This window comes from Ranitomeya variabilis, chromosome 4 (assembly GCF_051348905.1).
Source record: "Ranitomeya variabilis isolate aRanVar5 chromosome 4, aRanVar5.hap1, whole genome shotgun sequence".
Taxonomy (NCBI): Eukaryota; Metazoa; Chordata; class Amphibia; order Anura; family Dendrobatidae; genus Ranitomeya; species Ranitomeya variabilis.
Genome location: NC_135235.1, coordinates 735,897,410 through 736,038,592, shown reverse-complemented (window position 1 = coordinate 736,038,592; position 141,183 = coordinate 735,897,410). Strand labels below are relative to the sequence as shown.

Sequence of the window (141,183 nt, the reverse complement as noted above, 5' to 3'; positions counted from 1 at the left end):
AACCCTTGCTTTGCTGACCAGAGATGTCACACCTGTTCCAAGACCAGTGCGGATGACAAGGCCAATGTAAGTCCAGGTCTTTAAAGGTGACACTGCACAGATATTAAAGCTTCATTTCATTTATGGATTTTGTTTTCTTATCAACATTTGAACTTATGGACTTTGATTGACACATGATACATGGTCTCTACAATATTTACATGCCATTTCAAAATAATTATAGTACAGATAGTTTTAAAAGAACTAAGAAAACAGAAGATATCAAGATGAAGACCTGATGACATCAGATGATGATAATCGACTTGAGATGCTTCAATTTAGATATAGGGAAGTATAATATATTATATGAATATTGGTCACGGCTTACCATAACATGAATTTACATATCATTGTTATTGAGTACGTATAACAACAATAATTATTATTATTATGGACATTAAATTATTTTGCCAAAGAAGAAGAAAAGAAAGATTTTATCAATATATCTACTTTGAGGGTTCCAATTAATGTCTGTCACCCTCAAAAGGGAAATTGTTAAATATTAATTATTGACTTATTATTACACTCAATTCTGTACTGAGCCTCATGGAAGGCTTCGCTGACATTACATGTGCTATTCCTGTATATTTAGCTAAGAGTAAACGTTAACACCATATAGAGAGAACACAAGCTCTATGGGACATATGCAGCACCCCAGAGTCCTGGTTGTTGCAGTACTGTGGCTCCGCCACTATGGGGAGCTATGGTACGTCTGATTGCACTAAGGAGTTTCTCTGACCAGGTACATTCTCACCACACTTCACACTCCGGCCACCAGGGGGGGTGGTCCTATCTAGTAGGCCACTCCTCACAACTCTGGTAAAACTGGGGGTTGGACAGGAAGACAGAGAGAAGTAGCTGGGAAGAGCTAGTGAGAGGACCTGTCAGGGATGGGGATCCTGGCAGACTCCTCAGAGCAGAACTAACCAGCAAACAACGGGAATACAGAAAAGGAGAATACCAGCAGGGGTTTTGTTGAAAGAGGCAGCACCTTGCTGAGGCGCAAACAATCGGTGGCCGGAACGCCGAGCAAGTAAGAGACTTTAAGTACACTGCAAACCACGGCAGGACAGCTAATTACAGGTTGGCTGTCTCACTTAACACCTAAGCAGACAACGGAGGCAGCTGTGGGAGAGGGGCGACTCTAGAGTCCCGGAAGAACTCCAGGCCTACCCCGTCATACGGGTGCGTCCTACCATATCACCTGGAGGACGGAGAACGAACAGTAGAGACAGAAAGAAACAGTTGTGAGGACTATCCCGGGAGCTCAGCAGGGAAGAACTACAACACACAGCGCTAGAAGGTAGATACTGATTCCCACCTGTGAGGAGAACTCCTGATGTGTCGTTGGACCGGCCGGTCTCTGAAAACCCAGTTAACAGCGCTCTGGACTGAGGTCTCCAACATCTTCAGTAAAGAGGTAAAGAGACTGCAAACTGGTGTCCTCGTTATTTACCGCGACCTGCACCGTTACCACACCACTTATTGCACCGGACGTCCCCCATTGACAGACAGGGCCACGGACCGGGTCTAGCCACCGTGACAACCCCAGGACTGAGACCTAGAGGCCCGGCTCCGGGTACCCCTCGGCCCTGCGGCGGTGTGGGGGCGCTCCACATATATATATCCACAACTCACAGGAGGGGGGCTGTCACTTGGGGGCTTCTTCTTCACTCTTTGCGGACTTCAGACTCCACACAGACTTCAGACGGAATGAACAGCTGGTATGTGAGTTAGCCACGTGCTTCTCGATGGCTTCTACCATGCTCCATGTCAGAGACAGACGCCATTTACCATTCAGAATCTCAGGAAAGATGGGGAACTAACTTTGAAATGGACAAATGGACAAACTCTTTGTAACTATTTCACCTATTTTATGTTTTTTTGCAATGATGCTTTTTGGTGGACAATCCAATAAACCACTACATTTTTATAAGAAATATCATGACATTTTCATTAGTATTGCATCTGTTAAAGAGTTCTGAATAAATATACAAAATAAGCATTTTTAACATGTTCCTTCACTGTTTGTATGATGTTTTTGGGGGTGATATGCGATGTATGTTGGCCTCCAAACATGGTGTGTATTATGGCATCCAAATAATTACATTTTGGACTCATCTGACCAAACTATATTCGCCCAGTATTTCACATTATTGTCTAAATGTTGTTGAACAAACTTTAAACGTGCTTGAACATGCTTTTTGTTCAACAATGCAGTCTTGCGTGATGAGCAAGACTGCAGGTCATGTAGGTTGAGAGCATTACATATAGTTTTCTTTGAAACAATTGTTCCTTCTGAGTCTAGGTCTTTCTGTAGCTCTTCTCAGTTAATCCTTGGCTCTTGGACAACTTTTTAGATAATTCTTTTCCCGCCTCTGCCTGAAATTGCCTGAAACGTGATAGTGACCGGTTTATGGTGAAATTGAAATGTTCTTTCAACTATCAAATTATTGCGGCAACAGTTATCACTGAAATCTTCACGAGTTTAGAAATACTTCTGTAACCAACGCCATCAGCATGCTTTGCAACAAAAAGTTTGCAAAGGTCTTAAGACAGCTCACTGGTTTTACCCATCATGAGAGGTTTCTTGTGTGGAATTCTGGTAAGAACTTCATGTCAATAGCAATAGAAATAGGTTTATTTAGTACATTGGTGAAGTGTTCAATACTTCAATACAGTAAAATTGCCACCGGAGAAGGAAAATGCGTTGATTGAGATTCATTTTCCTGATGCCCACTACTGGGAAATCAATGGGTAGAACGAGGACTCCTGCCTCACTGCTTTCATTTTCTGGAAACCCAGGGCCCACAGCCTTGCACCATTGATACACACCCTCCTCCCATCCTGGGGTCCGCAGCATTGCCCTACTCCTGCTGTCACCGGCTTCCTGCAGTAGCGACCCTGTATTCTGTGACCCCCACCCCACCTATCCAGTAAGCTATGGTTGGAATATAACATGCACCCCCATTTGCCTCCCAAATTTTGGGGAAAAAAGTCTGAAAAATACCGTAAATCTTTTGTTAATGTTTTTCTGCACCATGTGTTTTATTCATATACTGTATAGCTTCACAGCACTAATTTTATTGAACACACTACATCGCACATATATACACACAACACTGCTTCATGGACAGTAGATGCACACTAAGCTCTGCTACATATGCACATTTAGATACACACGCAAAGCTCTACTACATATGCACATTTACATACACACTACTAACTATGCACATACACTGTACATACATTACCCCATTTTGAAGCTCCTTCCAAGTCATGTGATTGATTACACGATGTGAAAGGTTCTTGAGCTGCTCACTCAGGATGTGCAGGCTCTGTCTAGGTCCCAGTACCTTCCTATCCTGCTCTGCACCAATCTGCAAGATAAGTGTGGGGCTGGAGGAGAGAGCAGTTCTCTTAGTGATCAGGAAGGACACTGTCTCAGCGTTCTTCTGTCACAGAAAGTTGTCTAGACCTTTTCTTGCTAAAAGTGTCGTGCACTGCAAAAAAATACAGCAAGTTCTAAAGTAATTTCCCTTTCTCATTTAATTATAAGGCTGTCTGTTATAAGTTTTTGTACAATTTGTCAATAACATATATAGTTCCTCCTCATCCGAGTTAGTTTTGATGGTCAACAAAATAAGATTTTCCAGTAATTCATTTTGACTTCTCTGTGTGTGGTATTTTTGATGTTTAATAAGGTTGTCCAAGTAGTTCTCATGTTAAGGTACCTTCACACTAAGCGACGCTGCAGCGATACAGACAACGATGCCGATCGCTGCAGCGTCGCTGTTTGGTCGCTGGAGAGCTGTCACACAGACCGCACTCCAGCGACCAACGATGCCGAGATCCCCGCGTAACCAGGGTAAACATTGGGTTACTAAGCGCAGGGCCACGCTTAGTAACCCGATGTTTACCCTCGTTACCAGTGTAAAATGTAAAAAAACAAACAGTACATACTCACCTTCGCGTCCCCCGGCGTCCGCTTCCTGCACTGACTGAGTGCCGGCCCTAACAGCAGAGCCGTGACGTCACCGCTGTGCTCTGCTTTCACTTTACGGCCGGCGCTCAGTCAGTGCAGGAAGCGGACGCTGGGGGACGCGAAGGAGAGTATGTACTGTTTGTTTTTTTACATTTTACACTGGTAACCAGGGTAAACATCGGGTTACTAAGCGCGGCCCTGCGCTTAGTAACCAGATATTTACCCTGGTTACCATTATAAAACATCGCTGGCATCGTTGCTTTTGCTGTCAAACACAACGATACACGCCGGTCTGACAACCAAATAAAGTTCTGGACTTTAACCAACGACCAGCAATATCACAGCAGGATCCTGATCGCTGCTGTCACACTCAACGATATCGCTAGCCAGGACGCTGCAACGTCACGGATCGCTAGCGATATCGTTTAGTGTGAAGGTACCTTTAGGTCCTGTTAAAATAAAAACATTTAGGGGGGCGTGTCTGGATGTTGTGCTGAACGGACATGTGCTGGGAGGAGCTCCTGCCGCTCCTGGATTGAAAGAGGCCTTAAGCACTTGTACCAGCTCACTTACTCGCTGCTCAGATGGGACCTAGGAAGGTGAAGATGCCGGCACTGTCGTCAGTGACTCCGGCGGCCCCCACGATGGCTCTTGATGCATTTCTCCTGCAGGAGCAGGCAAGCACAGAAGTCCATCTTACAGGTAGGAAGAAGTTGCTAAGCACGTGGGGGAGGCTGTTCCAAGATGTATAAGAGGAAAGGATTCTCAGAACTCTCTTGGCGTGTGCATGCCTGACGGGGGTGAGAAGGCACAGCTTGGAGGTACATCACAGCAAAGGCAGGCTCAGTGAGTGCTCCCTGGGTCACCATCCTTTCCAAGATGACGGATCACCGCTGTGAGATGTGAGTGGATACCTCTCCCCCTTACTCCACTATCATACACCTGAGTCTCTAAAGCCCCCCAGAGGTAAGACACCCCTGTGTGAGGCTGGAATGGTCAGGGAAGGAGGAGTGGGGGCTTGCCCCAATTTACCTCTTACTGCTAATAATGAAGGGTCTTGATTCTTGAAGTGATTACAATGGGGAGTCCTCTGAGGAGGAGGGTCAAATGGGAGCTCCCCCTTATTATAATCCTGGAAGAGACTTCTTTCACAATTTCCTTCCAAGGAAGACTAAAGGTACCTTCACACGAAGCGATGCTGCAGCGATAGCGACAACGATGCCGATCGTTGCAGCGTCGCTGTGTGGTCGCTGGGGACCTGTCACACAGACCGCTCTCCAGCGACCAACGATGCCGAGGTCCCCGGGTAACCAGGGTAAACATCGGGTTGCTAAGCGCAGGGCCGCGCTTAGTAACCCGATGTTTACCCTGGTTACCAGCGTAAAAGTAAAAAAAACAAACACTACATACTCACCTGCGCGTCCCCCAGCGTCTGCTTCCTGACACTGACTGAGCTCCGGCCCTAACAGCAGAGCGGTGACGTCACCGCTGTGCTTTCACTTTCACTTTAGGGCCGGCGCTCAGTAAGTGTCAGGAAGCAGACGCTGGGGGACGCGCAGGTGAGTATGTAGTGTTTGTTTTTTTTACTTTAACGCTGGTAACCAGGGTAAACATCGGGTTACTAAGCGCGGCCCTGCGCTTAGTAACCCGATGTTTACCCTGGTTACCAGTGTAAAACATCGCTGGTATCGTTCCTTTTGCTTTCAAACACAACGATACACGGCGATCGGACGACCAAATAAAGTTCTGAACTTTATTCAGCGACCAGCGACATCACAGCAGGATCCTGATCGCTGCTGCGTGTCAAACGAAACGATATCGCTAGCGAGGACGCTGCAACGTCACGGATCGCTAGCGATATCGTTTCAAAGTCGTTTCGTGTGAAGGTACCTTAAGTCACTAATTGCAGAAGTCAAAGAGATCTGTAGGTCTGAAGCTGCTTGTGTGGGACAGGACTTGCAGCATCTATCTGGCAGCATAGACTCTTTAGAAGGGGACCATGATACCACCAGTTCTCATGTTGCTGAATTGTATCAGTTAACCATTTCACAACAAAGGCCTGTTAGAGATTTACAAGTTCAACTAGAAGACCTGTATAATAGGGGAAGGATGTGTAATATTAGGGTTAGGGCGTCCCAGAATCTAAGGATCAAGAAAATCTCAAAGCACTTCTTCAGGTAATCTTTAAATCAGTACTCGGAGATCCTCCCTCAATGCGTACCAAATTTGACAGAGCAGATTGGGCCCTACAGTCTAAAGCAGTGATTTTCAACCTTTTTTGAGCCGCGGCACACTTTTTATACTTAAAAAATCCTGGGGCACACCACCAACCAAAATGGCACAAAATGACACTAAAACAGTACATATTCTACATATAGTTAATAATATAGATTCTAAATGTATTTATACTCACTCAGTGTGAAACCTGGGCCTGTTTCGATAAACACAAAAGGGATATCCTAGCAGGAATGGTGGAAAGACACACACGAAGCTCTTCCTCAACAGTTCTCAGTCTCTCCCTGTTTTTAGTTTTTATCGCAGTCAAGCTTGAGAAGCCCAGCTCACATAGATATGTGGTCGAAAATGGGAGCAATGTCAAAATAGCTTTGTTGGCCAGAATGGGGAACTCCTTGGCAACAGATAACCAAAAACTGTCCAAAGGAAGATCAGCAAACTTTAGCTTTAAACCGCGATCTTGCTTCAGTTCAATGAGTTCCTCTTGCTCCTTTAAAGTCATGTCCTTTCCAGCAACGAATAATGAGCTGTATGGGTCCCTAACCCAGTCAAGGCATTCTGTGAAGGTTGAAGAGAAATAAAACAATAACTTCTCCTCAAGAGTTTTCAAATGTCTGCCAATCACCTCGCACATTGCAGCAGTGTTGTCATCATGCAGTTTCTCGGTGAGCGGGAACATCTGAAGGTTGCCACCCTGCACATGTTGCTGCCAGAGCTGCACCTTTAAACGGAATCCGTTCATTTTATCAGTGCTTGTAAGCAGGTTTTCATTTCGGCCTTGCATCCGTGTGTTTAGTTCATTCAGATATTGAAATATATCAGCGAGATCTAAATCTGAGCAGCGGCCATTTTCCCGGAGGTCACCGCATAGCAGCAATGGAGCGGTCTCCGGGAAAATGGCCGCTGCTCAGATTTAGATCTCGTCTCCCGAGATCTAGGGACGAGATCTGAATCTGAGCAGCGGCCATGTTCCCGGAGGCCACTGCATTGCACCGATGGAGTTGCCGGCAGGGCCTCCGGGCTTTAAGGAGATACCGGAGGAGCCCCGACTGCCTGAAGATAAGCCGCCCACGCCGCCCAGCAGCACAGAGGCCCCACACTGAAGAAGAGGAGCCGCCGCCCCACACCACAGCCGCCGCCGCTCCCAGCAGAGACCCCACGCTGCAGCGATACAATGAGGTAATGGGGGATACTCACTTTCCTGTGAGACGCCCCCTCGTCGTCATCAGGCCCACTCCCCCACCCAAAAGGCACAAAAGTCACGGCCCTATAAGACGACACGGTTTATAAGAAGACCCCCGACTTTTAAGAAGATTTTACATTTTAACTGGAAAAGTTGGGGGGTCGTCTTATACGCCCAGTCGTCTTATACGCCGGAAAATACGGTGTATATATATATATATATATATATATATATATATATATATATATATATATATATATATATATATATATATATATATATATGTATATATATATACAGTCCCATGTAAACTCATACATACAGTCCCACGTATATGAGCACATAATTATCAGCACCATATACTGTGGTGATATGCACTGTACAGCGCCACAATATATGGTGCTGATAATTATGTGGCTCATATACTGCAATATAAAGGGGTACAATGAGAAATACTATGGCCATGAGGCCAGAGTACAAGTGCCAGCTCATATACTCAGCATATGAGCTGGTACTTGTAGTACTCCAGCCTCATGACCATAGTATTTCTCATTGTACATTTCTCATTGTTATATGCATGTCCAGATTTGTGCCCCCATACTGTCCAGATCTGTGCCCCAATAGGGGGCACAAATCTGGATAGTATGGGGGCACAAATCTGGATAGTATGGGGGCACAAATCTGGACAGAATGGGGCCACAGATCTGGACATATGGGGGCACAAATCTGGACAGGATGGGGGCACAAGTCTGGACAGTATGGGGCCACAAATCTGGACAGTATGGGGGCACAAATCTGGACATATAAGGGCACAAATCTGGACATTATGTTATGGGGGCACAGATCGGTGCCCCCATAATGTCCAGATTTGTGCCCCCATATGTCCAGATTTGTGCCCCCATACTATATATATATATGTCAGTTTTGCTGTTGGCTGTTGCCCCTGCCCTGGCCGCTGCTCCCTCCCCCTCCCCTATCATGTATGGCTGTATGCAAACTCTCCACCCGGTCCCCGTGGACCCTTTAAGACTGAATTACTACCGACGTCTGACGTGTCCAACCACACACGCCACCCGAACTGAGTCACCGGCACTACGAGCGGCGGCGGCAGCATGTCACACGCTCAGAGCCAGACTGTGACGTCAGCCGCTGCTGGCGCTTCCCTGATGCGGAAGTGCCAGCGGCGGTCAGACCGCTGAAGGAAGGGACTCAGGCAAGGGGGCACCATAATTTGGGGAACGTTCCCCGTGGCACACCCGACCATGTGTCGCGGCACACTAGTGTGCCGCGGCACACTGGTTGAAAAACACTGGTCTAAAGGGTCATGTCAACTCCATACCCCCATGATATTATGTTGTCTACATGAGACTAAAGGCCCCGTCACACTTAGCGACGCTAAAGCGATCCCGACAACGATATGACCTGTCAGGGATCGTTGCTGCGTCACTATGTGGTCGCTGGTGAGATGTCAAACAGTGAGATCTTCCCAACGACGCAGCAGCGATGCGGCGACCTGTACAACGATGTCACATGGGAGCTATTATGACGATTCAGTGTCTGAGTCGTCAACGAGGTCGTTGGTAAAGGTGTCAAACACAGCGATGTGTGCTACCCAGCGGGACCTCAACGATCAAAAAAAGGTCCAGGCCTGTTGTGAATTCCGTTCTGGAGCTCCCTCCTGTGGTTGTTAATGGTACTTTTGTGAATTCTGCCCTTGGGCTCCCTCTGGTGGTTTCGAGTGGAACTGCTGCTCCTTGAGGTTAGCTGTAGCAGCTGCCTTCACTAATCGTCTTGCCTGGATTTGTTATTTAAACTGGCTCTGGGCTTTAGTTCATGCCAGCTGTCAATGTTCTTGGTTGGATTTGGTTCTCTCCTTGGATTTCTCATATGGCCTGTCCTTTTCAGCAAAAGATAAGTTTTTGCTAGTTCTTTGTTTGTCCATTTGCTTTGGACTCTATTGCTCAGCTATTTATTTCTCTTTTTGTCCAGCTTGTCATTATGTTATATTCAGGCTAGCTGGAATCTCTGGGGAAGCAGATTTGCCCCTCCACACCGTGAGTCGGTGTGGAGTTCATTTTTGTAAACTCTGCGTGGATTTTTAGTTTTTATACTGACCGCACAGTATCCTTTTCTATTCTGTCTATCTAGTTTAGTTTTGGCCTCCTTTGCTAAAATCTGATTTCATTCCTGTGTACGTCATTTCCCTCTCCACTCACAGTCAATATTTGTGGGGGGCTGTCTTTCCTTTTGGGGTTTTCTCTGAGGCAAGATAGCTTTCTATTTCCTTCTTTAGGGGTAGTTAGTTCTTAGGCTGTGACGAGGTGTCTAGGGAGAGTCAGGAACATCCCACGGCTATTACTAGTGTTGTTGTTAGGATTAGGAACTGCGGTCAGTAAAGATACCACCTCCTCAGAGCTCGTCCCATGTTGCCTTTTAGCCACCAGGTCATATCAGTGTGGCTCCTTAACCACCAGGTCATAACAGTACAGCTGGCCCGCAATGTGTTAAATGCATCTCAAAAGAGGGAAAAGAAAGTTCTGAGTCATTTTTTTTTCCTTTGCAGCTTGTTTTGTCTTTTTTTTTCCCCTTAATCTCTGGGTGGTTCAGGATTCTGGTGCTGATATGGAGGTTCAGGGTCTGTCCTTGCGTGTGGATCAACTCGCTGCAAGGGTACAGAGTATCCAAGATTATGTTGTTCAGACTCCGGTTCTAGAGCCTAGAATTCCTATTCCTGATTTGTTTTCTGGGGATAGATCTAAATTTTTGAACTTTAAAAATAATTGCAGATTTTTTTTTGCTCTGAGACCCCGTTCCTCTGGTGACCCCATTCAGCAGGTGAAGATTGTTATTTCTTTGCTGCGTGGTGACCCGCAGGACTGGGCATTCTCCCTTGAGCCAGGAAATCCTGCATTGCTCAATATAGACGCATTTTTTCAAGCGCTCGGATTGCTGTATGACGAGCCTAATTCTGTGGATCAGGCAGAAAAAACCTTGCTGGCTCTGTGTCAGGGTCAGGAAGCAGCAGAAGTATACTGCCAGAAATTTAGAAAGTGGTCTGTGCTCACAAAATGGAATGAGTATGCCCTGGCAGCGATTTTCAGAAAGGGTCTTTCTGGAGCCCTGAAAGATGTTATGGTGGGGTTCCCCACGCCTGCTGGTTTGAACGAATCAATGTCTTTGGCCATTCAGATTGATCGGCGCCTGCACGAGCGCAAGGTGGTGCACCATATGGCAGTGTCCTCTGAGCAGAGTCCTGAGCCTATGCAATGTGATAGGATTTTGACTAGAGCAGAACGGCAGAAATTCAGACGTCAGAATGGGCTGTGCTTTTACTGTGGTGACTCTACTCATGCTATTTCTGATTGTCCGAAGCATACTAAGAGGGTCGCTAGGTCTGTTACCATTAGTACTGTACAGCCTAAATTTCTCTTGTCTGTTACCCTGATTTGCTCATTGTCGTCCTTTTCTGTTATGGCATTTGTGGATTCTGGCGCTGCCCTGAACTTAATGGACTTAGAATTTGCCAAGCGTTGTGGTTTTTCCTTGGAGCCTTTGCAGAGCCCTATTCCCTTAAGGGGGATTGATGCTACGCCATTGGCCAAGAATAAACCTCAGTACTGGACACAGTTAACCATGTACATGGCTCCAGCACATCAGGAAAATATTCGCTTTTTGGTGTTGCATAATTTGCATGATGTTGTTGTGTTGGGTTTCCCATGGTTACAGGTACATAATCCAGTACTGGATTGGAAATCTATGTCTGTGACTAGTTGGGGTTGTCAAGGGATACATAGTGATATTCCTTTGATGTCAATTTCCTCGTCCCCTTCTTCTGAAGTTCCTGAGTTTTTGTCGGATTTCCAGGATATATTTGATGAGCCCAAGTCCAGTTCCCTGCCTCCTCATAGGGACTGTGATTGCGCTATTAATTTGATTCCTGGTTGTAAGTTCCCTAAGGGCCGACTTTTCAATCTGTCTGTGCCAGAGCATGCCGCTATGTGGAGTTATGTAAAGGAGTCCTTGGAGAAGGGGCATATTCGCCCGTCTTCGTCACCGTTGGGAGCGGGGTTCTTTTTTGTTGCCAAGAAGGATGGCTCCTTGCGGCCTTGTATAGATTATCGCCTTCTCAATAAGATCACGGTCAAATTCCAGTACCCTTTACCTTTACTTTCTGATTTGTTTGCTCGGATTAAGGGTGCTAGTTGGTTTACTAAGATCGACCTTTGAGGGGCGTATAATCTTGTTCGTATTAAACAGGGTGATGAATGGAAAACAGCATTTAATACGCCCGAAGGCCATTTTGAATACGTTGTGATGCCATTCGGACTCTCTAATGCTCCATCTGTGTTTCAGTCCTTCATGCATGATATATTTCGGAATTATCTTGATAAATTCATGATTGTATATTTGGATGATATTTTGATTTTTTCAGATGATTGGGAGTCTCATGTGAAACAAGTCAGGATGGTATTTCAGATCCTTCGTGATAATGCCTTGTTTGTGAAGGGGTCTAAGTGCCACTTTGGAGTACAGAAGATTTCTTTTTTGGGCTTCATTTTTTCTCCCTCATCTATAGAAATGGATCCGGTTAAGGTTCAGGCCATTCATGATTGGCTCCAGCCCACATCCGTGAAGAGCCTTCAGAAATTTTTGGGCTTTGCTAATTTTTATCACCGTTTCATTGCCAACTTCTCCAGTGTGGTTAAACCCCTGACCGATTTGACGAAGAAAGGCGCTGATGTGACGAATTGGTCCTCTGCGGCTCTTTCTGCCTTTCAGGAGCTTAAACGCCGATTTACTTCTGCCCCTGTGTTGCGTCAGCCGGATGTTTCTCTTCCTTTTCAGGTTGAGGTTGATGCTTTTGAGATTGGGGCAGGGGCCGTTTTGTCTCAGAGGAATTCTGATGGTTCCTTGATGAAACCGTGTGCCTTCTTTTCTCGAAAGTTTTCGCCTGCGGAACGCAATTATGATGTCGGCAATCGTGAGTTGTTGGCTATGAAGTGGGCATTTGAGGAGTGGCGACATTGGCTTGAGGGGGCCAAGCACCGTATTGTGGTCTTGACCGATCATAAGAATCTGATTTATCTCGAGTCTGCCAAACGGCTGAATCCTAGACAGGCCTGATGGTCCCTGTTTTTCTCCCGTTTTGATTTTGTGGTCTCGTATCTTCCGGGTTCTAAGAATGTTAAGGCTGATGCCCTCTCTAGGATATTTTTGCCTGATTCTCCTGGGGTCCTTGAGCCGGTCGGTATTCTGAAGGAAGGGGTGATTCTTTCTGCCATCTCCCCTGATTTACGACAGGTTCTTCAGGAATTTCAGGCTGATAAACCTGACCGCTGTCCAGTGGGGAAATTGTTTGTTCCTGACAGATGGACTAGTAAAGTGATTTCGGAGGTTCATTGTTCTGTGTTAGCTGGTCATCCGGGCATTTTTGGTACCAGAGATTTGGTTGGTAGGTCCTTTTGGTGGACTTCTTTGTCATGGGATGTGCGTTCTTTTGTGCAGTCCTGTGGGACTTGTGCGCGGGCCCAGCCTTGCTGTTCCCGCGCTAGTGGGTTGCTTTTGCCTTTGCCGGTCCCTGAGAGGCATTGGACGCATATTTCTATGGATTTTATTTCGGATCTTCCGGTTTCCCAGAGGATGTCAGTTATCTGGGTGGTTTGTGACCGGTTTTCTAAGATGGTTCATTTGGTACCTTTGCCTAAGTTGCCTTCCTCTTCTGATTTGGTTCCGTTGTTTTTTCAGCATGTGGTTCGTTTGCATGGCATTCCGGAGAATATTGTGTCCGATAGAGGTTCCCAGTTTGTTTCTAGGCTTTGGCAGGCCTTTTGTGCTAGGCTGGGCATTGATTTGTCTTTTTCTTCCGCATTTCATCCTCAGACAAATGGCCAAACCGAGCGAACTAATCAGACTTTGGAAACTTATTTGAGATGCTTTGTGTCTGCTGATCAGGATGATTGGGTGGCTTTCTTGCCATTGGCCGAGTTTGCCCTTAATAATCGGGCTAGTTCTGCTACCTTGGTTTCACCCTTCTTTTGTAACTCTGGTTTTCATCCTCATTTTTCTTCGGGGCAGGTTGAGCCTTCTGATTGTCCTGGGGTGGACTCTGTGGTTGACAGGTTGCAGCAAATTTGGGCTCATGTTGTTGACAATTTGGTGTTGTCTCAGGAGGGGGCTCAGCGTTTTGCTAACCGTCGTCGGTGTGTTGGTTCCCAGCTTCGGGTTGGGGATTTGGTCTGGTTGTCTTCCCGTCATGTCCCTATGAAGGTTTCTTCCCCTAAGTTTAAGCCTCGGTTTATTGGCCCTTATAGGATTTCTGAGATTATCAATCCAGTGTCTTTTCGTTTGGCCCTTCCAACCTCTTTTTCCATCCATAATGTTTTTCATAGATCTTTGTTGCGGAAATATGTGGTGCCCGTTGTTCCCTCTGTTGATCCTCCTGCCCCGGTGTTGATTGATGGGGAGTTGGAGTATGTGGTTGAGAAGATTTTGGATTCTCGTTTTTTGAGGCGGAAGCTTCAGTATCTTGTCAAATGGAAGGGTTATGGCCAGGAGGATAATTCTTGGGTTGTTGCCTCCGATGTTCATGCTGATGATTTGGTTCATGCCTTTCATTTGGCTCGTCCGGATCGGCCTGGGGGCTCTGGTGAGGGTTCGGTGACCCCTCCTCAAGGGGGGGGTACTGTTGTGAATTCTGCTTTGGGCTCCCTCCAGTGGTTGTAAGTGGTAGCGCTGCTGTCTCTGAATCGCAGCATTTATCAGGTGTGTTCACTTTCTGCAAATCGGACTGGGCTATTTAGTCTTGCTTCACCCTTTAGTCAGTGCCAGTTGTCCATTGTTCCTGGAGGATTCACATCTCTGCCTGGTCTCTCCTGCTTTGCAGTTCTTTTCAACAAAGATAAGTTCTGGCCTTGATTTTTTGCTGTCCACATGCTGTGGCCTTATTGTTCAGTTCTTTTCCATGTTTTTTTTGTCTTGTCCAGCTTGGTCAGTATAAGGATTTGTTTAGCCAAGCTGGTATCTCTGGAGATGCAGATATACCCTCCATATCTTTAGTTAGCTGTGGAGTTTTTGTATTTTCTGTGGTGGATATTTTCTAGTGTTTTAATACTGACCGCATAGTACTCTGTCCTATCCTTTCTATTTAGCTAGAAGTGGCCTCCTTTGCTAAATTTTGATTTCAGTCTCTGTATGTTTTTTCCCTCTCCTCTCACAGTCAATATTTGTGGGGGGCTGTCTGTCCTTTGGGAATTTTCTCTGAGGCAAGATAGTTTTCCCTTTTCTATCTCTAGGGGTAATTAGTCCTCCGGCTGTGTCGAGATGTCCAGGGAGTGCTAGGTACATTCCACGGCTACTTCTAGTTGCGGTGTTAAGTTCAGGGTCTGCGGTCAGTACAGGTACCACCTTCTCCAGAGTACGTCTCATGCTGCTCTTAGGCCACCAGATCATAACACGCATGGGTTAAAAGATGGCACCACGCTGGGTTGGACTCTACTTAGTTGTGGAATCCTTAACCAAGGGACGAGTAAAACTTAAGAACAATAAGACTGGCAAGATACTAAGCAACACCTACCATGCCAGCAACCTTAAGATTTACCAGGATGAAGAGACTTCTCTACCACCCCAGTCCCCTGATGACTGTCCCAGTGACTCTGCCACACAGAAACACCAGCAAACCAAGACTTTCAACCCACTACCATGTTCAGGAAGGAAGTATCTTACCACCACTCTTGACCTTACATTTAATAGGGTTGTGTACTTTGGAAGCACAAGAGATCTTGGACAACCACGGCTTACATATAAAACCAAAGGTGATGGGAACTGCTATTTTCGGGCCATCAGCTATTTCCTGACAGGAACAGAGGACAACTACTCCCTTCTCAGAGCTAAAGTCGTCCACCACATGAAAACTGACTTGTCCAAAAAACTACAGGGCTACTGTAATCAAGATGTGAATGAATATGTGAGCACCTCTGGCATCTCTCGTGATGGAGTCTGGGCAACTGATGCTGAAATCATGGCCACAGCAAATCTGTTGAGTTGTGACATCGTCATCCACACCAAAGTTGGCACCATGGATTTGTTGACCTATCCCACAAGCTTCAATCTGCAGTCAACAACAGAACATGCACTTTATCTTGAAAACAGTCAGGGTATGTGCACACATCCGGATTTCTTGCAGAAATTTCCTGAAGAAAAACGGAAATTTTCTGCAAGAAATCCGCATTTTTTTTGCGTTTTTTTAGCATTTTGCAAGCGTAATTAGCTTGCAGAATGCTAAAGTTTTCCAAGCGATCTGTAGCATCGCTTGGAAAACTGACTGACAGGTTGGTCACACTTGTCAAACATACTGTTTGACAAGTGTGACCAACTTTTTACTATAGATGCTGCTTATGCAGCATCTATAGTAAAAGATAGAATGTTTAAAAATAATAAAAAAAATAAAAAAATGGTTATACTCACCCTCTGCAGACAGCCAATCTCCTCAGCGGCGTCCGTTCCTATAGATGCCGGTGTGGTTCAGGACCTTCAATGACGTCGCGGCTTGTGATTGGTCGCGTGAGTCACATGAACGGTCACGCGACCAATCACAAGACAGTCACGTCATCACAGGTCCTGAACCACACCATCTATAGCAGTGTTCCCCAACTCCGGTCCTCAAGAGCCACCAACAGGTCATGTTTTCAGGATTTCCTTAGTATTGCCCAGGTGATGGAATTATTGCCTCTCCAGGTGATGCAAACATGACCTATTGGTGGCTCTTGAGGACCGGAGTTGGGAAACACTGATCTATAGGAACGGAAGAGAGAGCATGCACCGGAGAGGCGGGAACACTTCGGGGGCCATCAGAGGGTGAGTATAGGACTATTTTTTATTTTAATTCTTTTTTTTTTTACCAATTATATGGTGCCCGGTCCGTGGAGGAGAGTCTCCTCTCCTCCACCCTGGGTACCGACCGCACATAATCTGCTTACTTCCCGCATGGTGTGCACAGCCCCGTGCGGGAAGTAAGCAGATCAATGGGCTCCTAGGTGTGCGGAATCCCCGCAATTCCGCATTTTTAATGAACATGTTGCTTTTTTCCCCACAAAAAATGCACAAAAAATGCGGAATATCCTGTAAATAATAGGAGGCATATATAAGCGTTTTTTTTTTTGCGTTTTTATCACGCTTTTATATCGAAAAAACGCGAAAAATCCTGAACGTGTGCACATGGGCTCATGATCATTTTAATGTTATCAGTGTTTACTAATCATTTTAATGTTGTTATCAGTGATTACCTTTGAACATTTATATGGTAGTGTCCTGTCACCAGCCATGTGTACAATTATCAGCCGAAAGCCTCTCTGGAACCAATAATCGCCCCATGTAAAAGGACCTTTATAAGTTGAAGTTTCAGAATGTTACAACTTTTATTATATCCTGAACAGTTTTTTTATGAACAGTCAAGGTTTTCAGGTTGAAGTAAAAAAAAAGTCTGTGTGTTTAGAGTTTTAACCTCTTAATCCCATATGACGTACTATCCCGTCAAGGTGACCTGGGACTTAATTCCCAGTGACGGGATAGTACGTCATATGTGATCGGCCGCGCTCACGGGGGGAGCACGGCCGATCGCAGCCGGGTGTCAGCTGACTATCGCAGCTGACATCCGGCACTATGTGCCAGGAGCGGTCACGGACCGCCCCCGGCACAATAACCCCTGGCACACCGCGATCAAACATGATCGCAGTGTACCGGCGGTATAGGGAAGCATCGCGCAGGGAGGGGGCTCCCTGCGGGCTTCCCTGAGACGATCGGTACAAGGTGATGTACTCACCTTGTACCGAGCGTCTTCTCCCTGCAGGCCCCGGCTCCAAAATGGCCACGGGGCTGCATCCGGGTCCTGCAGGGAGAACTTCCGGGTCAGGAGCAGGCTGCAGCTGCAGCTCTGTAAGCCTGCGGCGATGTGAATGAGATAGCCGATCTGATAGAGTGCTATGCACACTATCAGATCGGCGATCTGTGATGTCCCCCCCTGGGACAAAGTAAAAAAGTAAAAAAAAAAATTTCCAGGTGTGTAAAAAAAATAAAAAAAAAATTCCTAAATAAAGAAGAAAAAAAAAAAATATTATTCACATAAATACATTTCTTTATCTAAAAAAACCAAAAAAACAATAAAAGTACACATATTTAGTATCGCCGCGTCTGTAACGATCCAACCTATAAAACTGTCCCACTAGTTAACCCCTTCAGTGAACACCGTAAGAAAAAAAAAAAAAACGAGCCAAAAAACAACGCTTTATTATTATTATACCACCGAACAAAAAGTGAAATAACACGCGACCAAAAAGACGGATATAAATAACTGTGGTACCGCTGAAAACGTCATCTTGTCCCGCAAAAAACGAGCCGCTAGATAGCATCATAACCAAAAAAATAAAAAAGTTATAGTCCTCAGAATAAAGCGATGCCAAAATAATTATTTTTTTCTATAAAATGGCTTTTATCGTATAAAAGCGCCAAAACATAAAAAAATGATATAAATGAGATATCGCTGTAATCGTACTGACCCGACGAATAAAACTGCTTTATCAATTTTACCAAACGTGGAACGGTATAAACGCCTCCCCCAAAAGAAATTCATGAATAGCTGGTTTTTGGTCATTCTGCCTCACAAAAATCGGAATAAAAAGTGATCAAAAACTGTCACATGTCCGAAAATGTTACCAATAAAAACGTCAACTCGTCCCGCAAAAAACAAGACCTCACATGACTCTGTGGACCAAAATACGGAAAAATTATAGGTCTCAAAATGTGGAGACGCAAAAACTTTTTTGCTATAAAAAGCGTCTTTTAGTGTGTGACAGCTGCCAATCATAAAAATCCGATATAAAAAACGCTATAAAAGTAAATCAAACCCCCCTTCATCACCCCCTTAGTTAGGGAAAAATAATAAAATTAAAAAAAATGTATTTATTTCCATTTTTCCCATTAGGGCTAGGGCTAGGGTTAGGGCTAGGGTTAGGGTTAGGGCTAGGGTTAGGGCTAGGGTTAGGGCTAGGGCTAGGGTTGGGGCTAGGTTTGGAGCTAAAGTTAGGGTTGGGGCTAAAGTTAGGGATAGGGTTGGGGATAAAGTTAGGGTTGGGGATAAAGTTAGGGTTAGGGTTGGGGCTAAAGTTAGGGTTGGGGATAAAGTTAGGGTTAGGGTTGGGGCTAAAGTTAGGGTTGGGGATAAAGTTAGGGTTAGGGTTGGGGCTAAAGTTAGGGTTAGGGTTTGGATTACATTTACGGTTGGGATTTGGGTTGGGATTAGAATTAGGGGTGTGTCAGGGTTAGGGGTGTGGTTAGGGTTACAGTTGGGATTAGGGTTAGGGGTGTGTTTGGATTAGGGTTTCAGTTATAATTGGGGGGTTTCCACTGTTCAGGCACATCAGGGGCTCTCCAAACGCGACATGGCGTCCGATCTCAATTCCAGACAATTCTGCGTTGAAAAAGTAAAACAGTGGTCCTTCCCTTCCGAGCTCTCCCGTGCGCCCAAACAGGGGTTTATCCCAACATATGGGGCATCAGCATACTCGGGACAAATTGTACAACAACTTTTGGGGTCCAAGTTCTCTTGTTATCTCTGGGAAAATAAAAATTTTGGGGGCTAAAAATCATTTTTGTGGGAAAAAAAGGATTTTTTATTTTCACGGCACTGCGTTGTAAACTGTAGTGAAACACTTGGGGGTTCAAACTTCTCACAACACATCTAGATAAGTTCCTTGGGAGGTCTAGTTTCCAATATGGGGTCACTTATGGGGGGTTTATACTGTTTGGGTACATCAGGGGCTCTGCAAATGCAACATGACGCCTGCAGACCAATCCATCTAAGTCTGCATTCCAAATGGCACTCCTTCCCTTCCGAGCTCTGCCATGCACCCAAACAGTGGTTCCCCCCCACATATGTGGTATCAGCGTACTCAGGACAAATTGGACAACAACTTTTGCAGTCCAATTTATCCTGTTACCCTTGTGAAAATACAAAACTGGGGGCTAAAAAATCATTTTTCTGAAAAAAAAAAATAACTTTTATTTTCACGGCTCTGCATTATAAACTGTAGTGAAACACTTGGGGTCAAAGCTCTCAAAACACATCTAGATAAGTTCCTTGGGAGGTCTAGTTTCCAATATGGGGTCACTTGTGGGGGGGTTGTACTGTTTGGGTACATCAGGGGCTCTGCAAATGCAACGTAACGCCTGCAGACCAATCCATCTAAGTCTGCATTCCAAATGGCGCTCCTTCCCTTCCGAGCTCTGCCATGCGCCCAAACAGTGGTTCCCCCCACATATGGGGTATAAGCGTACTCAGGACAAATTGGACAACAACTTTTGGAGTCCAATTTATCCTGTTACCCTTGTGAAAATACAAAACTGGGGGATAAAATATCATTTTTCTGAAAAAAAAAAAGAATTGTTATTTTCACGGCTCTGCGTTATAAACTGTAGTGAAACACTTGGGGGTCAAAGCTCTCAAAACACATCTAGATAAGTTCCTTGGGAGGTCTAGTTTCTAATATGGGGTCACTTGTGGGGGGGTTGTACTGTTTGGGTACATCAGGGGCTCTGAAAATGCAACGTAACTCCTGCAGACCAATCCATCTAAGTCTGCATTCCAAATGGCGCTCCTTCCCTTCCAAGCTCTGCCATGCGCCCAAACAGTGGTTCCCCCCCACATATGGGGTATCAGCGTACTCAGGAAAAATTGGACAACAACTTTTGGAGTCCAATTTATCCTGTTACCCTTGAGAAAATACAAAACTGGGGGCTAAAAAATCATTTTTCTGAAAAAAAAATTAATTTTTATTTTCACGGCTCTGCGTTATAAACTGTAGTGAAACACTTGGGGGTCAAAGCTCTCAAAACACATCTAGATAAGTTCTTTGGGAGGTCTAGTTTCCAATATGGGGTCACTTGTGGGGGGGTTGTACTGTTTGGGTACATCAGGGGCTCTGCAAATGCAACGTGACGCCTGCAGACCAATCCATCTAAGTCTGCATTCCAAATGGCGCACCTTCCCTTCCGAGCTCTGCCATGCGCCCAAACAGTGGTTCCCACCCACATATGGGGTATCAGCGTACTCAGGACAAATTGGACAACAACTTTTGGAGTCCAATTTATCCTGTTACCCTTGTGAAAATACAAAACTGGGGGCTAAACATCATTTTTCTGAAAAAAAAAAAATTTTTTATTTTCACGGCTCTGCGTTATAAACTGTAGTGAAACACTTGGGGGTTCAAAGCTCTCACAACACATCAAGATAAGTTCCTTTGGGGGTTTACTTTCCAAAATGGTGTCACTTGTGGGGGGTTTTAATGTTTAGGCACATCAGGGGCTCTCCAAACGCGACATGGTGTCCCATCTCAATTCCAGTAAATTTTGCATTGAAAAGTCAAATGGCGCTCCTTCCCTTCCGAGCTCTGCTATGCGCCCAATCAGTGGTTTACCCCCACATATGGGGTATCGTTGTACTCAGGACAAATTGCACAACAACTTTTGGGGTCTAATTTCTTCTCCCACCCTTGGGAAAATAAAAAATTTGGGGCGAAAAGATCATTTTTGTGAAAAAATATGATTTTTTATTTTTACGGCTCTGCATTATAAACTTCTGTGAAGCACTTGGTGGGTCAAAGTGCTCACCACACATCAAGATAAGTTCCTTAAGGGGTCTACTTTCCAAAATGGTGTCACTTGTGGGGAGTTTCAATGCTTAGGCACATCAGGGGCTCTCCAAACGCAACATGGCGTCCAATCTCAATTCCAGTCAATTTCGCATTGAAAAGTCAAATGGCGCTCCTTCGCTTCCGAGCTCTGTCATGTGCCCAAAAAGTGGTTCACCCCCACATATGGGGTATCAGCGTACTCAGGACAAATTGTACAACATCTTTTGGGGTCCAATTTCTCCTGTTACCCTTGGTAAAATAAAACAAATTGGAGCTGAAGTAAATTTTGTGTGAAAAAAAGTTAAATGTTCATTTTTATTTAAACATTCCAAAAATTCCTGTGAAACACCTGAAGGGTTAATAAAGTTCTTGAATGTGGTTTTAAGCACCTTGAGGGGTGCAGTTTTTAGAGTGGTGTCACACTTGGGTATTTTCTATCATATAGACCCCTCAAAATGACTTCAAATGAGATGTGGTCCCTAAAAAAAAATGGTGTTGTAAAAATGAGAAATTGCTGGTCAACTTTTAACCCTTATAACTCCCTAACAAAAAAAAATGTTGGTTCTAAAATTGTGCTGATGTAAATTAGACATGTGGGAAATGTTACTTATTAAGTATTTTGTGTGACATATCTCTGTGATTTTAGGGCATAAAAATTCAAAGTTGGAAAATTGTGAAATTTTCAAAATTTTTGCCAAATTTCTGTTTTTTTCACAAATAAACACAAGTTATATCGAATAAGTTTTACCACTATCATGAAGTACAATATCTCATGAGAAAACATTGTCAGAATCGCCAAGATCCGTTGAAGCGTTCCAGTTATAGCCTCATAAAGGGACAGTGGTCAGAATTGTAAAAATTGGCCCGGTCATTAACGTGCAAACCACCCTCGGGGCTTAAGGGGTTAAACACTAAAATGTTGAAAAATTATGTTATTCTTGAGTATATCACTCAATGGTGCTCATAAACGTGAAAAATCTGATCTTTAATATGCTTTAATCTTTAATATACTCAAGAACGGGGCCACAGACATCACACAGGGGGTCCCAAACTGCGCACAGGGGGCAGAGACAGCGCACAGGGGCCCTGCGCGCTGTCTCTTCTCCCCTTGCATACTCATTTCCCCCTCCCTTGTGCACTGTCTCTGCCCCCCTGTGCGCTGCCTGGGGCCCTGTGCGCTGCCTGGGGCCCCTGTGTGCTGCCTGGGACCTCGTGTGCTTCCTGGGGCCCCTCTTTGCTTCCTGGGGCTTCTGGGTGCTGCCTGGGGCCCCTGGGTGCTGCCTGGGGCCCCGTTATTAAGAATGTCACCCAATGGTTCTCAAAAGCCTGAAAAATCTGATCTACAGTAGCTGCGGTATATTATGACCTGGACGGGTATAATCTGGCCCAGGCCACTTTAACCCCAGGTATATTCTGGGCGGGGGGTTAATCTGGCCTGTTACACCGGCGCCTGCGTACTGCAGTACTTTGCTCTGCCCTCAACAGGGAAGACAAAGTACGGCCGAGCCGGAGCGTGAAGACAAGAAGAGGACATCATCGTAAGAAGATGGGAGACACCGGACCGGACCACGGCGTCCATCGGACCCAGACCACAGAAGGACCGCCCCTGGGTGAGTAATAGTCTGCACTCCGCATATCATACACTGAGGCCCCTGATCATGTGACCCCTGACTCCTCCCCTCCTGTGACCTCATCACAGGTCCTGTGCGCACAGAACAGCCATACATGTGGAGTGCGGCTCTGAGGGTGGAGGTAAGTGCTGGAGGCTCCATTATTCTCTATGAGGAGTGCGGCTCTGCGGGTGGAGGTCGGTGCTGGAGGCCCCATTATTCTCTATGAGGAGTGCGGCTCTGCGGGTGGAGGTCGGTGCTGGAGGCCCCATTATTCTCTATGTGGAGTGCGGCTCTGCGGGTGGAGGTCGGTGCTGGAGGCTCCATTATTCTCTATGTGGAGTGCGGCTCTGCGGATGGAGGTTGGTGCTGGAGGCTCCATTATTCTCTATGTGGAGTGCGGCTCTGCGGGTGGAGGTCGGTGCTGGAGGCTCCATTATTCTCTATGAGGAGTGCGGCTCTGCGGGTGGAGGTCGGTGCTGGAGGCCCCATTATTCTCTATGTGGAGTGCGGCTCTGCGGGTGGAGGTCGGTGCTGGAGGCTCCATTATTCTCTATGTGGAGTGCAGCTCTGCGGGTGGAGGTTGGTGCTGGAGGCTCCATTATTCTCTATGTGGAGTGCGGCTCTGCGGGTGGAGGTCGGTGCTGGAGGCTCCATTATTCTCTATGTGGAGTGAGGCTCTGCTGGTGGAGGTCGGTGCTGGAGGCTCCATTATTCTCTATGTGGAGTGAGGCTCTGCTGGTGGAGGTCGGTGCTGGAGGCTCCATTATTCTCTATGTGGAGTGCGGCTCTGCGGGTGGAGGTCGGTGCTGGAGGCTCCATTATCCTCTATGTGGAGTGCGGCTCTGCGGGTGGAGGTCGGTGCTGGAGGCCCCATTATTCTCTATGTGGAGTGCGGCTCTGCGGGTGGAGGTCGGTGCTGGACGCCCCATTATTCTCTATGTGGAGTGCGGCTCTGCGGGTGGAGGTCGGTGCTGGAGGCTCCATTATTCTCTATGTGGAGTGCGGCTCTGCGGGTGGAGGTCGGTGCTGGAGGCTCCATTATTCTCTATGTGGAGTGCGGCTCTGCGGGTGGAGGTTGGTGCTGGAGGCCCCATTATTCTCTATGTGGAGTGCGGGTGGAGGTCGGTGCTGGAGGCTCCATTATTCTCTATGTGGAGTGCGGCTCTGCGGGTGGAGGTCGGTGCTGGAGGCTCCATTATTCTTTATGTGGAGTGCGACTCTGCGGGTGGGGGTCGGTGCTGGAGGCTCCATTATTCTCTATGTGGAGTGCGGCTCTGCGGGTGGAGGTAGGTGCTGGAGGTTCCATTATTCTCTATGTGGAGTGCGGCTCTGCGGGTGGAGGTTGGTGCTGGAGGCCCCATTATTCTCTATGTGGAGTACGGCTCTGCGGGTGGAGGTCGGTGCTGGAGGCTCCATTATTCTCTATGTGGAGTGCGGCTCTGCGGGTGGAGGTTGGTGCTGGAGGCTCCATTATTCTCTATGTGGAGTGTGGCTCTGCGGGTGGAGGTCGGTGCTGGAGGCTCCATTATTCTCTATGTGGAGTGCGGCTCTGCGGGTGGAGGTCGATGCTGGAGGCTCCATTATTCTCTATGTGGAGTGCGGCTCTGCGGGTGGAGGTCGGTGCTGGAGGCTCCATTATTCTCTATGTGGAGTGCGGCTCTGCGGGTGGAGGTCGGTGCTGGAGGCTCCATTATCCTCTATGTGGAGTGCGGCTCTGCGGGTGGAGGTCGGTGCTGGAGGCTCCATTATTCTTTATGTGGAGTGCGGCTCTGCGGGTGGAGGTCGGTGCTGGAGGCTCCATTATTCTCTATGTGGAGTGCGGCTCTGCGGGTGGAGGTCGGTGCTGGAGGCTCCATTATTCTCTATGTGGAGTGTGGCTCTGGGGGTGGAGGTCGGTGCTGGAGGCTCCATTATTCTCTATGTGGAGTGCGGCTCTGCGGGTGGAGGTCGGTGCTGGAGGCTCCATTATTCTCTATGTGGAGTGCGGCTCTGCGGGTGGAGGTCGGTGCTGGAGGCTCCATTATTCTCTATGTGGAGTGTGGCTCTGCGGGTGGAGGTCGGTGCTGGAGGCTCCATTATTCTCTATGTGGAGTGTGGCTCTGCGGGTGGAGGTCGGTGCTGGAGCCTCCATTATTCTCTATGTGGAGTGCGGCTCTGCGGGTGGAGGTCGGTGCTGGAGGCTCCATTATTCTCTATGTGGAGTGCGGCTCTGCGGGTGGAGGTCGGTGCTGGAGGCTCCATTATTCTCTATGTGGAGTGCGGCTCTGCGGGTGGAGGTCGGTGCTGGAGGCTCCATTATTCTCTATGTGGAGGGCGGCTCTGCGGGTGGAGGTCGGTGCTGGAGGCCCCATTATTCTCTATGTGGAGTGCGGCTCTGCGGGTGGAGGTCAGTGCTGGAGGCTCCATTATTCTCTATGTGGAGTGCGGCTCTGCAGGTGGAGGTCGGTGCTGGAGGCTCCATTATTCTCTATGTGGAGTGCGGCTCTGTGGGTGGAGGTCGGTGCTGGAGGCTCCATTATTCTCTATGTGGAGTGTTGCTCTGCGGGTGGAGGTCGGTGCTGGAGGCTCCATTATTCTCTATGTGGAGTGCGGCTCTGCGGGTGGAGGTCGGTGCTGGAGGCTCCATTATTCTCTATGTGGAGTGCGGCTCTGCGGATGGAGGTCGGTGCTGGAGGCCCCATTATTCTCTATGTGGAGTGCGGCTCTGCGGGTGGAGGTCGGTGCTGGAGGTTCCATTATTCTCTATGTGGAGTGCGGCTCTGCGGATGGAGGTCGGTGCTGGAGGCTCCATTATTCTCTATGTGGAGTGTGGCTCTGCGGGTGGAGGTCGGTGCTGGAGGCCCCATTATTCTCTATGTGGAGTGCGGCTCTGCGGGTGGAGGTCGGTGCTGGAGGCTCCATTATTCTCTATGTGGAGTGTGGCTCTGCGGGTGGAGGTCGGTGCTGGAGATTCTCCATTACTGAGCGCTGGGGACATTAACCCCTTCAGCACTGAGAATCTTTTGAGGATTTTGTTGCCACTTTATAAGAATCATTACGGTTTTGTTCTATTTCCGGTAATTAATACATACGACCCAACTATGGAGGACAGGAAGTGAGGTAGCGGATTGTTCTCACAGTACAGGGCCCCTTTCTTGGCCCCACACAGTGTAATGCCCCCAATATGCCCCTTATGCAGTATATATGATGCCCCCACACAGTGTAATGCCCCCAATATGCCCCTTATGCAGTATATATGATGCCCCCACACAGTATAATGCCCCCATTATGCTCCTGTAATCAGGTGACCGGATACAACACACCGACAAACACAAGGCGGAAGTAACCAATATAATTATTTATTTCCTGATAATGGGAATTGTGATCACTACAGCAACAGTGAATAATGCAGAACAGGGTGATTACGAGGTGAAATATCCAATATCAGATACACAATGAATTCTCCGCCTCACTCTCACTAATAGCAGCCTCTAACCACATGTTACTTTAGCTACTGACAAGGGGGATTTTCCTGACACATATGGTCGACAACACTCTACTCTGCGAACACCGGCCATAGCGGGGTCTCCGGCTCTTCCCGTTAGGCCATAAGTCCTCCTAATAAAGCCTATCAGGGCTCGCTGGGCCGCCTTCATTTCTACCAGCTTTCACCTTGTCTCTTGTATTACCCTCCGGGGCGGATTATCAGAGGGTCAATCTGGGTGGTAGCCCAGGGCCCAGTGGTGTGGGGGGGCCCTGGGCTACTACCGCACAGATTGGCCACCGCCATCAGGCCCCCTGACTGACTACTGTACTGGCGTATGTATATCATATCATTATGTGCCCAGACCCGGCCGGTGGGCAGAGAGAGGGGCCGCTCGTCAATAGTTAACAACAGCCGCCAGCCAATTGGAGGCTGGCAGCTGAAGTCGGGCGCAGGCGCAGTGCACACCTCGCCGGCGTCTGTCAGACGCCGGCGAGTGTGCGCTGCTGAAGGGAGTTCGCTGCCTGGAGCGCTGGTCAGGTGAGGAGACTCAGTTTTTTTTTTTTGTGTGTATTAAGTAACGGCATTACGGCAATAATGCTGTAGACACTGGTGGCAATGCTGTAGACACTGGGGGCAATGCTGTAGACACTGGGGGCAATGCTGTAGACACTGGGGCAGATTGCTGAAGACACTGGGGGCAATGCTGGAGGACACACTGTGGCAGTGCTGGAGACACTGGGGCAATGCTGGAGACACTGGGGCAGATTGCTGGAGACACTGGGGCAGATTGCTGGAGACACTGGGGCAGATTGCTGGAGACACTGGGGCAGATTGCTGGAGACACTGGGGCAGATTGCTGGAGACACTGGGGCAGATTGCTGGAGACACTGGGGCAGATTGCTGGAGACACGGGGGCAATGCTGGAGACACTGGGGCAGATTGCTGGAGACACTGGGGGCAATGCTGGAGACACTGGGGCAGATTGCTGGACACTGGGGGCAATGCTGGAGACACTGGGGCAGATTGCTGGAGGACACACTGGGGCAGATGATTGCTGGAGACACTGGGGCAATGCTGGAGACACTGGGGCAGATTGCTCGACAATGGGGGCAATGCTGGAGACACTGGGGCAGATTGCTCGACAATGGGGGCAATGCTGGAGACACTGGGGCAGATTGCTCGACAATGGGGGCAATGCTGGAGACACTGGGGCAGATTGCTCGACAATGGGGGCAATGCTGGAGACACTGGGGCAGATTGCTCGACAATGGGGGCAATGCTGGAGACACTGGGGCAGATTGCTGCACACACTGGGGGCAATGTTGGAGACACTGGGGGCAGATTGCTGGAGACACTGGGGCAGATTGCTGGAGACACTGGGGGCAATGCTGGAGGACACACTGGGGCAGATGATTGCTGGAGACACTGGGGGCAATGCTGGAGACACTGGGGGCAATGCTGGAGACACTGGTGGCAATGCCGGAGACACTGGGGCAGATTGCTGGAGTACACACTGGGGCAGATGATTGCTGGAGACACTGGGGAATGCTGGAGACCCTGGGGCAGATTGCTCGACAATGGGAGCAATGCTGGAGACCCTGGGGCAGATTGCTCGACAATGGGAGCAATGCTGGAGACACTGGGGCAGATTGCTGGACACACTGGGGGCAATGTTGGAGACACTGGGGGCAGATTGCTGGAGACACTGGGGGCAATGCTGGAGGACACACTGGGGCAGATGATTGGAGACACTGGGGCAATGCTGGAGACACTGGGGCAGATTGCTGGACACTCTGGGGCAATATGCTGGACATACTGGGGCAGATTGCTGAACATACTGTCTGGGGGCAATGCTGGACATAGGGGCTAATTAAGGGATATTATTACTGCAGTGATGTATTAATTTTATTTTTTGAGGACATTGTTTTAAATGGGGGGGCGGTCCTGTTACTGTGTAGAGTGACACTATATCGCCTTTTTTTTCTTCATGTGGTGTAATGTAGAAGTTGTGAAAAATTAAGTAATGTGTTCTGCAAGCGGAGCTCGAGATAACTGTGTTATTTCCTGCAGAAACGAGTCCTGGCTGGAAGAAATGATGGCGGTCTGTGCTGGATGAAGGATGAAGGACTTCACCTAGAGACGTCACTGGTGAGTCAGTGTTACCTATACACTGACACTATACACTGTATACTCTATACTGAGGTCCTGTATATAATGTCACCAGTGATCACTGTATTACCTATACATTATATACAGAGCTCCTGTGTATAATACCACCAGTGATCTCTGTATTACCTCTACACAGACACTGCATACTAAGTATAGATCTCCTGTGAATACTGGCACTTATGGTGATAGTATTGTGGTTTTTTTTTTTTTTTTTTTACTGATCAGTATTGCAGTATTCAGTCACTATGTGGTGGTTATATGTGGTCTGGAAATGGTGTTGTGGTATTTGTCCCTTGTATGTGCTATTTGGTCACCAAGTGGTGGTAATATGTGGTCTTGACATGGTGCGGTGGTATTTGTTCCTTGTATGTGATATTATTCGATCACTGTGGTTGTAATTTGTGGTCTGGTCATGGCGCGGTGGTATTTGTTCCTTATATGTGATATTGGTCAAAATATACCTAAATTGTATTGCACATTTTAACAAATATTTAATAGGTTACAGTAGAGTAGGGCCCGACCATTTTTCTGGAATAATCTGGTTCATGTGTCACATGACCCCCGTCACATGACCCAGGGGGGGGGGACAGTGTCTGAACAGCACGGGGCCCTGGCTACCCTTAATCCACCCCTGATTACCCTGGACCAACACCAGCACTGATTTCGGTGCTGAAAGCAATGCCCAGCTCACTCGCGCCTCCTGCTCTTTAATGCAGGCGTATACTACTGAGCAGACTCTCCTCACAGATCATTGCCACATTCGTCTCTTGTACCAGAAGTAACAAGAGCTGGGACTCTATTGCCTGGCATAGTCTGGACTCTGGGTCTTCACCAGCACAGGTGTGGTTCTCGGGCCTTTGCTGGCATTCCCTGGACTCTGGGACTCATCTGGTGCCGCCTTGGTACTGCCACCACAATCAGCTGCCTTGGGCACTTTACCATGACCTGGTACCTCAGATTCTTCCCCGCACCCCGTTTTTTTGCTTGGCGCCAAACATGTTCTGGCTTTAGGGCTATGGCCTTTATAATAACAGGAAACTGTGTCATCAAGGTCACCTGACCTGGTGTACCATCTACACCGTTTCTTCCTGAAACTTTCTCTTCCCATTGATTCCATAGGGTCCTGTCTGAATGGCAGATGGCAGTCTTTTTGTACAAATGCTGCACAGCCCTGAGGATTTGTTGTTATGACACATGTTTATACACCCCTTATGCAGTATATATGATTCCCCTCACACAGTACAAAGTTTCCACAGTACTGGCATGTCTCACACAAAAGATATTTCCACAGTTTCACCATACCCCCAAACATAGTATAACCTCACAGTCCCGCCATTCTCTCCCCACAGTATGTTTCCATAGTACCATCATCCCACCGCACACAGTGTAATGTTCCCACAGTACCACCATCCTCCTACATAGTATAATGTTCCCACATTACAGCCATCCCCCTACATAGTATAATGTTCCCACATTACAGCCATCCCCCTACATAGTATAATGTTCCCACATTACAGCCATCCCCCTACATAGTATAATGTTCCCACATTACAGCCATCCCCCTACATAGTATAATGTTCCCACATTACCGCCATCCCCCTACATAGTATAATGTTCCCACATTACCGCCATCCCCCTACATAGTATAATGTTCCCACATTACCACCATCCTCCTACATAGTATAATGTTCCCACAGTACCACCATCCTCCTACATAGTATAATGTTCCCACAGTACCACCATCCTCCTACATAGTGTAATGTTCCCACAGTACCACCATCCTCCTACATAGTGTAATGTTTTCACAAAAGCAGGTTCCTACACACACAGTATAATGTTCCCACAGTACCACCATCCTCCTACATAGTATAATGTTCCCACATTACAGCCATCCCCCTACATAGTATAATGTTCCCACATTACAGCCATCCCCCTACATAGTATAATGTTCCCACATTACAGCCATCCCCCTACATAGTATAATGTTCCCACATTACCGCCATCCCCCTACATAGTATAATGTTCCCACATTACCGCCATCCCCCTACATAGTATAATGTTCCCACAGTTCCACCATCCTCCTACATAGTATAATGTTCCCACAGTACCACCATCCTCCTACATAGTATAATGTTCCCACATTACCGCCATCCCCCTACATAGTATAATGTTCCCACATTACCACCATCCTCCTACATAGTATAATGTTCCCACAGTACCACCATCCTCCTACATAGTATAATGTTCCCACAGTACCACGTCCTCCTACATAGTATAATGTTTTTACAAAAGCAGGTTCCTACACACACAGTATAATGTTCCCACATTACCGCCATCCCCTTACATAATATAATTTTTCAACAATAGCAGCTTGCCATTCACACAGGATAATGTTTCCACAGGACTGGCATCCCCCTCGCACACAGTAGAATATTCCCACAACACTGCCTTCCTCCGTTTTCTAATGTTCCCACAGTACTGCCCTCTACATGCATAATATGGTACCATCCACCCCACCGACAACCTCACAGCTACAGTGTTCCAAATTATTATGAAAATTGGATTTAAGTGTCATAAAGATTTAATTGTTTTGTTTTTCAAATAAACTCGTGGATGGTATTGTGTCTCAGGGCTCAATGGATCACTGAAATCAATCTTAAACACGTTATAATTAGTTTTCCAGGTGATTCTAATTAAATCCCAGCTCCCCGAGGAAGCCATTGCGAAACGCGCGTCGGGGGGTGTGGCTACAGATGGACATCTATATGGGTGAGACTACTTAAAATATGTATGGCCCCTTAGTGTTTTAGGTGGTGAGTTTTCTATGACAGGTCACTGATCGAAGAACACTGAGAAATCTCTATGTTACTATTGTATACTTACCTCTATGACACTTAGGATTTGGCCATCCCTATATCTCTGGAGTATATGCACTGGCACTTTGGTTTGGATTGATATTTTGATTTGGGATATTGCTGATGATTATGTATTACTTTTGCCCATAAGTATGTCTTGTCTGTAGCATTTGTACATCTTGACATCTGTGGCCATATTCGAATAGCTCTGTTTTTACATATTTATAACTTAATGACTTCTGTTTTTTCTCAATTTTTGCAATAAAAGAATACAATTTTATTCTAATCAAGAAAACTTTTTCTTTGATTTTTTTTTTGGTGGTGTTTTTGCTCCATATTTTGGTGGTTGAATGTTGTTTGGGTTCTCCGCAGGCTTGTACCCATATGTATACGGGTTGCTTTAATCCCGAATTATTATTATTATTATTATTATTATTATTATTATTATTATGGTATCTGTATGTGAGATTCTGTTGTTTGACCATTATTCGGCATGTAAGTATCGTAGTATCTAGGCCACCCAATACTGTCGAGTACTCGGAGGCGGAGGGGCATTCAGCCGAACTGTCACACCATCTGAGATGCCATGTTTGCTTTTGACAAGAGCAAGTGGTTATACTGCCAGGGTTTTTGTTGCAGCCTCACCTGTTCTGTCCCTGCGGTGTACATCTATGTTCTGGGGCCCAAAAGAGTTAATTTAAAAAAAAATGTTTAACATGTTAAAAAATAATAGAATGTGTCTTCTGCTTTTTTATGTTTTTTTTCTTCTTCCAAGAATTGTTGGTGTCTATTTTCTTTTTTAAACATTTTAATATTTGCTTTTTTTCTGGTGTCTTTCTTGTAATGTAGGAAAGCCTAAGGCCAGAAATAAACCCCATAAAACACTGTATATGGAGACTTTGGTGTCAAGTACCATTTTTTGGACAATAAGACGCACTTTTTTCCTCCAAAACTTTAGAGAAAGGGGTGCGTCTTATAGTCCAGATGTACCTTATAGGTGGCTATGGGCTGGGGGGGAAGTGGCAGAGATGGAGGAGCAGGTTACAGGAGGTAGGAGCCAGCAGCTGCAGCTAACACATCTGCCTGCTGTTAAAGATCATGAATATTCACTGCTCCCCGCGCCCATAGTCCCTCTCACTGGGCCTGTGGAGCAGTGAATATTCATTCTCTTTAATAGCGGGCACACATGATTGCCCAACCACTATTAAAGAAAATTAATATTCACTGCTTACCACGCTCAGGAATATGGGCGTGGGGGGCATTGAATATTCTGGCAGCTGACCTCAGCGTGTGGAGGCTACTTACACGTTGTGCGCTGCTTTCACTCTGAAATCAGCTGATGGCATCAAACATGGCGCTGAGCAGAGGGAAGGTGAGTAAAATCATTTTTTTTTTTTTATGTGAGCAGCGTGATGGGGCCATGTTTACCAGGATTGGGTGGCATCTATACCATGATAATGATGGAGCCATGTTTACCAAAATGAGGATATTGGCCATGTATATGAGGTTGGGGATGGTGGCCATGTATATCAGGTTGGGGTTAGGGGCCATATATACTATGATGGAGATGGGGGGCCATGTATACTAGGAAGGGGGGCCATGTATACCGGGTTGGGGGCCAGCCATATATACCAGGATGGTTAACTATGTAAACCAGGATGAGGGTGGGGGCCATATATATCAGGATAAGGGGCCATGTATACTCAAAGGAGGGGACGTATACCTGGGTTGGTGGCCATATATAACTGAATGAGGACATACATACCATGATAGATATTATATATACCTGAATGGAGCCACTTATATCAGGATTGGAACATATACAGCTCTGACAAAAATTAAGAGACCACTGCACAGTTTTCTAAAAATCACCATCTCTACGTGTCTGATAGCCATTCCATTCCAGGGTCAGTTCAATTCCAACTAAAGTACACCTCATTCTACTTTAATGTGCTTCTGATTAGATGATCACCTGAACCAAATCTTATTTAACAAGAGAAAGTGTAAAAAACATTGTTGTGTGCAATAGGACAAGCTGGATGACCAAACAAGTGCTTGGAATAGCCCTAAATTAATTTGAATGAAAAAATAATTTCTAACCATGTCAAAGGAGTTGAAAAGAATAATCTCGAGTGAGGAAAAGATGGGCTCCATTCTGGCTTTACTAGTAGAAGGACTGTAGTCCATTACAACAAGGTCAAGCAGCAGACATTGGGGACAACAAAGCTACAGACCGCCAGAGGGCAAAAGCGACTCTCCACTGACCGGGATGACCATCATCTTATTCAAATGTCAGTCAGCAACCCCAGGATGACATCAAGTGCCCTACAAAAGGAATGGTAAATGGCAGCTGGGGTGAAGTGCACGGCAAGAACAGTTCATAACAGACTCCTAGAGGCAGGCCTCAAGTCATGTAAAGCTAGAAAAAAGCCTTTCATCAGTGAGAAACAAAGGAGAGCCAGGCTGAAGTTTGCCAAAAACCCTAAGGATTGGACCATAGAGGACTGGAGTAAGGTAATCTTCTCTGATGTGTCTCATTTTCAGCTTTGCCCAACACCTGGTCATCTAATGGTTAGACGGAGACCTGGAGAGGCGTACAAGCCACAGCGTCTTGTACCCACTGTGACATTTGGTAGAGAATCAGTGATGATCTGGGGTTGCTTCAGCAAGGCTGGAATTGGGCAAGTTAATGTTTGCGAAGGAAGTATAAATCAAGCCGCATACAAGGTTATCCTTGAAAACCACTTGCTTCCTTCTGCTCAGGCAATGCTCCCTTACTCTGTGGGCTGGTTTTTCCAGCAGGACAATGCCCCATGCCACACAGCTAGGTCAATCAATGTGTGAATGAAGGAGCACCACATCAAGACCCTGTCATGGCCAGCCCAATCTCCAGACCTGAGCCCCATTGAAAACCTCTGGAATGTAATCAAGAGGAAGATGGATAGTCACAGGCCATCAAACAAAGAAGAACTGCTTACATTTTTGTTCCAGGAGTGGTATAAGGTCACCCAAAAGCAGTGGGAAAGACTGGTGGAAAGCATGCAAAGGTGCATGAAAACTGTGACTAAAAATCATGGTTATTCCACAAAATATTAATTTCCGAACTCTTCCTGAGTTAAAACATGAGTATTGTTGTTTCTACATGATTAAGAACTTGTTTTCTCTAGTAACCCCCCATGACAGCACACCTGGAGGATGTTACTCCTTTCCTAATAGGGTCAGGAAATGACAAATAGGTTAAATAACCCCTCCCTCATCCTCCCCTCAGTGTTTTTTCCTGTCCCTACTAGGGATGAAGAGGTGTACTGTGCCGGCAGCGGTCACCGGGGGGAAAAGACATCTTAACGCCGGGCAGCTGGGGAGCAGACTTCTCTTCCTCGTGCGCTGCTCCCGTCTTCTCTGGACTCGGAACATCCGCCACCAGTCCGCACCTGCAGGGCAGGGTCTGGGCGGCATTCTTCGGCTGGAGACCTCTCCAGCCCCTCTCCTCCTCCAGCGGTATGCGCGCGATGAGGACTTCCGGTCTGAAGCCGATGGCAGGATGTGACGTCAGATGCCGTCCGGCTTCAGTGTTCAGGAAGGTCCTTTTGCGTTCCACGCTGGAACGCATGATAGAACGTCGTGGATGATGTTGGCGACCTCCCCCCACATACATCCGGACATTGGAGGAGGAGGTCCTCTCAACAGGAGGACAGGTGCTGTGGTCGTCGCCTATTTAAGAGCCCCGGACAAGAAGACATCTCAGGTAGGACCACTGTGTGGTGAAAAGCATGGAGATGTCCGCTGCCTCGCGCTCTGCTCTTGCAGATCCCAGCACCATCCCGGCCCCAGTAAGTAGTCTGGCCCAGGGTGTCCACTCCCTGATGCGGGTTGCAAACTTATGATTCCTTCTCTCCTTTATTTCAGGGGGACAAGGAACCCGCATCAGGAGGCAAATCCAAAGCTATGCGCAGTTTGTGTAAAGAAATTGTCCTCTTCATACAAGAAGACATTGTGCAAAGAATGCACAGAGAAAATTATTAGGGAAGAGCAGCCATCTCTCATGGAAGAGATTAAAGGCTTAATCCAGCACGAGATCAAAAGCTCTCTGGCCACCTTTTCCCAACCCACACCCTCCCCTAGTGCTCCTCCGGAGGGTAAGAAAAGAAGGCTTAATCCAGAGGATGAAAGACCTGAGGATTCTCAGGGGGAGATCTCGGATGAACCTCCAGAAGAGGGTGAAATATCATTAGATTCAGAGGCTTCCCAACAGGAGAGATATTACTTCTCCTCGAGTGACATAGTCTTCCTCACTGCTGTGAGGAGTTCTTCTATGGAGATTGAAGAAGAAGAAAAAATGGCTCAGTCAGTACAGGAAGAGATGTTCGGGGGTCTCCGTTCTAAGAAAAAACAAGTATTTCCCATTCACAAAAATATCCATGACTTAGTCCTAGAAGAATGGGAATCCCCAGAAAAGAAGCTGACCAACCCAGCAGAAATTAAGGATCGGTTTCCGGTAGATGACGACACTGCTTCATGCTGGTCGGAGATTCCAAAGGTGGACGTCCAGATCGCTAGGGTAGCTAAAAAAAACACGCTACCATTTGAAGATGCCTCCCAGTTGAAAGATCCTCTGGAATGTAAAATGGACGGGCTACTAAGGAAATCATGGGAAACTTCAGCGTCCTTACTGAGCATCAATTCTGTATCTACCTGTGTGGCTAGGTCCATGCACCGCTGGCTGGGACAACTAGAAGAGCACCTGTCCTCAGGCACTCCCAGAGAGGATATTCTAGCCTCCCTACCTATCTTCCAGAAAGCGACAGGATTTCTATCAGATGCCTCGGCAGAATCGGTGAGGGTGGCAGCAAGATCATCAGGGTTGTCAAATTCTGTAAGACGAGCACTCTGGCTAAGATCTTGGTCTGGGGACATGACTTCGAAGATGAGGCTGTGTTCTATTCCTTTTAAAGGAAAATATATGTTCGGGCCTGCCCTGGATGATCTACTGGAGAAGGCCTCAGACAAAAAGAAGACCTTTCCAGAGCCTAGAAACCCTAGAAAGAGACCCTTTTGCTCTCAGCAAGAACATACTCCTCAATACAGAGGTAAGGGTAAGTCGGGGCGTTGGAGTTATCCAAAAGGGGGAAAAGACAGGAATCTTTTTCTTCCCCAACTCCAAAATCAAAGAAAACAATTATGCCATCACGGTGGGGGGTCATATCTCAAACTTCCTCCCATACTGGCAAACAATCTGCTCAGACCAATGGACCTTAAGATCAGGGATAAAAATAGAGTTTGTATCCTCAAAAGATGTTAAAGACAACATCTTTATCCACACCAAAGCTACAATCCACATTGATAGTGGGAGTACAAGATCTGCTAGTTAACAATGTGATCTCCACAGTCCCGGAGAATGAGCGGAACAGAGGACATTATTCAAACTTATTCCTAATAAAGAAACCGAATGGGTCCCATCGAGTGATAATCAACCTAAAACCCCTAAATCGATATGTCGCCCACAGAAGGTTCAAGATGGAATCAGTAAGATCTACAGTACCCCTCATAGGACAGGATTTCGTTATGGCAACTATAGATTTACAGGATGCATATTACCACATCCTAATCCATCCAACTTATCTAAGATTCCTAAGATTTGCAGTCACCAGGAGAGAAAACATAGACCATTTTCAGTTCAATGTCCTCCCATTCAGGCTATCCTCAGCCCCAAGAATATTCACGAAGATCATGTCCGAAGTAATGGCCTACATCAGAGGTCAACAAATATGCATAATTCCATACCTCGATGACCTTTTGATAGTGGCTCCCACAGTTCCCATTCTACAAGAGCATCTTTAGAGGACAGTCCAAATCTTGTTGTCCCTAGGCTGGATAGTAAACCACAAAAAATCAGATATGGTTCCATCAACATCAAAGATCTTTTTAGGAATTCTACTAGACTTTCACTGCCAAACATCTTTCTTATCAGAACAAAAACGGACCTTACTTACAGCAAAAATAAGAATGTTGCGGGACAAGAAGGTAGTATCTTTAAGATGGGCCATGTCGGTTCTCGGGACCATGACATCATGTATCCAGATGGTGGCATGGGCACAAGCCCACACCAGAATACTCCAGACCCATATCCTGACAAACTGGGACGGATCCCCAGATTCTCTAGACAAAAAGATTTACATACCACCACACATAATATCCTCATTGACATGGTGGCTACAAAAGGAGAACTTAATCAGAGGAGTTCCCTGGTCGCAGGATCCAGCGATCACTATAACAGTAGATGCCAGCGAAAGAGGTTGGGGAGCTACGGTGGCCCAACATATATTTCAAGGAGACTGGCCAAACGAGATAAGACAACGATCCTCGAACTACAGAGAACTAAAAGCGGTAGAGGAAGTTCTCAAAGCAGCAGTAACTCTTGTTCAAAATTCCCATATCAAGATATATTCGGACAACATGACAACATTTGCCCACCTTCGCCATCAGGGAAGTACAAGACACGAGGATCTAAAAGCAATATCAGCCAGAATATTTTCCTGGGCCGAAGAACACGTTCTCTCACTTTCTGCCCTACATATAAAAGGGAAATAAATATACAGGCCGACTTCCTGAGCAGAAAAAGGATCCATCCAGGAGAATGGAGTTTAGACCCGGAAGTTTTTCAGATACTGGCCAGAAGGTGGGGACAGCCAGAAGTGGACCTGTTCACAAACGGTCAGAACACCAAGGTGGACCAATTTTTCTTGCTAGATCCAACCAATCCGGGGCTAGGTGTGGATGCTTTGGCCCAATCATGGACATTTTCACTGGCTTATGCTTTTCTGCCGTTACCGATTCTACCAAAAGTCCTACAAAAGATAAGGAGAGAAAGGGTCAGGGTAATCCTAGTGGCTCCATTTTGGCCCAAAAGAAGCTGGTTTGGGACCCTCATCAGCCTAAAAGTAGATGGACCGATGGCACTACCAGCGGTCAAGAACCTTCTCTATCAAGGGCCAATACTTCATCCAGATCCCGAGAGATTCTCAATTCTGAGGACCAGAGGGCTATCAAAGAACGTCATTAGAACGCTACAGAAAAGCCGAAAAACGATAACCAATTCCATCTATCAAAAAATATGGAAGACCTTTATCACATGGAGTGCTCCTGAACGACCTAACCCAGACCGGCCGAACCTAGGCAGAATCTTGGATTTTTTGCAGGATGTGCTGTGGGTCTCTGACCCAGCACCCTCAAGGTACAGGTTGCGGCCCTGAGCTCGAATTTTGAACAGCCTTTAGCCGACCACAGATAGATAAGATTTATGATGGCAGCATCCCGCATATCTCCTAGATCCATAAATCTAGTCCCATCCTGGGACCTCAATATAGTCCTGAAGGGACTTACACTTCCACCTTTTGAACCCATGTCATGAATAGGAATGGATAGACTCTCCTGGAAAACCACCTTCCTGATAGCAATAACTACAGCCAGGAGAGTAGGTGAACTACAGGCCCTGTCAATCAATGAGCCCTACATAAAGATTCTACAAGACAGACTTATCCTGCGATTGGATCCATCCTTTCTCCCAAAGGTCGTCTGACTTCCACAAGTCGCAGGTGATAATTCTCCCCTCCTTTATCAGGAACCAAAGAATGAGGAAGAAGAACAGTTCCATACTTTGTCTGAAACTTGAAGATAATAAAGTACCATTCTCCAAACATCCAAAGTTAGAAAGGATCAGAATTTGTTTATTCATCTTCACGGCCAGAATAAAGGGAAGAAGACTTCCAAATCTACAATTGCCAACTGGATCAAGAGAGCAATCTTGGAGGCTTACCAGATCCAAGGCCTTCCACCGCCAGAAAAATTCACAGCTCATTCTACCAGAGCAACAGCTGTCTCCTGGGCCAAGAAAGCCAGTGCTTCCATCGAGCAAATATGCAGAGCTGCTACATGGTCCTCGGTCCATACATTTTCCAAACATTACAGGCTAGACCTGATGTCAAAGGAAGACTTAGCCTTCGGAGAAAAAGTCCTTAGAGCTATAGTCCCTCCCTAAATATTACTCTTGGGTACTGCTCCAGGTGTGCTGTCGTGGGGGGGTTACTAGAGAAAATAGAATTATTCTTACTGTTAATTCGGTTTCTAGTAACCCACCACGACAGCAGGAGTAATCCCTCCCTTTGCTTAATATACGTTCTGAAAAGAATAAATATAATTTGAAGCATTACTTCTCCTGTGGTCCTTTTATAATAACACTGAGGGGAGGATGAGGGAGGGGTTATTTAACCTCTTTGTCATTTCCTGTCCCTATTAGGAAAGGAGTAACATATTCCAGGTGTGCTGTCGTGGTGGGTTACTAGAAACCGAATTAACGGTAAGAATAATTCTATTTTCTTTGCATTATTTGAGGTCTGAAAGCACTGTTCCTTTTTTCTTATTTTGACAATTAATCATTTGAAAATAAATACAACATTTTTAGCTTTAAATTTTGGAGACATGTTGTCAGTACTTTATAAAATAAAACAACAATGTACATTTTACTCAAAAAATATACCTATAAAAAGAAAAATCAGAGAAACTGAAAATTTTGCAGTGGTCTCTTAATTTTTGCAAGAGCTGTATATATAAAATTTAAAACCTAGGTGCGTCTTATGGTCCAGTGTGTCTTATAGTCCAAAAAATATGGTAATTTCTGACCGTGGTGTTTTTGAGCACAAAAAAGCCGGATTACTCACCGGTAATGCTCTTTTAATGAGTCCACGACAGCACCCCACATGAGAGGGATCTGCCCCATAGGAACAGGAAACCTACAGAATAAAAGGAGGCGGTCCCCTCTCCTCCTCAGTTTAGTTTACAGAGTACAAAAAGGGAACCGCAAAAGCTTTAGTATTAATTCTTATTCAGCAACATAAATATCTTAAACTCTATACAACCATTATTTGTGAATTTAAAAGGAAGAGCTGTGCATAACTTGGGGATGGTAGGAAATGGGTGCTGTCGTGGACTCATTAAAAGAGCATTACCGGTGAGTAATCCGGCTTTTTACCCTTCGCCACGACAGCACCCCACATGAGAGATTTTCAGAGAGTCATTATTTGGGTGGGATTACTGTATTAAGAACAGCTCTACCAAAGGTCAGATCAGAAGATGTAGATAGATCAAGTCTATAATGGTTGTAAAAGGTAGAAGGTGTAGACCAAGTTGCGGCCTTACATATTAAATGGATCGGTACATCTGCTTGTTCCGCCCAGGAGGAAGCCATGGCTCGTGTTGAGTGCGCTTTAATACCTGCTGGAGGAATCTCTCCTTTTGACGTATAGGCCAAGCAGATAGCATCTCTGATCCATCGAGATATGGTAGCTCTAGTGACCTCATGTCATTTCTTGTGGCCCTGAAAGGAGATAAACAGAGCCCTACTCTCCCTCCATGTCTGACACCTTTCTATATAAGTCAGGATGGCTCTTCTGACATCTAAGGTGTGGAACTTATGCTGTTCTGGAGTTACAGGTGAATCAAAAAAGGAAGGGAGAAATATCTCTTGTGACCTGTGGTAGGTGGACGCTACCTTAGGGAGGTATGAGGGGTCTGGTTTTAGGACTATCCGATCATGGAATATCAGTAAGAAGGGTGGGTCTACTGATAGGGCCTGGATGTCGCTAACCCGTCTAGCTGAGGTTAGGGCTACCAAGAGGGCTACTTTATATGTCAGGACTTTTAAGGGTATTGAATCTAGTGGCTCAAATGGGGAGCTGGTTAAAGCCTCTAGCACTAGATTTAAATCCCACGGAGATAGACGGGGAATATGGACCGGTTTACTACGTTCACAAGATTTTATGAATCTGGAGATCCACCTATTAGCTGCTATATTGCATCCATATAGGGCTCCTAATGCCGAGACCTGAACTCTCAAGGTATTTACAGATAATCCTAACTCTCGGCCTTTCTGCAAGAACTCTAAAATAGGTGTGATTGGAACTTGCTTAGTGAACGGTACCGTGTAAAAGTCTAAAAATTTATTCCATACCCTACTATATATTAGGGTGGTAGATCTTTTCCTGCTCAATAAGAGGGTGTTTACTAGTTCTGCTGAGAACCCTCTTGAACTTAATAGTTGCCTCTCAAATTCCACGCCGTGAAGTGAAGACCTTTCACTTGCGGGTGGAAAAAGGGGCCTTGGGACAGCAGCTCCTTGTCTGATGGGAGAATCCATGGATCGCATAGGCACATGGTCTGGAGACAAGAGAACCATGGTCTTTTCGGCCAGAATGGTGCAATGAGGATCACTCTTGCTTGTTCCCTCCTGATTTTTCTGATCACTAGAGGAATCAGAGACATTGGAGGAAAGGCGTATGCCAGCTGGAACCTCCAAGGATGGTGGAGAGAATCCAACATTTTCTCTTCGCCACGACAGCACCCACTGAGAGAGGGGATCCGCCCCTAGGAACAGGAAACCCTACGGAGAGATAAAAGGGGCGGTCCCCCTCGCTCCCACAGTTTGGTTTCCTGTTCCTATGGGAATCCACGGAGAAGGGGATGCCTAGCCTGGATGCCGCTTGCGCAGTTTACCTGTGAGGACGGCAAGGGCTCCAGGGCTGGATGCAGCGTCGGGGGTCCTCTTCTCAGCTTCCCCCCTCTGCTGGCAGACACCATGAGGCCACAACTGCTGGGGTTCCTGGCTCATGGGGATCCATCCGGGCAGTCTGCGGGACCTAGCGCCGAGGAGAGGTAAGCGCTGCGCTTTGGCGAGCGCTCAGGCGGCGTGGAGCTCCACGATTTCCCCGGGAGTCCAGAATTGAAACTCCGGGTGAAGGAGGAGGTGGACGGCACCCGCGCTGATGCCGGTGACAGCGCGAGTGCATACAGTATGGCCGCGACCCAGAAGTGGTTAGCACTTCCGGGTTCAACCGGAAGAAGATGGCGGCCCCCATGTAAAAGGACGCCGGCACAAGCGCCCGGTGTCCACAATGGATTCGTCACAGACCCCTGCGATGCTCTCCATAGAAGACACCGCGGCTACCCCACGTACACGGGGCAGCAGCAGTCGCTCCAAACAGAGCGGATCCTCCAGGAAGAAATCCAATTCTCCACCTAAATCTCCTCGTCAATCGGTACCGTAAAAGCTTCACTGGGGTAAGTGTGCATCTACCCTCATAAGCTGACTGGTGTTCCCTTTCCCTTTATACACCTAGGGAAAGAAAACAGAGAAAACGAAGCACAAACAGTGTGCATTATGTCTCCAGCCCCTCCCGGATAGTTATAAAAAGAGACTGTGCAAATCATGTATTGCTTCTACCTTGCGGGAGGATGCCTCAATTAAATCTGAGGACATCAGGCTCATGATAAGGCAAGAGTTACAAGCCTTGAGAGGTTCTGATAAAGAGCCGCATACTAAAAGTAAAAAAGGATATGAATCCCCTATATCTGACCCATCTTCGGATAGAGAGAAAGCGGATTCTGACATCTCCTGCGAATATGTTTCCTCGGACGAGGACCAGGATACATGCTTTCCCACGGATAGTATTGACAACCTTGTCAGGTCCGTGTGTAATACGATGGGTATCGAAGATTCTAAAATTCCCAGAACACAGCAGGACATTATGTTCGCTGGCTTATCGGAAAAGAAAAGGCCTTCTTTTCCGGTGATAGCAGCAATAAAATCTTTAGTTAAAAAAGAATGGGAAAGCCAGGGCCAAAGGGGTTTACCTCCATCCTCAAAGAGACGGTATCCCTTCAATGATGAAGAGTTTTCGACATGGTCAAAAGCGCCAAAAGTGGACGCTGCGGTAGCATCTACATCTAAAAAATCTTTGCTACCGGTGGAGGATTCAGGTTCATTACAGGACCCGTTAGACCGTAAAGCCGACTCACTATTAAAAAGAGCCTGGGAGTCGTGTACGGGAGCCTTCAGACCATCTATCTCTGCTACATGCACCGCTAGGTCCATGTTGGTCTGGCTGAGTGACTTAGAGGAAGGTCTTAAAAGTGGTCTTTCCAGAGACAAACTGCTGTCTTCTATACCCTTAATTAGAGGGGCTACAGCTTTTTTGGCGGATTCATCGGCCGATTCTATACGTCTGGCAGCCAAATCAGCAGGTCTCACAAACGCGGCACGCAGAGCCCTATGGCTTAAGGGCTGGAAAGGCGATCCACAGACAAAGTCTAAGTTATGTGGCCTCCCATGTCAGGGTGAGTACCTGTTTGGTACCAAACTGGACGAGATTCTAACTAAAGCGGGGGAAAGAAAGAAGGGCTTCCCTAATAATAATTACCTTCCATTCTATAGGAAAGCGTTCCGGAAGCCCATATTTAATAAAAGAAAAGATTTTAAAAACCAAGATCGCTGGACCCCTAGAGACGCCAAACAAAGAGGTGCATTCTTTGGGAAGCGCCCTTTTAAATCTGAAGACAAGCCCCGTTAGAGCAGATCTACCTGTGGGAGGTAGATTATCCTCTTTTTCAGACCAATGGAGGAAAATAACTTCGAACAATTGGGCAAATAATCTCGTCACCTCTGGCTTAAAATTAAAATTTGCCCGAGTCCCTTCGGACTCATTTCTATTGACTTCCTTAAAGTCACAGTCTCAACAGGAGGCATTACAGCAAGAAGTAATGAATCTGCTATCCAAAGGAGTTTTGGTGGAGGTTCCATTTCTTCAGGAAGGGAAAGGGTTCTATTCCCCGCTGTTTCTAATTACAAAACCTGATGGATCATTCAGAACCATCATAAATCTTAAAAAACTGAACACCTTCCTAGAAAATCAAACTTTTAAAATGGAATCCATTCGATCCACCGTAAAACTCCTGTTTCCCCATTGCTTTATGGCGGTTCTGGACTTGAAAGATGCGTATTACCATCTACCAATCTTTAAAGAGCATCAACAATTTCTCCGCGTAGCGGTTATATTAAATGGATGTATACGGCACTTTCAGTACACAGCAATGCCCTTTGGACTATCAATTGCTCCTAGGGTATTTACTAAACTAATGTCAGAGGTTATGTCTTATCTAAGATTAAAAGACACACTCATAATCCCGTACTTAGACGACCTGCTAGTAGTGGGAAGATCCCCCTCACAATGTCAGCAAAGACTATGTCATATGATCTCATCCTTACAGAACTTGGGATGGGTAATAAATTGGGAAAAATCTAGACTGATTCCGACAACCCGGCAGGTATTTTTGGGGATTATATTAGATTCTGTAAGTCAAAAGTGTTTCCTCCCAGAATCTAAACAGATAAAAATTAGGGATAAAGTTCAGTCCATACTAGATAAACCTATAATTTCCCTCCGGGAAGGCATGTCCTTGCTTGGCTCCTTCACGTCATGTATCCCAGCGGTTCCGTGGGCCCAGTTCCACTCGAGGTCCTTACAGTATACAATTTTACATGAGGAGATAAAATTACAAGGGCGGTTAAACGGTAAGATTTCCCTTTCTAATGACGTAATCCAATCCCTAACCTGGTGGCTACAGCCAGATCATCTAGTTAGTGGGGTTCCCTGGGAGATCAAACCCTCAAACATAATTTTTACGGATGCCAGCCCTCATGGTTGGGGAGCACACTTGGGGAACCAGGTTGTCCAGGGGCTGTGGTCGGTTACGGAATTAGACGACTCCTCTAATAAAAAAGAACTAAAAGCCATCTATCATGCCCTATGTGAATTCCTCCCACAGTTGCACGGAACACATACCAGGGTACTCTCAGACAACATGACATCGGTGGCTTACGTCAACCATCAAGGCGGAACGAGATCAGGCACTCTCATGTCTATAACCGAAAACATCTTGACTATAGCCGAAAATCATCTTCTGTCCTTATCAGCACTACATGTCCGAGGGATAGACAACGCAAAAGCGGACTTTCTCAGTCGTCATACCCTCCATCAGGGAGAGTGGGTGTTAAATCGTCGGATATTCAGTATGATAACTATAAAATGGGGTATGCCCGACATAGATCTCTTTGCCACAAGAGACAACAGGCAAGTAAAAACATTCGCCTCAATGTTTCGAACAGACAACCCCGATGTTCTCGACGCCCTCCAGATTCCATGGACATTTCGGAAAGCATATGCCTTTCCCCCGATGATTCTTCTTCCAACAGTCATCAGGAAGATAAGAGAGGACAGAGCGAATGTAATATTGATCGCTCCATTCTGGCCAAAGAGACCATGGTTTTCCCTGCTCAGAGCCATGTCCATCTCGGATCCATGGATTCTCCCAGAGAATCAAGATCTGCTTTTCCAGGGGCCCTTCAACCACCCTCATGTGAAGGGTCTACGGTTGACAGCCTGGGATTTGAGAGGCAGCTGTTAAAACTAAGGGGCTTCTCTGATAAAGTAATTGATACCCTATTGCTGAGTAGAAAAAGATCCACTACGTCGATCTATGTAAAAGTATGGAAGAAATTTTTAGGCCTCTATCCCTCAGCCCTGTCAAATGAAATTCCAGTCCCTATTATTCTTGAATTTCTCCAAAGAGGACGTGATTTAGGCCTTTCAGTTAACACCTTGAAAGTACAAGTTTCAGCGCTAGGGGCTTTGTATAGTCACAACGTTGCAGGAGATAGATGGATATCCAGATTCATCTCAGCCTGCCAGAGAGCAGAACCAGTCCATATTCCAACTCACCTCCTTGGGATGTTAATCTGGTCCTTGAAGCCTTAACAAGTCACCCGTTTGAGCCTCTACATTCTGCTCACATTAAACATGTCTCCCTCAAAACAGCTCTTCTTGTTGCCTTAGTATCGGCAAGAAGGGTCAGCGACATACAGGCGCTATCAGTAGATCCTCCATTTATGTCAATATTGCCAGATAGGATTGTCCTAAAGACAGACCCTTCCTACTTACCTAAAATGAGTACCAAATTCCATAGATCTCAAGAAATTCTTCTTCCTGCCTTCTACAATAATCCTACAAATCAGGAAGAAGAAAAATACCATACTTTAGATGTGAGAAGGGCTGTAATAACCTATCTAGATAAGACTAGCGCCTGGAGGAAGAGCAGGGCTCTCTTTGTTTCCTTCCAGGGTCAAAGGAAAGGAGCTGGTGTTACGAAAAACACATTATCCCGATGGATTCGGGAGGCGATATACCTGGCCTATTTGTCTAAAGGGGAAGATCCACCTGAGACTATAAAGGCACACTCCACCCGGGCGATAGCATCATCCTGGGCAGAGCGAGCAGAAGTTCCAATAGAACTCATATGTAAGGCCGCAACCTGGTCGTCTCCTACTACCTTCTATAGTCACTATAGATTAGATTTATCTGCCTCCACTGACCTGTGTTTCGGTAGATCGGTTCTTAACACGATAATCCCCCCCAAATAACTATCTCTGAAAGTCTCTCAGTGGGTGCTGTCGTGGCGAAGAGAAAACACCGGATTACGTACCGGTAATGCTCTTTTATAGAGCCACGACAGCACCCCTTCACTTCCCTCCCTTATATATATATTAGTTTGCATATAAGCACAAATAAGGGTGATTGGTTCTTGTAAATATTAGTAGTATAAGATAAAATGATAATATAGAATTGCCTACTAATACTGGTGGGCGGTTCCTCGCAATCTCTGTAACCCAAACTGTGGGAGCGAGGGGGACCGCCCCTTTTATCTCTCCGTAGGGTTTCCTGTTCCTAGGGGCGGATCCCCTCTCTCAGTGGGTGCTGTCGTGGCTCTATAAAAGAGCATTACCGGTACGTAATCCGGTGTATCTGGGTGATCCATGGCGTTCAGGGAAGCAAACCTTTTTACTTGCCGGTTGTCTCTTGTGGCAAATAGGTCGATTTGTGACATCCCCCATGATTCTGTTATCATTTGGAATATGGATTTGTTTAAGGTCCATTCCCCTTGACGTAACTCGTTTCGGCTGAGGTAGTCTGCCCTGATGTTCTCTACACCTCCTGATGTGCAGGGCTGTTAGGGATGTTAGATGAGTCTCTGCCAGCTGGAAGATGTCTGCAGCTATGGTCATTAGACTTCCTGGCCTTGTACCACCCTGACGGTTCACGTATGCCACTGTGGTGGAATTGTCCAAGTAAATTCTTACATTTGCTCCTTGAATCTGCGGAAGAAAATGATTTAAGGCATATTCTACCGCTTTTAACTCCTTCCAATTGGAGGAACACGTCAATTCTGCCTGGTCCCAAGTATCTTGGGCCAGACTGTCTTCCATATGTGCTCCCCACCCAATAGGGCTGGCGTCGGTGGTAATTATTTTAGACGGGTCTATTATCCATGGCACACCCCCTGAGAGGTGGTCCATGTCTAGCCACCAGGATGGCGATTCTAAGACATCCTTGGAAAGGGTTATTCTACTTTCTAGATATCCGTCTTTTCCCTGAGCCGACAATACTTCATACTGTAATGGACGAGTGTGAAATTGTGCCCATGGTACAGCCGGGATACATGATGATAATGACCCCAGTAAAGACATGGCTTTCCTTAGTGTCATGTAGGGGTTGCGCATTGCGTCTGATACCCTTGATTGTATAGTCAGTCTTTTTGACTGAGGAAGGAAGCATTTCTGACTTACGGAGTCTAGCTGGATTCCTAGAAATGTCTGAACGGTTTCTGGATTCAGCCGGGATTTTTCGAAGTTGACGATCCAACCTAACTCCTGTAGGGACGAAATCGTATTAGATAAACGAGTTTTACACTGAAGTATAGAATTTCCTACTACTAGAAAGTCATCTAGGTAGGGTATTATCAAGGTATCTCGTTGGCGTAGATGAGCCATCACTTCTGATATCACCTTAGTGAAGATGCGGGGAGCCATAGAAAGCCCAAATGGCATTGCTACATACTGAAAGTGACGAACCTGTCCCTCCAGGGACTGCTCCCCTTAGGTACTTCTGATGTTCGGCATGTATGGGAAGATGATAATAGGCATCTTTTAAGTCTATTCCGGCCATGACACACCTAGGAAATAAGAGTTTTACGGTTGAGCTAATGGATTCCATTTTGAAGGTATGATTACGCCGGAAGGAATTTAATCTTTTAAGATTTATGATGGTTCTAAATGAACCATCTGGCTTATTGATCAAGAATAAAGGGGAATAGAACCCCTTCCCTTCTTGATCCTGGGGAACTTCTATCAGGACTTTTTTAGATAGAAGAGATAGGATCTCTGATTCCAGAGCCCTTTGCTGGTCTTGACCTTTTGGTGATGTTACTATAAAGGAATCCCAAGGGATTCGGTCAAATTCCAGTTTTAAGCCGTATTGCACAATGTCCAGAATCCACTGGCTGGATTTTATTTGTACCCATTTGGGAAAGAAGAATTTTAATCTTCCGCCCACTTCCTGGTTAGCGGTATTTGCGTTTCGGATTATGGGACCCGGTAAAAAAGGCACCTTTTTGCTTCGGGTCCTTCGACTCCCATCGCTCCCTTTGTTCGAACGGCTTGTTCCTGGTAAAGGGGCGTCTTCTGAAGGCTCTCCTGTAAGATGGAAGATACTGGTTAGGGAAGCCTTTCTTCCTTTCTCCTGCTTTATTCAGGAGTTCATCCAGCGTTTTCCCAAAAAGGAACTCACCCTGGCAGGGGATCGCACAAAGTTTTGCTTTGGCCTGTGCGTCCCCTTTCCAGTTTTTTAGCCAGAGTGCTCGCCGGGCTGTGTTCTCTAGGCCGGCTGACCTGGCTGCTAGGCGTAGCGAATCCACGGAGGCATCAGCCAGGAATGCTACCGCTTCTTTAATCAGAGGGAATTTCGGCAGGATTGACTCTTTCGAAGTTCTACCTCTGATTTGTTCCTCCAGTTGCTCCATCCACACTAGTAGTGACCTTGCAGTACAGGTACTAGATATGGCGGGCCTGAACGCCCCCGTGTTGGCTTCCCACGACCTTTTTAGTAAAGCTTCTGATTTACGGTCCAGTGGGTCTGTCAGGACTCCTGAATCCTCCACCGGAAAGACCGACTGTTTGGTTTTAGAGGCTACCGCGGCATCAACCTTCGGCACCTTTGACCAGGAATTTAGCTCCTCGTCGCTGAAGGGATAGCGTCTTTTAGAGGATGATGGTAGGAAACCTCTGTTTTGCTTATCCCACTCCTTTTTAATGATTTCTTTAATAGTCTTTATGACGGGGAAGGACCTACGTTTCCTCTGTCCTAACCCCGCGAACATGATGTCCTGAGCCGATTTCTTTTCTTTCTCATCTGAGCACCCCATCGTGCTCCTGACAGATTTTATTAAGTTGTCCACACTACTGTTGGGAAGACAAAGTCCCCCTTCAGTCTCGGATGAGCTCGGCTGGGATTCCGCTTCGCCTGAGGATATACGTACATCCTCTGACTCTGAGCTGACTGGAGATCTGGACCTGCTAGGCTGACGGGTACTGGCGCTACTTGTCTGCGCCAACCCCTGCATTTCTTCCCGGATTATGGCTCTGACCTCTGATGGCGTCATTATATTTTCCTGCCGTAAGGTCTGCATAATACACTCATAGTTACATAGTTACATAGTTATTAAGGTTGAAGGAAGACTGTAAGTCCATCTAGTTCAACCCATAGCCTAACCTAACATGCCCTAACATGTTGATCCAGAGGAAGGCAAAAAAAAACCCATGTGGCAAAGAGTAAGGCTACGTTCACATTTGCGTTGTGCGCCGCAGCGTCGGCGCCGCAGCGCACAACGCAAACAAAAACGCACGCTAAAACGCTGCGTTTTGCGCCGCATGCGTCGTTTTTGGCTGAAAGTTGGACGCAAAAAAAATGCAACTTGATGCGTTTCTTGCGTCCAACGCTTGCGGCCATGCGGCGCAAAACGCAGCACAACGCATGTCCGTGCGCCCCCATGTTAAATATAGGGGCGCATGACGCATGCGGCGCCGCTGCGGCGCCCGACGCTGCGGCGCTGACCGCAAATGTGAACGTAGCCTAACTCCACCATGGGGAAAAAAATTCCTTCCCGACTCCACATACGGCAATCAGACTAATTCCCTGGATCAACGCCTTATCAAGGAATCTAGTGTATATACCCTGTAACATTATACTTTTCCAGAAAGGTATCCAGTCCCCTCTTAAATTTAATTAATGAATCACTCATTACAACATCATATGGCAGAGAGTTCCATAGTCTCACTGCTCTTACAGTAAAGAATCCGCGTCTGTTATTATGCTTAAACCTTCTTTCCTCCAGACGTAGAGGATGCCCCCTTGTCCCTGTCTCAGGTCTATGATTAAAAAGATCATCAGAAAGGTCTTTGTACTGTCCCCTCATATATTTATACATTAAAATAAGATCACCCCTTAGTCTTCGTTTTTCCAAACTAAATAGCCCCAAGTATAATAACCTATCTTGGTATTGCAGACCCCCCAGTCCTCTAATAACCTTGGTCGCTCTTCTCTGCACCCGCTCCAGTTCAGCTATGTCTTTCTTATACACCGGAGACCAGAACTGTGCACAGTATTCTAAGTGTGGTCGAACTAGTGACTTGTATAGAGGTAAAATTATGTTCTCCTCATGAGCATCTATGCCTCTTTTAATACATCCCATTATTTTATTTGCCTTTGTAGCAGCTGCCTGACACTGACCACTGAATATGAGTTTGTCATCCACCCATACACCCAGATCTTTTTCATTGACGGTTTTGCCCAGAGTTTTAGAATTAAGCACATAGTTATACATCTTATTACTTCTACCCAAGTGCATGACCTTACATTTATCCCCATTAAAGCTCATTTGCCATTTATCAGCCCAAGATTCTAATTTACATAAATCATCCTGTAATATAAAATTGTCCTCCTCTGTATTGATTACCCTGCAGAGTTTAGTGTCATCTGCAAATATTGAAATTCTACTCTGAATGCCCCCTACAAGGTCATTAATAAATATGTTAAAAAGAGGGCCCAATACTGACCCCTGTGGTACCCCACTGCTAACCGTGACCCAGTCCGAGTGTGCTCCATTAATAACCACCCTTTGTTTCCTATCCCTAAGCCAGCTCTCAACCCACTTACACATATTTTCCCCTATCCCCATTACTCTCATTTTATGTAACAACCTTTTGTGTGGCACCGTATCAAAAGCTTTGGAAAAGTCCATATATACTACGTCCACTGGGTTCCCTTGGTCCAGTCCGGAACTTACCTCTTCATAGAAGCTGATCAAATTAGTCTGACATGAACGGTCCCTAGTAAACCCGTGCTGATACTGGGTCATGAGGTTATTCCTCTTCAGATACTCCAGCATAGCATCCCTTAGAATGCCCTCCAGGATTTTACCCACAGTAGAGGTTAAGCTTACTGGCCTATAATTACCGAGTTCAGTTTTTGCCCCTTTTTTGAATATTGGCACCACATTTGCTATACGCCAGTCCTGTGGTACAGACCCTGTTATTATGGAGTCTTTAAAGATTAAAAATAATGGTCTATCAATGACTGTACTTAGTTCCTGCAGTACTCGGGGATGTATCCCATCCGGGCCCGGAGATTTGTCAATTTTAGTTATTTTTAGACGCCGCTGTACTTCCTGCTGGGTTAAGCAGGTGACATTTAATGGGGAATTTTTATCACTAGTCATTTTGTCTGCCATGGGATTTTCTTTTGTAAATACTGATGAAAAAGTCATTTAGCATATTGGCTTTTTCCTCATCCTCGTCCACCATTTCACCCAGACTATTTTTAAGGGGGCCAACACTGTCATTTTTTAGTTTCTTACTATTTATATAGTTTTTTAGTGTAATCATCCGGGAGGGGCTGCGTACATAAAGCACATTCCTTGTGCTTGGACTTGTGTCCTTTTCTTAGTCTAAAGGAAGGGAGGAGGAACATATATCAGCATATAGGAAGAGATTGTTTCAAAAACTCACCCAGTGAAGCTGACAGGTACCGGTTCTGGAGGCGGATTTCGTTTGGTGGTAGAACCCTTCTCTGGAGGTCGACCACCACTCTTTGTGCTGCTCCTAGCGCTTCTCTCCTTGCTGGGAGAACGCTGTTGCACTGCGGGCAGGTGCGCTTCGTCGGCCGGTGAAGCCATCTTACACACACCGGCCCAACGCTAGCGCTGCATTTTTAAATCTGCCGCCCATTCTCCTGCCTCCCCGGACCAACCCGGAAGTGCTCCAGCGACTTCTGGGTTAGACGCGCCGCTCTCACTAACCATGCGGCGGCCAGGGATATTAAGCTGGCCGCTGCAGCGCGCGCGTCCTCACGGTGCCGGGCGGACCCACGGTGACCGGACCCGGACCGTGGATGCTTGGCCAGACGAGGGGGGAGGCTGCAAGCAGGGGCTCCCCCGCCGCTGCTTCTGGAACCGCAGCCCCTGCCGTTCCCTCAGATATCGACGCAGGCGGGTGCATGGCCCAGGGATCCTCTTCATCTGTAGGTAAGCCGGTCCCTGTAGGAACAGGAAACCTAAACTGAGGAGGAGAGGGGACCTCCTCCTTTTATTCTGTAGGTTTCCTGTTCCTATGGGGCGGATCCCTCTCATGTGGGGTGCTGTCGTGGCGAAGGGTAAAAAGTTTTATAAAAGCCTCAAACTTATGTGTGTGAATCAGACATGAGATCTGACGTGATCGAAGATTACAGTGCGGGGATGACTGGAAACATTCATATAGACGGCTAGTGGTGATGGAGTCAGTGATGGACTCTGGCCAAATATGTTTCTAGAGCCGTAGTAGAAGATGAAGTCGTCGTCCTCATCATGAAGTAGTTACTTCTCCTGTCACGTGTAATGAATATCTCCTGCAGTATTGCTAATGCCGATTCCAGTGTCGGTAAATGAGACGAGAATTAGCGTTATGGAAGATGAGTCTATGAGAAACGTATTCAGCTGCAGACTGAGGAACAAACTATTTGTTGTCTGTGGCCTAAACTTTATAGGTTCTATTAGTAGATGTCAGAGAAAAAAACAATGTTGTAAAATAATAAAAATATACCATATTTTTTTGGACTATAAGACACACCCCCAAATTTTCGGAAGGAAAATAGGGAAAAAAATGTGTCAAATGGTGGTCCGTCATACAGTTCGAATTCAGCTTACCGTGCGAAATCAGTAGCGCTGGTGGAGCGTGGTTACAGGGGGTGTTCGGAGTCCGGCAATGATATGACTCCTATCTCAGACTGGTGTGGCAGGTTCTGTGGTTCTCATGGTGCGGTGGCTCCTCTAACATTTTCTGAAAGCCCGGAGCACCCACACATCCGTTGCTGTGAAGCATTGGCCTCTGGGAAATCCCATCCCAGGCTGGTGCGGCAGGTTCGTCGGTGCTCAGGGTTGTGGGGGCTACGCTGTCATTTTGTGAAAGCCCTCGAGCCCCGCACACTCCCACTGGTGCGATGCGGTGGCCTCCGGTAAAATGGCCTCTGGGAAAATGCCGCAGCAAATTGAGATCTCGGCACCAAGATCTCATCTCCCGAGATCTCAATGTGTGCATATGCCGACCTGGCAGCCATTTTCCCAGAGGCCATTTTACCAGGGGACACCACATGGCAGCAGTGTGGATGTGCGGTGCTCCGGGCTTTCCAAAAATGTTGGCGGAGACCCGCACCACTGCATACTGCCGCACCAGTCTAGGAAGGGATCACCCTGCAGTGTGGGACCGCCGTAGAATCACCCGACTCCTGCTGCCGTCACACTAAGGCCGCAGTCACACTCAGCGTTGGGAAATACGGTCCGTATTTTACATGCGTAATACGCAGAAATGTTCCCAAAATAGTGATCCGTATGTCATCCGTAGGCAGGGTGTGGCAGCGTATTTTGCCCATGTCATACTCCGTATGTAATCCGTATGGCGTCCGTACAGCGAGATTTTCTCGCCGGCTTGCAAGACGGACATACAATGGATCCATGGGCTCAAATATTCGTGAAAACTTTTATATATGTATATGTATATTTCATACAGCACTAGATAGCAGAAAAGCCGGTAATTCAATTGCCGGCTTTTGCTATCTCCTTCCCAAACCCGACATGATATGATACATGGTTTACATACAGTAAACCATTTCATATCCCTTATTTTTTTTCCATATTCCTCACTAATAATGTTCCAAGGGTCTGTGTGCACAATTTGGGGGGCCTAGCTGTGAAAATAAAGGGTTAAATCGCGGAAAAAACTGGCGTGGGCTCCCGAGCAATTTTCTCCACCAGTGGGAAAACCAGTGACTGAGGGCAGATATTAATAGCCTAGAGAGGGACCATGGATATTGGGGGGTCCCCCCATGGCTAAAAACATCTGCCCCCCAGCCACCCCAGAAAAGGCACATTTGTAAGATGTGCCTATTCTGGCACTTAGCCTCTCTCTTCCCACTCCCGTGTAGCAGTGGGATATGGGGTAATAAAGGGTTAATGTCGCCTTGCTATTGTAAGGTGACATTAAGCCAGGTTAATAATGGAGAGATGTTAATAAGACACCTATCCATTATTAATCCAATAGTAGTAAATGGTTAATAAAACACACACATTAGGAAAAAAGTATTTTGATGAAATAAAGACACAGGGTGTTGTAATAGTTTATTATACTCTCAATCCAATTGAAGACCCTTGTCACCTGAAACAAAGTTAAAATAAAAAATCCACAATATCCCATACCTTCCGTAGTTCAGTCTTGTCCCACGCTGTAAATCCAACTGAAGGGGTTAAATAATTTTACAAGCAAGAGCCTGCTAATGCAGCCACCCCTGCCTGTAAAAACTCGGGAATGAATGGAAAGCAGGGGAACGTAGCTACCTAGACTTGCAGTGCTGCGCCCCCTGCTGGTATAACCTCAGATGAACTCGAGCGTGGGAATTTTTGTGAATATTTTCTCACGCTGGCGTTCATCTGAGGTTATGCCAGCAGGGGGCGCAGCACCGCAAGTCTAGGTAGCTACGTTCCCCTGCTTTCCATTCATTCCCCAGTTTTTACAGGCAGGGGCGGCTGCATTAGCAGGCTCCTGCTTGTAAATTTATTTAACCCCTTCAGATGGATTTACAGCATGGGACAAGACTGAACGACGGAAGGTATGGGATATTGTTGATTTTTTATTTTAACTTTGTTTCAGGTGACAAGGGTCTTCAATTGGATTGAGAGTATAATAAACTATTACAACACCGTGTCTTGTATTTTAATGAAATCTTTTTTCCTAATGTGTGTGTTTTATTAACCCCTTCCCGACCTGTGACGCCACGTAGGCGTCATGAAAGTCGGTGCCAATCCGACCTGTGACGCCTATGTGGCGTCATGGAGGGATCACGTCCCTGCAGATCGAGTGAAAGGGTTAACTCCAATTTCACCCGATCTGCAGGGACAGGAGGAGTGGTACTTCAGTCCAGGGCTACGATGGCTCTGATTGGCTGTTGAAAGTGAAACAGCCAATCAGAGCGATTTGTAATATTTCACCTATGAAAATGGTGAAATATTACAATCCAGCCATGGCCGATGCTGCAATATCATCAGCCATCGCTGGAAAACCTAATCTGCCCCCCCCCCACCGCCACCGATCGCCTCCCCAGTCCTCCTTTCTGCCCCGTACTGTGGGCCGCTCCCCTCCGTCCTCCTGTCCACTTCCTCCGTGCGTTGATTTTTCCCCCCCCCCCCCGTGCTCCGATTTTCCCCCCCCCTCATACTTACCGAGCCTCGCGGTGTCCGTCCATCTTCATGGGCGCCGCCATCTTCCAAACTGGCAGGCGCATGCGTGCGCAGTGCGCCAGCCGAATCTGCCGGCCGGCAGATTCGTTCCAGGTACATTTTGATCACTGTGATAGGTTTTATCACAGTGATCAAAATAAAAAAATAGTAAATGAACCCCCCCTTTATCACCCCCATAGGTAGGGACAATAATAAAATAAAGAAGAAAATATATATATATATATATATATATATATATATATATATATATATATATATATATATATATATATATATATATATATATATATATATATATATATATATATATATATATATATATATATATATTTTTTTTTTCTTCCCCCACTAGGGTTAGGGTTACAACCTAGAGTTAGGGTTAGATTAGGCTATGTGCACACATGGTGCGGATTTGGCTGCGGATCCGCAGCGGATTGGCCTCCGCGGATTCGCAGTAGTTTCCCATCAGGTTTACAGTACCATGTAAACCTATTGAAAACCAAATCCGCTGTGCCCATGGTGTGGAAAATACCGCGCGGAAACGCTGTGTTGTATTTTCCGCAGCATGTCAATTCTTTGTGCGGATTCCGTTTTACACCTGCTCCTCAATAGGAATCCGCAGGTGAAATCCGCACAAAAAACACTTGAAATCCGCGGTAAATGCGCAGGTAAAATCTCACATGAATCCGCAATGTGGGCACATAGCCTTAGGGTTGGAATTAGCGTTAGGGTTGGAATTAGGGCTAGGGTTGGAATTAGGGCTAGGGTTGGAAATAGGGTTAAGATTAGGCTTGTGGTTAGGGTTATGGTTAGGGGTGTGTTGTGGTTAGGGTTGGGATTAGGGTTAGGGGTGTGTTGGGTTAGGGTTGTGGTTAGGGGTGTGTTGGGGTTAGTGTTGAAGTTAGAATTGAGGGGTTTCCTCTGTTTAGGCACATCAGGGGTCTCCAAACGCAACATGGCGCCACCATTGATTCCAGCCAATCTTGCGTTCAAAAAGTCAAATGGTGCTCCCTCCCTTCCGAGCCCCGACGTGTGCCCAAACAGTGGTTTACCCCCACATATGGGGTACCAGCATACTCAGGACAAACTGGGCAACAAATATTGGGGTCCAATTTCTCCTGTTACCCTTGCAAAAATAAAAAATTGCTTGCTTAAACATAATTTTAGAGGAATGAAAAATTCTTTTTTATTTTCACGGTTCTGCGTTATAAACTTCTGTGAAGCACTTGGGGGTTCAAAGTGCTCACTACACATCTAGATAAGTTCCTTGGGGGGTCTAGTTTCCAAAATGGGGTGATTTGTGGGGGAGCTCCACTGTTTAGGCACACAGGGGCTTTCCAAACGCGACATGGTGTCCGCTAATGATGGAGATAATTTTTCATTCAAAAAGTCAAATGGCGCTCCTTCCCTTCCGAGCCTTACCATGTGCCCAAACAGTGGTTTACCCCCACATGTGAGGTATTGGTGTACTCAGGAGAAATTGCCCAACAAATTTTAGTATCCATTTTATCCTGTTGCCCATGTGAAAATGAAAAAATTGAGGCTAAAATAATTTTTTTGTGAAAAAATAGTACTTTTTCATATTTACGGATCAATTTGTGAAGCACCTGGGGGTTTAAAGTGCTCACTATGCATCTAGATAAGTTCCTTGGGGGGGTCTAGTTTCCAAAATGGGGTCACTTGTGGGGGAGCTCCAATGTTTAGGCACACGGGGGCTCTCCAAACGCGACATGGTGTCCGCTAAAGATTGGAGCCAATTTTTCATTCAAAAAGTCAAATGGCGCTCCTTCCCTTCCGAGCCCTGCCGTGCACCCAAACAGTGGTTTACCCCCACATATGAGGTATCAGCGTACTCAGGACAAATTGGACAATAACGTTCATGGTCCAGTTTTTCCTTTTACCCTTGGGAAAATATAAAAATTTTTGCTAAAAGATCATTTTTGTGACTAAAAAGTTAAATGTTCATTTTTTCCTTCCATGTTGCTTCTGCTGCTGTGAAACAGCTGAAGGGTTAATAAACTTCTTGAATGTGGTTTTGAGCACCTTGCGGGGTGGAGTTTTTGGAATGGTGTCACTTTTCGGTATTTTCAGCCATATAGAACCCTCAAACTGACTTCAAATGTGAGGTGGTCCCTAAAAAAAAAAAAATGATTTTGTAAATTTTGTTGTAAAAATGAGAAATCGCTGGTCAAATTTTAACCCTTATAACTTCCTAGCAAAAAAAAATATTTTATTTCCAAAATTGTGCTGATGTAAAGTAGACATGTGGGAAATGTTATTTATTAACTATTTTGTGTCACATAACTCTCTGGTTTAACAGAATAAAAATTCAAAATATGAAAATTGCGAAATCTTCAAAATTTTCGCCAAATTTCTTTTTTTTTCACAAATAAACTCAGAAATTATCAACCTAAATTTACCACTAACATAAAGCCCAATATGTCACGAAAAACAGTCTCAGAATCGCTAGGATCCGTTGAAGCGTTCCTGAGTTATTACCTCATAAAGGGACACTGGTCAGAATTGCAAAAAACGGCCAGGTCATGAAGGGGTTAACCATTTACTACTATTGGATTAATAATGGATAGGTGTCTTATTTTATTGACGCCTCTCCATTATTAACCTGGTTTTATGTCATCTTACAATAGCAAGGTGACATTAACCCTTCATTACCCCATATCCCACCACTACACGGGAGTGGGAAGAGAGAGGCCAAGTGCCAGAATAGGCGCACCTTACAGATGTGCCTTTTCTGGGGTGGCTGGGGGCAGATGTTTTTAGCCAGGGGGGGGGCCCAATATCCATGGTCCCTCTCTAGGCTATAAATATCTGCTCTTAGGTACTGGATTTCCCACTCTGGAGGAGAAAATTGCGCGGGAGCCCATGCCAGTTTTTTCCGCGATTTAACCCTTTATTTTCACAGCTAGACCCCGCCCCCAAATTTTGCACACAGACACTTGGAACATTATTAGTGAGGAATATGTTAAAAAATAAGGGATATGAAATGGTTTACTGTATGTAACCATGTCACATATCCTGTCGGGTTTGATAAGGAGATGGCAAAAGCCGGCTTTTCTGCTATCTAGCGCTGTATGACATATATATATATCCCTATACTATGTGTAGACATTTATTTGATCTATTCTAACCTGTCAGTGTGATTCTACTGTACACCGCACTGAATTACCGGCTTTTCTATAGTCACACTGATGGTCCGTGTGTAATCCGTATTTTTCTCGCCCCCATTGACTTTCATTGGCGGATTTTTTGCGCAATATGCTGACAAACGCAGCATGCAGCGATTTTCTATGCCCGTAAAATACCACAGAGAAAGTTACTGCAGATAGGAGCTGCCCCATAGAGAATCATTGGTACATGTGCTATGCGTAGTTTTTGCGCCTCTCATACGTCCGTAAAACTCGCTAGTGTGACCCCGGCCTAATTGTAAGTATACTCCGACTAGAAGACGCACCCCCCCCATTTTCCACCAAAAATATTTTTTGGGAAAAAGTGCATCTCGTAGTCCGAAAAATATGGTAATTGCTGCTTGGGTCCCCGCCAGACTCTGTATTTTCTGGTCTGTCCCAACGAACATGTGATTCCTACAGCGAATTAATTGCCGAAGCAGTGAGTAACATAGCCAGTGATTGGTTGCATGGAGGAGATGTCAAGCTCAATTACTGAGTAAATGTTCCAGTCCATACAAGACTAGAGAATACAACATCTACATGTTCTGTCTTCTGAAATGTTTCCCTTGTTATCTCCAGTAATTTTATTATTACACAGAATTCTTTGTAATGATTCATCGTCTCATGGTCTTCCTATTCAGGTCTCTACAATATCCGATCCTTTCAGTAGACATCTTCTATATTAAGAGAATTTTTCTTAACTACCCATCAAGAATGGATATGAAGAGGGACAAGATGGCGGAGAGGATATTACACCTCACACTAGAGATCCTCTTCCGTCTTACTGGAGAGGTGAGAGATTTTGATGGCGTCACATTACATAATTCTTATTTATGGCAATAAAACTGTTGGACAGAACTGGAGAGGTGAGGACTCTGGAAATGTCTGTAGTGAGATTTATTAATGTGTCTCTCCATAACCAGGATTACACAGTAGTGAAGAAGACCTCTAGTGAGCGCTGTCAGGCGCCTGTGTCTGAGGGATGGGGAAGACCCCTGAGCCCAATCACAGGGCCTCCACCTCACCCACTGATACATGAGGACATCAATGACCAGAAGATCCTCGAACTCATCTACAAAATGATTGAGTTGCTGACTGGAGAGGTGACACTGCTGAGAATGGTGGGACATTATGCAGTAACGCTATGAAGGGATCTGGGGATGACGGTATCATTGTATGTGTCAGATTCCTATAAGGTGTCAGGATGTCGCTGTCTATTTCTCCATGGAGGAGTGGGAGTATTTAGAAGAACACAAAGATCTGTACAAGGACGTCATGATGGAGGTTCCCCAGCCCCCCACATCACCAGGTAATAGACAGGACTAAATACACAAGAACTATAATTCTGTATGTAAAGAATGAATTCAGACCCTGTATGTGTTTCCTCCAGATCTATCCAGTAAGAGGACAACACCAGAGAGATGTCTCCATCCTCTTCTTCTACAGGACTGTAAACAAGAAGATCCCAATGTCTCTCAGAATCATCAGGTAGATGCAGAGAAGGTGTCATGAGATATCTCCTATGATGTGTAGACGGTGGTGAAGGTCTTGTGCTCAGTCTTGTTTTATCCACCAGTATTACATATTTCATACTGTTGTCGTGAGAACGGTGAAGATGGCAGGATTAGAGCTGATCATAGATGTGACTTTCTCCATCTGTGACTTTTACATTATTTATTTCAGGGTGAAGATCTGACCCATATTAATACTACAGAGACATATGTGAGGGGTGATGAGCGGTGTAAAGAGGAGACTCCTACATATGACTACCCAGGTGAGTAGTGACCACTAACTACAGAGAAGTCACAGATTCTTCTCAATCACCAGCTGTGGCTGCTTTATCAATGGTGTTGTTCGGACGTGGCACAATCGTGTGATCCCCATTTTGCCGGTAGGGCATAACATTCTCCTCCATCCGAAAATATTTAAATGGCTTTGTGAAATTGTGAAAACCCTTTTGTATAGCGCTTACAACCTGCAGGTGTAAGGTGGCCAGGGTGGTAGTCGTGGCAACGAGCTCTAGTGTTTCCACACCCTGGCGTCCCGCAGATGAAATAGAGTCCTTTCTGGTGTGTGTGTGCGTGTGATGTGTGCAGCAGAGTACTCCTTTCAGTTCCCTCGGTCTCTTTCACTCCAGCTTCAGGATTCCAGGTTCCATAATACACTGCAGTTTCACAGTCCTTTTCAAACAGTTCAACATTACTGATAACATGGGCACCCATGACTTTTGCAGCACATTTCACACAAAGCATCATATCTTGTACTTTCCCTGCCTTCTGGGCAGACTCCATTTCCTCTTTAACCTCTCCTTCTCTCCCATCAATCCATGCCATCTCTGTGGACAATCTGTCTCTTCCGTACTTCCTGCATCACCAGCTCCCTGTCAGCCCCTTGTCCGATTCCATCTTGCAAAGGTGCCGGGAGTTCCATCTTACTGACTCCCTCCCCAGTCGAAGATCCCAGAAGCGCCCTGAGGTTGATCCTATTGAGCTGATGCCCGACTGTACTATTCTCCAGCCTGGGGCCCCTTATTGCCATCTGCAGCTTTACCCCCATGACCTGTAGCTGTCTCATACACTGCATGCACCCTGCCCTTGGCAAGGCTGCCTGGGTGTCTGTCTCTAATCAGGAAGTATCCTGAGTATTCTTCCCTGCTCCTTGCTATACCTCCCCTTTAGTTAACCCCTGTGCTGCCTACCTCCTGCTGTATTCTATGTTATCATCTATCACTACTGTGCCCCCTCTATTCTAGCCCCACTACAGTTCTAGCCTAACCTATATTCTATTCTAGCCCCAATCCTATAAACAGTACCCATTGAGGACATTCACATTATAGTATATAAACATTACATCACATTACAATATATGGGAACGTGCGCACAGAGTCCAGGAGAGAGAAGGCACACGAGGGTCCCCGCCACCTTCTTACACAGGATCCACCTACCCCTAGGGATTAGAACACACTGACCGTTACCTGCCCAGGTCTGTAGATTTCAAAGCCAAATAACAACGTACGTAGAATGTGCTGACAAGATGTTATGATGGCCTGTAAGAGAAAGCGGAGGGTAATGATGCTGTTGGCTTCCTAGATCCCTAATATCTTATTGGATGAATCTACCTTCTCTCCCTCCTGTGCTGCTGAATGTGCTCATATGGTCCCTACAAGACCAGGTCCAGTCTTTCTGGCCAAACTTCACTTTTATGATCAACAACGTTGAATGTGCAGTGAGGCCAAGTGTGAATTTCTGTACAATAACAGCAGAGTTTCCCTTTATCCTGACTTTTCAATTTGTATTAAAAACTAACTAATTTCAAGGAGGATTGTGATCAAAAACATTACACCTGTGCTATGTTATATCTCTAACCCCTTCATGACCCAGCCTATTTTGGCCTTAATGATCTTGCCATTTTTTGCAATTCTGACCAGTGTCCCTTTATGAGGTAATAACTCAGGAACGCTTCAACGGATCCTTGCGGTTCTGAGATTGTTTTTTCGTGACATATTGGGCTTCATGTTAGTGGTAAATTTAGGTCGATAATTTCTGAGTTTATTTGTGAAAAAAATGGAAATTTGGCGAAAAATTTGAAAATTTTGCAGTTTTCACATTTTGAATATTTATTCTGTTAAACCAGAGAGTTATGTGACACAAAATAGTTAATAAATAACATTTCCCACATGTCTACTTTACATCAGCACAATTTTGGAAACAAATTTTTTTTTTGCTAGGAAGTTATAAGGGTTAAAATTTGACCAGTGATTTCTCATTTTTACAACAAAATTTACAAAACCATTTTTTTTATGGACCACCTCACATTTGAAGTCAGTTTGAGGGTTCTATATGGCTGAAAATACCCAAAAGTGACACCATTCTAAAAACTGCACCCCTCAAGGTGCTCAAAACCACATTCAAGAAGTTTATTAACCCTTCAGGTGTTTCACAGCAGCAGAAGCAACATGGAAGTAAAAAATGAACATTTAACTTTTTAGTCACAAAAATGATCTTTTCGCAACAATTTTTATATTTTCCCAAGGGTAAAAGGAGAAACTGGACCACGAACGTTGTTGTCCAATTTGTCCTGAGTACGCTCATAGCTCATATATGGGGGTAAACCACTGTTTGGGCGCACGGCAGGGCTCGGAAGGGAAGGAGCGCCATTTGACTTTTTGAATGAAAAATTGGCTCCAATCTTTAGCGGACACCATGTCGCGTTTGGAGAGCCCCCGTGTGCCTAAACATTGGAGCTTCCCCACAAGTGACCCCATTTTGGAAACTAGACCCCCCAAGGAACTTATCTAGAAGCATAGTGAGCACTTTAAACCCCCAGGTGCTTCACAAATTAATCCGTAAAAATGAAAAAGTACTTTTTTTTCACACACAATTTCTTTTAGCATCAATTTTTTCATTTTCACATGGGCAACAGGATAAAATGGATCCTAAAATTTGTTGGGCAATTTCTCCTGAGTACGCCGATACCTCATATGTGGGGGTAAACCACTGTTTGGGTGCACGGCAAGGCTCGGAAGGGAAGGCGCACCATTTGACTTTTTGAATGGAAAATTAGCTCCAATCGTTAGTGGACACCATGTCGCGTTTGGAGAGCCCCTGTGTGCCTAAACATTGGAGCTCCCCTACAAGTGACTCCATTTTGGAAACTAGACCCCCCAAGGAACTAATCTAGATGTGTGGTGAGCACTTTGAACCCCCAGGTGCTTCACAGAAGTTTATAACGCAGAGCCATGAAAATAAAAAATTATTTTTCTTTCCTCAAAAATGATTTTTTAGCCCAGAATTTTTTAATTTTCCCAAGGGTAACAGGAAAAATTTGACCCCAAAAGTTGTTGTCCAGTTTCTCCTGAGTACGCTGATACCCCATGTGTGGGGGTAAACCACTGTTTGGGCACATGCCGGGGCTCGGAAGGGAAGTAGTGACGATTTGGAATGCAGACTTTGATGGAATGGTCTGCGGGAATCATGTTACGTTTGCAGAGCCCCTGATGTGCCTAAACAGTAGAAACCCCCCACAAGTGACCCCATTTTGGAAACTAGACCCCCCAAGGAACTTATCTAGATGTGTGGTGAGCACGTTCAACCCCCAAGTGCTTCACAGAAGTTTACAACGCAGAGCCATGAAAATAAAAAATCATTTTTCTTTCCTCAAAAAAGATGTTTTAGCAAGCAATTGTTTATTTTCACAAGGGTAACAGGAGAAATTGGACCCCAATATTTGTTGCCCAGTTTGTTGTGAGTACGCTGATACCTCATATGTGGGGGTAAACCACTGTTTGGGTGCACGTCAGGGCTCGGAAGGGAAGTAGTGACATTTGAAATGCAGACTTTGATGGAATGGTCTGCGGCGTCACGTTGCATTTGCAGAGCCCCTGATGTGCCTAAACAGTAGAAACACCCCATAAGTGACCCCATTTTGGAAACTAGACCCCCCCCAAAGAACTTATCTAGATGTGTGGTGAGCACGTTCAACCCCCAAGTGCTTCACAGAAGTTTACAACGCAGAGCCGTGAAAATTAAAAATCATTTTTCTGTCCTCAAAAAAGATGTTTTAGCAAGCAATTTTTTTTCACAAGGGTAGCAGGAGAAATTGGACCCCAATATTTGTTGCCCAGTTTGTTGTGAGTATGCTGGTACCCCATATGTGGGGGTAAACCACTGTTTGCACTCAACACAAAAGAAAAGAATATGCACACAGTGGGATCAACCTGATATGATACATTTTATTTTATTATAGAATGACACCTCACTACACATAATGGCAAAACAGGAAGGACCATACATTTAAAAACATCTAAAAACCAGACAGACCTACCCTCAACCCCCCACAAATACAATTAAGGGCCTGTAAATGAAAAAAATGCATGTACACATACCGTAGAGAGCATAACATACAAATGAGCAAATGAGAAACAATAGAAGTATATAAATATTAACTTTCTAATATAGCCAATTGGCGCAATGCCCCTACACAGACAGTTATATAAACAGAACCCTAAACAATAACCCTACCTCCCAGTCCTGTTCCAGGCCTGTGGTGAAAACACAATACCATATGCCAGGTAAATACCTGGTGTAGCCACAGCCTGTCCTAAATCTAACACCCCAGGTCATACATTACCAAGCTAAATGTGAAGTATCTTGCCGCCAAAAAATGACAATGTGTCTAAATCCAAGAATTTGCCTATGGGGCAAGAACACAACACGCTGGTGGAGGTGTATATACCTAAGTGCGGCTGGGGTAGATGAAAAAGTCCAGGACCGGATCCAAAGCAGCATAAAGGAGGAGGGAGGGGGGAGGGGGACAAAGGCCCCACGCGTATCGCTGCTAGAGCGTCTTCGTCAGGGGAAGGTAATGAAGCAGATCCCCCTGACCTGCCTTTTATGTGCAAACAGAAATAGAAGCTGATTAGTATCACCTGTTAGGCCGCTGACGGTGTTTCCATTCTCTCTTTAGTGCGGAGTGTCTGGTGATTAGTTCCGGACCTGCGCACACTCCCCCTGCAAATACACACAGGAGCAATAGCCAATCAGCTCCCCTGTATCAGACTCCATTCCGCAAGATCGAATCTGATTGGTCCGAGGAACACATGGGGTCTGTGTGTAAACACAGGGAGTTACTACCAGGGAATCTGATCTATTTTAATGTTGCGCTTCACCGGGTAGCTGTCGAGATTTTACTACAACTCTGGCCAAATTCCCAACACCTCCACAAGTATGCTCATGCTATATGATATCACTCATTTCACAGGCAGTCTGGTACCACATACATCTAATGATAACATCTACATACATATATAAAAAGTATTCTTTTACTATTGCTCCTGTGTGTATTTGCAGGGGGAGTGTGCGCAGGTCCGGAACTAATCACCAGACACTCCGCACTAAAGAGAGAATGGAAACACCGTCAGCGGCCTAACAGGTGATACTAATCAGCTTCTATTTCTGTTTGCACATAAAAGGCAGGTCAGGGGGATCTGCTTCATTACCTTCCCCTGACGAAGACGCTCTAGCAGCGATACGCGTGGGGCCTTTGTCCCCCTCCCCCCTCCCTCCTCCTTTATGCTGCTTTGGATCCGGTCCTGGACTTTTTCATCTACCCCAGCCGCACTTAGGTATATACACCTCCACCAGCGTGTTGTGTTCTTGCCCCATAGGCAAATTCTTGGATTTAGACACATTGTCATTTTTTGGCGGCAAGATACTTCACATTTAGCTTGGTAATGTATGACCTGGGGTGTTAGATTTAGGACAGGCTGTGGCTACACCAGGTATTTACCTGGCATATGGTATTGTGTTTTCACCACAGGCCTGGAACAGGACTGGGAGGTAGGGTTATTGTTTAGGGTTCTGTTTATATAACTGTCTGTGTAGGGGCATTGCGCCAATTGGCTATATTAGAAAGTTAATATTTATATACTTCTATTGTTTCTCATTTGCTCATTTGTATGTTATGCTCTCTACGGTATGTGTACATGCATTTTTTTCATTTACAGGCCCTTAATTGTATTTGTGGGGGGTTGAGGGTAGGTCTGTCTGGTTTTTAGATGTTTTTAAATGTATGGTCCTTCCTGTTTTGCCATTATGTGTAGTGAGGTGTCATTCTATAATAAAATAAAATGTATCATATCAGGTTGATCCCACTGTGTGCATATTCTTTTCTTTTGTGTTGAGTGTATACATTATATATGCACGTGGTTGATCCCTGGAGCTTGTATATTCTTTGTGCGGTGCCCGCCTTTCTTTGGTAAACCACTGTTTGGGCGCACGTCAGGGCTTGGAAGGGAGGGCGCACCATTTGACTTTTTGAACGCAAGATTGGCTGGGATCAACGGTGTCGCCATGTTGCGTTTGGAGACCCCTGATGTGCCTAAACAGTGGAAACCCCTCAATTCTAACTTCAACACTAACCCCAACAGACCCCAACACACCCCTAACCACAACCCTAACCCCAACACACCCGTAACCCTAAATCCAACCCTAATCCTAAACCTAATCCCAACCCTACCCACAACTGTAACCCCAACACAACCCTAACCCTATCCTTAACCCTAACCACAAGCCTAATCTTAACCCTATTTCCAACCCTAGCCCTAATTCCAACCCTAAGGGTACCGTCTCACATAACGATTTACCAACGATCACGACCAGCGATACGACCTGGCCGTGATCGTTGGAAAGTCGTTGTGTGGTCGCTGGGGAGCTGTCACACAGACCGCTCTCCAGCGACCAACGATGCCAAGGTCCCGGGTAACCAGGGTAAACATCGGGTTACTAAGCGCAGGGCTGCGCTTAGTAACCCGATGTTTACCGTGGTTACCAGCGTAAAAGTAAAAAAAAAACAAACCGTACATACTCACATTTCGGTGTCCTTCAGGTCCCTTGCCGTCTGCTTCCCGCTCTGACTGAGTGCCGCCGTACAGTGAGAGCAGAGCGTAGCGGTGACGTCACTGCTGTGCTGTGCTCTCACTTTCCGGCCGGCAGACAGTCAGAGCGGGAAGCAGACGGCAAGGGACCTGAAGGACACCGAAATGTGAGTATGTACGGTTTGTTTTTTTTACTTTTACGCTGGTAACCACGGTAAACATCGGGTTACTAAGCGCAGCCCTGTGCTTAGTAACCCGATGTTTACCCTGGTTACAAGCGAACGCATCGCTGGATCGCTGTCACACACAACGATCCAGCGATGACAGCGGGAGATCCAGCGACGAAAGAAAGTTCCAAACGATCTGCTACGACGTACGATTCTCAGCAGGGTCCCTGATCGCTGCTGCGTGTCAGACACAGCGATATCGTATGGATATCGCTGGAACGTCACGGATCGTACCGTCGTAGCGATCAAAGTGCCACTGGGAGACGGTACCCTAACTCTAATTCCAACCCTAACCCTAAGGCTATGTGCCCACTTTGCGGATTCGTGTGAGATTTTTCCGCACCATTTTTGAAAAATCCGCAGGTAAAAGGCACTGCGTTTTACCTACGGATTTACAGCGGATTTCCAGTGGTTTTTTGTGCGGATTTCACCTGCGGATTCCTATTGAGGAACAGGTGTAAAACGCTGCGGAATCCGCACAAAATTGACATGCTGCGGAAAATACAACACAGCGTTTCCGCACGGTATTTTCCGCACCATGGGCACAGTGGATTTGGTTTTCCATAGGTGTACATGGTACTGTAAACCTGATGGAAAACTGCTACGAATTCGCAGCGGCCAATCCGCTGCGGATCCGCGGCTAATCCGCTGCGGATCCGCGGCCAATCCGCTGCGGATTCGCAGCCAAATCCGCACTGTGTGCACATGCCCTAACCCTACCCCTAATTCTAACCCTAGTTCTAACCCTAACCCTAGTAGAAAAAAAAATATATATATTTTATTTATTTTTATTATTGTCCCTATGGGGGTGATAAAGGGGGGGTCATTTACTATTTTTTTTTTTATTTTGATCACTGTGATAGGCTATATCGCAGTGATCAAAATACATCTGAAACGAATCTGCCAGCCGGCAGATTCGGCAGGCGCAGTGCGCATGCGCCCGCCATTTTGGAAGATGGCAGCGCCCATGGAGAAGCCGGACGGACACCGGGAGGCCCGGTAAGTATGAAGGGGGGTGATCGGATCACGGGGGGGGGGGGGGGACCGGAGCACGGGGGGGGGGACCGGAGCACAGGGAGGGGGGACCGGAGCACGGGGGGGGGGGGGACCGGAGCACAGGGAGGGGGGACTTAGGAGGGCGGACCACGTAACGGAGCACTGGGGAGGAGATCGGTGGGTGTGGGGGGGGGACAGATCAGGTTTTCCAGCCATGGCCGATGATATTGCAGCATCGGCCATGGCTGGATTGTAATATTTCACCGTTTTTTTGGGCGAAATATTACAAATCGCTCTGATTGGCAGTTTCACTTTCAACAGCCAATCAGAGCGATCGTAGCCACGAGGGGGTGAAGCCACCCCCCCTGGGCTGAAGCACCACTCCCCCTGTTCCTGGAGATCGGGTGAAATTGGAGTTAACCCTTTCACCCGATCTGCAGGAGCGCGATCCCTCCATGACGCATGCGCTGCGTCACAGGTCGGATTGGCACCGACTTTCATGACGCAGCGTATGCGTCAAAGGTCGGGAAGGGGCTAAGCTGTGCGTGGCTGATGGCTGTAATATACATTTATTCCCTCCTGCAGGAGATGTGTTGACTAGAGTCCTGGTTTCATAGATTCACTCCATGTCATAAATTACATTGTTTTCCATCCTAAGGAATTCAGATTACTGCACAATCTCTCTTGAAATGGGGGCACGAATACTTTCTCTACTCTTCTGGTCAGGACTCATAGTATCTCCAATGGTCCACCATAAATGAGTGCAACTCCAGTTTAGTGTTGGAGTTCTCCCCTCGTAAATACTTTTTTTTGGGAGATGTAACATAGAACAAAAAACGTTTTTTTTTTTTTTACATGTTCATTCTGGTTGATAGTTTGATTGTGGTAGGATCAGCCTGCCTCAATTAGGGGAGTTTGTAAGTTTGGAACTCCCTGGTATTTTTTTTTTTTTTTAAGTCTCCATTACCTCTTCCAAATGTGCGAGCTCTAAAATTGAAGATGCCCCAGCTCTGCAGTATTATAAAAAGTTCGTTTTAAATGTTTAATATTTTTTCTTGAAACTCATCTGATAGAAAATATTGGCCCTTACGATAGTTTAGATTGCCAAGAGCCACCGAGCCCCATACTGTAATTACTCCAGAGAGTTGATACCACTACTCATATTTTACTGATGAAGACTGAGTTTGAACATTTTGATAGATGTGTTATTGTCCATAGTCAGTTTTTGACTACAGTAGTTACTACCCAAAATACTCCCATTTTTCACATCTGACATGTCGCTTTTTGTGGTGATAACTTTGGAATTCTTCACAAAGGATAATAGGAAACAAATGGACCTCACAAATTATTTTCCAACATCTCTTGAATCCAACAATACCCTGTATACGGTTGTACACTACTGTCTGGGCACATGGCAGGGTTAAGAAGGGAAGGAGCGCCATTTAGCTATTTGAATGCATATCTTGTTGGAATAGATTCCAGACACAATGTATTGGTTACCTGGCAGCTCAAAATATGGCTACCACAATCAGGCTTGGCACTATCTACTCAACTTTGCAGATCCCAAGGATTGCCTTGCTCCACATTCTTTACATGGATCTGTTCTTACACAGAGATCCCTAGGCTTGGGCCATGGTGTTACCTGCTGTTCTGTGGAGTGAGGTGGGATGACGAATAGTCAAGTAGTTGGGTCAGATCCACGAGGGTAGAGAAAATACAAAATCCTAAGAAGCAAGATTAGTCACTAAGGGGTCACAGCAGCTGAGCACAGAAAGGACTGAACAAGGCTGTATCTTCCTGCAATTTGCTTTGAGCTTTAGTAGGGTGGGGTGCTTTCCAATTGGCGAATGCAGGAAGCAGATTACTCCAGATGGACAGCACACACACCCATAATGCCTGACTGGATGGCACTACAGTTCACAGCAACCCTAATCTAAGTGGCTGAACAGAGCCTGCACCATCCAGAGCTTCTGGTTCCGATATCTCTTCCATCCCCAGTGCTGCCTGCAGAATGAATGAGGCCATGCCTGGTGACAGAAGTAGGGGTGGCAGGTGTGGATTCCAGGCTTTATGGTACACACCATTTTCACAAGCCTTAATTTGACAAAATGCAGAAAACCAGAGCAGTTAAAACCTCATAAAGTGACTCCATTTTGGAAATGATAATAAGTCGCCCCCAGGGCAGTGGGGTACTCTGTACCAGGTCCGGTCTCGAGGTGGAATGTCACGGTGGCTGCGACCCGGTCCGTGGCCCTGGGCCTCAACGTTAAAGAGGAACGGTCTTTTAAGGGAAAAGTGTTTAAAGTCTGTTGTGACGCCACCTGTGGAGTTCGGTCAATAGTGGGACCGATGCTGCATTAAAGGAGTCCTCTGGGGATGTTGTGGCAACACTGATGTTACACTTCCCACAGGTGAAGCAGGGTCCTAAGACATAAGGTGTGAATGGTATGTGCCAGTGAATAAAGATAGGACACAAGTTGTAAGTCTTTATCTGGTTTACTGCAGTTGGCTGGCCACAGTCCAGGGCACCAGGCATGGGTGGTGGTATGGCCCGGCCAGCTCTGAGGCAATGGAGGGTCCCCTTTTCCGTGTGAGGTCCGTGAGCCTTTCCTCTAGCTCCTCTTGAAGATGAATTCCCTGCTGCCTGAAGTTTCCTACAGTGTACTCCAGTTTCCCCCAGTCCTGGGACAGGTACCTGCACAACGGGCAGCTCGAACCGTTTTACAGGGACTCAATCATGCCCTGGGCTCCTTAGGTGCTGCTGCGTGTCAGGCGAGGTGTGGGCCAATTACATACAGTTCCTGGCCCTCCGGTTCTGCTCTGTGTCCTAGCGTTCCACAAAAGCCTCGGGCTCCCGGTACCCGATTCCAGCGCTTCGACTTTGAGGGTGCCCGGTCATAGTTCCCCTCTGAGCCCTGTTCCTCACCTTTGCTCCTTTCCTCTCCAGGTACTCCACATCCAACCCTTCAGGTTCTTTCTCCTTTCCCAGAGGCTGCAGCTCCCTCATGGCTATCAAATCTCTCTCCTGCTCTGCGGCTCTCCTAGATTTCCTTCCACTTCAGTGTTCCTCTCCAACTAACCTAACTCCTCCTCCAGGTCAGGATACATATAGGTGAGGGATGCTCCCCTGAATCCGGGTCTTGAGCTCCCCCTCCTGGCCTGGATTCAGAATGTGTTGCATGTGGGTGCCTTACCTGGTAAAGAGAACTCCCCTTGCCTCTGATCATGACATTACCTTCCCCGAAGGAAGAAAAGCAACATCACTGTAGCAACCGGTTTCCTGGGGTGCTACATTAACCTTCAGTGAATTAATCTATAGTAGTGACTATTTTGACTCCACAGCCACTTTCCGAAAATTAGCACGCAGTGGATGTTGGAGAGTGAAAACTTTGAATATACCATTTTATTACTCACCGCATAGTGCCCAGATTGCGCTCCAAGAGACACACACCATAAATTAAGTGAGTTCTTCTCACTATAATAATTACATGGGTCCTAATTTTGATTTGGCCACACTGAAAGGCTCAGAAGCGATGTGAAGATTTGACTTTGTCAAAGTGGATATAGATGGATTGGTTTATAAAAGTCATATTGTTATTTGAACACTTCCATTGAAGAAGAACTCGCCACCTCTCGTGGCAGCCTGTTCCACTCATTGATCACCCTCACTGTCAAAAGGTGTTTTTTTTTCTAATATCCAATCTGTGTCTCCTCCACTTCAGTTTCATCCCATTGTCCCCTCATCCCTATCCTTGTATGCGTGGTTCCTCATCCCTATCCTTGTATGCATGGCTCCATCCCTATCCTTGTATGCACGGCCCCATCCCTATCCTTGTATGCACTGCCCCATCCCTATCCTTGTATGTATGGCTCCATCCTCTATCCTTGTATGCATGGCTCCATCCTTTATCCTTGTACGCACGGCTCCATCCCTATCCTTGTATGCACGGCTCCATCCCTATCCTTGTATGCACGGCTCCATCCCTATCCTTGTATGCACGACTCCATCCCTATCCTTGTATGCACGGCTCCATCCCTATCCTTGTATGCACGGCCCCATCCCTATCCTTGTATGCACGGCCCCATCCCTATCCTTGTATGCACGGCTCCATCCCTATCCTTGTATGCCCGGCCCCATCCTTGTATGCCCGGCCCCATCCCTATCCTTGTATACTTTGTACTCAAGTATATACATCAACTTACCATTTTTACAGACAGTTTTAGGAGAAATGTCCAAAAATATAAAGTTCAAGGATATTCTATTGAAAAATAATTGGTTTTATTCTTGACAGATGACTGTACCAGGAGATCAGAGGGACAGCTGACATCACCAATTTTAAAATCAGATGATCTTGAGATCTCACAGGATACAATTGAAGTGAATGCCATTACTCCAGATATACTATCATCCCTTCACAGCAAAGATCTGTCAACTGATTCAGTACCGACTACTAAGGAAAATCAAAGACCCAAAAGAGGCATTAAAAAACAAACTGCTCCTAAAGCAAGGAAGTCTTTTTCATGTTCAGAATGTGGGAAATATTTTAACTGGAAACCACATCTTGATCGACACCAAAGAATCCACACAGGAGAAAAGCCCTTTTCCTGTTCAGAATGTGGGAAATGCTTTATCCATAAAGTGGGTCTTGATAGCCACCAGAGATACCACACAGGGGAGAAGCCTTTTTCATGTTCAGAATGTGAGAGATGTTTTGTAGAGAAAAAACATCTTATCGAACATCAGAGACTCCACACAGGGGAGAAGCCTTTTTTCTGTTCAGAATGTGGAAAATGTTTTAATAAGAAAGTGCATCTTGATAGCCACCATAGAACTCACACAGGAGAGAAGCCTTTTTTCTGTTCAGAATGTGGAAAATATTTTGGAGAGAAATATCTCCTTGTTAGACACCAGAGAATTCACACAGGGGAGAAGCCTTTTTCCTGTTCAGAATGTGGAAAATATTTTGGAGAGAAATATCTCCTTGTTAGACACCAGAGAATTCACACAGGGGAGAAGCCTTTTTTCTGTTCAGAATGTGGAAAATGTTTTGTGACTAATTCAGATCTTGTCAGACACCAGAAACTCCACACAAGGGAGAAGCCTTTTTCCTGTTCAGAATGTGGAAAATGTTTTGTGACTAATTCAGATCTTGTCAGACACCAGAAACTCCACACAAGGGAGAAGCCTTTTTCCTGTTCAGAATGTGGAAAATATTTTGGAGAGAAATATCTCCTTGTTAGACACCAGAGAATTCACACAGGGGAGAAGCCTTTTTTCTGTTCAGAATGTGGAAAATGTTTTGTGACTAATTCAGATCTTGTCAGACACCAGAAACTCCACACAAGGGAGAAGCCTTTTTCCTGTTCAGAATGTGGGAAATGTTTTATCCGGAAATCACATGTGCTTAGGCACCAGAGAATTCACACAGGGCAGAAGCCTTTTTCCTGTTCAGAGTGTGGGAAATGTTTTATCCGGAAATCTGATCTTTATAAACACCAGAAAACCCACACAGGGGAGAAGCCTTTTTTCTGTTCAGAATGTGGAAAATGTTTTGTGACGAAATCAGATCTTGTTAGACACCAGAGACTCCACACAGGGGAGAAGCCTTTTTCCTGTTCAGAATGTGGAAAATGTTTTGGAGAGAAATATCTCCTTGTTAGACACCAGAGAATTCACACAGGAGAAGCCTTTTGAGGCTATGTGCACACGTTCAGGAATTCTAGCAGAAATTTCCTGAGATTTTCTGCAAGAATTCTGCATGCGTTTTTTGCGCGTTTTTACCTCGGTTTTGACGCTTTTTTGGTGCGTTTTTTTTTGGCGGATTTTTCCGGACATTTCCCAATGCATTATATAGTGGGAAATCTGCGAAAAATCCACAAAATTAATGAACATGCTGCGTTTTTTTTGCCGCGATGCGTTTTTAACGTGGAAAAAAACGCTTCATGTGTACAAAAAGTGCGGAATTCATTAAAAAAGATGGGATGCATATTATATGCAGATTATTAGCAGTTTTATAGCGTTTTCATAGGGAAAAAAACGCGAATAATCTGCAACGTGTGAACACAGCCTAAATGTTCAAAATGTGGGAAATGTTTTATCTGGAAATCTGATCTTGATAAACACCAGAGAACCCACACAGGGCAGAAGCCTTTTCCTGTTCATAATGTTTAACAAGTTGTAATTTCTTCACAAAACGTTTTCCACATCATAGAATCCACATAGGGGAGAAGCCAATCCAGCACGGGAGGTGACTATATAAATATTTTTATTTTAACCCCTTAACGTCCAATGAAGGATAGTCCTCCCACATGACCGTGGGTCGCCAATGGGTTGGCATGAGACTCCTGTGGTTGTCATAGCCATACAGCTATGAGCATCGCCCAGCGGTCGGCACTCATGGCAGGTGAGCATATCTGCTACACAGAGCAGGGCTGCAGCCTGTTTTTAAAAATAAAATAAAAAATATAAAAGTTCAAATCACCCCTTTTGCCCCATTCAAAAATAAAAAAACAAATATACACATATTTGGGATCACTGCATTCAGAATCGCCTGCTCTATCAATATATAAAAATAATTTATCCAATCAGTAAACGGTGTAGCGAGAAAAAAATTGAAACGCCAGAATTATGTTTTTTTGGTCACTGCAACATTGCAATAAAATGCATTAATGGGCAATCAAAAGACCAAAATGGTAACAATAAAAACGTCAGACCGGTGCAGAAAAAATAAGCACTCATCCAGCCCCAGGTCCTGAAAAATGGAGACGCTATGGGTCTCGGAAAATGGCAACTTTTTTTTTACAAACTTTGGAATTTTTTTTCACCACTTAAATAAAAAAGTTTAGTGTCTGTGAGCTTGTAATGACCTGGAGAATCATAATGTCAGGTCAGTTTTAGCATTTAGTGAACATGGTAAAAAAAAAATAAAATTGCACTTTTCTTGCAATTTCACCGCATATGGATTTTTTTTCCCTTACATGGTATGGTAAAATAAATGGTGCCTTTCAAATTAAAACTTAGCCTGCAAAAAACAAGCCCTCACATGGCCATATTGACTGAAAAATAAAAAAGCTATGGCTGTGTGAAGGGGAGCAAAAAATGGGAACTCAAAAACGGAAATAACCCTGGTTCTTAAGGGTTTAAATAAACCAATCATGAGGAATAAGAAGGGGTTGTCCTAGTAGTGGACAACCCTTTTAAACATCAAAAATCCCACACAGATAGCAGTCATTATTAGCGATGAGCGAGCACTGAAATACTTGAGTGCTCGATATTTGAGTCAACAGGTCGCATGCTCAGCAGACTTTTCCAGGAAGACTGAGGCCAGCATCACACTCAGCGTATGTAAATACGGTCCGTTTTTTTACGGCCGTAATACGCAGCAAAGTCCCCAAAATAGTGATCCGTATGTCATCCGTAGGCAGGGTGTGTCGGCGTATTTTGCGCATGGCATCCTCCCTATGTAACCCGTATGGCGATATTTTCTCGCAGGCTTGCAAAACCGACATCTAATGGATTTATGGGCTCAAATGTTCGTTAAAACATATATACCGTGTGTATATGTATATATATATGTGTATATATGTATGTATGTATGTATGTGTATATATATGTATGTATGTATGTGTATATATATATATATATATATATATATATATATATATATATATATATATATATATATATATATGTATATATATGTATATGTATATATATGTATATATATTCATTGAGACAGATATATATTCTGTATTTATATTTAATTCAGCATGATATATGTGAAAAGCCGGTAATTCAATTGCCGGCTTTTCATTTCTCCTTCCCAAACCCGACAGGATATGAGACATGGTTTACATACATTAAACCATCTCATATCCCTTTTTTTTTTTTTTTTTTTTTTTTTTTTATATATTCCACACTACTAATGTTAGTAGTGTGTATGTGCAAAATTTGGCCGCTGTAGCTTGTAAAATAAAGGGTTAAATTGTGGAAAAAATTGGCGTGGGCTCCCGCGCAATTTTTTCCGCCAGAGTGGTAAAGCCTGTGACTGAGGGCAGATATTAATAGCCTAGAGAGGGTCCATGGTTATTGGCCTCCCTGGCTACAAACATCTGCCCCCAGCCACCCCAGAAAAGGCACATCTGGAAGATGCGCCTATTCTGGCACTTGGTCACTCTCTTCCCACTCCCGTGTAGCGGTGGGATATGGGGTAATGAAGGGTTAATGTCACCTTGCTATTGTAAGGTGACATTAAGCCAGATTAATAATGGAGAGGCGTCAATTATAACACCTATGCATTATTAATCCAATAGTACTAAATGGTTAATAAAACACACACACACATGATTACAAAGTATTTTAATGAAATAAAGACACATGTTGTTGTAATATTTTATTAGACTCTTAACCCATCTGAAGACCATTGTCCTGAAACAAAGTTAAAAAAACAAACAACAATATTCCATACCATCCGTCGTTATGTCCCACGATGTAAATCCATCTGAAGGGGTTAAATCATTTTACAGCCAGGAGCTGTGCTAATGCACTCGCTCGTGCCTGTAAAACCCCGGGTACTGAATGGAAAGCTGGGTGATCTGCAGTTACCTTGAGTCGCGGTGAGGCGCCTTCTACTGGATGTCCTCATATGAACTCGAGCGTGAGAACTTTTCCAAGGCTCCAGTTCATGAGGACATCTGTTGTGAATTCTGCTTTTCGGTTCCCTCCGGTGGTAGTAGGTGGTAATGCAGTTGTCCCTGGGTTACAGTCCTGGTCAGGTGTGTCTGCTGATTGCAGTTCTGACTGGGGTATTTAGGTGTGCAGGATTCATTAGTCCTTGCCAGTTGTCAATTGTTGTTGGGAGGTTTGGCCCTCTGCCTGGTTCCTCCTGCCTTTCTGCCAAATCAGCAAAGATAAGTGTCTGGTCTTTTTTTCTGTGGCACACATGCTGTGTGCTTCATAATTCAGTGCTATTCTTTGTGTTTTCTTGTCCAGCTTAGATTGTGTCAGTATTTTCTCAGTCTTGTTGGATTCTCTGGGGTTGCAGATATTCATTCCATGTCTTTAGTTAGATTGTGGAATTTTTTTGTATTATCTGCGGTGGATATTTTTGGAAGGGTTTTATTACTGACCGCCTAGTATATCTGTCCTATCCTTTCCTATTTAGCTAGAGTGGCCTCTTTTGCTAAATCCTGTTTTCTACCTGTGTGTGTCTTTTCTTCTCCTACTCAGTCATTATTCGTGGGGGGCTGCCTATCCTTTGGGGGTCTGCTCTGAGGCAAGGTAGTATTCCTATTTCCATCTATAGGGGTATTTAGTCCTCCGGCTGTGTCGAGGTGTCTAGGGTTTGTTAGGCACACTGTTGTGAAATTGGATTCTGGGCTCCCCCGGTGGCCACTTGTGGAATTGAACTTGTGTGCATCATCCTCTCTGTTCACCTGCTCCTATCAGGATGTGGGAGTCGCTATATAACCTTGCTCCTCTGTCAGTTTCATGCCGGTCAACAATGTAATCAGAAGCCTTTCTGTGCATGTTCCTGCTACTAGACAACTCCCAGCTAAGTTGGACTTTTGTCCTTGTGTGTTTTTGCATTTTGTTCCTGTTCACAGCTGCTGTTTCGTTACTGTGTCTGGAAAGCTCTTGTGAGCAGAAATTGCCACTCTGGTGTTATGAGTTAATGCTAGAGTCTTAAAGTAATTTCTGGATGGTGTTTTGATAGGGTTTTCTGCTGACCATGAAAGTGCCCTTTCTGTCTTCCTGCTATCTAGTAAGCGGACCTCGATTTTGCTAAACCTATTTTCATACTACGTTTGTCATTTCATCTAAAATCACCGCCAATATATGTGGGGGCCTCTGTCTGCCTTTTGGGAAAATTTCTCTAGAGGTGAGCCAGGACTGTCTTTTCCTCTGCTAGGATTAGGTAGTTCTCCGGCTGGCGCTGGGCATCTAGGGATAAAAAAACGTAGGCATGCTACCCGGCCACTTCTAGTTGTGCGGCAGGTTTAGTTCATGGTCAGTATAGTTTCCATCTTCCAAGAGCTAGTTCTCATATATGCTGGGCTATGTTCTCTCGCCATTGAGAATCATGACAGTTTGACCGGCCCAAAAAAGGGTTAAATTACTGGCTGAGAAAGGAGAGAAAAAAGAAGTCTGCTACAATTTTTTTTTTTTTTTTTTTTTTTCCCCTCTAGTTCTGAGTGTGCTCTTAATTGAATCACTTGCTAGTCTGCCTATACTGCAGCCTTCCTCTCTTTCTCTCCTTCTAATCCTTGAATGGCTCTGTGTTCACCTGTTTCAAATGGATCTTCAGAGTGTAGCTACAGGTTTGAATAATCTCGCCACAAAGGTACAAAATTTGCAAGATTTTGTTGTTCATGCACCTATGTCTGAGCCTAGAATTCCTTTGCCTGAATTCTTGTCGGGGAATAGATCTCAATTTCAAAATTTTAAAAATAATTGCAAATTGTTTTTGTCCCTGAAGTCTCGCTCTGCCGGAGACCCTGCACAGCAGGTCAGGATTGTAATTTCCTTGCTCCGGGGCGACCCTCAAGACTGGGCTTTTGCATTGGCACCAGGGGATCCTGCGTTGCTCAATGTGGATGCGTTTTTTCTGGCCTTGGGGTTGCTTTATGAGGAACCTCATTTAGAGCTTCAGGCGGAAAAGGCCTTGATGTCCTTGTCTCAGGGGCAAGATGAAGCTGAAATATACTGCCAAAAATTCCGCAAATGGTCTGTGCTTACTCAGTGGAATGAGTGCGCCCTGGCGGCGATTTTCAGAGAAGGTCTCTCTGATGCCATTAAGGATGTTATGGTGGGGTTCCCTGTGCCTGCGAGTCTGAATGAGTCTATGACGATGGCTATTCAGATCGATAGGCGTCTGCGGGAGCGCAAACCTGTGCACCATTTGGCGGTGTCTACTGAGAAAACGCCAGAAAATATGCAATGTGATAGAATTCTGTCCAGAAGCGAGCGGCAGAATTTTAGACGAAAAAATGGGTTGTGCTTCTATTGTGGTGATTCAACTCATGTTATATCAGCATGCTTTAAGCGTACTAAGAAGCCTGACAAGTCTGTTTCAATTAGCACTTTACAGTCTAAGTTTATTCTATCTGTGACCCTGATTTGTTCTTTGTCATCTATTACCGCGGACGCCTATGTCGACTCTGGCGCTGCTTTGAGTCTTATGGATTGGTCCTTTGCCAAACGCTGTGGGTATGATTTGGAGCCATTGGAGGCTCCGATACCTCTGAAAGGGATTGACTCCACCCCATTGGCTAGTAATAAACCACAATACTGGACACAAGTGACTATGTGTGTTAATCCGGATCACCAGGAGGTTATTCGCTTTCTGGTGCTGTATAATCTACATGATGTTTTGGTGCTGGGATTGCCATGGCTGCAATCTCATAACCCAGTCCTCGACTGGAGAGCTATGTCTGTGTTAAGCTGGGGATGTAAAGGAACTCATGGGGACGTACCTTTGGTTTCCATTTCATCATCTATTCCCTCTGAGATTCCTGAATTCTTGTCTGACTTTCGTGACGTTTTTGAAGAACCCAAGGTTGGTTCACTACCTCCGCACCGGGAGTGCGATTGTGCCATAGACTTGATCCCGGGTAGTAAATACCCTAAGGGTCGTTTATTTAATCTGTCTGTGCCTGAACACGCTGCTATGCGAGAATATATAAAGGAGTCCTTGGAAAAGGGACATATTCGTCCTTCGTCATCTCCCTTAGGAGCCGGTTTTTTCTTTGTGTCTAAGAAGGACGGCTCTTTGAGGCCGTGTATTGATTATCGACTTTTGAATAAAATCACGGTTAAATATCAATATCCGTTACCACTGCTTACTGATTTGTTTGCTCGTATAAAGGGGGCCAAGTGGTTCTCTAAGATTGATCTCCGTGGGGCGTATAATTTGGTGCGAATCAAGCAGGGGGATGAGTGGAAAACCGCATTTAATACGCCCGAGGGCCATTTTGAGTATTTGGTGATGCCTTTTGGTCTTTCAAATGCCCCTTCAGTCTTCCAGTCCTTTATGCATGACATTTTCCGCGATTATTTGGATAAATTTATGATTGTGTATCTGGATGATATTCTGATTTTTTCGGATGACTGGGACTCTCATGTCCAGCAGGTCAGGAGGGTTTTTCAGGTTTTGCGGTCTAATTCCTTGTGTGTGAAGGGTTCTAAGTGTGTTTTTGGGGTTCAAAAGATTTCCTTCTTGGGATACATTTTTTCCCCCTCTTCAATAGCCTGAACCTTGACAGGATCCATTTCGATGGGTGATTGGACGCAACCCTCTTCTCTTAAGAGTCTTCAGAAATTTTTGGGCTTTGCTAACTTTTATCGTCGATTTATTGCTGGTTTTTCTGATGTTGTAAAACCATTGACTGATTTGACTAAGAAGGGTGCTGATGTTGCTGATTGGTCCCCTGATGCTGTGGAGGCCTTTCGGGAGCTCAAGCGCCGCTTTTCTTCCGCCCCAGTGTTGCGTCAGCCTGATGTTGCTCTTCCTTTTCAGGTTGAGGTCGACGCTTCTGAAATCGGAGCTGGGGCGGTGTTGTCGCAGAGAAGTTCCGACTGCTCCGTGATGAGACCTTGTGCTTTTTTTTCCCGTAAATTTTCGCCCGCCGAGCGGAATTATGATATTGGGAATCGGGAGCTTTTGGCCATGAAGTGGGCTTTTGAGGAGTGGCGTCACTGGCTTGAGGGGGCCAGACATCAGGTGGTGGTATTGACTGACCACAAAAATTTAATTTACCTTGAGTCTGCCAGGCGCCTGAATCCTAGACAGGCGCGCTGGTCGTTGTTTTTCTCTCGGTTTAATTTTGTGGTGTCTTACCTACCGGGTTCTAAGAATGTTAAGGCGGATGCCCTTTCTAGGAGTTTTGAGCCTGACTCCCCTGGTAATTCTGAGCCCACAGGTATCCTTAAAGATGGAGTGATATTGTCTGCCGTTTCTCCAGACCTGCGGCGGGCCTTGCAGGAGTTTCAGGCGGATAGACCTGATCGTTGCCCACCTGGTAGACTGTTTGTTCCTGATGATTGGACCAGTAGAGTCATCTCTGAGGTTCATTCTTCTGCGTTGGCAGGTCATCCTGGAATCTTTGGTACCAGGGATTTGGTGGCAAGGTCCTTCTGGTGGCCTTCCCTGTCACGAGATGTGCGAGGCTTTGTGCAGTCTTGTGACGTTTGTGCTCGGGCCAAGCCTTGTTGTTCTCGGGCTAGTGGATTGTTGTTACCCTTGCCTATCCCGAAGAGGCCTTGGACGCACATCTCGATGGATTTTATTTCGGATCTGCCTGTTTCTCAGAAGATGTCTGTCATCTGGGTGGTGTGTGACCGTTTCTCTAAGATGGTCCATCTGGTTCCCTTGCCTAAGTTGCCTTCTTCTTCCGAGTTGGTTCCTCTGTTTTTTCAAAATGTTGTTCGTTTGCATGGTATTCCGGAGAATATCGTTTCTGACAGAGGGACCCAATTCGTGTCTAGATTTTGGCGGGCATTCTGTGCTAGGATGGGCATTGATTTGTCTTTTTCGTCTGCTTTCCATCCTCAGACTAATGGCCAGACCGAGCGGACTAATCAGACCTTGGAGACATATTTGAGGTGTTTTGTGTCTGCGGATCAGGATGATTGGGTTGCTTTTTTGCCTTTGGCGGAGTTCGCCCTCAATAATCGGGCCAGCTCTGCCACCTTGGTGTCCCCGTTTTTCTGTAATTCGGGGTTTCATCCTCGATTTTCCTCCGGTCAAGTGGAATCTTCGGATTGTCCTGGAGTGGATGCTGTGGTGGAGAGGTTGCATCGGATTTGGGGGCAGGTGGTGGACAATTTGAAGTTGTCCCAGGAGAAGACTCAGCTTTTTGCCAACCGCCGTCGTCGTGTTGGTCCTCGGCTTTGTGTTGGGGACTTGGTGTGGTTGTCTTCTCGTTTTGTCCCTATGAGGGTTTCTTCTCCTAAGTTTAAGCCTCGGTTCATCGGCCCGTACAAGATATTGGAGATTCTTAACCCTGTGTCCTTCCGTTTGGACCTCCCTGCATCCTTTTCGATTCATAATGTTTTTCATCGGTCATTGTTGCGCAGGTATGAGGTACCGGCTGTGCCTTCCGTTGAGCCTCCTGCTCCGGTGTTGGTTGAGGGTGAGTTGGAGTACGTTGTGGAAAAGATCTTAGACTCTCGTGTTTCCAGACGGAAACTCCAGTATCTGGTCAAATGGAAGGGATACGGTCAGGAGGATAATTCTTGGGTCACTGCCTCTGATGTTCATGCCTCCGATCTTGTCCGTGCCTTTCATAGGGCTCATCCTGATCGCCCTGGTGGTTCTGGTGAGGGTTCGGTGCCCCCTCCTTGAGGGGGGGGTACTGTTGTGAAATTGGATTCTGGGCTCCCCCGGTGGCCACTTGTGGAATTGAACTTGTGTGCATCATCCTCTCTGTTCACCTGCTCCTATCAGGATGTGGGAGTCGCTATATAACCTTGCTCCTCTGTCAGTTTCATGCCGGTCAACAATGTAATCAGAAGCCTTTCTGTGCATGTTCCTGCTACTAGACAACTCCCAGCTAAGTTGGACTTTTGTCCTTGTGTGTTTTTGCATTTTGTTCCTGTTCACAGCTGCTGTTTCGTTACTGTGTCTGGAAAGCTCTTGTGAGCAGAAATTGCCACTCTGGTGTTATGAGTTAATGCTAGAGTCTTAAAGTAATTTCTGGATGGTGTTTTGATAGGGTTTTCTGCTGACCATGAAAGTGCCCTTTCTGTCTTCCTGCTATCTAGTAAGCGGACCTCGATTTTGCTAAACCTATTTTCATACTACGTTTGTCATTTCATCTAAAATCACCGCCAATATATGTGGGGGCCTCTGTCTGCCTTTTGGGAAAATTTCTCTAGAGGTGAGCCAGGACTGTCTTTTCCTCTGCTAGGATTAGGTAGTTCTCCGGCTGGCGCTGGGCATCTAGGGATAAAAAAACGTAGGCATGCTACCCGGCCACTTCTAGTTGTGCGGCAGGTTTAGTTCATGGTCAGTATAGTTTCCATCTTCCAAGAGCTAGTTCTCATATATGCTGGGCTATGTTCTCTCGCCATTGAGAATCATGACAGCACACCCCACGGCTACTTTTAGTTGCGGTGTTAGTTCAGGATTTGCGGTCAGTACAGGTTCCACCGACTCCAGAGAAAGTTTCATGCGTCTCCAAGGTCACCGGATCATAACAGACATCCAGCAGAGGGCGCATCACCGCAAATGAAGGTAAATACAGGTCATTGACCTACATTACCTTCATTCCCCCGGGGTTTTACAGGCACGAGCGAGTGCATTAGCACAGCTTCTGGCTGTAAAATGATTTAACCCCTTCAGATGGATTTACATCGTGGGACATAACGACGGAAGGTATGGAATATTGTTATTTGGTTTTTTTTTTTTTACTTTGTTTCAGGACGATGGACTTCAGATGGATTAAGAGTCTAATAAAATCTTACAACAACATGTGTCTTTATTTCATTAAAATACTTTGTAATCATGTGTGTGTGTTTTATTAACCATTTAGTACTATTGGATTAATAATGGATGTGTCATAATTGACGCCTCTCCATTATTAACCTGGCTTAATGTCACCTTACAATAGCAAGGTGACATTAACCCTTCATTACCCCATATCCCACCGCTACACGGGAGTGGGAAGAGAGTGGCCAAGTGCCAGAATAGGCGCATCTTCCAGATGTGCCTTTTCTGGGGTGGCTGGGGGCAGATGTTTGTAGCCAGGGGGGCCAATAACCATGGACCCTCTCCTGGCTATTAATATCTGCCCTCAGTCACTGGCTTTACCACTCTGGCGGAGAAAATTGCGCGAGAATTACCGGCTTTTCTTAAACACCGGTGCGTATTTCTCGCAAGTCACACTGCTGGTCCGTATGGAATCCGTATTTTTCTCGCCCTCATAGACTTTCATTGGCAATTTTTTTGCGCAATACGGTGACAAACGCAGCATGCTGCGATTTTTCTACTGCCGTACAAGACCGTATATTACGGATCAGTAAAATACGGCTGATAGGAGCTGGGACATAGGGAATCATTGGGCCATGTGTTATGTGTATTTTATGGGTGTATTTTCTGTGCTCATACGTCCGTAAAACTCGCCAGTGTGACGCCGGCCTCAGGGGGCAGGAAAATTGCTGAAATGGATGAAAACTGCGCTAAATTGGAATGAGAACAGCATGGTAAAGATGGCTGGTTGCATCTCTGACTCTCAGGTCACTTTTGGTATCAATGTTGTCCGAGTATTAGGCCACTTTTAAGAAGTGAAAACAAAACATCCAAAACCGAAAATAAAATGTACAGGGGGATTGACCCCTACACACGTCCGTCATTAACGGACAAGTGATGTCACCATTCAGTCACGCCCCCCGCTCACCACGCTAATCCTACAGCGGTGCCATCAGCTGAGGCTAACTGCTGTGAACACCAGCGTTTTCACTGGGTGTTGCAGCTTTGGGAGGACGCTCCCGCATCTGATACAAGTGGACATTGGGCAGGAAACTACCACGCAAGTCCGACCACCCTTTACAGGACCACACGTGCACCTGCAAGTGCCTCTCAGCGCAGCAATCTTTTACTGTTCATTTATCGGTTTTAAGGCAGTTTTACACACCACACCTGTCGGATTGCCTGCTGCTTTGGCTTCAGGCACATTGTGACTAGCACCATTGTGATTTGCCGGTTCAGCATTTGCATTACGAAAATAAAATGTGTTTTCCAAGTAAAAACATTCATTCTTGTATATATGGCAATTTAAAAAAGAGAAAAAATAAGCTTCCTTCACCCCTTAGTTTGTGTTTACACATAGCCTCTTTGTTTTTTTTCACCATTGAAAGCAATGAGAAAATGGAAAAATGCAACATTCATTGTAAATGTAATTTTAATATTTTAATACCTTATCTGGACATGTGGTGTGTGTTGTGAATTAGACTTTTTGGCTCCCTCTTGTGGTCACTAGTGATATGACTCTGGGATTGTCTTTCCTCAGTTTGGCACCCACCTGGGTCGTTAGTCCAGGGGTGTTGCTATATAAACTTCCTGGATTCTTAGTCCAGTGCCTGGCATCGTTGTAATCAGATCCTTTCTGTTTGCTCCTGTCTGCTGGTCCTGGTTCTTGCAAAATTAAGCGAAGTCCTGCTTCTTTGTTTTTTGGTTATTTGCATTGCTCTTATTTTTGTCCAGCTTGTACTAAATGTGATTCCTGTTTTTGCTGGAAGCTCTAGGGGGCTGGTGTTCTCCCCCCGGGCCGTTAGTCGGTTCGGGGGTTCTTGAATATCCAGCGTGGAAATTTTTATAGGGTTTTTGCTGACCATATACACTCACCGGCCACTTTATTAGGTACACCATGCTAGTAACGGGTTGGACCCCCTTTTGCCTTCAGAACTGCCTCAATTCTTCGTGGCATAGATTCAACAAGGTGCTGGAAGCATTCCTCAGAGATTTTGGTCCATATTGACATGATGGCATCACACAGTTGCCGCAGATTTGTCGGCTGCACATCCCAAAGATGCTCCATACAAGGCAGGATGGATCCATGCTTTCATGTTGTTTACGCCAAATTCTGACCCTACCATCCGAATGTCGCAGCAGAAATCGAGACTCATCAGACCAAGCAACGTTTTTCCAATCTTCTACTGTCCAATTTCGATGAGCTTGTACAAATTGTAGCCTCAGTTTCCTGTTCTTAGCTGAAAGGAGTGGTACCCGGTGTGGTCTTCTGCTGCTGTAGCCCATCTGCCTCAAAGTTCGACGCACTGTGCATTCAGAGATGCTCTTAGGCCTACCTTGGTTGTAACGGGTGGCGATTTGAGTCACTGTTGCCTTTCTATCAGCTCGAACCAGTCTGCCCATTCTCCTCTGACCTCTGGCATCAACAAGGCATTTCCGCCCACAGAACTGCCGCTCACTGGATTTTTTTTCTTTTTCGGACCATTCTCTGTAAACCCTAGAGATGGTTGTGCATGAAAATCCCAGTAGATCAGCAGTTTCTGAAATACTCAGACCAGCCCTTCTGGCACCAACAACCATGCCACGTTCAAAGGCACTCAAATCACCTTTCTTCCCCATACTGATGCTCGGTTTGAACTGCAGGAGATTGTCTTGACCATGTCTACATGCCTAAATGCACTGAGTTGCCGCCATGTGATTGGCTGATTAGAAATTAAGTGTTAACAAGAAGTTGGACAGGTGTACCTAATAAAGTGGCCGGTGAGTGTAAGTCATCTTACTATATTCTGCTATTAGTCAGTGGGCCTCTCTTTGCTAAATATCTAGTTCATTCTTACGTTTGTCTTTTCTCCTTACCTCACCGTTATTATTTGTTGGGGGCTTGTATCCAACTTTTGGGGTCTTTTCTCTGGAGGCAAGAAAGGTCTATCTTTTCCTTTCTAGGGTTAGTTAGTTCTCCGGCTGGCGCGAGACGTCTAGAACCAACGTAGGCACGTTCCCCGGCTGCTGCTATTTGTGGTGCTAGGATTAGATATACGGTTAGCCCAGTTACCACTGCCCTATGAGCTGGTTTTTTATGTTTGCAGACTTTGTATGTACTTCTGAGACCCTCTGCCATTGGGGTCATAACAGTGTGTGACAGAGTGAGACACATCCTGTTTAATTTATGAAGGGACTATGAAAATCACAAATCCTATGCGGCCAATGCAAGAACTTCCAAACATTTGAAGGAAGAGGGATTCTGATACACCCTGTATTAGACATAAAGGAGGGTCCCGTAAACATTCTTTTAAGATTGTTAGGCAGTGGGACTCCTAGACTCAAAGTCTATGCACTAAGTGCAAGGTCTAGCAAAAATTTAAATGAGGGTGTGATGATACAGCATTTTATTTTTAATTAACCAGATCTCTATTTTCAGTAAGCCAGGAGGAATAGACTGTTATCTATATGACGACTTTTGAATTTATGCATTTGTTCTTCAGTTGGTCAAAAACCATACACTGTTGTCATGAGTCTTAGGGTATGTGCACACGTCCAGATTTCTTGCAGAAATTTCCTGAAGAAAACCGGAAATTTTCTGCAAGAAATCCGCATTTTTTTTTTACGTGTTTTTTTTTCGCGTTTTTTTAGCATTCTGCAAGCGTAATTAGCTTGCAGAATGCTAAAGTTTTCCAAGCGATCTGTAGCATTGCTTGGAAAACTGACTGACAGGTTGGTCACACTTGTCAAACATAGCGTTTGACAAGTGTGACCATCTTTTTACTGTAGATGCTGCCTATGCAGCATCTATAGTAAAAGATAGAATGTTTAAAAATAATAAAAAATGGTTATACTCACCTGCAGGCGTCCATTACTATAGATGCCGGTGTGGTTCAGGACCTTCCATGACGTCGCGGTCACGTGAGCGGTCACATGACCGGTCTCGACCAATCACAAGACCGTGACGTCATCGCAGGTCCTTCACCGCACACCAGCTATAGTAACCGAAGCGGCAGCATGCAGCGGAGAGGCGGGAAGACATCGAAGGTGAGTATATGACTATTTTTTATTTTAATTCTTTTTTTTTTGACCAATTATATGGTGCCCAGTCCGTGGAGGAGAGTCTCCTCTCCTCCACCCTGGGTACCAACCGCACATAATCTGCTTACTTCCCGCATGGTGTGCACAGCCCCGTGCGGGAAGTAAGCAGATCAATGCACTCCTAGGTGTGCGGAAACAACTGCAATTCCGCATTTTAATGAACATGTTGCTTTTTTTTCCACGATGCGATTTTTTCGCGGAAAAAAAGGCTACATTTGCACAAAAAAATGCGGAATACACTGAAAATAATGGGAGGCATATGTTAGCGTTTTTTTCGTGTTTTTATCACGTTTTTATAGCGAAAAAAACGCGAAAAATACTGAACGTGTGCACATGGCCTTAAACTTTGATTTTTGATCATTTTAAATGGCTAGTGTTTGCCTCTTACATCAGCTCCTACAAATTGTCTGCTTTCTTTGCAAGACACTGATGCAGGGTCATTGAACAATGGATGTTTGCTTTATTTATTGAATGACCATTGTGTGGATTTTGTGGCTTGTTTACTTACACAACAAAGGAATAAGAACTATGCAAATAGATTAAATTGTCAAACGATCGAGTTATCCTCATCACGTCTTCCTCTTGACCCCTGGATGCTGGCTTGAAAGACAACAATTATGAGCTATATAAGTGGGATATGCCTCTAACAATATGCATCCAGACAGCCAAGAGATCCAAAGGACCAGAGACTCTTTACATAACCACAGCCAGGAACACTTTACAGGATAGCTGCCAGATCGTGGCTCTATCACGAGTGACACAAATCTGACATTCTACAGGATACCAGCCAGGCCCCAGCTGAAAGAATATACATCTGCTTCATTGACCACCACTGAACTCATGAATACCTTTGGGGTAGTCAGTATTTGGACCCACCGGTGACTGGAGGCCCATGGATACATTTGTGAAAGCCAGGAGTGAGACTCACCGGTCACCTATCTCCATGGAGATGTTCGGAGAAGCCAGGTTGTGACCTTCCCGGCACCTGGCCTTGTACCTCAATGGACTGTCAGCTTCCTAAGCTTGTCGTTACCTCCTCTCTGTCCCAGGGAGAGGTCGAGGTAGTTGGCCCTGGAAGCTCTGAAGTCACAGCTGCTCTTATCCCAGCGAGTCAGTGGGTGAGACTGTAATTTGCACCATCTTGGGTATTTTGCTGGTACTGTTCTATGTGTTATTTAGAAGTATAAAATGAAAATAGTGGCGCAAGTGTTAAGGTTTAATCTGCAGCGAATAAAACAATTACCGTAAAACTAAAGTATTATGAATATTCACGCTGATACTCTTTGGTAAAATTGAAAATTGACTGGTGAACAGTGTGAGCTAGCTTTGGGCCTTGTACCTGTTCACACCAGTCAGTACAAACAGGACCCGTAAGATAGTATAACATATAGAATGATCTGTGGGCAGTGTGGATAAAGGGGGGGAAGGGAACAGGATTAAAATGCTGTAGACCTTGTGCCTATTCACATTAGTTTAATTGTAAAAGTTAGTTGTGCATATAAGTACTGTTAGATAAAAGGGCTGTATTCATTAACCCATATTTCCACAAGAAAAAGTTATGCAATTATACACAATAAAGAACAATCAGATAGAAAAATGTACTAAAGAACCAAATTTATAAAAAACAAATTTTATTGAAGGAAAACAAAAACAAAAACAAGAACAAAATTACAAAAGCATAAATATAATGGGCTTTAAAAAGTGGGAAACCAAAATACGGCATGAGAACCCACCATATTGTAAGAGGCACTTACAAAAACTAATCAACCCAATGGGATGCACATGGTCTATTTTAAAGATATTTCCTGCAAAATATATCTGAACCTGAAAAACAAAGTTCCTGGAAGCAGACAAATAACAAAGTGCAAATAACAATGTGCAGATAGATACCTCTGGTGGGTGCTACACGCCTGCCCCTACGCACGTTTCGGCAATCAGCCTTCTTCTGGACCCCCAGAAGAAGGCTGATTGCCGAAACGTGCGTAGGGGCAGGCGTGTAGCACCCACCAGAGGTATCTATCTGCACATTGTTATTTGCACTTTGTTATTTGTCTGCTTCCAGGAACTTTGTTTTTCAGGTTCAGATATATTTTGCAGGAAATATCTTTAAAATAGACCATGTGCATCCCATTGGGTTGATTAGTTTTTGTAAGTGCCTCTTACAATATGGTGGGTTCTCATGCCGTATTTTGGTTTCCCACTTTTTAAAGCCCATTATATTTATGCTTTTGTAATTTTGTTCTTGTTTTTGTTTTTGTTTTCCTTCAATAAAATTTGTTTTTTATAAATTTGGTTCTTTAGTACATTTTTCTATCTGATTTTCATGTTTTTTGTATTGAACCACCATTATGTCCAACATATGGTTAAAATAGATTTAGACACCACATGGCCTAATTAGCTAGCCACAAGACATGTGGATATATCTATTTTCTTTGATCCAACTCTTTTGCTTTACAATAAAGAACAATGTAAATATATAGATCAGAGCAATAAAAGTATCGTACAAAATCTGGAAATATTGACATGAACTCCTAATTACATGCAAAATTCGAAAAACTACTGTCTACAAAATACAAAAAAGCATTTATTAAATAAATAACACCGATAAAGCAAAATCCGACCAGAGGATTCAAGTTCTTAAGGCTAATAAGCCGTATAATGAAGTACAGGTCCTTCTCAAAAAATTAGCATATAGTGTTAAATTTCATTATTTACCATAATGTAATGATTACAATTAAACTTTCATATATTATAGATTCATTATCCACCAACTGAAATTTGTCGGGTCTTTTATTGTTTTAATACTGATGATTTTGGCATACAACTCCTGATAACCCAAAAAACCTGTCTCAATAAATTAGCATATCAAGAAAAGGTTCTCTAAACGACCTATTACCCTAATCTTCTGAATCAACTAATTAACTCTAAACACATGCAAAAGATACCTGAGGCTTTTAAAAACTCCCTGCCTGGTTCATTACTCAAAACCCCCATCATGGGTAAGACTAGCGACCTGACAGATGTCAAGAAGGCCATCATTGACACCCTCAAGCAAGAGGGTAAGACCCAAAAAGAAATTTCTCAACAAATAGGCTGTTCCCAGAGTGCTGTATCAAGGCACCTCAATGGTAAGTCTGTTGGAAGGAAACAATGTGGCAGAAAACGCTGTACAACGAGAAGAGGTGACCGGACCCTGAGGAAGATTGTGGAGAAGGACCGATTCCAGACCTTGGGGAACCTGAGGAAGCAGTGGACTGAGTCTGGTGTGGAAACATCCAGAGCCACCGTGCACAGGCGTGTGCAGGAAATGGGCTACAGGTGCCGCATTCCCCAGGTAAAGCCACTTTTGAACCATAAACAGCGGCAGAAGCGCCTGACCTGGGCTACAGAGAAGCAGCACTGGACTGTTGCTAAGTGGTCCCAAGTACTTTTTTCTGATGAAAGCAAATTTTGCATGTCATTCGGAAATCAAGGTGCCAGAGTCTGGAGGAAGACTGGGGAGAAGGAAATGCCAAAATGCCTGAAGACCAGTGTCAAGTACCCACAGTCAGTGATGGTGTGGGGTGCCATGTCAGCTGCTGGTGTTGGTTCACTGTGTTTCATCAAGGGCAGGGTCAATGCAGCTAGCTATCAGGAGATTTTGGAGCACTTCATGCTTCCATCGGCTGAAATGCTTTATGGAGATGAAGATTTCATTTTTCAGCACGACCTGGCACCTGCTCACAGTGCCAAAACCACTGGTAAATGGTTTACTGACCATGGTATTACTGTGCTCAATTGGCCTGCCAACTCTCCTGACCTGAACCCCATAGAGAATCTGTGGGATATTGTGAAGAGAAAGTTGAGAGACGCAAGACCCAACACTCTGGATGAGCTTAAGGCCGCTATTGAAGCATCCTGGGCCTCCATAACATCTCAGCAGTGTCACAGGCTGATTGCCTCCATGCCACGCCGCATTGAAGCAGTCATTTCTGCCAAAGGATTCCCGACCAAGTATTGAGTGCATAACTGAACATTATTATTTGATTGTTTTTTTGTTTGTTATTAAAAAACACTTTTATTTGATTGGACGGGTGAAATATGCTAATTTATTGAGACAGGTTTTTTTGGGTTATCAGGAGTTGTATGCCAAAATCATCAGTATTAAAACAATAAAAGACCTGACAAATTTCAGTTGGTGGATAATGAATCTATAATATATGAAAGTTTAATTGTAATCATTACATTATGGTAAATAATGAAATTTAACACTATATGCTAATTTTTTGAGAAGGACCTGTATATGTATGTCTTAAACCTCTAGTCAGATCAATTAGCCCAAGATTGATCCTCACCCATATTGGTCACAGTGTGGAAGAGGGGCTGGCAGTCTAATTCCACACTGCGACCATTATGGGTGAGGATCAATCTTGGGCTCATTTATCTGACTAGCGTTTTTTTTAAAGCAAACACTGAAAGGATGATACTAGGTCGAAAATGGTATAAAAAAATATATAACTTTATTATTAAGAACATCAAACACAGGTGAACAGAGTGACAAAAAGAGCCGTGTCTAAAAAGAATGCTGTGCAGAAGGCATATGCCCAGGGAATCAAATGCAACCTAAACTTCCTAATAATAACAGATCCCACATCTCCAATTTAGACATCTCTATTATTCTTTCTATAATCAATAATAACCCAATCTAGGTCCATTGAAGTAAAAAGGTATATGGGAAACTGAACTATTCACTACAATAACGCATGACAGGCAGCGCCCCTGTGGATCGCTACCGAAACAACCACCCACAAACCAGCAATAAAGTTTAGCAAAATACAATAATCATTTACCTGTCAAAGTATAGTCGCTAGATCCCGGAATGTGTGGGCCCTGCAGCGTCTGCAGTCATACTTGTACAGGCACAACTTCATCGTAGAGATAGACCACAACCCCCTCAGCTGGTTGTACACGGTCTCCGGGATGAATAGGAGGTTACTGAATTGGAGCCTGGTTCTCCAGCAGTACCACTTCTCCATTCGCCACAAAAGGGGCCGAGACCATGGCAACGCTGACGCTATCTCGACAAGAAGATATTGCAGTAGTGTGCTCGGGTGATCACAGGAACGTGCTGCTTCCTAGCGCCCTGTAAAGCAGGGAGGTGTGAGGGACAAAGTAAATGTCTCTCCAATCCTGAAATGTGCCCCCACCCTTGGCATTCATTCTCCAGGATTATTGTTTACCTTTAAGAAATATTTAGAATTGAGAGTCCCCAGTGGTTGATACCTTTTAATGGCTAACTGAAAAGATGGTAACAAATTGCAAGCTTTCGAGATTACTCAGGCCTATTCATCAGGCATAGACTAATACAAAATCTGAAGAATCACATATTTATATCATACATCATAACATATATTTATACACAACACAGCAGAAAGATAATGCAATGGATAAGACAAGTGACGTGAAGCAGAGCTATCATTGAGGTGGATAAACAGTTGTCCATAAATATTGGAACAGTTCAAAGATAAGGAGTGTGTGAATGTTTTATTGTCCTGACTGGGGTCTGGTTCTGTGTTGTGATGCCCCCACAAGGTCTAAGCAAATTCCTTAATTGATATAGAAAGACCTAAATCAATGCGACAGATTCATTCCTGCACTGTGTGTCAAAGGTTGTCGTTAGCTTATACTCCCAGACCCTTCTGTTTCTCTGAGATTTGAAATTACCCTTTAACCCCTTCACCCCCAAGGGTGGTTTGCACGTTAATGACCGGGCCAATTTTTACAATTCTGACCACTGTCCCTTTATGAGGCTATAACTCTGGAACGCTTTGACGGATCTTGGCGATTCTGACATGGTTTTCTCGTGACATATTGTACTTCATGTTAGTGGTAAAATTTATTCGATATAACTTGCGTTTATTTGTGAAAAAAATGGAAATTTGGCGAAAATTATGAAAATTTTGCAATTTTCCAACTTTGAATTTTTATGCCCTTAAATCACAGACATATGTCACGCAAAATACTTAATAAGTAACATTTCCCACATGTCTACTTTACATCAGTACAATTTTGGAACCAAAATTTTTTTTTGTGACGGAGTTATAAGGGTTAAAAGTTGACCAGCAATTTCTCATTTTTACAACACCATTTTTTTTTAGGGACCACATCTCATTTGAAGTCATTTTGAGGGGTCTATATGATAGAAAATACTCAAGTGTGACACCATTCTAAAAACTGCACCCCTCAAGGTGCTCAAAACCACATTCAAGAAGTTTATTAACCCTTCAGGTGTTTCACAGGAATTTTTGGAATGTTTAAATAAAAATGAACATTTAACTTTTTTTCACACAAAATTTATTTCAGCTCCAATTTGTTTTATTTTACCAAGGGTAACAGGAGAAAATGGACCCCCAAAGTTGTTGTATAATTTGTCCTGAGTACGCTGATACCCCATATGTGGGTGTAAACCATTGTTTGGGCGCATGGCAGAGCTTGGAAGGGAAGGAGCGCCATTTGACTTTTCAATGCAAAATTGACTGGAATTGAGATGGGACGCCATGTTGCGTTTGGAGAGCCCCTGATGTGCCTAAACATTGAAACTCCCTACAAGTGACACCATTTTGGAAAGTAGACCCCCTAAGGAACTTATCTAGATGTGTGGTGAGCACTTTGACCCACCAAGTGCTTCACAGAAGTTTATAATGCAGAGCCGTAAAAATAAAAAATCATATTTTTTCACACAAATGATCTTTTCGCCCCCAATTTTTTATTTTCCCAAGGGTAAGAGAAGAAATTGGACCCCAAAAAATGTTGTGCAATTTGTCCTGAGTACGCTGATACCCCATATGTGGGTGTAAACCATTGTTTGGGCGCATGGCAGAGCTTGGAAGGGAAGGAGCGCCATTTGACTTTTCAATGCAAAATTGACTGGAATTGAGATGGGACGCCATGTTGCGTTTGGAGAGCCCCTGATGTGCCTAAACATTGAAACTCCCTACAAGTGACACCATTTTGGAAAGTAGACCCCCTAAGGAACTTATCTAGATGTGTTTTGAGAGCTTTGAACCCCCAAGTGTTTCACTACAGATTATAACGCAGAGCCGTGAAAATAATTTATTTTTTTTTTTCTCAAAAATGATTTTTTAGCCCCCAGCTTTGTATTTTTACAAGGGTAACAGAATAAATTGGACCCCAAAATTTGTTTTCCAATTTGTCCTGAGTACGCTGATACCCCATATGTGGGGGGGAACCACTGTTTGGGCGCATGACAGAGCTCGGAAGGGAAGGAGCGCCATTTGGAATGCAGACTTAAATGGATTGGTCAGCAGCCGTCACGTTGCATTTGCAGAGCCCCTGATGTACCCAAACAGTACAAACCCCCCACAAGTGACCCCATATTGGAAACTAGACCTCCCAAGGAACTTATCTAGATGTGTTTTGAGAACTTTGAACCCCCAAGTGTTTCACTAAAGTTTATAGCGCAAATCCGTGAAAATAAAAATTCTTTTTTTTTTTCACAAAAATGATTTTTTAGCCCCCAGTTTTGTATTTTCACAAGGGTAACAGGATAAATTGGACCCCAAAAGTTGTTGTCCAATTTGTCCTGAGTACGCTGATACCCCATATGTGGGGGGGAACCACTGTTTGGGTGCATGACAGAGCTCGGAAGGGAAGGAGCACCATTTGGAATGCAGCCTTAAATGGATTGGTCTGCAGGCGTCACGTTGCATTTGCAGAGCCCCTGATGTACCCAAACAGTACAAACCCCCCACAAGTGACCCCATATTGGAAACTAGACCTCTCAAGGAACTTATCTAGATGTGTTGTGAGAACTTTGAACCCCCAAGTGTTTCACTACAGTTTATAACGCAGAGCCGTGAAAATAAAACATCTTTTTTTCCCACAAAAATGATTTTTAGCCCCCCAAATTTTTATTTTCCTAAGGATAACAAGAGAGCTTGGACCCCAGAAGTTGTTGTTCAATTTGTCCCGAGTACGCTGATAACACATATGTTGGGGTAAACCCCTTTTTGGGCGCACGGGAGAGCTCGGAAGGGAAGGAGCACTGTTTTACTTTTTCAACGCAGAATTGGCTGGAATTGAGATTGGACGCCATGTCGCGCTTGGAGAGCCCCTGATGTGCCTGGACAGTGGAAACTCCCCAATTCTACCTGAAACCCTAACCCAAACACACCCCTAACCCTAATCCCAACGGTAACCCTAACCACACCCCTAGCCCTGACACACCCATAATTCTAATCCCAACCCTAATCCAAACGTAAATGTAATCCAAACCCTAACCCTAACTTTAGCCCCAACCTTAACTTTAGCCCCAACCCTAACTTTAGCCCCAACCCTAACTTTACCTCCAACCCTAGCCCTAACCCTAACCCTACCCCTAACCCTAAACGTGACTGAAATACGTGGCACTGAAATACGTGGCACTGAAATACGTGGCACTGAAATACGTGGCACTGAAATACGTGGCACTTAAATTCGTGGCACTGAAATATGTGATACGTGGCACTGAAACACGTGGCACTGAAACACGTGGCACTGAAATACGTGATACGTGGCACTGAAATACGTGGCACTGAAATACGTGGCACTGAAATACGTGGCACTGAAATATGTGATACGTGGCACTTAAATACGTGGCACTGAAATACGTGGCACTGAAATACGTGGCACTGAAATACGTGGCACTGAAATATGTGATACGTGGCACTTAAATACGTGGCACTGAAACACGTGGCACTGAAATACGTGATACGTGGCACTGAAATACGTGGCACTGAAATACGTGGCACTGAAATACGTGGCACTGAAACACGTGCAACTGAAATACGTGGTACTAAAATATGTGGCACTGAAATACGTGATACGTGGCACTGAAATACGTGGCACTGAAACACGTGGCACTGAAATATGTGATACGTTGCCCTGAAATACATAGCACTGAAATACGTGGCACTGAAATACGTGGCACTGAAATACGTGGCACTGAAATACGTGGCACTGAAATACGTGGCACTATGACTGTCAGAAAATGTTCATTAAACGGTTAGGGGTGAGGTTAGGGGTAGAGTTAGGGTTAGGGTTTGGATCCCTTTATCACCTTGATGGTGGTGGGTGGCTTTTCAGTGTGTTTTCTGTTTTTTTTTCGATAAAAATGCATGCGTTTTTAACGCAAACAAACGCATGTGCTTAAAAACGCAAGAAAATACTGCAGGTTGTATTTCTGAAAATTAACGCATGCAGAAAAAAACCGCATGCGTTTGAAAACGCGACCAAACGTGTACAAAAAAAACGCATGCGTTTTCAATGTTAAATATAGGGAAAAAACGCATGCGTTTTTTTGTGCAAAAAACGCTGCAGACAAAAACGCAAGTGTGAAACCAGCGACGCTTTTTATAGCAAAAAAGTTTTTGCGTCTCCACATTTTGAGAGCTATAATTTTTCCACATTTTGCTCCACAGAGTCATGTGAGGTCTTGTTTTTTGCGGGACGAGTTGACGTTTTTATTGGTAACATTTATGGGCACGTCACATTTTTTGATCGCTTTTTATTCCGATTTTTGTGAGGCAGAATGACCAAAAACCAGCAATTCCTGAATTTCTTTTGGGAGAGGCGTTTATACCGTTCCGCGTTTGGTAAAATTGATAAAGCAGTTTTATTCTTCGGGTCAGTACGATTACAGCGATATCTCATTTATATCATTTTTTTATGTTTTGGCGCTTTTATACGATAAAAACTATTTTATAGAAAAAATAATTATTTTGGTATCGCTTTATTCTCAGGACTATAACTTTTTTATTTTTTTGCTGATGATGCTGTGTGGCAGCTTGTTTTTTGCAGGACAAGATGACGTTTTCAGTGGTACCATGGTTATTTATATATGTCTTTTTGATCGCGTGTTATTCCACTTTTTGTTCGGCGGTATGGTAATAAAGCGTTGTTTTTTGCCTCGTTTTTTTTTTTTTTTTCTTACGGTGTTTACTGAAGGGGTTAACTAGTGGGGCAGTTTTATAGGTGGGGTCGTTACGGACGCGGCGATACTAAACATGTGTACTTTTATTGTTTTTTTTTTTTATTTAGATAAAGAAATGTATTTATGGGAATAATATATATATTTTTTTTTTCATTATTTTGGAATATTTTTTTTTATTTTTTTTTACACATTTGGAAATTTTTTTTTTTACTTTTTTACTTTGCCCCAGGGGGGGACAATACAGATCGGTGATCTGTCAGTTTGCATAGCACTCTGACAGATCACCGATCTGCGAGAGGTGCAGGCTGCTTCACAGTGCCTGCTCTGAGCAGGCGTCTGTGAAGCCACCTCCCTCCCTGCAGGACCCGGATCCGCGGCCATCTTGGATCCGGGTCTGGAGCAGGCAGGGAGGGAGGTAAGACCCTCGCAGCAACGCGATCACATCGCGTTGCTGCGGGGGGCTCAGGGAAGCCCGCAGGGAGCCCCCTCCCTGCGCGATGCTTCCCTGCACCGCCGGCACATCGCGATCATGTTTGATCGCGGTGTGCCGGGGGTTAATGTGCCGGGAGCGGTCCGTGACCGCTCCTGGCACATAGTGCCGGATGTCAGCTGCGATATGCAGCCGACACCCGGCCGCGATCGGCCGCGCTCCCCCCGTGAGCGCGGCCGATCGGCTATGACGTACTATCCCGTCGGCGGTCATGGGGGCCCACCCCACCTCGACGGGATAGTACGTCGGATGTCAGGAAGGGGTTAATGCAAGTAATCTCTTGTCCATGGTGCTGTGATCAGGGAGACAAAAATGTTTTGCCACAGGTAGATCTATACTTTTTTTTCTCTTACTGTGTGGTGATGAGAGTTCATCCTTGTTCTCAGTTTCTGCCGTCTCCCCTACATACAGACCCCCAGTTGGACATTAAGTACAAATAATTCCTGATGTGAATTGGGGATCTTTATCTTGTTCATGGTCATTATAAATGGACAGGTTTTACATTTTTTCTGTTTGCAAGGAAAGGTTCCTGCAGCTGTTTGAGAGGACAGGGAGCTTCTGACAATGATGCTTCTTAAATTTGGGGTCTGCCTAAAACACAGTAGTGGGGGGCCTGGAAAAATGGATTGTAAGTGGGCATCTTTTTGTAGTAAAGGTTGTAATTTCCGTGCAGCTCCCCTTAGCACCTCCAGATTTGGATTGTAGGTGACTACTAGAGGCACCCGGTTATTTTCTTCTTTAGCTTTGTAATGTAGGAGATGATTCCTTGATATTCTAGTTGCTCTTGTAATTTGTCTTTGAATTGTTCTTGGATGGTAGCCCTTATTCATAAAGGTCTTTCTGAGGTGATCAAGGTGTTCATCCCTATCCATGGGGTTGGAACATATACCATTGTTTCTGATGGCTTGGCTGTAGACAATAGAGTTTTTTATGTGTTTTGGATGGAAACTGCCCCATTTAAGATATGTTGGACGGTCGATTGGCATCTGACACAGGGATGTTTCTATTTCATTGTTCTGCAGCTTAATGATGGTGTCCAAAAAGTTAATTTCAGTGCTGGTGCAGTTGAGTGTTAAGTGGATGGTGGGATGAAATTGATTAAACTGTTCATAGAAGGTCTTTAGCTGTGGCTCAGACTCCGTCCAGATGATTAAAATATCATCAATGTAGTGGTAGTCGGTCAGTAGGTATCAACCACTGAGGACTCTCAATTCTAAATATTTTTCTATCTACTGGCAATCATGGTACCAAGATATATATCTTTCCTGTTTACCTTTAATTAACTCAAGCTCTCTAAAGGTACCTTCACACTGAGCGACTTTAAAACGATAATGATAGCGATCCGTGACGTTGCAGCGTCCTGGATAGCGATATCGTTGTGTTTGACACGCAGCAGCAATCAGGATCCTGCTGTGAGATCGCTGGTCAGAGCTAGAAGGCCAGCACCTTATTTCGTCGCTGGATCCCCCCCTGACATCGCTGAGTCGGCGTGTGTGATGCCGATCCAGCGATGTCTTCACTTGTAACCAGGGTAAACATCGGGTTACTAAGCGCAGGGCCGCGCTTAGTAACCCGATGTTTACCCTGGTTACCATTGTAAATGTAAAAAAAAAAAAACACTACATACTCACAATCCGGTGTCTGTCGCGTCCCCCGGCGTCCGCTTCCCTGCACTCCTCCTGCATCCTGTGTCAGCGCCGGCTGGCCGTAAAGCAGGGCACAGCGGTGACGTCACCGCTCTGCTTTCTGGCGGCGCTTACACAGGATGCAGGAGGAGTGCAGGGAAGCGGACGCCGGGGGACGTGACAGACACCGGATTGTGAGTATGTGGGGTTTTTTTACATTTACAATGGTAACCAGAGTAAACATCGGGTTACTAAGCGCGGCCCTGCGCTTAGTAACCCGATGTTTACCCTGGTTAACCGGGGACTTCGGCATCGTTGGTCGCTGGAGAGCTGTCTGTGTGACAGCTCTCCAGCGACCACACAGCGACGCTGCAGAGATCGGCATCGTTGTCTATATCGCTGCAGCATCGCTTAATGTGACGGTACCTTAAAGCTCTTGACACAATGGTGTGAAATCTTCTGCAGCTGCAAGCCAGCTGGCCCCTTTGTGTGACTAAGGACATGGCAGAACAAGTCACAGCAAGCTCTGAGGTATTGAATCTGGAAAATGACTTATAATAGCCTGACCAAAGAACTGAGGCGAGCTTTCAGGCCTGCTGAGCGCAAATGGAAAAGATCCCACTCCAACGAGCACTTCATCGCATTCAAACAGTCCCTCACTACTTTCAAGACCACACTTGCCACAGCTAAACAAACCTACTTCTCATCTCTCATATCCTCCCTGTCTCACAACCCTAAACAGTTACTCAACACCTTCAATTCTCTCCTCCGTCCCCCAGCACCTCCTCCCTCCCCACTTATCTCAGCTGAAGACTTTGGGTACTGTCACACAGTGCAATTTTGATCGCTACGACGGCACGATTCGTGACGTTCCAGCGATGCATTTACGATATCGTTGTGTCTGACACGCTCCTGCGATCCGGATCCCCGCTGAGAATCGTACGTCGTAGCAGATCGTTTGAAACTTTCTTTCGTCGTCTAGTGTCCCACTGTGGCGGCATGATTGCATCGTGTGACACAGGTTGTATACGATGTGCGCACAGTAACCAACGGCTTCTACATCGCAAATACGTCATGAAATTATCGCTCCAGCGCAGTGTATTGCAACGTGTGACCGCAGTATACGACGCTGGAGCGATAATTATACGACGCTGCAACGTCACGAATCGTGCCGTCGTAGCGATCAAAATTGCACTGTGTGACAGTACCCTTTGCCTCATTTTTCAAGCGGAAGATTGATAACATCAGAGACAGTTTTGGTCAACAACCCCCAGAGCCCTTCCTCCTGACTTCCCAGCCCTCCACCTTCAAAACCAACTTCTCCACCATTACACAAGATCAACTCTCCACTCTACTCTCAAGATTGCATCTCACCACCTGTGCACTTGACCCAATCCCATCCCAAACCTCACCAGTCTTCATCCCAACCCTAACCCATCTCTTCAACCTATCACTAACAACTCGTGTTTTCCCCTCAAGCTTTAAACATGCCTCCATCACACCTATCCTCAAAAAGCCCTCTCTTGACCCATCCTCTATCTAGCTATCGCCCTATATCACTTCTCCCTTATGCCTCCAAACTACTGGAACAACACGTCTACCTTGAACTGTCCTCCCATCTCTCTTCTTGCTCCCTCTTTGACTGTTTACAATCTGGCTTCCGGTCACACCATTCCACTGAAACTGCCCTAAGGCCACCAATGACCTCTTAACCGCCAAGAGCAAGCGACACTACTCTTGTCCTCCTCCTCCTCGATCTGTCGGCTGCCTTTGACACAGTGAACCATTCCCTATTATTACAGACCCTCTCATCCCTTGGCATCACAGACTTGTCCCTATCCTGGATCTCATCATACCTAACAGACCGGACATTCAGTGTCTCCCACTCACACACCACCTCCTATCTGTCGGAGTCCCACAAGGTTCAGTCCTTGGGCCCCTGCTCTTCTCCATTTACACTTTTGGCCTGGGACAGCTCATAGAATCTCTTGGCTTTCAGTATCACCTCTATGCTGATGACACACAGATCTACATCTCTGGACCAGATATCACATCCCTATTAACCAGAATCCCTCAATGTCTGTCCACTATTTCATCCTTCTTCTCCGCTAGATTTCTGAAACTTAACATGGACAAAACAGAATTCATCATCTTTCCCCCATCTCACGTGACCCCCCCCAACGAACCTATCCATTACAGTACATGGCTGCCCACTCTCCCCAGTCCCACAAGCTCGCTGCCTCAGGGTAATCCTTGACGCTGATCTCTCCTTATATCCAAGCCCTTTCCACTTCCTGCCGACTTCAACTCAAAAACATTTCACGAATCCGTTCATTCCTCAACCACGAATCTGCAAAAACGCTAGTCCATGCCCTTATCTCTCGCCTTGACTACTGCAACCTCCTGCTCTGTGGCCTCCCTTCTAACACTCTCGCACCCCTCCAATCTATTCTAAACTCTGCTGCCCGACTAATCCACTTGTCCAGCCGCTATTCCCCGGCCTCTCCCCTCTCAATCCCTTCACTGGCTCCCCATTGCCCAGAGACTCCAGTACAAAACCCAAAGCCATCCACAACCTGTCTCCTCCATACATCTGTGATCTCGTCTCCCGGCACTTACCTACACGCAACCTCCGATCCTCACAAGATCTCCTTCTCTACTCCCCTCTTATCTCCTCTTCCCACAATCGCATACAAGATTTCTCTCGCGTATCACCCCTACTCTGGAACCCTCTACCACAACACATCAGACTCTCGCCTACCATCGAAACCTTCAAAAAGAGCCTGAAGACCCATCTCTTCCGACAAGCCTACAACCTGCAGTAACCACCAATCAACCAAACCGCTGCATGACCAGCTCTATCCTCACCTACTGTATTCTCACCCATCCCTTGTAGCTTGTGAGCCTTCGCGGGCAGGGTCCTCTCTCCTCCTGTACAAGTTATGACTTGTATTGTTTAAGATTATTGTACTTGTTTTTATTATGTATACCCCTCCTTACATGTAAAGCGCCATGGAATAAATGGCGCTATAACAATAAATAATAATAATAATAGCAGAATGAAATATCTCTGAGACTACCCGAGCACATAATCTGGATCATCATTCCTTTCCCCACATGCTCATATTATTTAGCCACCTGTAGCACTCTGGATTATGGAGTTATAAAGCACAGCTAACAGGAATTACATACGGTAGGCAGATTTGGTCTCTATGTGCAGATAAAATCCAGCAGAATCCAGTGGCGGTACAACCAACCCAATCAGAGCTTCGGGCGCAAAGTTATGGGCCAGCCACAGTTCTGGACAGAAAATCATGTTCTCAGAGATGGGAGGAGAGAGGCTGCACCACCCAGGGGTGGTAGCAGATGTGTGAGGTAGCAGCCTAGGAGATATAAGGCAGCCCCTCATTTTGGACTTAGTTTTTCTGATGGCAGGAGGATACATTAGCTGATGTAGCCTGGAAAGCCTGTTACTAAGATTTGGACCTGTGATCCATTAGTCCCTTCCTGTGGTCACATGCTACATAACACGGTAATTGCAACCTATCTATACCCTATCTTTGTACTACACTCCTCATACATTTGCTCTTGTATATATAACTATTTTCTAGTGCGCCTCCTTGGCGATTAAATATAAAATTAATCTTGGGCTGCTCTTTTATCTCTATCCACGAATCCCAATGTCCTCACGCTCAGTTGGTTATATTATATGCTACCCCTTGGTTGGTTTCTGACCCGATATAAGCCTGCTGTCGTAAGGGGCTGATTTCAAATGAAGAACTGGTGGCAGAATACCGTACTGTTGTACTGTTTTAGTGAGGAACTCTGGCAGCGACGTCCAGGAGGTTTAGATATATATCCCCAGCCTGGACTGGTGATATATTTTCCCCCTCACTGGGAGCACCTCACTAACTCGTGTCTATAAGGGAAGGGAAGCCTTTCCAGCGACTATTTGCCTTCGGTGCAGCTCCATGACTGACCTGAGGCAGGTGTTGGCGCCAGAGAGAGGCGATCCATGCTGGGTCCTTCTCTCCCCTCCCCCGAGGTGAGCGAAGTCGACCCGCCCCTTCCCCTGTGAGATCCCTTACAAAGACACTTAGAGGATGACGTTGGGATAATTTTTTGACAATTTTATAAAGATGGTGATGAAGCCCTGTTCCATGACTACCTCCTTGGGCCACGTTACATTTTGCGGCATTGTGAATATCTGTGTACAGATGACCACAAACAGCCTACATTTGTCCAAGAATTCCTGGAAACCAGCTGTCATGACTGTGGAAGAGATTTGTGACCAGAAGGAATACTCCTTTCCATTAGATGATACTGACATGAGACAATGAGAAATAGAACAAGATGGGGAAAAGCAAGAACTTAACTTGAATAAAAGAAAGAATTTTCAAAACAGTGGGACTCCTAGACTGCTAAAGCCTATGAACTATGTACAAGGGCTGCCAAAAAATAGAGGGAGGGACTGCAATATACCCTGGAAAAGATGTAGAGGAGGGCCTTAGAATAATTTTTTGACAGTTTTAAAAAGAGTGCTCTCCCGCAGCAAGCACAGTGTATCCTGGCCTGCAGGCACGGCCTACAGCCATTTCCCCGTCCCTTACCTCACGCCTTGCACATTTTAAAGTCGTTAGATAATAAATACCTGCAAACTTTTCAGTATTATTTGATAAAATAAAATATGTAGTCTTGAAAAGTACTTTTGTTTTAAGCTTGCCTCAGCAGTAGACCTATGAAAGGAGTGGAAGCCCATAAACCCTACCTATATGCCTCTCATACTATACTATCCCTCCTAAAGCAACCCTCCCTATAATCAGTGCAGGTAACAGCAGTATTAACATGGAAAAGAATAGATGTAGCCCGAAAAAAGGACTTTTGGTTAACTTGCAGCAGCAAGGACTGTAAGGCAATAAACCCTGCCTATATGCCTCTAATGCTAAACTATCCCTTATCCAGCAGCTAGCCCTACAATAATATAGCCTCCTCATAAAGCCTAAACATTAAGTGCAAGAGCTGCCAAAAATTAGGACTAGTAAAATAACTTGTGGGAACAAGGAGCTCAGATAGTGTTTTATCTCACAAATTATAGAAGATTTACCTATAAAATTAACTGCTCACCTGATGTAGAATATTCACAAGCATAAATTGTTGGCTGCCGCAGATCCACTGGTCGGCATGCGACCGTAGCTAAATCGCAGAATAGGAGGATTTGTGGGTTATGATCCGCACTGGCAGCTAATCCAAAACAAGACCAATTGTGTAGTTGAAAAGTGATTTATTCTACGCATTTCGGCGTATTTGTGGTAAATCCTGAAGAAGGAGTCATGTGTACTCCAAAACACGTAGAATAAACCACCTTTCAACTATACAATTGGTCTAGTTTTGGATTAGCTGGCAGTGCGGAACATAACCCACAAATCCTCCTATTCAGCAAAAATTAGAAGGATGGACTGCAACACACCCTGGAAGACATGCAGAGGAGGGTCTGAGAAAACATTTTGCCCCATTAATAATACACTGAATGCAAATGGTGAAAAAAGGGGATATATATAGGACCTTTATAAACCATTAGGAAGCCTTTGCAGACGTTTTTTGTTAATTATTCTAATATACTGAGTTAATGACTTTTGGGTTTTCATTGGCTGTAAGCCATAATCATCAACATTAACAGAAATAAACACTTGAAATAGACCACTCTGTTTGTAATGACTCTATATAATATGAGTTTCACTTTTTGTATTAAAGAACTGAAATAAATTAACTTTTTGATGATATTCTAATTTAGTGAGGATATATATATATATATATATATATATATATATATATATATATATATATATATATATATACACTCACTGGCCACTTCATTAGGTACACCATGCTAGTAACGGGTTGGACCCCTTTTGCCTTCAGAACTGCCTCAATTCTTCGTGGCATAGATTCAACAAGGTGCTGGAAGCATTCCTCAGAGATTTTGGTCCATATTGACATGATGGCATCACACAGTTGCCGCAGATTTGTCGGCTGCACATCCCTGATGCGAATCTCCCGTTCCACCACATCCCAAAGATTTCATGTTGTTTACGCCAAATTCTGACCCTACCATCCGAATGTCGCAGCAGAAATCGAGACTCATCAGACCAAGCAACGTTTTTCCAATCTTCTACTGTCCAATTTCGATGAGCTTGTGCAAATTGTAGCCTCAGTTTCCTGTTCTTAGCTGAAAGGAGTGGTACCCGGTGTGGTCTTCTGCTGCTGTAGCCCATCTGCCTCAAAGTTCGACGCACTGTGCGTTCAGAGATGCTCTTAGGCCTACCTTGGTTGTAACGGGTGGCGATTTGAGTCACTGTTGCCTTTCTATCAGCTCGAACCAGTCTGCCCATTCTCCTCTGACCTCTGGCATCAACAAGGCATTTCCGCCCACAGAACTGCCGCTCACTGGATTTTTTTTCTTTTTCGGACCATTCTCTGTAAACCCTAGAGATGGTTGTGCGTGAAAATCCCAGTAGATCAGCAGTTTCTGAAATACTCAGACCAGCCCTTCTGGCACCAACAACCATGCCACGTTCAAAGGCACTCAAATCACCTTTCTTCCCCATACTGATGCTCGGTTTGAACCGCAGGAGATTGTCTTGACCATGTCTACATGCCTAAATGCACTGAGTTGCCGCCATGTGATTGGCTGATTAGAAATTAAGTGTTAACAAGAAGTTGGACAGGTGTACCTAATAAAGTGGCCAGTGAGTGTATATATATATATATATATATATATATATATATATATATATATATATATATATATGTACAGTAGAGACCAAAAGTTTGGACACACCTTCTCATTTAAAGATTTTTCTGTATTTTTATGACTGAAAATTGTAAATCCACACTGAAGGCATCAAAACTATGAATTAACACATGTGGAACTATATACTTAACAAAAAAGAGTGAAACAACTGAAAATATGTCTTATATTTTAGGTTCTTCAAAGTAGCCACCTTTTGCTTTGATGACTGCTTTGCACACTCTTGGCATTCTCTTGAAGAGCTTCAAGAGGCAGTCACCGGAAATGGTCTTCCAACAATGTTGAAAGAGATCCCAGAGACGCTTAGCACTTGTTGGCCCTTTTGCCTTCACTATGCGGTTCAGCTCACCCCAAACCATCTTGATTGGGTTCAGGTCTGGTGACTGTGGAGGCCAGGTCATCTGGCGTAGCACCCCATCACACTCCTTCTTGGTCAAATAGCACTTACACAGCCTGGAGGTGTGTTTGCGGTCATTGTCCTGTTGAAAAATAAATGATGGTCCAACTAAACGCAAACCAGATGGAATAGCATGCCGCTGCAAGATGCTGTGGTAGCCATGCTGGTTCAGTATGCCTTCAATTTTGAATAAATCCCCAACAGTGTCACCAGCAAAGCACCCCCACACCATCACACCTCCTACATGCTTCACAATGGGAACCAGGCATGTAGAGTCCATCCTTTCACCTTTCCTGCATCGCACAAAGACATGGTGGTTGAAACCAAAGATCTCAAATTTGAACTCATCAGACCAAAGCACAGATTTCCACTGGTCTAATGTCCATTCCTTGTGTTCTTTAGCCCAAACAAGTCTCTTCTGCTTGTTGCCTGTCCTTAGCAGTGGTTTCCTATCAGCTATTTTACTATGAAGGCCTGCTGCACAAAGTCTCCTCTTAACAGTTGTTGTAGAGATGTGTCTGCTGCTAGAACTCTGTGTGACATTGACCTGGTCTGTAATCTGAGCTGCTGTTAACCTGCGATTTCTGAGGCTGGTGACTCAAATAAACTTATCCTCAGAAGCAGAGGTGACTCTTGGTCTTCCTTTTCTTGGGCGGTCCTCATGTGAGCCAGTTTCTTTGTAGCGCTTGATGGTTTTTGCAACTGCACTTCGGGACACTTTCAAAGTTTTCCCAATTTTTCGGACTGACTGACCTTCATTTCTGAAAGTAATGATGGCCACTCGTTTTTCTTTCCTTAGCTGCTTTTTTTCTTGCCATAATACAAATTCTAACAGTCTATTCAGTAGGACTATCAGCTGTGTATCCACCAGACTTCTGCTCAACACAACTGATGGTCCCAACCCCATTTATAAGGCAAGAAATCTCACTTATTAAACCAGACAGGGCACACCTGTGAAGTGAAAACCATTTCTGGTGACTACCTCTTGAAGGTCATCAAGAGAATGCCAAGAGTGTGCAAAGCAGTCATCAAAGCAAAAGGTGGCTACTTTGAAGAACCTAGAATATAATACATATTTTCAGTTGTTTCACTCTTTTTTGTTAAGTACTGTATATAATTCCACATGTGCTAATTCATAGTTTTGATGTTTTCAGTGTGAATTTACAATTTTCATGGTCATGAAAATACAGAAAAATCTTTACATAAGAAGGTGTGTCCAAACTTTTGGTCTGTACTGTATACATATATATATATATATATATATATATATATATATATATTGTAGCGTGGCTAAAGGGTGTCTAATCAACGGGATATATGTGTCGCATAGATGGCTTGCCGCTATGATGTAACCATAGCTACCTATATGTCTGTCAGGACATGTGGTGATGTCAGACCACATGGCTAATCATGTGATGGGTTACTGGGTGTGGTTAGCTCTATATAAGACAGGCTAATGCTTAACACAGGAGATGTGTGGAGCTGCTAGCCTCCAGAGTGTGTTAAAGTTCCAGGTCTGAGCCTGAAAGATTGGACACTTTGTTTTTCCTTTTCCTGAACTAAAGGCTATTTGTTTGCTGTTATTTTGCCACATGGTTTATGACATACCTCCCAACTTTAGGGGAAGGGAAAGAGGGACAAAGTCAGCGGCGCGCGTGGCGCGCCGCGGCAAATTTTAGGCCACACCCATTTCACAACTAGCCACGCCCCAACCACACCCATTTAGCACTTCTGATCACAATGTTTCGTTAACAATAATTATGAACAAAAAAATATGGCCACACACGACGCTCCATACTGTACAATGGCCATTGGCCACATTATGCTCCATACTGTATAATGGCCCCACATGATGCTGCGTACAGTATACTTGCCCCACGTGATGGTCCATACAGTATAATGGCGCCACATGATGCTTTGTACAGTATAATGGCCCCACACGATGCTGGGTATAGTATAATGGCCACACAATGCTGGGTACAGTATAATGGCCCCACACAATGCTGGGTGCAGTATAATGGCCACACATGGTTACCCCACCCCCATCATTGCCTTCTCCATCAGTACACACAAACACCTTTCACCGCGCTCCCTCGCAGCAGCCGGCAGCTTCCACTCCCACGGCGCTGAATGGTGTCATCCAGCTGCGCCGCTGACTGCTGTATCCAGCATTACAGCTCAGTCCCCATAGAATGTAATACAGCACAGCCCCCATAGAATGTAATACAGCACAGCCCCCATAGAATGTAATACAGCACAGCCCCCATAGAATATAATGCAGCACAGCCCCATAGAATATAATGCAGCACAGCCCCATAGAATATAATGCAGCACAGCCCCATAGAATATAATGCAGCACAGCCCCATAGAATATAATGCTGCACAGCCCCCATAGAATGTAACGCAGGCAGGTGGCAGCCCCCATAGAATGTAACGCAGGCAGGTGGCAGCCCCCATAGAATGTAACGCAGGCAGGTGGCAGCCCCCATAGAATGTAACGCAGGCAGGTGGCAGTCCCCATAGAATGTAACGCAGGCAGGTGGCAGCCCCCATAGAATGTAAGGGGTGCTGCACCAGGTTGGTGGAGAATCCGATGGATGGGTACCAGGGGGAGAGTGGGAGCGGGGTGCGCTGCATGCCATGGGGAGACAAAGTTTAGTTTGTCAGTCCTCCTATGCTGTCAGAGTCTCTGCTGTAACCGCAGCAGGGCAGCGCTGCATGGAGAGGGGGAGAGACACATACATTCACTTACAGTCTGGAGATCCGCTCGCTGCTCCCGCGGTCACACAGACACGGAGTGTCTCACAACTCTGCCCCCGTGCCAGAAACCAGTCCGGGTGCTGCCGCTCTGTCCTCAGAGTCCGCCCACGTCTATAGTTGAGGAGGAAGCCGGAGGCGGGCGGTGAGGCAACTCAAGGGGGCGTGGCTACAACGCAGTCCCAGGGAACGGAACGAACAGCGGGTACTAATCGGGCTCTCTCTACGTCCCGGAAGTGGGCGGGGCTTCACCGGCGGCCGCAAATTCGGGATTTTAAATGCCCGAAGCGGGACAGCGGGACCCCGGTGCCAAAGCGGGACTGTCACGCTGAAATCGGGACGGTTGGGAGGTATGCACTGCACAGTACCATCACTCCTCCTGTATATATACACTGTACAGTACCACTCCTCCTGTATATATACAACGCACAGTACCACTCCTCCTGTTCCGTATATATACACTGCAGAATTTACAATAGCTTTCACTCATGTAAGAAGTGAAATCTGGCATTGTACTATACCTATATTTCTCTGCTGTATCTGGGCATCATGAATCGTGGTATGTGTTAAAGGGGGGGGGGGGGGGCCCACTGAGACTCTTTCGCCCGGGGCCCTCAAAAACCTGGAGCCGGCCCTGCTTGCCCCTATAAGTTTAATGGAGGTCACGGGTGAACACTCTGTAAGTGGGCAGATAAGCCACACAAATGTTTCTGGTGGTGGGATCTAGTGGTCATGTCACCCGAATCAGCATTATACAGCCTTAGTCTTGTAGTTTTCCAAAGTTTTCCAGAATTGGGGCCATAATTATGGAAAATTGGGCCAGAACTGCACTACGGTGACACAAGCTAATGGTGTGTTCACCTGTGTCACTAATCTTTGGATGTGTTCACAAGTTGCAAAATTCGCCAAAATGATGGCACAAATTCTGTTTTACTGCAACTTCTCACCAGGTGAACACAGCTCTTGTGATGTTCACCAGCGGCTGGAGATGGGTCAGAGAGCAGCGACCATGTAGCCACATCCCGGCCATGACCTTCCCTACTTGCAGGACTCCATGGTAAAAACCCACAAGCGGTTATATACAGAGGTCAGAGCTTTACAGGAACTTTTACATGGGGCTGTTTTATGGCCGCGGTAAAACCCAATTGACAGGCGATGTATAATGTTCCTCAGCGTGGGCAGCAGTGCCACATCACACACGGCCATGGCACATCTGGCACATCCCTGCTCCACACCCTTAGTTAGCCTGCTTCCCCGCTTCACACACTGGGTGGTGCACGGCTCATGGCTGCCCGGAGAGGACATGTCAGGTCCGGGCGTAGTCACCCGCAGCGGGACACATGGCAGAGAAGGCGGCATACATGTCTACCTGACTCCGAGCAGCATAGTCTCCCGGACACTCCACACTGACAGATGAGCCTTCGGCAATATGCGACGACAGTGCTCTGTGCTGCCCACTGCTGGCGACACGCCCGCCTGTCAATCTCCTCCGCCCGGTCCTCCCACACACCATAGAGAGCGCGGGGTAGAGCGGCAGCCACCATAGAGAGCTGCTGTGTCAGTGCTGTAACTGGTGAAGTGCTCCACATAAGTGTCTGTGTGACCTGGAGGAAATCGGGCTCTCTCTACGTCCCGGAAGTGGGCGGGGCTTCACCGGCGGCCGCAAATTCGGGATTTTAAATGCCCGAAGCGGGACAGCGGGACCCCGGTGCCAAAGCGGGACTGTCCCGCTGAAATCGGGACGGTTGGGAGGTATGTTTATGATGTAATAAACCTATGAACTTTTAAAGGAACGTGTGTTGTGAATTCTGTTTTTGGGCTCCCTCTGGTGGCTACTGGTGGTACTGACTGACTTTGTCTTGTGCACCTGTTTTCATCAGGAAATTGGGAAGTTCCTATTTAGTCTGGCTTCTCAGTCATTCTAGTGCCGGCAATCAATGTTATCAGAGCATCTCTGTTGCTTGCTACCTGCTACAAGTCTGCAATTCAGCTAAGTTGAAGCTTTGGCTTTTTTTTGTGTTTGTTTTGTCCAGCATGCATTTATATTTCTTGTGCAGCTGGAAGCTCTAGTGATCTGAAATTACTACTCCGGTGTCATGAGTTGACAACGGAGTTAAGGTCATTTCAGGATGGCTGTTTAAGGGTTTTGAGGTAACCGCGAAGTCCTCTTTTGTATTTTCCAGTATCTAGTTAGAGGGTCTCGCTTTGCTGAATCTATATTCATACTGCGTTTGTGTTTTCCTCTTGACTAACCGTTATTATATGTGGGGGGCTGCTATAACTTTTGGGGTTTCCCTGGAGGCAAGCCAGGTCTGTGTATTCCTCTAATAGGGGTAGTTAGATCTCCGGCTGGCGCGAGGTGTCTAGAGATCAACGTAGGCACACCCCCTGGCTACTTTTAGTTGCGTGTTAGTTTCAGCATCGCGGTTACCTGAGATACCATCTTCCTAGAGCTAGTCCGTTTTTGCCTGTGTCCCTGCCATTGGGAATCATGACAAACGTGCCTCCTGAAGTGTCAGCCATCGCACCTGAGTGAGTGAAATCCCTACAATTGGTGGTAGACGTGCGGGCAGCGTTCCCAGCAGAGACGAAAAGTCTGTTATTGAATGTCATGGGTCAAGTCTGTTGTAAGCCAGCCGGGGAAAATGGAGGAACTGCTGAAACACTTGGTCCAGTTGCAGTCACAGCAGCAAGAGGCTAACAGGCTGTTGGTGCAGCAGATACAACAGAGCCAGCAAAAGCAACGGCAGCAGATGCAACAGAACCAGCAGGAGCAACGGCAGCAGATGCAGCTTCTGGCAACCGCCATCCAGGGCAAGATGAGTGCCCCAAACCCAGGTTTGGCTGATGACACCCATGTCCGGAAGACGGTAAGACGCGCATTGCAGAAAATGACCCCCGGCATGATGTTGAGGCCTTCCTGACGGTGTTTGAGAGGGTCGCTGAGAGGGAAAAACTCCCGCCAGAGCAGTGGGCAGAGGTACTGGCGCCATACATGACGGGAGAACCCCAGAAGGCGTACTATGATTTGACCTTGCAGGATGCCAAAGAGTATCACAAATTGAAAGCCGAGGTTCTAGCATGTTTGGGGGTGACACTGACTGTTAGGGCACAGCGAGTTCACTCCTGGGCTTATCACCGGGACAAACCGCCTCGCTCCCAAACGTTTGACCTGTTGCACCTGGTCCAGAAATGGCTGCAGCCAGAGTCCTCTACGCCTGCACAGTTGGTAGAACGAGTGATGATGGATCGGTTTGTGCATTCCCTCCCGAGGTCCATACAGACTTGAGTTACCCAGGGTGATCCCCAGAATGCCGATGAACTGATCGAACTGGTCGAGAGATACCAAGGGTTGGAAGGCTCCTCCGGGAGACAACCCATGCCGTACTGGGGGTCCCAGAAGGGAGCGGAGTCCCAAAAAGGGGTGGTGCGTGCAAGGTCACAAAGGGCGGGGAGGTGGTGCCCAAGGTCCCTACGGGTGATATTATTTGTTGGAGGTGCCACGGGCCAGGACATATAGCTGCCTGTTGTTCCCAGACCACTGAGCAGATGGACTGCAGCATGGGACGCCGTTGTTCATACTATGCGTATCCAGCCTGCAGTGTGAACTCTCCGCCCAACGAGGGACCTCAAGCGTGTCCCGTAAAGGTGAACGGTCGAGCAGTAACGGAACTGTTAGACTCAGGGAGCCTAGTGACCCTGGTGAGGGCCACTTTTCCTCTCCACCTGCTCCCGGGAAAGAAGGTCGGAGTGCGGTGCATCCATGGTGATGCAAAGGACTACCCTGTGGCCAGGGTGGACATTGAAATGGCATGTGGCACTCAGTTCCACATAGTCGGCGTCGTGCAGGGCTTGTTGCACCCTATAATTATTGGCCGGGATTTCTGTTTGTTTTGGGATTTGTGGGGAAAAGGTTCTGAGCTCCCTAGCAAGAGTAGGGAACAAGTGAACACTGGAAGGGTGTCACCACACCCAGAGACAGACAGGTTTCCTTTTTGTGTGCTGGTTGGGGATGAGGAGGAAGTGTCCCCTGCATCTGACACTATGGATTTAGAGGTAACCGGTGAAAATTTTGGGACTGCCCAACATAGGGACCCCACTCTGAGGGAAGCCTTTAATAATGTCACAGCTATTGACGGGGTGGTACAGGAGCCGGGGGCAGACACAAGATTACCCCATTTTCTGATGAGTGGGGAGTTGTTGTACCGGGTCACGAAAATAAGGGAGGAGTTGGTAGAGCAGTTGGTAGTGCCAGGTCCATATAGACGGAAGGTGTTGGACATGGCCCATTCACACATCTTGGGTGGACACCTAGGGGTGGAAAAAACGCATGAATGAGTTGTGCAGAGATTCTATTGGCCTGGGTGTCACCGAGAAATAGTGAACTATTGCAGGTCCTGCCCTACATGTCAGCTAACTGCTCCCACTCCTCATTTCCGGAACCCCCTTGTGCCACTACCCATTATTGAGGTACCGTTCGAGAGAATTGCCATGGACTTGGTTGGTCCCTTAGTTAAATCAGCCCGGGGCCATCAGTATATATTAGTCATCCTGGACTATGCCACACGCTATCCTGAGGCAATTCCCTTGAGAAATTCTTCCTCGAAGAGTATAGCCCGCGAGTTGGTCCATGTCTTTTCCCGGACAGGTCTGCCGAAGGAGATCCTGACTGACCAGGGGACACCTTTCATGAGCAAGGTGATGAGGGAGTTATGCAAAGCCCTCAAAATCTCCCAGTTGAGGACCTCGGTGTACCATCCCCAGTCAGATGGTCTTGTTGAGAGATTTAACAAGACACTGAAGAGCATGCTGAGAAAAGCTATAGAGAAAGACGGTAGAGACTGGGATTGTCTCTTACCCTATCTGATGTTTTCAATTCGTGAAGTTCAACAGGCCTCCACAGGGTTCTCACCGTTTGAGCTTCTATATGGCCGACATCCGCGAGGACTCCTGGATGTAGCCAAGGAAACCTGGGAAGCCGAAGCCACGCCCCACAGAAGCGTTATTGAGCATGTGGCCCTGATGCAGCAGAGGATTGCAAAGGTGATGCCTATCGTGAAAGAACACCTCCACCAGGCACAAGAAGCTCAGGCCAGAATCTACAACCGGTCTGCAAGAGTGAGGCAGTTCAATCTGGGAGACCGAGTTCTTGTGTTAGTTCCGACGGTGGAAAGCAAGTTCTTGGCCAAATGGCAAGAGCCATATGAGATTGTCGAGAAACTTGGTGAAGTAAATTATAAAATTCACCAACCAGGAAGACGGAAACCATTCCAAGTATACCATGTCAACCTCATCAAGCCGTGGCATGATAGAGAGCCAACAGTAACTCCTTCGTTGTTAAGCAACCCAGAAGGTGAGGTTGGAGCGGTTACTATAGCGGAGACGCTATCGAAGACCCAGAAACAACAGTGCCGGGAGTTACTCCAGAAAAACAGGGACCTGTTTTCAGAGTTGCCAGGACACACGAAGGTCATAGCGCACGAGGTCCTAACAGAGCCACATGTGCAGGTGAACGTGAAGCCCTATCGTATTCCTGAGGCTCGTCGAGAAATTATCTCCAAGGAAGTGGAGCGTATGTTGAAGCTTGGAGTCATTGAGGAATCCAAGAGCGGTTGGTCGAGCCCAATTGTCCTGGTCCCAAAACCTGATGGAGTGTGGAGGTTTTGCAACTACTATCGGAAGTTGAATGAGGTCTCCAAGTTTTATGCTTATCCCATGTCCCGCGTTGATGAGCTCATCGAAAGGCATGGACCTGCCAGGTACATAACCACCTTGGATTTGACGAAGGGGTATTGGCAGATCCCCATGGCACAGGAAGCCAAGGAGAAGATGGCATTTTCTACACCAGATGGATGTTTCCAGTATGTCCGGATGCCGTTTGGCCTACAGGGAGCTCCGGCGACCTTCCAGAGGGCTATGGATAGAATCCTTGCACCCCATAAGGCATACGCTGCTGCGTACCTGGATGATATCGTCATCTTTAGCCCGGACTGGGAGAGTCATCTGGAAAAGGTCCAAGCGGTGTTTGATGCTATAAGAGAGGCCGGATTTACAATAAACCCGAAGAAGTGTGCCTTGGGTAAAGAAGAAGCTAAGTACCTTGGATACATAGTGGGTCGTGGAGAAATAAAACCCCAAATCAGTAAAGTGGAGGCAATTCAAACATGGCCAAAACCAGTTTCCAAGAAGCAAGTTAAAGCCTTCCTGGGAATCATGGGATATTACAGGAGGTTCATCCCAAACTTCGCCACGATGGCTGCACCTCTGACTGACCTGCTAAAAGGGACAAAATCAGTAATGGTTAAGTGGTCCGAAGAAACAGAGTCAGCCTTCCAAGAAATGAAAGAGGCTTTGTGTAAGCAACCCGTTCTGATGGCCCCAAACTTCAAAAAAGAGTTTATTCTTCAGACAGATGCCTCAGATGTCGGGGTGGGAGCAGTCCTTTCCCAAGAGCTACATGGGGAGGAGCATCCTGTCCTCTATCTGAGTAGGAAGTTGTCCTCATCTGAAAAGAACTACTCAGTCGTTGAGAAGGAGTGCTTGGCCATAAAATGGGCGGTGGACACATTACGGTACTATCTGCTGGGACGTAAATTTAGATTGATATCCGACCATGCCCCACTTAGGTGGATGAGGGAAATGAAGGGTAGAAATGCTAGGGTCACCCGTTGGTTCTTAGCCCTGCAGGACTTCTGTTTCCATGTGGAACATAGGGCCGGAAAGCTGCACGGTAATGCTGATGCCCTGTCAAGAATCCCTTGTCTAGTGGGGGAAAGTGCCAAGCCCCACGGCTTTAGGCAGAGGGGGGAGGTATGTAGCGTGGCTAAAGGGTGTCTAATCGACGGGAGATATGTGTCGCATAGATGGCTTGCCGCTATGATGTAACCATAGCTACCTATATGTCTGTCAGGACATGTGGTGATGTCAGACCACATGGCTAATCATGTGATGGGTTACTGGGTGTGGTTAGCTCTATATAAGACAGGCTAATGCTTAACACAGGAGATGTGTGGAGCTGCTAGCCTCCAGAGTGTGTTAAAGTTCCAGGTCTGAGCCTGAAAGACTGGACACTTTGTTTTTCCTTTTCCTGAACTAAAGGCTATTTGTTTGCTGTTATTTTGCCACGTGGTTTATGATGTAATAAACCTATGAACTTTTAAAGGAACGTGCCTCCTGAAGTGTCAGCCATCGCACCTGAGTGAGTGAAATCCCTACAATATATATATATATGTATAGTAGCATTTCACCCGCTACGGGTCTAGGGGACACTCGCTTAGGTGCGGCGGATGACACTCAGGAGACACGTTTCCTTAAAAGTTCACAGGGTTTATTGCTCCATAAACCACATTGCAACAGGAACAACAGGTAAACAGTCTTACATCAGACAGATTAATCCTCAATGTCCATAATAGAGCTCCGCTCTCTCTCACGTCTGTGGGCACACAGACCGTGCTATGTCCAGCACGTAGGCTCTCCAGCCTAAAATGGTCTCTGTGTGCTGTTCAGGATGTCTGTCCCCACATGGAACCGTCCAACACACAGGCCACTCTGCAGTGTCCAGCCAGGACACCTGGAAGTGTGTCCACCCTGACACACACCCACACACTCACCATGTGCTACACACACCTCCTTTACATAGGTGTAACCACACCCAGGTACCTGTCACATGGCTAGTCAGGTGAGCGTGACATCACCACAGGTCCTCACACACAAAACCATCTTACGTGTTCAGACACGCCTCTTTGGGTGGGTTTGTAGGTGACTGAACCCACCCATCTCTCCAATCACCTGGAAGCCTCCCAACGTAAACAAATCCCTCAGCAGTAGATCTGCTTGAGCAAAACATACCCACGCTTCCATCACAGGGCCCCCCAGCTCTGCGATATATACCATCCATTAATCACATGACCAGTCGCTATGCCACATATTCCCCCCCTCTGCGTAAAGCCGTGGGGCTTGGCACTTTCTATTACCCGAACAGAGATCCTTCTCTGTAGTCCCCTGACAGTCAAACCGTCTGTCAAAGTCAGGGCCTGTTACTGAACCCTTTCGTTGGCATTCGTCAACCCTTGTCATCTCGTCTGCTACAGGATCTCCCGCTTAGGTCACCTTGCCCTACCACTCGAGAGGACCGTCTCAGTCGGATTTGGGCAACATGGTCAACCTGGCGTCACAATCCCCTTGCACCCAAACAACCTGTCTGGGCTGACTCTTTGTCAACACGTCCGCTACCGGGTCTCCCACGCAAGTCACTCAGGGTAGCTACCCTCTTAGCTGTGACATCAGTTGTGGACAGCATCACTAACTGATTAGTTTCTGGGGACCAATTCACCTTACATGCCCCCACAGCCTTCTTAAACTCTTCACGCATAGACTCCCTGGCACAGGCCTCTCTCAGGTCTTCAGGTACGTCTATCATACATTTGAACAAGGAACTCTCCTTCTCTTCAGCTGTCATTGACTGGCTTTCTTTCAGGTGACCTCTGAGCTCCGCCACCTCTTTCTCGAAGGCACTCACGCGACACTCAGCAGCCTGTCTCCGAAGCTCCTCTTGCTTCCAACGAGTATCCACAGCCTCTTGGACCATGCTTAGCTCGCTCCCTCCATCCTCTGGATTGGCTGAGCTTTCATCACGCGAGGTGGTACCTACTTCAGGCCCCACTCCTTTGGTGGCCCCCTCCAGCTCTTCACAAGGTACTGGTACCACTTCTTTGCATCCTTTACGTCTCCGGTGACGGGAGGACTTTTCCTTCTGTTGGGGCTCTTCTTTACTGTACTCCCTTACTTCCTCAGAGTCACAGTCACCAGCATAGTCTGTGTCATACCCCACAGTATGGTGAACCCCCAAGTCACACTCTTTCCGGGTGTCAGCTCCACACGTTTTATCTACCACATCACTTACAGTCATATTGTGGCCCACATCAGGTGACATCATGCCCGTAAGTTGGGACCCTCCACCATTTTCCTTGGTCACGCCTGACTTAGGACTGTCAACTATAGGGGGTGCATTCTTTGCATTAATTTTCATACACATCATTTCCACAAACACTTCATCCTTTTTCCACCAGTCCCACAGTGCTTCCAAATCCTGTCCTATTACCATAGGACACGGCAAGTTAGGGACTACAGCCACCTCATTGTATGTGGAAACATTAGCTGCGACAATGTAGAGAGTGGCTACCTGAAGACGTTTAGTGTCCCCAGGTGACACAGAACTTCCCCACAGTACTCTCAAGCCCCAACAGCTCCACAGCATATATCTCTTTAGGTTGGCACTGGCCCTTTAAGAGTCTGCACGACTTGGAGCACAATTTTTTTTTTCCCAATCCTTCACCAGCTCCTGCTGGCACTGCTACAGCTCCTGCTGCAGTCCCAAATCACTGGCACCTCCGGGTGCTGATCACAAACAGCTGCTGCCGCCACTGCAGCTCCTGCTGCAGAACCTCTTGCTGCAACCACGCTGCACGGCTCAACCGCAGACTTAGTGGACCCGCCGTGTTGTGAATTGGATTTTTTGGCTCCCTCTTGTGGTCACTAGCGACATGACACTTTGAGTTTCTTTCCTCTGCTTGGTACCCACCTGGCTCGTTAGTCCAGGGGTGTTGCTATTTAAGCTTCCTGGATTTTCAGTCTGGTGCCTGGCATCGTTGTAATCAGTTCCTTTCTGTTTGCTCCTGTCTGCTGGTCCTGGTTCTTGCAAAATAAGCTAAGTCCTGCTTCCTTATTTTTTGGTTATTTGCATTGCTCTTAATTTTTGTCCAGCTTGTACTAAATGTGATTCCTGATTTTGCTGGAAGCTCTAGGGGGCTGATATTCTCCCCCCGGGCCGTTAGACGGTTCAGGGGTTATTGAATATCCAGCGTGGAAATTTTGATAGGGTTTTTGCTGACCGTATAAGTCATCTTCCTATATTCTGCTTTTAGTCAGTGGGCCTCTCTTTGCTAAAAACCTAGTTAATTCTTACGTTTGTCTTTTCTTCTTACCTCACCGTTATTATTTGTTGGGGGCTTGTATCCAACTTTTGGGGTCTTTTCTCTGGAGGCAAGAAAGGTCTATCTTTTCCCTTCTAGGGTTAGTTAGTTCTCCGGCTGGCGCGAGACGTCTAGAACCAACGTAGGTACGTTCCCCGGCTGCTGCTATTTGTGGTGCTAGGATCAGGTATACGGTCAGCCTAGTTACCACTGCCCTATGAGCTGGTTTTTGTGTTTGCAGACTTGGTTATCACTTCTGAGACCCTCTGCCATTGGGGTCATAACAGTATGCCAGGCCTAAGGTGAATGTTTAATGCATTGCAGAAGTGGGATAATAAGAAAGGAATTCTGAGGGTTTTTTTTTTTTTTTTTTTTTCTTTAGAGAACTCTTTCTTCCTCCCCTTTACCTCTGAGTGGCTTGAGCTTGCTGCAGACATGAATGTCCAGACTTTGATTACTAGTGTGGATCAGCTTGCTGCTCGTGTGCAGGGCATTCAAGATTTTGTTACCAGTAGTCCTATGTCTGAACCTAAAATACCTATTCCTGAACTGTTCTCTGGAGACCGATTTAAGTTTAGGAATTTCAGGAATAATTGTAAATTGTTTCTATCTCTGAGACCCCGTTCGTCTGAAGACTCAGCTCAGCAAGTTAAAATTGTTATCTCTTTCTTGCGGGGCGACCCTCAGGATTGGGCCTTCTCGTTAGCGCCAGGAGATCCGGCATTGGCAAATATTGATGTGTTTTTTTCTGGCGCTCGGGTTGCTTTACGAGGAACCCAATCTTGAAATTCAGGCAGAAAAAGCCTTGCTGGCTATCTCTCAGGGCCAGGATGAAGCTGAAGTGTATTGCCAAAAATTTTGGAAATGGTCCGTGCTTACTCAGTGGAATGAGTGTGCTCTGGCCGCAAATTTCAGAAATGGCCTTTCTGAAGCCATTAAGAATGTGATGGTGGGTTTCTCCATTCCTACAAGTCTGAATGATTCCATGGCGCTGGCTATTCAAATTGACCGGCGTTTGCGGGAGCGCAAAGCCGCTAATCCTCTGGTGGTGTTGTCTGAACAAACACCTGATTTAATGCAATGTGGTAGAATTCAGACTAGAAATGAACGGAAAAATCATAGACGTCAGAATGGGTTGTGTTTTTACTGTGGTGATTCTACACATGTTATATCAGCATGCTCTAAACGCCTAACAAGGGTTGTTAGTCCTGTCGCCATTGGTAATTTGCAACCTAAATTTATTTTGTCTGTGACCTTAATTTGCTCATTGTCTTCTTACCCTGTTATGGCGTTTGTGGATTCAGGTGCTGCCCTGAGTCTTATGGATCTGTCATTTGCCCAGCGCTGTGGTTTTGTTCTTGAGCCGTTGGTAAATCCTATCCCTCTTAGAGGTATTGATGCTACGCCATTGGCGGAAAATAAGCCGCAGTTTTGGACACAGGTAACCATGTGCATGACTCCTGAACATCGGGAGATGATTCGTTTTCTTGTTCTGCATAAAATGCATGATTTGGTCGTTTTGGGTCTGCCATGGTTACAGACCCATAATCCAGTCTTGGATTGGAAGGCAATGTCTGTGTCAAGTTGGGGCTGTCAGGGAATTCATGGTGATTCCCCGCCGGTGTCTATTGCTTCCTGTACTCCTTCGGAAGTTCCTGAGTATTTGTCTGATTATCAGGATGTATTCAGCGAGTCCAGGTCCAGTGCCCTTCCTCCTCATAGGGACTGTGACTGCGCTATAGATTTGATTCCAGGTAGTAAATTTCCTAAGGGAAGATTATTTAATCTGTCTGTACCTGAGCATACCGCATTGCGTTCGTATATCAAGGAGTCTCTGGAGAAGGGGCATATCCGCCCATCCTCTTCCCCTCTTGGTGCGGGATTCTTTTTTGTGGCCAAGAAGGACGGATCTTTGAGACCTTGTATAAACTATCGGCTTCTGAATAAAATCACTGTTAAATTTCAGTATCCTTTGCCTCTGTTGTCGGACTTGTTTGCCTGGATTAAGGGTGCCAAGTGGTTCACCAAGATAGATCTTCATGGTGCGTACAACCTTGTGCGCATTAAGCAAGGAGATGAATGGAAAACTGCATTTAATACGCCCGAAGGTCATTTTGAGTACTTGGTGATGCCTTTTGGGCTCTCTAATGCTCCTTCAGTGTTTCAGTCCTTTATGCATGATATCTTCCGGAAGTATCTGGATAAATTTATGATTGTTTATCTGGATGATATTCTGTTTTTTTCTGATGATTGGGACTCCCATGTAAAGCAGGTCAGGATAGTGTTTCAGGTTTTGCGTGAGAATGCTTTGTTTGTTAAGGGCTCAAAGTGTCTCTTTGGAGTACAGAAGGTTCCCTTTTTGGGTTTTATTTTTTCCCCTTCTGCGGTGGAGATGGACCCAGTCAAGGTCCGAGCTATTCATGATTGGACTCAACCCACGTCAGTTAAGAGTCTTCAGAAGTTCTTGGGTTTTGCTAACTTCTACCGTCGTTTTATCGCTAACTTTTCTAGCGTTGTTAAACCTTTGACGGATATGACCAAGAAAGGTTCTGATGTTGCTAACTGGGCTCCTGCAGCCGTGGAAGCTTTCCAAGAGCTGAAGCGCCGGTTTACTTTGGCGCCTGTTTTGTGCCAGCCTGATGTCTCACTTCCCTTTCAGGTTGAAGTGGATGCTTCTGAGATCGGGGCAGGGGCCGTTTTGTCGCAGAGAGGCCCTGGTTGCTCTGTAATGAGACCATGTGCTTTTTTTTCTAGGAAGTTTTCGCCTGCTGAGCGGAATTATGATGTTGGCAATCGGGAGTTGTTGGCCATGAAGTGGGCATTTGAGGAGTGGCGTCATTGGCTCGAGGGTGCTAAGCATCGTGTGGTGGTCTTGAGTCTTGACTGATCACAAAAATCTGATGTATCTCGAGTCTGCTAAACGCCTGAATCCTAGACAGGCCCGTTGGTCATTGTTTTTCTCCCGTTTTGACTTTGTGGTCTCGTATTTACCAGGTTCAAAGAATGTGAAGGCTGATGCTCTTTCAAGGAGCTTTGTGCCTGACTCTCCTGGAGTCTCAGAGCCAGCTGGTATTCTTAAAGAGGGAGTAATCTTGTCAGCCATTTCTCCGGATTTGCGACGTGTGTTGCAGAGATTTCAGGCTTGTAAACCTGACTCTTGTCCACCTGACAGACTGTTTGTTCCTGATAAATGGACCAGCAGAGTCATTTCCGAGGTTCATTCCTCGGTGTTGGCAGGGCATCCGGGGATTTTTGGCACCAGAGATTTGGTGGCTAGGTCCTTTTGCTGGCCTTCCTTGTCACGGGATGTGCGGTCATTTGTGCAGTCCTGTGGGACTTGTGCTCGAGCTAAGCCTTGCTGTTTTCGTGCCAGCGGGTTGCTCTTGCCCTTGCCTGTCCCGAAGAGGCCTTGGACACACATTTCCATGGATTTCATTTCAGATCTTCCGGTGTCTCAGGGCATGTCTGTCATCTGGGTGGTATGTGATCGCTTTTCCAAGATGGTCCATTTGGTGTCTTTGCCTAAGCTGCCTTCCTCTTCCGATCTGGTTCCTTTGTTCTTTCAGAATGTGGTTCGTTTGCACGGCATTCCTGAGAATATCGTGTCTGACAGAGGATCCCAGTTTGTTTCCAGGTTCTGGCGATCCTTTTGTGCTAAAATGGGCATTGATTTGTCGTTTTCGTCTGCCTTTCATCCTCAGACTAATGGCCAAACGGAGCGAACAAATCAGACTCTGGAGGCTTATTTGAGGTGTTTTGTTTCTGCAGATCAGGATGATTGGGTGACCTTCTTGCCATTGGCTGAGTTTGCCCTTAATAATCGGGCTAGTTCCGCTACTTTGGTTTCGCCATTTTTCTGCAACTCTGGTTTTCATCCTCGTTTTTCCTCGGGACATGTTGAGCCCTCTGACTGTCCTGGGGTGGATTCTGTGGTGGATAGGTTGCAGCGGATCTGGAATCACGTGGTGGACAACTTAAAGTTGTCACAGGAGAAGGCTCAGCGTTTTGCCAACCGCCGCCGCGGTGTGGGTCCCCGACTTCGTGTTGGGGATTTGGTGTGGCTGTCTTCTCGGTTTGTTCCTATGAAGGTCTCCTCTCCTAAATTTAAGCCTCGCTTCATCGGTCCTTATAAGATATAGGAAATCCTTAATCCAGTGTCCTTTCGCTTGGATCTTCTGGTGTCGTTTGCCATTCACAACGTGTTCCATAGGTCTTTGTTGCGGCGCTACGTTGTGCCTGTGGTTCCTTCTGTTGAGCCTCCTGCTCCGGTGTTGGTTGAGGGCGAGTTGGAGTACGTGGTGGAGAAGATCTTGGATTCTCGTCTCTCCAGACGGAGGCTTCATTATCTGGTCAAGTGGAAGGGCTATGGTCAGGAGGATAATTCCTGGGTGGTCGCCTCTGATGTTCATGCGGCCGATTTGGTTCGTGCCTTTCACGCTGCTCATCCTGATTGTCCTGGTGGTCTTGGTGAGGGTTCGGTGACCCCTCCTTAAGGGGGGGTACTGTTGTGAATTGGATTATTTGGCTCCCTCTTGTGGTCACTAGCAACATGACACTTTGAGTTTCTTTCCCCAGCTTGGTACCCACCTGGCTCGTTAGTCCAGGGGTGTTGCTATTTAAGCTTCCTGGATTTTCAGTCTGGTGCCTGGCATCGTTGTAATCAGTTCCTTTCTGTTTGCTCCTGTCTGCTGGTCCTGGTTCTTGCAAAATAAGCTAAGTCCTGCTTCCTTGTTTTTTGGTTATTTGCATTGCTCTTATTTTTTGTCCAGCTTGCACTAAATGTGATTCCTGATTTTGCTGGAAGCTCTAGGGGGCTGATATTCTCCCCCCGGGCCGTTAGACGGTTCGGGGGTTCTTGAATATTCAGAGTGGAAATTTTGATAGGGTTTTTGCTGACCGTATAAGTCATCTTACTATATTCTGCTTTTAGTCAGTGGGCCTCTCTTTGCTAAAAACCTAGTTCATTCTTACGTTTGTCTTTACTTCTTACCTCACCATTATTATTTGTTGGGGGCTTGTATCCAACTTTTGGGGTCTTTTCTCTGGAGGCAAGAAAGGTCTATCTTTTCCCTTCTAGGGTTAGTTAGTTCTCCGGCTGGCGCGAGACGTCTAGAACCAACGTAGGTACGTTCCCCGGCTGCTGCTATTTGTGGTGCTAGGATCAGGTATACGGTCAGCCTAGTTACCACTGCCCTAGGAGCTGGTTTTTTGTGTTTGCAGACTTGGTAATAACTTCTGAGACCCTCTGCCATTGGGGTCATAACACCAAACACAATTTCTCACTGATCCCGACCAGCATAATACACGGTTTTCAGACCGTTACCCGTTGGCAACTTTTACGGGTTCCTGGACACCCCTCGGCCTCAGAGGTGCCCAGACGCAATGTCTCTTTTCCTTCCACTCACCCCAGTCAGTACCCCACGGATCTCCATCCGATCCCTGTCATTGCCACACAGGTTCCCGGATCACTCTTCTCCTCAGAGGTATCCCATAAACAGCAGTTCTCACTGACCGCGGTCAGTATTTACTCATGGTTGTCAAGACCGTCCATTCTTCTGGCTCAGACCAGCCAGCGCTGCAACCTGTGTTCCTTGGATCGTTGCCCACATTCGAAACACCAATTGTAGCATTTCACCCGCTACGGGTCTAGGGGACACTCGCTTAGGTGCGGCGGATGACACTCAGGAGACACGTTTCCTTAAAAGTCCACAGGGTTTATTGCTCCATAAACCACATTGCAACAGGAACAACAGGTAAACAGTCTTACATCAGACAGATTAATCTTCAATGTTCATAATAGAGCTCCGCTCTCTCTCACGTCTGTGGGCACACAGACCGTGCTATGTCCAGCACGTAGGCTCTCCAGCCTAAAATGGTCTCTGTGTGCTGTTCAGGACGTCTGTCCCCACATGGAACCGTCCAACACACAGGCCACTCTGCAGTGTCCAGCCAGGACACCTGGAAGTGTGTCTACCCTGACACACACCCACACACTCACCATGTGCTACACACACCTCCTTTACATGGGTGTAACCACACCCAGGTACCTGTCACATGGCTAGTCAGGTGAGCGTGACATCACCACAGGTCCTCACACACAAAACCATCTTACGTGTTCAGACACGCCTCTTTGGGTGGGTTTGTAGGTGACTGAACCCACCCATCTCTCCAATCACCTGGAAGCCTCCCAACATAAACAAATCCCTCAGCAGTAGATCTGCTTGAGCAAAACATACCCAGGCTTTCATCACAGGGCCCCCCAGCTCTGCGATACATACCATCCATTAATCACATGACCATTCGCTATGCCACAATATATATATATAACTTCAAAAAAGCAGGCAGCACTCCATCTCCTTTGAATACTGTGCAGGATTTATTACAGTAGACCCACATGTCTGGGCAACGTTTCGGCTCCAAATGATCCTTTCTCAAGCAGTGGGTGTGTCCCCAAAGTGCATATATATGGGCGTTTCGACAATCCTCAATTACAGCCAATTATCTTACACAGTACAAAAAAGTGCAATACATATACAATAATCCAAGTGCATTACAGATTATTTCTATTTGCTAGAATTCAAATAAAGTGCATCAGTGCAGATGATATCACGTGCTTATATATATTTGATTCCTTAACAACTCATAATGCATCTCACTGTCCATCTATCTATTGTATCGCTTATGTATTTCCGCTTACCCTCTGGGGCACATGTTGACCATAAAAGGTCATTGCTAAAGAAGCTGGCTGTTCACAGAGTGCTGAATCCAAGCATATTTATGGAAAGTTGAGTGGAAGGAAAAAGTGTGGTAGAAAAAGGTGCACAAGCAATCGGGATAACCGCAGCCTTGAAAGGTTTGTTAAGAAAAGGCCATTCAAAAATTTGGGGAGGTTCACAAGGAGTGGACTGCTGCTGGAGTCATTGCTTCAAGAGCCACCACACAGACTTATCCAGGACATGGACTACAAGTGTCGCATTCCTTGTATCAAGCCACTCATGACCAATAGACAACGCCAGAAGCATCTTACCTGGGCCAAGGAGAAAAAGAACTGGACTGTTGCTCAGTGGTCCAAGGTGTCGTTTTAAGATGAAAGTACATTTTGCATTTTATTTGGAAATCAAGGTCCCAGAGTCTGGAGGAAGAGTGGAAAGGCACACAATCCAAGCTGCTTGAGGTCTAGTGTGAAGTTTTCACAATCAGTGATGGTTTGGGGAGCCATGTCAACTGCTGGTGTAGGTCCACTGTTTTTTATCAAGACCAAAGTCAGCACAGCCATCTACCAGGAAATTTTAGAGCACTTAATGCTTCCCTCTGCCGACAAGCTTTTTGGAGATGGAAATTTCATTCTACAGCAGGACTTCGCATCCGTCAACACTGCCAAAAGTACTAATACCTGGCTTAAAAACAACAGTGATTGGCCAGCAAAGGCGCCTGACCTTAATCCTTTAGAGAATCTATGGGGTATTGTTAAGAGGAAGATGGGAGAAACCAGACCCAACAATGCGGATGAGCTGAAGGCTGCTATTAAAGCAACCTGGGTCTTCCATAACACCTCAGCAGTGTCACATGATGATCGTCTCCATGCCACGCCACATTGATGGAGTAAAGCTAAGTACACATTTGCGTTCAACAGCCCTGCATAGGGCTGCATACTTTTTCCCTTCATATCCGCACAGCTGCGCATGCGTCCTGCATACCTATCTTTAACATTGGGTTCTCAGGAACAAACATGGCACAAAACTAAAGTAATTTCAAATGGCAACTGGATGGCTTTAAGAAACACTAAAAGAAATCAAGAACAAAAAATGTGGTAGTCAGTAATGGTTACTTTTTTTAACCAAGCAGAAGGGAAAAATTATGGAATCACTCAATTTTGAGGAAAAAATTATGGAATCACCCTTTAAAATTTTCATACCCAAAAATAACACCTGTATCAAGTTAGATCTGATCATCAGTCTGCATCTAAAAAGGACTGATCACACTTTGGAAAGCTGTTGCACCAAGTGGACTGACATGAATCATGGCTCCAACACGAGAGATGTCAATTGAAACAAAGGAGAGGATTATCAAACTCTTAAAAGACGGTAAATCATCAGTCAGCTGTGTCTAAAATCTGGACCAAATACAAACAACATGGGAAGGTTGTTAAAGGCAAACATACTGGTAGACCAAGGAAGACATCAAAGCATCAAGACCGGAAACTTAAAGCAATATGCTCCAAAACAGGAAATGCACTACAAAACAAATGAGTAACGAATGGGTGGAAACTGGAGTCAACATCTGTGACCAAACTGTAAGAAAACGACTAAAGGAAATGGTATTTACATACAGAAAAGCTAAATGAAAGCCATCATTAACACCTAAACAGAAAAAAACAAGGTTACAATGGGCTAAGAAAAAGTAATTGTGGACTGTGGATGACTGGATGAAAGTCATATTCAGTGATGGATTGCGAATCTGCATTGGGCAAGGTGATGATGCTGGAACTTTTGTTTGGTGCTTTCCAATGAGATTTATGAAGATGACTGCCTGAAGAGAACATGCAAATTTCCACAGTCATTGATATGGGGCTGCATGTCAGGTAAAGGCACTGGGGAGATGGCTGTCATAACATCTTCTATAAATATAATTGTCTAAGGGTTTTTCTGTCTGTCTGTCTGTCCTGAAAATCCCGCATCTCTGATTGGTCGAGGCCGCCAGGCCTCGAACAATCAGCGACGGGCACAGCATGGCGACGATGATGTCATAAAGGTTGCCTCGACCAATCAGCGACGGGCACAGTCTGCCGCGAATTCGCCTCGACCAATCAGCGACGGGCACACTATCGACGTAGATGTCATAATGGTTGCCATGGCGACGATGATGTCATAAAGGTTGCCTCGACCAATCAGCGACGGGCACAGTCTGCCACGGATTCTGGAATCATCATTGTCCATATACTACGGGGACATACATATTCTAGAATACCCGATGCGTTAGAATCGGGCCACCCATGGCGACGATGATGTCATAAAGGTTGGCTCGACCAATCAGCGACGGGCACAGTCTGCCGCGAATTCTGGAATCATCATTGTCCATATACTATGGGGACATGCATATTCTAGAACACCCGATGCGTTAATGGGAGGCTAGAAGCTGGCACCACTCGATTGGCTCAGCTACAGAGCAGCGATCATTAGATCGCTGCTATGTAGCTGAAATGCAGGTGTGCTGTGAGCGCCGACCACAGGGCGGCGCTCAGAGCAGGCCTGCATCAGTAACCATAGAGGTCTCAAGGACCTCTATGGTTACTGTCCTGACACATCGCCGACCCCCGATCATGTGACAGGGGTCGGCGATGACGTCATTTCTGGCCGCCCGGCCGGAAGCTTTAGTTAAATGCCGCTGTCTGCGTTTGACAGCGGCATTTAAAAGGTTAATAGCGGTGGGTGAATAGCGATTTCACCCGCCGCTATTGCGCGCACATGTCAGCTGTACAAAACAGCTGACATGTCGCGACTTTGATGTGGGCTCAGAGCCAGAGCCCACATCAAAGGGGGACGCACAAATCCCGCGTCTCTGATTGGTCGAGGCCGCCAGGCCTCGACCAATCAGCAACGGGCACAGTATCGACATAGATGTCATAATGGTTGCCATGGCGACGATGATGTCATAATGGTTGCCTCGACCAATCAGCGATGGGCACAGTCTGCCGCGAATTCTGGAATCAGCATTGTCCATATACTACGGGGACATGCATATTCTAGAATACCCGATGCGTTAGAATCGGGCCACAATCTAGTCTATATATATAATTGTCTAAGGGTTTTTCTGTCTGTCTGTCCTGGAAATCCCGCATCTCTGATTGGTCGAGGCTGCCAGGCCTCGACCAATCAGCGACGGGCACAGCATGGCGACGATGATGTCATAAAGGTTGCCTCGACCAATCAGCGACGGGCACAGTCTGCCGCGAATTTGCCCCGACCAATCAGCGACGGGCACAGTATCGATGTAGATGTCATAATGGTTGCCATGGCGACGATGATGTCATAATGGTTGCCTCGACCAATCAGCGATGGGCACAGTCTGCCGCGAATTCTGGAATCAGCATTGTCCATATACTACGGGGACATGCATATTCTAGAATACCCGATGCGTTAGAATCGGGCCACAATCTAGTCTATATATATAATTGTCCAAGGGTTTTTCTGTCTGTCTGTCTGTCCTGGAAATCCCGCATCTCTGATTGGTCGAGGCTGCCAGGCCTCGACCAATCAGCGACGGGCACAGCATGGCGACGATGATGTCATAAAGGTTGCCTCGACCAATCAGCGACGGGCACAGTCTGCCGCGAATTCGCCTCGACCAATCAGCGACGGGCACAGTATCGATGTAGATGTCATAATGGTTGCCATGGCGACGATGATGTCATAAAGGTTGCCTCGACCAATCAGCGACGGGCACAGTCTGCCGCGAATTCTGGAATCATCATTGTCCATATACTATGGGGACATGCATATTCTAGAATACCCGATGCGTTAGAATCGGGCCACAATCTAGTCTTCAATAAATGCACAAGTTTATGTTGATATTTTGGACACTTTTCTTATCTCATCAATTGAAAGGATGTTTGGGGATGATGAAATCATTTTTCAAGATGATAATGCATCCTGCCATAGAGCAAAAACTGAAAACATTCCTTGAAAAAAATACACATAAGGTCAATGTCATGGCCTGCAAATAGTCCGGATCTCAATCTAATTGAAAATCTTTGGTGGAAGTTGAAGAAAATGGTGCATGACAAGGCTCCAACCTGCAAAGCTGATCTGGCAACACCAAACAGAGAAAGTTGGAGCCAGATTGATGAAGAGTAATGTTTGACTCTCATTAAGTCCATACCCCAGGGACTGCAAGCTGTTATAAAAGTCAGAGGTGGTGCAACAAAATACTAGTGATGTTTTGGAGTGTTTGTTTTTCATGATTCATATTTCTTTCCTCAGAATTGAGTGATTCCATAATTTTTTCCCTGTGCTTGGTTAAAAAAAGTAACTATTACTGACTATCACATTTTTTGTTCTTGATTTCTTTAAGTGTTTCTTAACCCCTTAGTGACAGAGCCAATTTGGTACTTAATGACAGAGCCAATTTTTGCAATTCTGACCACTGTCACTTTATGAGGTTATAACTCTGGAACGCTTTAACGGATGCCGCTGATTCTGACATTGTTTTTTCGTGACATATTGTACTTCATGTTAGTGGTAACATTTCTTCGATATTACTTGCAATTATTTATGAAAAAAATGGAAATATGGCAAATTTTTAAAATTTTGCAATTTTCAAACTTTGAATTTTTGTGCCCTTAAATCAGAGACATTTCCCACATGTCTACTTTACATCAGCATAATTTTGGAAACAACATTTTTTTTTGTTAGGAATTTATAAGGGTTAAAAGTTGACCAGCGATTTCTCATTTTTGCAACAAAATTTACAAAACCATTTTTTTTAGGGACCATCTCACATTTAATGTCACTTTGAGGGGTGTACATGACAGAAAATACCCAAACTTGACACCGTTCTAAACACTACACCCCCCAAGGTGCTCAAAACCACATTCAAGAAGTTTATTAACCCTTTACGTGCTTCACAGGAACTGAAACAATGTGGAAGTAAAAAATGAACATTTAACTTTTTTTTGCAAACATTTTATTTCAGAACCAATTTTTTTATTTTCACAAGTGTAAAAAGAGAAAATAAACCACAAAATTTGTTGTCGAATTTCTCGTGAATACGCCGATACCCCATATGTGGGGGTAAATCACTGTTTGGGCCCACGGCAGGGCTTGGAAGAGAAGGAGCACCGTTTGACTTTTTCAATGCAGAATTGGCTGGAATTGAGATCGGATGCCATGTCACGTTTGGAGAGCCTCTGATGTGCCTAAACTCTGGAAACCCCCCACAATTGACACCATTTTGGAAACTAGACCCCTTAAGGAACTTATCTAGATGTGTGGTGAGCACTTTGAACTCCCAAGTGCTTCACAGAACTTTATAATGCCGAGACGAGAAAATAAAAAATCCTATTTTTTTCCTCAAAAATGATTTTTTAGCTCACAATTTATTATTTTCTCAAGGGTAACAGGAGAAATTGGATGCTAAAATTTATTGTCCAGTTTGTCCTGAGTACGCTGATATCCCATATATGGGGGGGGACCACTGTTTGGGCACACATCTAAGCTCAAAAGGGAAGTAGTGACGTTTTAAAATGCAGACTTTGATGGAATGGTCTGTGGGCATCATGTTGCATTTGCAGAGCTCCTGATGTACCTAAACAGTAGAAACCCCACACAAGTGACCCCATTTTGGAAACTAGACCCCCCAAAGAGCTTAACTAGATGTGTGGTGAGCACTATGAACCCCCAACTGCTTCACATAAGTTTATAATGTACAGCCATGAAAATAAAAAAAAAATTTTTCCACAAAAATTATTTTTTCCACCCCTAAATTTTTACTTTCAGAAGGGTAAAGGGAGAAATTGGATCCCAAAACTTTATTGTGCAATTTATGCTGAGTACGCTGATACCCCATATGTGGGGGAGGACCACTGTTTGGGCGCATGGTAGAGTTCGGAACGGAAGGAGCACTGTTTTGGAATGCAGACTTTGATAGAATGGTCTGCGGGCATTATGTTGCGTTTGCAGAGCCCCTGATGTACCTAAACAGTAGAAACCCCCAACAAGTGACCCCATTTTGGTAACCAGATCCTCCAAAGAACTTATCTAGATGTGTGGTGAGCACTTTGAACGCCCAAGTGCTTCACAGAAGTTTATACTGCAGAGTCGTGAAAATATATATTTTTTTTTCACAAAAATGATTTTTTAGCCCCCAATTTTTTATTTTCCCAAAGGTAGCAGGAGAAATTGGACCCCAAAATTTGTTGTCCAATTTGTCCTGAGTACGCGGATACCCCATATGTGGGGGGACCACTGTTTGGGCACACATAAGGCTCGGAAGGGAAGTAGTGACGCTTTAAAATGCAGACTTTGATGGAATGGTCTGCGGGTGTCATGTTGCATTTGCAGAGCCTCTGATGTATCTAAACAGTAAAAAACCCCACAAGTGACCCTATTTTGGAAACTAGACCCCCCCAAGGAACTTTTATAGATATGTGGTGAGCAGTTTGAACGCCCAATTGCTTCACAGAAGTTTGACGCAGAGCAATGAAAATAAAAAATTATATTTTTTCCACAAAAATTATTTTTTTGCCCCCTTTTTTTGCAAGGGTAACAGGAGAAATTGGACCACAAAAGTTGCTGTCCGATTAGTCGTGAGTATGCTGATACCCCATATGTGGGGGTAAACCACTGTTTGGGCGCACGGCAGAGCTCATAAGGGAGGGAGCACATTTGACTTTTTGAGCGCAAAATTGGCTGTCACGTCAGAAACCCCCTGATGTACCTAAACAGTGGAAACCCCCCAATTCTAACTCCAACCCTAACCCCAACACACCCCTAATCCCAACCCAATCCATAACCCTACTCAAACCCTAAAGTCAAAACTCGCTTAACCCTAATCATAACCCTAATCAAATCTCTAAGCCCAACACACCCCGAATCATAATCTCAACCCTAACCTCAAACCTAACCCTAATCCCAATACACCCCTAACCCTAATCCCAACCCTAACCTTAACCCTAATCCCAAACCTAACCCTAATCCCAAACGTAACCCTAATGCTAACTCTAATCCAAACCCTAATCCCAACCCTAATCCCAACCCTAACCCTAACTTTAGCCCCAACCCTGACCCTAACTTTAGCCCCAACCCTAACCCTAGCCCTCAGCCTAATTGAAAAATAGAAAACAAACATACTTTTTTTATTTTATTGTTTTTTCCTAACTAAGGGGGTAAAAAAGAGGGGGGGGGTATTTACTATTTTTTTTATTTTGATCACTGTGATAGGATCTCACAGTGACCAAAATAAAACAAGAGGAAGAATCTTCCTCTGCCAGCCGGCAGATCACGGCGGGCGCACTACACATGCGCCCGCCATTTTCTTTCCGGAGGAAGAAGCCGGCAGCCAGGAGGGGACGCAGGAGGACCCAGGGACACCGGTAAGTATAACAGGGTCCCCAATCCACCTATTTCTCTGTCCTCTGATGTGCGATCACATCAGAGAACAGAGAATGACAAACCGCCTTTTTTTTCTTTTTTTCTTGCGGTCACCGGTAAACTGTCAATTACCGGTAATCGCAAAACAAGGGTCGGTAAAAATGGACCCTGATCATGTTCTTTGGGATCTCAGCTACCCCCGGCAGCCGAGACCCCAAAGATCTGCCGGATGCCGGCCGGCAGGTGCACTGCACATGCGCCTGCCATTTTCTCCCCGGAAAAAGATGGCGCCGCCAATTGGGAACCACTAGGAGCATCGGGGGAGACAGGTGAGTATCGGGGGCGAAGGGGTACATGATTTCTCTGTCCTCTGATGTGCGATCACATCGGAGGACAGAGAAATTAAATGGGAAATTGTGTTTTGGGGTTTTTTTTGCGGTCGCCTGTAAACGATTAATTACCGATGATCGCACCCCGGGGGTCAGTAAAAACCAACCCAAATCATGTTCACTGGGGTCGCGGCTACCCCCGGCAACCGAAACCCCAGAGAAAATCCGAATCTGGGGTCGCTATACCCTTTTTCCACAGCGCCGTTAATTAACGGCCCTGTAGTTTAAGTACCATTAACTGCCGCCGTTAAAAGGTGTATCGGCGGTCGTTAAGGGGTTAAAGCCAGAAAGTTGACATTTGAAATGACTTGGGAAATCTTGAAAAACGAGATTCTCAAAGTACAATCATTAACAATTCCGAAAAGAGGGAAGAATAGGAAGCATTTAAGGAAACTAGGATGGATGAACACAGAACTTAAACACATGCTAAAAAGGAAGAAAGAAATATTTATCAAATGGAAAGAGGGAGGCATATCTAAAGAAGAATATAATGCTGTCTGCAGAACCTGCAGGGCACGAGTCAGATTATCTAAAGCTGACAATTAATTAAGACTTGCAAGAGATGTCAAAAGCAATAAAAAAGGATTTTGGAGATATGTCAAAAGTAAAAGAAAAGTCAAATATGCTATAGGATTTTTACAGAATGGAAATGATAAAATGGTAAGAAAGGATGTTGAGAAGGCCAAACTTTAAAATTCCTATTTTTCATCTGTTTTCTCTCAGAAAGGAAATATTACATCAACTGATTTTCACTGTCCTATTAAGGGAATAGAAAAATACAAGATATCTATAAACAGAAAGATAGTTAGGAAACACTTAGCTAACATAAATGAATTCAAGTCTCCAGGTCCAGATGAATTACACCCCAGAGTACTGAAGGAGATAGCAGAAGAAATTTTTGAACCACTCTCCATAATCTTTGAAAATTCTTGGAGAACAGGAGAAGTCCCACAAGACTGGAGAAGAGCAAATGTTGTTCCTATCTTCAAAAAGGGGAAGAAGGTGGACCCAGGGAAGTATAGGCCGATGAGTCTGACTTCTATACCAGGAAAGATATTTGAACAAATTATTAAACAACATGTATGTAAGTATCTAGATAAGAATGAAGTGATTAAACAGTCAGCATGGTTTGTAACTAATAAGTCATGTCAGACTAACTTAATTTCCTTCTATGACAGAATCACTGACTGGGTGGATCAGGGAAATGCTGTAGATATAGTATATTTGACTTCAGCAAAGCATTTGACAAAGTATCTCACACAATCCTTATTGAAAAAATGACTAAGTATGGAATGGACAAGGCAACTGTTAGGTGTATTTCTACATCTGGGCAATAAAAATGAAAAAAGCATATACAGAATGGGAGGAATAGGGCTAAGCAACAGCACATGTGAAAAAGACTTGGGTTTACTAATTGATCACAGACTGAACATAAGTCAACAGTGTGATGTAGCAGCAAAAAAAGGCAAATTCATTTCTGGGATGTATTAACAGAAGCATACAGTCTAGATCACCCGAAGTAATTATTGCCCTCTACTCTACTTTGGTCAGACCTCACCTGGAATACTGTGTCCAGTTTTGGGCACCACATTTTAAAAAAGATATCAACAAACTGGAGCAAGTTCAGAGAAGAGCGACCAGAATGGTGACCGGTCTGCAAACCATGTCCTATGAGGAACGTTTACAGGATTTGGATTGTTTAGCTTGCAAAAAAGATGACTTAATAGCTGTCTGTTGTGAATTTGCTTTTTGCTCCCTCTAGTGGTTACTAGTTTTTTGACTCTGGTTTTTCTGTCATTCCTTTTATCCGCACCTGGGTCGTTAGTTAGGGGTGTTGCTATATAAGCTCCCTGGACCTTCAGTTCAATGCCTGGCAACGTAGTTATCAGAGCTAGTCTGCTGTGCTCTTGTCTACTGATCCTGGTTCCAGTTATATCAGCTAAGTCTGCCTTTTGCTTTTTGCTATTTGTTTTGGTTTTGTATTTTTGTCCAGCTTGTTCCAAATCTATATCCTGACCTTTGCTGGAAGCTCTAGGGGACTGGTGTTCTCCCCCCGGACCGTTAGACGGTTCGGGGGTTCTTGAATTTCCAGTGTGGATTTTGATAGGGTTTTTGTTGACCATATAAGTTACCTTTCTTTATTCTGCTATCAGTAAGCGGGCCTCTCTGTGCTAAACCTGATTCATTTCTGTGTTTGTCATTTCCTCTTACCTCACCGTCATTATTTGTGGGGGGCTTCTATCCAGCTTTGGGGTCCCCTTCTCTGGAGGCAAGAAAGGTCTTTGTTTTCCTCTACTAGGGGTAGCTAGATTCTCCGGCTGGCGCGTGTCATCTAGAATCAACGTAGGAATGATCCCCGGCTACTTCTAGTGTTGGCGTTAGGAGTAGATATATGGTCAAACCAGTTACCACTGCCCTATGAGCTGGATTTTTGTATTCTGCAGACTTCCACGTTCCTCTGAGACCCTCGCCATTGGGGTCATAACAGCTGTCTACAAATATCTCAAGGGCTATCACATTGTAGAAGGATTGTCACAATTCCCACCGTGCTGCCACAAATGTCACAGATCGGATGTGACCTTTGGCCAGCACATGGCTATCACATGTGCAGGGGGGCTTATCTTAGTTATCCCTCCACTGCTACAAAGTGATGAAAATACAAACAAGGCTATTGACCTATCAATTTACCACAGGGGCTTATTTTAGTTATCCCACTGCTGCTATAATATCAGGAACTGCAAGGATTTATGTATATCCCACTTTCCAGTTCCGCTTCGGAACTTGCATCTCTCCAGCGCCCCCTTACCCTCAGGTCAGTCAGGGAACTACACCTGGGCTAATTAGTCGCCGGACGGGCCGCTTCACTGTGGACTGGCTAGCAGGCATACTGCAGCGAGGGAATTATAAATGCTCAGGCCACAGCCAGACAATAGCTTATAAAACCCCGTTCTATCGCTGCCAGCGGTACCCACCTAGCCCAGAACACACTTCACTGCCACCAGCTCAGATTTCTTACAGAAGGGTTCAGAGTCAACCCAATTTAGTTGCGTAATTAACTTTGGAGGACTTAGGGTTTTAGAGCAAGGAAACTAAGCTAGTAGATTTTTAATATTTTACTCCATAAAAGACTAGGCAGTGTTTATAAAAGGTATATAAAGATTTTACAATATGAGACAATTTAAAGTATGTACAGCAATTATAAAAAAAACATGGATTAAAGAAAGATAAAACTCACATTTGCTTAGATCATTTCAGCCTACCATGTTGGTACGTGGAGCCAAATATCCCAGTGCATCAGGGGGTCTTTCTGTGGTGAAATCCCAGGCAAGAAAAAGGTTGGGTTGAGTGCAGTAACTTATACCTGCAGGCTTGTGACATCACTAAAGGGGATGGTTTGCCTGCGCCCTCCCCTAGATGCCAGGGTGCACATTTTGGTACAAAAACTTATAAAACTGCTAGATGTGCTTGCGAGCCTAACAGAATCATGGCACACACATCCCTCGTCTTATATCGAAATTAGCTTTCCATCGAATCCAAACGTGATCTAACTATCCCACACGGTTCAGGAGAAATCCGTTTCTCTGGTTTTCTTGGGGCCAGACCCCACAAGAGGCCCATTGTGAAGCTCTATTAAATCACATTCCGAATATGTATCCTGAATATTCCTGTCATACACTGGCTTCATCGTAAGGCTTATTGAATATCTCTCCCATACACAGCAACCACATAGAGTTAGACAAAGAAATTCCTACTGGAGGTGGTGAAGGAGCAGAGAGGAGTTTTAAGGTCTCATGCTTTTGTGGACAGAGCCAGCTATGGGTTAATTAACATTCTGATGGGAGGGGGAAAGGGCAGAGAGGAGTTTCAAGGCTCCTCGCTGGGGTTCAGTTACACAGGGATAGTGCCTAGGCAAAGCGAAGGCAGTTGGAAAAGGAAGGGGGGTTGGAGCCCACAGCGTGTGTGCTAACAGAGGAACATGAAAAATCATATCCCATGTTATACATTAATGTAACACCTCCCCTTTTTGGTGTGCACCACGGAGGCAGGAGCTCTCAGTACTCCACCATGCGCACCTCAACAGCTTCTAATTTCGGACATGGAACATGATGTTCGAAAAAAATTAAAGTGTGCGGGAGCATGTTTTAGGTCCGTATTGACCATTTGAGCATAATATTTTTGTATAGAAAATTGTGCAGCGATAGTAGCTCATTCTGGGTGAAAATCGAAGGCAAAAACTAAGCGACGCCGGTCGAATTTTTTTGCTGAAGTTGAATATTAACTTTGTTGACATAAAAACTGAGCTATTTCAGATCATTTTGCGTGTTGCTTTTTTGGCGCCAAAAGCGTGCCAAATGTCTGTCTGAAATTCTGATCAATATCCGAATACCTCCCGTGCGTCCGATTGACTCGATTCTGATGTCATTTTGTCCGTCTCAGCGAGATGATCGATTTGAGTGCTGACTCACACCTGATATCTTAACAGGAACCCCACAAACATTAAAACAACGGGCGGCCATTTTGTATTTAGTCCGAAAATTGACTTTTTCTGCATCAATTTCTCGAAAACCACGCTAAATTTAGCTGTGAGTCTGACATATGTTGTAAAGTTTCTTGCCCTGAGTGTCTGAATCCAAAACTCACTGCATTTCGTCAAATGGTTTGCCTGTAATGGACGTCAATAGCTGATCCGTTTTTTCATTTTAATACCCTTTTATTCCATAAAAAAATTAATTTCTCAAATACCTTGTGTTTTAAAGCCATAAAATTTAACAGACACCAAGATGGACATATTAATAATTTTTTCTGAAAACTTGAAACCACAACGACAAATATTGCCCGTGCTGCGCCATTTTAAACATTGCCTTTTTCTCTCATTCAGGTAAAAATCATAACCTTAAAATATTAATATCTAAAAAATCTTGCTTCCTAAAGCTATAAAATTTACCATACAACAAGATGGATATACAAAAAAAAAAATTCTGAGAATGTAACCCCTTTCTGACATCTGACGTACTATCCCGTCGAGGTGGGGTGGGCCCGTATGACCACCTACGGGATAGTACGTCATATGCGATCGGGCGCGCTCACGGGGGGAGCGCAGCCGAATGCGGCCGGGTGTCAGCTGACTATCGCAGCTGACATCCGACACTATGTGCCAGGAGCAGTCACGGACAGCCCCCGGCACATTAACCCCCGGCACACTGCGATCAAACATGATCGCAGTGTACCGGCGGTACAGGGAAGCATCGTGCAGGGAGGGGGCTGACTGCGTGCTTCCCTGAGACGATCGGTACAAGGCGATGTACTCACCTTGTACCGAATGTCTCCTCCCTGCAGTCCCCGGATTCAAAATGGCCACGGGGCTGCATCCGGGTCCTGCAGGGAGTACTTCCGGGTCCACAGCAGACGCTAGTAAGCCTGCACGGCTGTATGTCAGATCGCTGATCTGACAGAGTGCTGTGCAAACTGTCAGATCAGCAATCTGTGATGTCTCCCCCCTGGGACAAAGTAAAAAAGTAAAAAAAAAAAATTTCCATGTTTAAAAAAAAAATAAATTCCTAAATAAAGAAGAAAAAGAATAATATTATTCCCATAAATACATTTCTTTATCTAAAAAAACAAAAAAACAATAAAAGTACACATATTTAGTATCGCCACGTCCGTAATGACCCAACCTATAAAACTGTCCCACTAGTTAACCCCTTCAGTGAACACCGTAAGAACAACAAAAAAAAGAGCCAAAAAACAACGCTTTATTATCATACCGCCGAACAAAAAGTGGAATAACACGCGATCAAAAAGACGGATATAAATAACCATGGTACCGCTGAAAACGTCATCTTGTCCCGCAAAAAATGAGCTGCCATACAGCATCATAAGCGAAAAAATAAAAAGTTATAGTCCTCAGAATAAAGCGATGCCAAAATAGTTATTTTTTCTATAAAATAGCTTTTATCGTATAAAAGCGCCAAAACATAAAAAAATGATATAAATGAGATATCGCTCTAATCGTACTGACCCGAAGAATAAAACTGCTTTATCAATTTTACCAAACGTGGAACGGTATAAACGCCTCCCCCAAAAGAAATTCATGAATAGCTGGTTTTTGGTCATTCTGCCTCACAAAAATCAGAATAAAAAGTGATCAAAAACTGTCACGTGTCCGAAAATGTTACCAATAAAAACGTCAACTCGTCCCGCAAAAAACAAGACCTCACATGACTCTGTGGACCAAAATATGGAAAAATTATAGGTCTCAAAATGTGGAGACGCAAAAACTTTTTTGCTATAAAAAGCGTCTTTTAGTGTGTGACAGCTGCCAATCATAAAAATCCGATATAAAAAACGCTATAAAAGTAAATCAAACCCCCCTTCATCACCCCCTTAGTTAGGGAAAAATAATAAAATTAAAAAATGTATTTATTTCCATTTTCCCATTAGGGCTAGGGTTAGGGTTACGGTTAAGGCTAGGGTTAGGGCTAGGGTTAGGGCTAGGGTTAGGGCTAGGGTTGGGGCTAGGGTTGGAGCTAAAGTTAGGGGTTGGGGCTAAAGTTAGGGTTAGGGTTGGGGCTAAAGTTAGGGTTGGGGCT

The 141,183-nt window shown here is 45.4% G+C and overlaps 1 protein-coding gene across 2 annotated transcripts; it reads left to right on the top strand.

Moving 5' to 3' along the window:
• The first annotated feature begins 22,836 nt into the window (after positions 1-22,836).
• LOC143767990 (uncharacterized) lies at positions 22,837-74,835 on the top strand. Of its 2 annotated transcripts, XM_077256593.1 has the most exons (8): positions 28,274-28,351; positions 59,594-59,744; positions 59,876-60,055; positions 60,138-60,261; positions 60,343-60,440; positions 60,636-60,726; positions 72,842-74,153; positions 74,231-74,835. In XM_077256593.1, exons 2-8 carry the CDS (start codon positions 59,667-59,669, stop codon positions 74,271-74,273), a joined length of 1,926 nt encoding a protein of 641 aa, XP_077112708.1. In that variant the 5' UTR covers positions 28,274-28,351; positions 59,594-59,666; the 3' UTR covers positions 74,274-74,835. The 2 variants fall into 2 exon arrangements, with proteins under 2 accessions (XP_077112706.1, XP_077112708.1); XM_077256591.1 differs by lacking the exon at positions 28,274-28,351 and adding an exon at positions 22,837-22,876 and having other exon boundaries at positions 72,842-74,835.
• Positions 74,836-141,183: the final 66,348 nt, after the last annotated feature.

Excerpts from the sequence above, each read along its gene's own strand:
- LOC143767990 (XM_077256591.1), top strand. The coding sequence starts at position 59,667 with ATGGATATGAAGAGGGACAAGATGGCGGAGAGGATATTACACCTCACA. Across the intron at positions 59,745-59,875 it reads TCTTCCGTCTTACTGGAGAG|GATTACACAGTAGTGAAGAA; the intron begins GTGAGAGATTTT and ends CTCCATAACCAG. Across the intron at positions 60,262-60,342 it reads CCAGCCCCCCACATCACCAG|ATCTATCCAGTAAGAGGACA; the intron begins GTAATAGACAGG and ends TGTTTCCTCCAG.